This window comes from Aethalodelphis obliquidens, unplaced genomic scaffold, assembly GCF_003676395.1.
Source record: "Aethalodelphis obliquidens isolate GAN/ISIS:26980383/991018 unplaced genomic scaffold, ASM367639v1 scaffold12, whole genome shotgun sequence".
Taxonomy (NCBI): Eukaryota; Metazoa; Chordata; class Mammalia; order Artiodactyla; family Delphinidae; genus Aethalodelphis; species Aethalodelphis obliquidens.
The window spans coordinates 42,453,914-42,593,250 of NW_020837956.1; the positions used below are offsets into that span (position 1 = coordinate 42,453,914).

Genomic DNA, 139,337 nt, shown 5'->3' on the forward strand with positions numbered 1-139,337 from the left:
CACCTACTAGATGCCCCATCCCAGGGGCTTTGGTCCTATAGCCCAGGTGCCCACAGCGGTCCACATGGTGAGTGTCCACAACTCCCGCTGCCCCTGACTGCTCAGCCAGGGCCACAGAGCCGTGGGCCCAGCGCGCCCAGTTTGCCTCTCCACAGGCCTTCCCCGCCGCGGCTCTGGGAATGGGGAAGCACTGCAGCCACTCACAGGCGAGGCCAGGGATTCCTGTCCTGTTCGAACCCACGCCCTCTGTGGCCTGGACCTGCCCCTCCCCAGCCATCCCCTCGGGGCATCACAGCCTTACTGGGATTCTTGCCCATGGGCTTAGGGGGCAAGGACAGGTCCCTGCTGGTCCCCGTCCCCGCGGGCACAGCCTCTCCAGGGAGGGGAGCCCTCCAGCTATCCCCCCACCAGGGTCACAACAGGGACTCCAGGGCTACCCTTTCGTGCCCTCGGGCGGATGTGAGGCTGAGGTTCTCTGCCTGGCCGTTGTGTCCACTTGTTCAGACACCAGCCCACCTGCTGACCATGGCCTCACCTCCGGCTGTGCTGCAGCCCAAGGCGTGCCTGAGACAGGCAAGGGTTTTCCTTACCTTTAATCCAAAACCAAAGCGGGAGGGGTGGAGGCCGTGCCGCTGGGCTTTCTGGTACCCCTCACCTCCAGCCGGGTCAGTGACACCGGGAGGGAGAGGACCGTGCTGCTGCGTTTTGTCCAGCGACTGGAGGTGAAGACAGAGCTCTCCAGGCCGCACACCCTAGCCATACAGGGCACACGCACGGCCCCCAGGAGCCCCGTGGCACGGCCGCTGGGATAGTTAGGGAGCGACAGTCACCGCGCCTGATAGCCCCGGAGCCCAAGCCCCAGCTGTCAGAGCCCCACTCTTACCTGTGTTACCTGAGGGCTCCAGTGAGCCTTCAGTGTGAGAATAGCTTCTGATTCTGCTGCTTCAAAGGCACTGAATGGTCAGTCTGACCCGCACCTCTCTCATTTTACAACTGCAGAAACTGAGGGAGACCAGGGTCCTCGCAGGGTCCCAGGTCCAGAGCCTGGACAGAGTTCACAGTCTCTTCATTGAAAATGCTCAGAACTGGGGCCTTCCCTGGTGGTCCAGTAGTTAGGACTCTGTGCTTCCACTGCAGGGGGCAGGGGTTCGATACCTGATTGGGGAGCTAAGATCCCACAAGGCACACAGCATGGCCAAAACAATAAAAAAATAAAACAAAACGCTCAGAACAGTATGAAGGATTATCTATTTTTTTCATATCATCAAATCAGTGATTGCTCAGCTCTACGTTTGTCTCTTATAAATCTTATCTTTATCCTGAGCCAGGTCTAGCTTTCGCATAAACACGCACACCATCCTAGCGGCCTCCTCCCTGCACTGCAGGAAACGAGAGGTCCCTCAGACACGTAGTCGGAGGACACGCTGCCAGTGGCAGGGAGGGGAGGAAGGTCCCCATCCCCAGGCGGAGGACGCTGAGCCAGGGCCGGGGGCACAGAACCAGCCGCGTGCCCCGCCCTCCCCCTGGCTGTGAGCGGGGAAACCCTACCTGAGACATCGGAGTGTAGAGCTTATGAAGCAGAGATTCAGGTGACTGGGGGCAGCCGGTGGTTACAGCGTGAAGGCACTAAGGCTGTGAGCTCGGTGCACGTCCGGCAACTCTGTCTTGTTTCTACGCATCCCCTGTGATGCTGGCCTGCGGCTGCCAAGCTACACGGGTGCGGGGGACCCACAGAGCCTGGTACACGCTCTGTGGCTGCCAGGAGCCCCCATACCCATGTAACCAGCCTTGACTACAGCATCCAAGCTGCCTATTCGCTTCCACGACTGTGTCCCTGCAGCCCACGCAGATGGGGGCAGCTCTCCTGCCTGGCCGTGTAGTAAGTGCTGGTTGTCTGGTGGCAGGTGGAGGCCAGAAGGTGCCACGGCAACTGTTAAATTCTCTCTGGAATATTAGAGGAAGGAGGAGCTGCCCAGGAAGCCACGGTAGACCTTTATCCGATGGAGGGAGGCAGAGATGTCATACATGCCGGTAGAGACACCTGCCTCGACCCTAAGGAGAGGCAGTGACGTGCCTCACAGATAAATCAATATTTCAAGACTTATCTGTGCAGAATTAAGTTCGGGCTAAAAAGAAGACGTATTAGTCGCTGCAGTGCATAAGATACTAATCCAGATAAAGAATCCCATCACACCAGCAGAAAGGCCAGGGCGGGACAAGGACACAGTCCTCATGTGATCCTCTACGCACGAGGACAAGCAGAACTTTTAAAAAATTGAGTGAAAGTCGACACAGCCCAGGAGCCTAGCCCACCCTAATGCATGAATCCCTTTTCAGAAAGACAAGCCCTTAGAGTCCAGTTGCCACGCGCTCAAGTGTGATGACTCAACGCACACAAGACGATGACCCTGAAAATGACCTGTGCTTCTCGTGGAAGCCTCTTGATTTAAGCAGAGAGGTTCTTCCTCTGCCTCGGGAGCTGACGCCTCTCCCTGTGGGAGCGGGCACGTGCTCCCCAGGCCGGCTCGTGTTACATGTCCCACGCATCTGTGCGTTTCAGATCACCACCATGGAGAGCAGCCTGAAGACCATCGAGGAGGAGAACAAAGTGATCGAGCAGCAGAACGAGTCCCTCCTCCACGAACTCGCCAACCTGAGCCAGTCCCTGATCCACAGTCTCGCCAACATCCAGCTCCCGCACATGGTAAGTGACCGACCGCGCGGAGCAGCCCCCGGAGGCCGCGTGCGGTGCGCATCCTAGAGTAGATGGCTTTTCTTTTCTATTTTCACCGTTCTTCGAACTTCGGATGTTGGCGGTTACCTCCCCCAAACCATAACGTTAATTGCTAGAGACTCTGGTGGGGCTGAACCAGTAGATCCCCTAAGATTAAGTCTCTCTGAAAAGGCCTTTTAACTATGATAAGGACAGTGGCGTTATGCTGTGATACTATTTTATGAATTTTAAATTTTATGAATATCCTATTAAGAAACTAAAAGTTGCATATGAACTACTATTTAATATCTCGTAGGATCCAATCAATGAACAAAATTTTGATGCATACGTGACTACTTTGACGGACATGTATACAAATGAAGATCGTTATCAGAGCCCAGAAAATAAAGCTCTACTGGAAAGTGTAAAGCAGGCTGTGAGAGGAATTCAGGTCTGAGCAGCTGCCGTAGTGGTGGAAGCTTGCTTAAAAAAAGGACGCCTCTTGTGTTTTGCTGCTGTAATTTACCAGAAAGTGTTATATATTTATTTCTGTTTGAAACAGTGTTATGCTTACAAGACTTCATAACGATTTCATGTCTTGCTTTAAAGATAGTACCTACAGAATAGTTTTGGAATACATTCACATTTTTGTACGTTTTCATATAAGCTGACATAGTGTGATATGCCATGTAATGTTTATAGCTGCTAATGTATGCACATTGGAGGGTATATATATTTCTGAAGAGGTAAGCCGATCAAGATAAATAGAGTGTAAATTCTTTTTAATGCTTTAGTGATTAAATGTTTTAGTATTTTGAACCGAAATGGACAAAAAACAAAAACAGCTTTGAATGACATTTGGTGGTCCTGCCGCCACTCTTTAGGTGTTAGCATTTCGCCTCACGTCGGAGGATCTGATGGAATTTAAGAAAAACATTTCGTGTGCATATTGTTTCATAGCAAGAATTGGTTGCGAAAAACAAATGCTTTATTTTTGAACAATGCTTGGAAATATTATGTGATTTTTTTGTTTGTTTGTTTTAGGAGGATGGTGTATGGTGGGGCAATAAATGAGGTTTTTTGCATTCCAAGGAAATGGCATATGGATTAACTGTAAGAAATGAGATAAGTAATTTATTGTAAGACAGCACCAAGCCATGGAAACTTGGCAGAAGATTCAAAGCAGCTTAAACAGCACTTTTTAAACTAACTCCTGAGCATTAATTACATGGTGTGACTCTGGGACCTTCAGTTAAGACAGGGGCCTATTAGAGGTGGATGACCCGAAGACTTCCTCTTCCATTCTCAGTACCCTTTGGAACAAACTTCTTTTACCTCCCCGAGAGTTCCGTGCCCCTCTGAACTGTCTAACAGAATCTGTGTGTTTTCATTTACGCTCAAAAGATCACTTAAGACTATTTACTTCCCCTTCCACCTTAAACAGAATTATTCTTGCAGTTGTTGTTGCTGTTATGATGTCACGTACGGGGTTGAAGGCCCATGATTTGTGAGTCCTCGAGCGACTGGGCTGATCTGTCTGCTGGCCTGTGCGGGCCAGCAGCTCCGAGAAGTGTCCTCACCCCACGCTGACTTTGAATAAGCCCGGGTCCTATTCAGAGTCAGGACGAGTGTGCTCCACTGTCCCGTCCCGTCCGCTGGAGACCAGTTGACCATAGAACGTTTGCGTAGCCTTGTTTGATCTGTCATGACCTTCTCTAAGAATGAATGCAATCAGATGTTGAGAGTAACTAAATAGACTTCAGCACTTTTTTGCTTTACACTAGATCATCTTAGACTCATTTGCACCCTGGAGATCGATTGTTTTACCCGACGACTGCACTACGTGATGCATAAGACCACTTTCCACGGCTGCGCTCTCCCCTGCTCGCTCGTCCCTGGGACGACGTGTGTCGTGTTTTCCGATTGCCGTTGACTTGATTTACATGTAATGGCATTCTTCCTTCCATGTCTTGATGTTATGCAGGAAGTACAAAAGTACTTAAAATTTTGTTATGAAAAAAAAAAGATGGGTTTTGTAAAAATAAAAAAAAAATATTTTTAGCAGAACAGGACTTACAGGGTCATTGCCCCCACACGTGCCAGTCGACTATTTGCACTTACCTTGTCCTATATATCCGTACGGAGGTGTGCAATTCCCGTGTCAGTAGCCTCGTGACACTGACCCTGGAGGAATCTGAGGAGGCCTCCCGGCTGACCCGATGATGCTAAGGGAGATTACAGGGACCTCACAGCAAATACTCTGATACAATACTCAACCTCGGTATATATATATATGTATAAATATATGTACATCCCAGCGGCACTTTAGACTGCTCACTGTACAAAAGCTTACAGTTTTCCAGGAGGACTTTAATAATTAGCTGGGAAAAGATTACGTCACGACTTGGGCTCTGCAGCCCCTTCTCTGGAGAGCCCTTTTTCTGTTGTGTGATTAGTTGTAGCTGCCCTGCTCAGAATTGCCTTTTTGAGAACTGAAGCCAGGTGCTCTGCGTCACCTGCGGCCATATGTCCCATCCAGGGCCCCGGCCTCCTTGCGGGGGGGCCCCCGTTGTTCATATCGGCACATGCATCTCCCCGCCCCGTCGTGTCTGCAGCTTCTTGGCCAATATAGTGATGCTTTTGGTAGAGTAATAGGTAGTATCAGTTTGGGATTCTAATTGTTCTCACCTATGTACAATGGAAAGGGGTTTTAAGCACAAGTCTGCTGCTCATCTAACGTTGGTACATAATTATCAGATCAAAAGTTACCCGTGACTATTATATAAGGACCACAACAGTGTCACATATTAGAATGCTGACCTTTCACATGGAACTATTGTGAGTCATCAGAGTTTATTTATTATAACTTATTGTTCATATTCATTTCTAAGTTAATTTAAGTAATCATTTATTAAGACAGAATTTTGTATAAATATTTATCGTGCTCTCTGTGGAACTGAAGTTTGATTATTTTTGTACTACACGGCATGGGTTTGTTGACACTTTAATTTTGCTATAAATGTGTGGAATCACAAGTTGCAGTGATATTCATTTTTAAATTGTGAACTTTGTACAAATTTTGTCATGCTGGATGTTAACACATCTTACTCTAAATAAAAAAGGTGTTACCACATTTGTAGCACGATGGGTCTCTAACCGGGTATGCATCTTCACCGGAGTCCGGAAGTGCTTACTGTCTGGGGCCCCCAGCGGGACCCCCGGGAACGTTTCTCCCCAACGCCGGATGCTTTTACTGTAACGTTTCCGGAGGTTTCGTTCTCTACTCCGAGGCCCCTGAGAGCAGATGTGAGCAGCTCAGGAGGTGCCTGCGCGGAGCTTGTCTGGAAGCCACTCTGCCACATCTGCCGTCACCCCACTCTCTCCCCCAAGGTCACGTCACACGCAGGCGTCTCCCCAGAACAGGGACATCCTCACTGCCACAGTTATCCCTCTAGATATGACATCGTCATTACGTAACACGCATCCGCGTCCCCAAGTTCCCACTTGAGCCAAGAACGTCCTTTACGGGTTTTTCCAGATCTGGCGTCACGAGGGCTCACAGGCTGCTTCCGGTTACCACGTTCCCACCCCGGTCCCTTCACTCCCCTGCCTTCCCGGGTCTGCAGGACACAGAGGTTTGAGACGTGTCCAGGTGGTCAGCTTTGTCTGATGGTTCAGTTCCAAGGAAGACGCTGTGTCTTTCTCAGCACCTCCCATCTGGGGTTCCGGGGGCCACTCGCCCTGTGATTGGTCCCCTGGGAGCATCGTCACCATTGTTCCTTCCACACCATCAGCAAGGATCCCCCACAACCCTTAAATTAGCCTCCAAATATGATTTAACAACGATGAGTTACCCAGCTGCCCATCACCTTCGTTAGTAAAAGTAACCCTCTAAAACTCCAAAAACACTCACCTGTACTAGACACAGTCCCGCAAAACATAAAACTTGAGGAAGAGACCCACCATGCTCTTTGTTAAATCCAAAACAGAGTCCCAGTGGCGTCTTCTGCTGATTCAAGGCCATCTGAGCCCCTCTTCCCAGCGAGCATTGTTGTTATTTTATACCTAACAGCTTGGTCAGCTGCATCAGGGCTGACGGAGGGGGAGGGTGGAGGGATGCTTTTAGGACCCTGCCCCTGTCTCTCCATACCTTGGGGTGCACCTCTGTGAAAAGCCCCGCCTTCAGGATCAAACGCAGTTAAAGCAGGTGGTGGTGCGTCAAGGAGCTGCTGGCAGTGACTGGAATCTTTCAACTTGATTGTCGAAAGCCGTTTTGCCCTTGCCTGAGAATTGGGATAAACATCTTGGAAAGCAGTTGAACAATAATATCAAAGATCTTATAAAATTCATATTTTTGACCCAGTAATTCCAGAAGTCCCCCTAAAAACACCAAAGTAACTGTAAATGCATTGAAATAAAGTCCTCTTTCAGAGGAAGGTTTGAGCAGCTGATGACAAATGCACCTTACGGAACACTATGGTGTTCCTAGAAATGCTGGTTATGAAGACTCAGTGATAAGGTGCTTGTGATAAAGTCAGTGAACAGTACAGAAAACACGCTAAGGTGCAGCTGAGTGGCAGCAAGGTTGGGCCAGGTCCACCTGTGTTAGTGACTGAGAGACCCACGATTCTCGCTGTCCAGCCATCCCCCAAGCCTGTGGAAGGGGGATCTGTCCAGTTCCGTCCTCGGTCTCCTCCGGGAAGCCCCGTCACCAGGAAGGAAAGTGATGCCCCTCTTCCTCGGGAGGTGGCCTCTCCAGGACAGGAGAAGCCCTTACTGACGGCCAGAGCATCTCAGCTCCCCGAAGTCCTAAGTCCCTGCACCGTTAATCTGGGGCCATTTCTGCTGCGGGAGACCTGGGTGCACTCAGGGCTCCCATGAGTAGAGCTCTCCTTCAACAGCCTGAGCTCCAGTCCGTGTGGACTCCTCAGCAATGCAGAGCAAAGCAGGAGAGCCTTGGGCCTTAAGCAATTTAAAATATACATCAACAAAAACAAACTTTATTCATTGTCTTTTTTCTTTTGCATTTACACCACCTCAGATCCAGAAGTTTATTCACCAAAACCATCACACAGATTCTCTCCATGTGATCAGATTACGAGCCTTGCTCATTTCCTTCTCTATAGGGTTCTGTTTTCCCCAGTTTTCTTGAGGTGTGATCGACATAATCAGATCTAAGCATCATCATCGAGGAGGGTCATGTGACCCCTTATAAAATCAAGAAAAAATGCCATCTTTAAGGAATTCTCTAGGTGACGCTGGGAGAACACTTCTCTTTATGGCTGAGCAGGTACTGCTCCCGATGGGGAGGTCTGGTCGACGCCTAATGCAGATACACAGTGCACAGGCAGGGGAGAGAGGAGGCCAAAAGGTAGAGAACATTTGTTAGGTTTAAATTTTTCTTGTCTTGCCATAAAATATGAATTTTATTCCACATTAATATTCGCAGGTGTTACTGCTCCCTTGGAGCTGTATCTGCCGGTACTGACCCCCAGAGCACCTCCTTGAAAGCTTGCTTTTGGACTCTCTCTGCTTTCCATCCAGTTCCCCGTTGCTGTGACCTGATTGGTTGATTACACTAGAAGCAGCCATACCTCCGGCTTCCTCGTTCCCATCTTGAGTGTTAGGAGAGCTGGAATTCTCTGCAGTTCACTTGCTTTGTGAATTAACATCTTATCATTTGCTGAATTGCCAAAAATTTTTCCCGAAACCCAATGAAGTGTTGATTCGAAAATGTTCCTAAATACTTTAGGCTTATCTGATGCAAAGCATGAAAGATTAGCTCACGGTCACATTTTTAAAGTTCTTTTATTCCTGCAGAATAAGGGGAGGACCCCTTTCGCTTTCCAGAATGAGAAAGCCTTTCTGGATGTCTGGATTTGAATCTTATCTGTCTCATTCTCTGATACGTGAAAGGGTTTAGTGTCTTAGCCCCACCGGAAGCTGCCTCTCCTCCAATCTCTGGTCCTTCCTCTGGCAGCTGTCCTCCATGTGTTACCAAATGGATTTGCATGGACCCTGCTCAGGCTGCAGCCAGGCTCCCTGCCTTAGCAGGAGGGGGTTCTTTTTCCCTTCAGGGTGGAGAGGCAAAACCAAAGTTGAGATCAACACAGCACAAGCTCTATATGGAGAAGAGGAACTAAATTCACAGATAAGCTTCTCACCCACCTGGCCAGAGAAATTTACTTTAACCAATAAAGACAAAGGGAAGCGGAGTGAGGCTGATGGTGGGGAGGTCCATGCGTTAGTCTACCGGGGGAAGAGGTGGGGCTTCCCCCACACACAAGGGAGCGGGGGCGTCATCCCCTTTTTATCCTTTTCTGGTCCTTTCTGTCTGATCATGTCCCACCCTGTAGGTGTGTCATTTATATGCGAATGTAGTAAAATCAGTGTATAAGGAGACTGGGGCTCTGTTGGAGGTCAGACTCCTCGCCATCTGGGCCCTTGTTCTGAGACAGGAAGGGGGCAGGGCACAACCTTTAAAAGAATGACAGCCACTGAGGACACGACATGAACTGATTAGAAACAACCAAGTCCAAGACGTGGACCTCGAGCCTCAGTACAGGCTCACTGCAGCATATCAGCTAAATGACACCCCCCACGTGCCATGACAGTTCTGAGACTGACCATAAAAGGCCAAAAAGTGGGCGGTGGCCCAGTTCCTGGAAATCCCCGCCCCTTCTCCAAAATAGCTGGAATATTCCTTCCTCATTAGCCTATGAAATGACCCAGCCCATAAAAACTAACCACCCCATATTTGGGGGCCTCTGGCTTTCTGAGATGGGCTGCATTCTATCATGGAATGTGTGTCTCTCTAAGGAAACCTGCTTTCCCTTTACCATGGCTGCTCTTGAATTCTTTCCTGCGCAGAGCCAAGGACCCTCACCTGGCGGCCGTGCCCGGGAGACCCAGGACGTGACCTGGAACATGACCATCCTCTCACACCCCACTCTTTTCTGCAACAGTTCCATCTGCTTTTTTTCTCTCTCTCTCTCAATTGTTTGTAGCTTCCTTTCTTGTCTCTGGACCCTTTAACTTAAAGATTTACGTTCACCCCATCTAAAGGTGGGGGTTGACTGGCTTTGAGCAATGGTCTGGAGCAGCTCCAGAAGCACAGCTCTTGTTCTCAGCATCTCACCTCCCCGGTACAAAACTATGTTCGTGGCGCTGTGAATGAAAAACGTTGCTGCCGTATCAGTAAATAAAGGACGCTGCAGCCATCCTGCCACTCAGGCTGCCCTGAAGGTGAGACCTGAGAGGACTCAGGATGGAGGCAAAACGGGCTGCAGCCACCCTTGCGGTGCCCCTGCGGGGACTCAGGTTGGGAAAGCACAGGACACTGGCCCCAGGTAGCGGACGTGCAGATCGAAGGGACGATTTCAATGAGCCTGGACTCTTGCATCTTCCCATACATAGAAAAGTGCTAAGTTCCTTAACTTGAGATGTCTGGTTTTCTTTAATGAACAGTCATCTTTGATGTTCCGACCGCCTGGACTTTGTAGCAAAAACCCCTGTAGATCCTGGCTCCCCCCGACCTCTTGTGAGCGGTCCCTCAGAGCTCTCTGAGAGGCTGTGTCCTGGGCTTAAGTCCTCAGCAAGTCCACCCAATAAACCATAATCCCTAGTCCGTTTGTCTCCATCCTGAGTTCCCTCAAGGTCCACCATAAGGGCATAGGGGTAGCTTTAGTGGCTGGATGGCTGTAGCATCCTTTGTTCACTAATATGGCAGTGACGTTTTTCACTGACAAGGGAAGTCTCCATTTGTAAGGGGGTCTCCTCTCTGAGCTTGGGGAGAAGGATGATCCCATATCCCCAGAGACCCTCATCCACCGGGAAGTCCTGACTGAAATCTGCATGACAGCCTTATCTGTTTGCCGCTCTGGGTCCCCTTCCCATAACTGGCCTCCACAGGCTTCTTCCTCAGATGTAACTGAAGATGGTAATTAAACTGGAGTTCTAAACCACCTCTTTGAGATGCTCACTTCCCTGGGTGTCGCCCCTGAGTACAGTAGGCACACCCTTCGAGAAACTTTTGATTTTTTTTCTCTTGTTTCATTAGTCTTTTATTACTAGGCCCCCAGCCAAGAACACAGGAGTAAAACCACGCAGGACCCTGTGGGGCCCCGCCGGGTACAAAAGCCTTTCCGTGTGCCCCAGTTCTTTGTAGTGTAACAGGGAAGGACAAAATCTGACTCCATGTTGGATCTGTTTCTTTGACTTTAACCTTTGCTTCTCGTTGCTTTTGTTATTATAATCATACATAATGACCTCCCTTGGAGAACCCTGACCCTCTGCCTGAATGTTAAACTAAAGTGCCTTTGTTCAGCTCACAGGGAAACACCCCGACCCTGCCCACCTGTGAATGGCTGCAGAAAAGAAGAAATTAACACATCCCCTCCCTGAGGCTGGCCAAGCCAGGAGATATTTTACAAGATTTAGGCCTTTTTACTTTACATTCTCACCTCCTCCCCCTCTCTGTTCTATCAAAGAAACTGGCATCCAGCCCCCCCCATAAGATGGTACTCTAAGACATTAATCTGTCATCTTCTCGAACGCCCAGCTTTCTGAATAAAGTCACTATTCCTTGCCTCAACACCTCATCCCCTGACTTATTGGCCTGTTGTGTGGCCAGCAGAGCGAGCTTGGACTCGGTAACAATAGGAAAAAGGCTTCTGCCTCCCAGACCTTCCCTTTGTTCTAAAGGGTAGATTCCAACAGTTACTAATCCAGGAAGGGAGGGGATGCAGAAACACCGGAAAGGCAGTCAACAAACAATAGTGCAGCCTTGGGGCAGTGTCCTGGTCCCTCCGCAAGGGATATACATAACAGTACCTCTGAGTTCTTCTGCAGGAACTAAGGCCTCCACCCAGGTGGAGGACGGTAACTTCAGGCTGAGCGCAAGATTCCTGGAGGCCCACCTGCTACCTCACCACCAGCGAGTCAGAAGAAAGTCACACAGCCTGCAGTCCTCACCCCGAAATCTGCCTATAAAAACGCTTTCCCGAAAACCACTGGGGAGTCTGGGGTTTTCGAGCACAAGCCGCCCGTTCCCCTCGCGTGGTCCTGCCATAAACCTTTTTCTCTGCTCCAAACTCCGACATTTCAGTTTGTTTGGCCTCACTGTGTGTCAGGCGCACGAACCTGCAACAGAAGGGCAGAGGGAGAATTGTCCTAAGAACAGCCGTGTCTTGGGACCTTGAAATAGGGTCAACAGCAGTCTGAAGGGGAGCCTAGGAAAGCGATATCTAAAGTGCAGCCGGAGAAATTCTGCTCCGGCCCTGGCTCTTCGCAGCAGGTGATGACCCTGCTGAGCCGAAGGCTCAGACCCGAAGGCCAACGCACAGGCTGGCTTCCAGCCCCACTCAGGGCTCTTCGCGGGCCTGGGCCTGGTCCCCTTGCCACCAGCTCTCCAGCGGGAGCTCTCCGTCCACACCCCCCCCCCCCCGCCCCCGTGCAGCCACACTGGCATTCCTTCTGGAACATTCCTCAGGTGACCAGCAGGGTGGAGTACGATGCTTTCCACCCAGAGATCGGGCTTCCACTCAGTGTAGGCGAGGGGGTGGAGGCTGCACTTGCCCCCCTGGATGTGCCAGTGACGCTGGGCAGAGCCCTCTGGAGTCTGTGCTGTGATAGCTCCAGGCTCAGGGGAATACGAGGTAGAACCAGAGGCTAAATTCTCCTTGTGGAAGACGGCGACTTCCCGCTTCCCTTTTCTTTCGGAAATCTTTCTCGGGCCTTTTCAGATGTGTGTACATCTTCCTAATGGCTAAAGTAAGCCTCTGCCCTCCTGGCAGCTCCCCCAGGTCCTGAGAGCGTCTCTCTGACTGTGACCCTCTGGGCCCAGGCCTGCTGTCCAGACCCTTGGGAGGAGATGGGCCTATGGTCTCCAGACTCCAGACTGCAGTGGGTTGTACGCAGCCAGCCACACAGAACTGAGGTTTCCCCGGCTTTGTGGCCTCTGAACAGGTTGCCTGTGATGCCATCGCATCCTGGCTCAAAGCCGGGGAGGGAGTAAAGCCAGGCCCTCTGCCCTTCTGGCTTTGATGGCCAATCTGTGAAGTGAATGGACCGCAGGCGGGTTATAGCAGGAAGAAAGGCACAGACGTCGGTTAACTTTTAATATAACGTGAACCTGGCATCACAGGATAAGCACGAATGAGACGTGAGAGTTTATGCACATCTTCTTTGAGGAGGGGAGAGGATGCAGGCCTCCGAGGGCAGAGCTTTAAGAAAAGATGATCTTAGGAGGTGGGATGGGGGGTGATGGTTTGTGACTGTTCGTCTGTGTGTGGGGTCACTGCCCCGTCTCCAGTCCTGTGACAGGAGTCATCCTGGGCGTTGAAACCCTTGGGGAGGGGACCCAAGATACTGTGGCTCCTGTCGGAGGACCTGCCTAAGCACGTGAAGCGGGGCAGACCGTGACACCCCAAAATGCGCCGCCTTGGCACGTGGGTTATTTTGGGCTGGAGGCAGCCAGGACCCAGCAGGCTCACCTGCAGCCGACCTCGGCCCACTTCTGAGCAGCCCTGGCTCAGCCCTGGGCAGTGGGATGTGCCGCCAGGCAGGTGCTCACCTGGGCCTGGTGCCGGCTGGGCTGCGGTGGGCGGGGCCTCGTGGCGCCGGGACCCACAGAGGCCACCCTGTGGCCTGCTCAGGCCCCAGCCCTACCGGATGGTACCTCCATCCACTTCAGCACCCAAAGGGGTGGTCAGAGAACCAGGGCTGAGCTCACTCGCGGCTGTGTTGATTTCAGTCTAAAACAGCTCTAAGTGGGTGTATTTAGTCATCTGCCTTCTTTTCAAAATTTAGATGTAAAAAAAGAGGCTCTAGCTGATCTAACGGGAAGCAGTATAACCGCTGATCGAAGCTGCAGATAAAGTGGGTGCAGGAAAGGGTGCACGTGGGGTTACAACTAAACACGGGGCGTTTGTCAACAGGAACGGCTTTAACTTGGGAAAAGCTGATCTTAGACCCATTTGGCTGAGAAGTTGTCTCCGAGTTCATGACAATAAAATGAAACCATGTCCTCACAGCTGTGCTTTCATCCCTGGGATGGAGGTTTCAGACAGTCGTGAAAGGAGGAAGGGGGACCCAGCATTACCGACGTGCTTATCTGGAGGTAGGGCACGGAGCACGAGTGTGAGGGCCACTGCGTCTGCCTGTGGTCCTTACAGCCAGCTCTGCATTCTAGAGTTTCAAGTTTATCTGGCTGAATGAAGGTCCGGGCCCTTCCCTTCCGCCAGCCAGGAGCAGCCTAGGTGAGCAGGACCCCAGGCCACAGGGTCAGGGCTCATCACCACCCCCGCCTGCTGTCTCTGTCCCCCTGAACCCAAGTCCCGCCCCGAGCTCGGGATGTGAACGTCTCTGGAAATGCGGCTGCTGCAGACGTAGCCAGAGTCAGGAGGACGGCATTACTAAGGTGGCCCTGAGCCAGCGCGTCCTCATAAGGAGAGGGAAACACCGGCTGAGGACAAGTTTGGGGGAGGGTCTTGTGGCGATGGGACCGGGGCCGGGCTGGCAGTCTGCAGCCCTCCTGGCAAAGCCGGAGAGAGGCTGGGACGGATGTTCCCTCTGAGTCTCCAGAAGGAACCTTGGCCTCTGGAACTGTGGGAGGAAAGGTTTCTGCTGGTCAACCGCACCCGAGTGTGATGCTCTGTGGCAGCAGCCCCAAAACGGGCTCTTGGAGTTACACCCAGGTCAGCCGGGGGCCCTGCTCCCCTGGGCTGCCAGCGAGTGGGCGGGCGTAGGGCAGGGAGATGCAGGAAGAGGCCCTTGGGACTCGGGGGAGGGGGGCTGCCTCAGGCACAGCCAGGTTCTCAGGGGTGACTCACCGTCTGGGAATGGCCCCTAGGCCTCCAGACTGGGGGCCACCCAGACCCAGAAAGCCTTCCCAGCAAGGAGAATGCTCACCCTGGCGCGGCTGACGGCTCCCAGGCAGGCACCCCCGACAGCCCTCACTCAGTCCTCACGACAGCCTACGTTTCGAGTAGGAACTGGTCTTCTCCTGCTACAGACGGGAAACCGAGGCCCAGAGAGGGCGAGAAAGTCTCCAGGAGTCACAGAGCTGGGGAGGCTGCCTCCCAGCTTGCCTTGTTCCAAACCCCACGTTCTTTTCCTCATAAATCCTCGAAGAGGCAGATGGGGAGACAGACCGGTAGACAGGAGCAGCGTCACTCTAGAAGAAGCGGCAGAAAATGCCGACCGTCCTGTCCTTGGGGGACCCCGTGGCACTACGGAGGAGACGCAGGTGTCCTCTCAGCAGAGCCTGATGCACAAGGGGCTCTCGGGGTGAGGACAGCTACCGAGCAGGGGAGACACTGGCCAGCGATCGCCTGAGGCCCAGGAAGCCCTGCAGTCTGAGGGCTGACTTGTGTCTGCAGCTGCAGGCGGCTTCAGGAGGGGCGGAGTGCCCGGCATCTCCAGGAGCGCGGCCCCGTAGCCCTCGCAGGTCTCCGGAGAAGGTCGGCAGCCACTGGGGGGTGGGGGGGCATGCAGGGGCCCAGTGACATCTGGGGGGGTCCCCAGCCCCGTCCAGTGCAGCAGGTGAGGCTCGCAGGCCAGTCAGCTTCCTGTCCCCTCCCCTCCCTCCCTCCCTGGGTGGGTGACAGGTCCTGGGACATGTTACTCTCTCTGCTGAGCATCGGCGTTTTCATTTGCAAAATGAGGATAGTAACACCTCCTCAGGAACGTCTGGAGGCTCAGGTGTCTGTGCACCTTGGTGTGAGCAGGCCCTGCCTCGGAGCCTGTGTTCAGACACCGGGAGGATGGATCTCATGTTCCCACGTCTGCCTGATCCACTGGAGAGCTCAGCGATACCGTTCACAGAAAAGAGACGATCGCGGTAATCTTGGCTCCTTTGTCTGCACATCTGAACAACTAGAGCTTGTCAACCAGCACAATCACACCTGAAAGGGCTGTTTGCTGTAGGACAGATAACAGGATTGTGGGCAGACAATGAGGTATGGAGGGTGGTCATCAGAGAGAAATGGGAAGAGTCACCAGGGCCCTGGGCAACAGAAAACTTGAGTGGCTTTGACGTCTGCACGTGATTCCCCAGGAAGGTTGCGTTCCCGGAGGTGTGAGGCCTCCGTGGGCCTCTAGAGGGCAGATGCAGGAGATGCTGCACAAAAGGTACGGGAAGCACACTCGGCTCCACGTAAGAGCTTCGTTACTGAAACATGAATTCCCTCAGGCCTGAGCATCAGTCATTGCACTGGCCGCTGCCGCCACACCTCCATCCGGAGTTCTGCAGACGGCTGTGTACCCGACACACGTGTTCAGGGAGACAGCACCACGGATGGATGGAGGGATGGATGGAAGGGTGGTGGGTGGATGGATGGGTGGATAGAGGGATGGAGGGATGGAGGGATGGAAGGAAAGATGGAAGGGAGGGAGGGAGGGAGGGAAGGAGGAAAGGTGGGAGGAGGGCGGGATAGATAGATTTTAAGGAAGTGGCTCACGCACTTGTGGGCACTGGCAGGTCCTACATTTTACAGGCAGGTCAGGAGATTAGAAACTCAGGCAGGAGTGGATGCTGAGCTCTTGCAATAGAACTTCTCCAGGAAGCTCAGTTTCTAAAGAACTTCAACTGAGGGGATGAGGTCCACCCATATTATGGAGGGAACTCCTCTCTGTCCAAGTTCACCAACGTCAATCTCATCTACAAAATACCTTCAGCACAGCACCTGGATTAGTGGTTGATCAAATCACGAGGTGTGACAGCCCAGCAGACTGGACACATCAAATTAGCCGCAGCTGGTGCTGAACTGCAGAGAGAGGCTAAGACTGTGTGCTGCTCAGGACGCCTGCACCTGGGGTGGCAGAGGTCGAGGTGGTGGGTGAAATTTGATATTTACCCACTCATACTGGAGAGGTCCAGAGACATTCGGATGGGGGGTGGGCAGGGTCAAAGCAGTGGCACCTTCTCTGCCTGCTGCAGGGAGCGTGGACCTGGTAGACCGGTGTGGGGTGGCGTCTTGGAGGTGGTCCAGGGCGATGGGCAGGGCCAGGACCGTCAGCGGTTATCAGAGGGAAACTGGAGGAACAGAAATCGACTGAGCCACGAGGAACAACTGGAATCCACAGGGTTTCTCAGCTCCCTACATGTGGGTGAGCACCAGACAGGCCGCTTCCGGGCTGGAGGGTCTGAGAAGGCAGTTTGCAGGGCCACACCAGCGATCCGGAAGAAACCAGACATCTTTCGGGGAAGGCGAGGCTTGGGGTTCTGCATTCAAGCCTGGAATTCTTGTGGGGTCAGCAGGCAGCACTCGTGAAGGAGCGTGGGGGCCTAGGGGGATTTGTCACTGGTTAGCACGGGAGCCCTGGCTGGCGTGGGCCGGGTCGCTGGAGGACTGGGAAGGCTTCTCCCTATGGTAACAGGGATGACGGCGTCCGTGACAAACGTGCAGCGTCTGGAGGGGCCTGAGCCAGACCCCAGCTCAGCTGCCCGCAGATGCAGACGCGGGGCACCGTGTAGCTACAGGAGTTTACTGACACAGCAGCAGGAAAGCGCCCTGTCACCCCAGTCCTGCGGCAGCATACCTGAGGTAGAACGCCCCACTGGTCACACGACAGTGTGGAGGTCAGGACAGACCCAGGCTTCTCTCTGACGCTGGGACTTGGTGATCATGTGTCTTTGGACACAGGACAGCCTGGACTTCACAACCGTAACACGCAGAGCCTGGATCCTGGAGAGTGAAGTGTCAGAATGGGGCTGCAGACAGACAGAAGAACGTGGGACTGCCTCCCCTCCTTCCCACCGACCCCTGCGTCTTCTGGTGGCCCCAGGCAAGGCCCCCTTGGGGGAGGCCCGGTGGGGTTCTTCTGGGCGTGGCCACAAAAGAGGAACCTAAAGGACACTGAGTGTCCACCTGGCCGAGCCCTGCGCCCAGGCCTCTACGCAAACGCCTTCTGCGCTCCCAGCAGTGGCCTGGCGGCAGCAGTGCCCAGGACGTGGGTGCTTAACGGGCCTCACGGGCTCAGACCCCTGGCTCCGATCCTGCTGCAGCGGGTGTTTGTACAAGTCAGACAGAGACACAGAGACAGAGAGACAGGCGGGGGGGGGGGGGGGGAGAGAGAGGGAGGGACGGCGCGGGCGCCGCTACGGGGGGGGGGGGGAGGGAGGGAGACCGAGAGACAGACAGAGGGCTCCAGCAAGCGCTTGGAATCCTGACTGCAGCTTGCTAAGCACTGCGAACGCGTGTTATAAAACAACCTCCACCCCTACTGCACACATGTGGAAACGGCGGCTAGGCGAGGCGGAGCAACTTGGCCGAGGCCTCTGGTCGTGGGCGCAGACCTGGGACTGGAACCCGGGGGCCCAACCTGAGCACCGCACCCGGGGCAGCGCCGCGGCCCGACGCCCGGCAGGAGGTCCTCGCCCCGCCCCGGCCCTTGGGGAGGAGGGGGCGGGCGGGGAGGAGCCGCGCGCATGTGCACAGCTGGCGCCCCCCGCCCCCCGCGCGCAGCTGGGACGTGGGCCGCAGCCGGCGGCGCTGGACACGCCGGGCCCTCGCGGTCGGTCGCAGAGTCCGAGCGTCCCGCGCGCCGTGGGCCATGGCCGTGCGCGACGCGCGCCCCGCGCGCCCCTGCTTGCTGGCGCTCGTGCTGTGCTCGTGCTGGGGGGCACTGGCCGCGGTCGCCCCCAAGCAGGGCAACGGGTGTCCGAGCCGCTGCCTGTGCTTCCGCACCACGGTGCGCTGCATGCATCTTCTGCTGGAGGCCGTGCCCGCCGTGGCGCCGCAGACCTCCATCCTGTGAGTCCGGCGGGGCGCGGGGGACGTGGGCGCGCGGGGCGGCCGGGTCCCGGGGGCCGGGGGGAGGGTCGCGCGGCAGCGCCTTTGTCCTCCGTGGCCGGGAGGGGGGCGGACCTGAGCGCAGCGCGCGCCGCCTCCGGAGCCGCCTTTGTTCGGAGCTCGGCATCCCCGAGGGACGGGAAAGTTGTCTGCAGCCGCCGGGGAAAGCCCTCCGCCCTGCCCGGCCCGGTCCTGCTGGCTCCCCTCCTCCGCTCGCCTTCCTCCCCCTCCCGTTCCTCTCCGGCCCCCTCTTCTCCTGGGGCCCGGCTTCCCCCTCCTCCGGCTTCCTCTCCTCCCCCTTCCTTTCCCCTCCCCCTCTTCCCCCCTCCTTCTACTCGGCGGTTCCTGCTCCCCGTTTCCCCCTCCTCCCCGAGCGCGGCACCCCTGTCCCGGCTCTGGGGCGGGGAGGGGCCCTCCGTGGCGCACCCTCCGTGACCTCACGTCCCCGCATCTGCCGGGGCGCCGAGAGCCTCCTGCCCGGGTTGTCCCGGGGCCCGTGGGGCGCACGGTTCTCTGGGGCTTTCTCTGCGCCGTGAGCTAGCCTGGCCGAGTTCCGGGAGGCGCCGCGGTGCGGGTCCCCGAGTTGCGGGGCAGCGCGGGCGGCCCGGGGGTGGATACAGTCGGGGTCCAAGCGGGTTTGCTCCCGGGGCACGTCCCCGCCCTCATCTCCAGCCGGGGCGCGCCCTGGTGGTGCCGTCGGAGACCCGGCGCTCCGGTTGGCAGGATGCATCGCGCCCTCGCCGGCCGACCCCCGCCCTCCCTAGAGGATCCCGGCCCCGGGTGCCGCCGAGTGCAGCAGGCCTATTTGGCTGCGCCTCTGATTAGAAAGTTTCAAAATCTGTAAAGGCAGCCTGCGTTCCAGGCGCTGACTGTTCAGCGTCCTACCGCTGCCCCTCTGAATGCCAAAAATAGTTTCCACTTTTCTCGGCTGAGCTAGAGTACTTTGGCACCGAGAAGAGCCTGCGAAAGTTGTAAAATATTGAGTGGACTATTCAGGAAGTGGGCGGTCAGTGTTCCTACTCTTAAAACAAAGTGCACGGACAGACCACTCTCCTAGTGGCCGCCGGCTATACTGGCAGCTTCCTTCGGGGTCCTCGGCGGGACTCCCCTCGCAGCCTGGAAACCGCTCCTCCGAGAGAGACAGGCACGGGCTTCCTTCCCGTGTGGAGGGCCGGCCAGCCAGCCGAGGCGGGCCAGCAGGAGGGCATCAGGCGCTGAGGAGGGGGACCTTAACCGGCCAAGTGAGGGTGTCCTGGAGGCAGTCGTTTAATTCTTCAGTGAGTCAGTGGAAAAAACCTGGACCCTGAAGCCATTTTTCACATCTGGCCGAAGTCTAATACTCGTACTGGGCTCTGCCCTCACATCTTAATGGCTTTTTAAAAAGAACAATATTTTAAAATGTGGTTGTTGTAGAACAGAAACGGAGCCACCAGCGTCCTGCGGGCGGTGAGAGTCTCCACAAAACCTCATAGGGTTTTGTAAAACAGCTGAGGGTAGGCAGGGAAAGTGACGTGATAGGTAACTGGCAAGATTTCCAGAAATCCTCCTGTGCCTTATGCTTTCGCGGGGTTTTATAGTTTTTAAAGATGCTTTGAAGTGACCTTGCGTGGTCTCGTTGATTCTGTGAGGGGGCAGGGCGTGCTAAGCTGACCAGATCCCTCACAGAACCAAGCAGATTATCGCTGACATGGACACAGACCCAGCTGACAGCTGCGTAGACACAGGCGCGGGGGGAGGAAGCTCCCATCGCTGCCGGTGTGGACCAGGGACAGGGGAAGGACTGAGTCCTGGTGGGAGGGGGCCCAACTGGGGGCCCGGAGCTGGGGACACAGAGGGGGGCGGTGATGATGAGACAGAGACCAGCTCGGGGGTGCCATGTTGCCGCCTGTGGGCTTGGGGTCCAGTCTGGCGCGTTCCTGGGGGGCTGCTCGTTGGGGTGCAGTCATGTCACAAGTTCCACTTGTGCAGGAACATTCAGTGTTCACTTGCAGCTTTTCTCCCAGGTCTCTGCTCTCATGCATCTGCTGCCGTTTTCTATTTTTAAAAAATGATTTGGTGGCAACTGGAGACTTGAAAGATGTGAGGGTAAGTGAAGACCCGGCCCCAGACTTAACTGGGCCGTCCAGCCATCACTTCATCCCTTTGCTTTTGGGACCCTCCCCTCGGCCCCCCCAGAAAGACTGAGTGGGAATCTCTGGGCATGTCAGACTTGTGTCCTGCTCGGGGCGTTTTAGGGTGTGTCCAGGTGGGGCCCGAGAGTGGACTGTTTTGCCGAGTGGTTGGGCTTCAGAAATGATGGTCCGAGAGTGTCCTGGGATTCCGGTTTGCCCCTGGAAAGTAGAAAGCGGCGTTCTAGCCACCCTGGGATCTGCAGCCCTCGGGCTCCGGAGCTGCAGCTGGTCCCTTCACCAGCGGGTGTGGTACTCAGTTCAGCTCAGCTTTTGTAGAAATACTTGTTTAGTTTTTGAGTATTTCACTCTGCTCAGCACTCCAGGAGACTTTGTCACGGTGATGATGAAACAGCTAGCGCTAAAACCTAAGCAGTGTGCCGTCTGCTTGGCCCGGTTCCGTCCTCCGCTCCGCCGGGACCTCTCGGAACGACATGTTCTACACCTCCCGCCTCATGAGTCCTCGCGAGCCCTCCGCGCCCCACCCCCGACCCCGTCCTTCTCTCCGTGGCCTCGTCTGTGCGGTCGTGGGGTTGCCTCCTTAAAACTGGCTCCCACCCCACGGTCCAGGCAGCTCCAAAGCCGCCGTCCATGTGACAGGAAGCCCTGGCGTCGGAGGGCGCCCGGGGCCGGGGGCTGGCGAGAGCTCCTCCCCTGGGCTCGTGGTCAGCCTGCCGGGCAGCTGTCCTCAGATCCCTCGACGTCTGCTGACCCGTGTGTTTGGGCCTGGGCCAGCTTCCGGTTCCCGCCTCTCAGGGTCCCGGGTCCACTGGGGTGCTGGGGAGGGAGGCCCTGCGGCCCTGTGATGAGGGCAACTGGCCATCCAGGCGTGTCTGGCCGAGGGGGCCTGCAGGAGGCCAGCCCTGGGCGCCAGTGCCTCTGGAGGTCTGAGCGAGTGACCACCCGTCTTTGGGGTCATATTCCCATACTCGGAGAAGGTCTTGGTGCTCCCTGGGGACTAGCCCCCCAAGGCACAGCGTCTCCCCTTACCAGCCTCCACTGGAGCTCCTGGAAGCCGGCCGACGGGAGGATCCAACTTCCCACCGCTTCCCTGTGCGCCCAGGTGAGGCCTCTGGCCTCCAGGTGGCCGGAGGGAGGGAGCGTTCCTGGGCCGGGAGGTGGGCAGGCTGTCAGCCGCACGTCCCCTCCCCTGTCTTCCTGGGGTTCAGGGAGTTCCCTCTCTCCCGCCACCCGTCCTGTGGGGACGTGTTCGGCCTCCAGGCAGGGCTGGCCTCTCCTCCCCTGGGTGAGGCCTCACGAGGTCAGCAAAGCAGCCTCTGGCTGTCGGTCTCTGCAGGACACCGTGCAGGCCGTGACAACGGGCCTGAAGCTGCAGCCCGTGGCTTACCCGAGCAGGTTCTGCCCTTAGACCCCTGTTGGGATGAAGTCGAAGTCTTCATTCTCACAGCAGCCCAGAGGGACATTTTTCAAGTATCTGAATGTTGGTAATTTATTTTTCCAAAATGGTGGCGTCCCGAGCCCACGGCTTTAAGAACGCCCAGCGTGCTGTGCGCGGAGAGGAGACCTCGGTGACCCGAGGAAGCTTCCAGAGGCCACCTGGGATGCTGTGTGTGACGTCAGCCATCAGGGAGTGGTCCTGGGGCCGTGCTCAGTTTGGACACAGCTTTACTCTTGAAAACATGCCTTTGGAAGCTGCATCTGGAAAAGCTTCCTTGGAAACTGCAGCAGGGCAGCTAGAAGCCCCCCGCCCCCCCGCCCCTCACTGTGTTATTAGTGAGTCAAGGAAGTCGTTGTAAAAAGAGCACATGGGGCCCTGTGACTGCGAATCCGGGGGCAGCTCCGCTTTGTCCAGGGTGTGGACGCCACAGCCTGGACGCGGTCCCCTCCCCTCTGTGCGTCCCCGGCCGCCTCCTCAGTGCTATGACTCAGCTTCCCTGCTGGTGACGCCCGGCAGCAGCTGTCGTCGGCTTCCCTTCCGATGGCCTAAGTGCAGGAGGTGAGTCTCGGTCACAAGCCCGAGTTCTGGGAATCGTGTGAACAGACCCGCTGTCTGTCCCCAGCACACCCTGGGCGGCGGGCGGTCATGCCCACCAGGCCCGGGCCTGGCGGCCCCTGGAGCTAAAGACAGGACCTGCCCTGCCTGAGGACGCGTGACCTGGAAGCGGGGGAGGGCTCCTTGCCTGGGGGAAGGCGGGCATTTTATTAGAAGAGGTGGCAGGGGGCAGGCTGGACAGGTGCCACGGTCAGGTGTCAACAGAACAGCGACAGCATCCCAGTCTCCGGAGCTGGGCCCGTCATCTGTTTGACAAATGGGTGAGCGCTGGAAGGTCCGTGCGCCTGTGCTGGTTCCCGCCGGCTGAGTCGGAGGTTCTGTCTTGTTGGCTGGAGATGCCGACCTCTTTCCTGGGCACTTGCCAACAGGAAGAAACTGGAGTAGGTGCCGTGGTGAGGGAATGGGGGCCTCGGGGTCCCGGCCAAGCTCTGAGGGCAGCGCCCAGGGCTAGCGTTGGGCCCAGCCTCCCGTCTCCCTCCACCAGTGTGCACCGGCGGGGCGCTGCCGGCCTTCAGTGCCCGAGACGTCAGGTCTCAGCTTAGCGTCCGGTTTAACGAGCATCTGAATTGTGACAGCTTCACGTGCTTTTGGGGGTACATGAGCAAATGTGGCTTCTTTACAAATACAGTTTCGGGTGAATTCAATTGAAACGCAGTTAAACATCACTGAATTTGTTGCTTAAATAGTCAATTTGGACATTTCGTGTGTTACTATATGTCTCTGCTGGCCGGTAGCTCCCTGGGGTCGGCCTTGAACTTGAACTGGTAACTACGTGTCTCATGTAGCACCTGCACAAAACTCAGCCCACGTGTGTCAGTGGGTGAGGGGATGCCTTTTGGTGTTTAAAATAACATCTTCGATAACTTAGGATCTTTCTGAATTGGCAAGTCCAGTGGTTCATGTTTTCTTTATCTTGAAGTTAATTTTGAAAAATAGAAACCCCACGTGTTCCTCTCCTGGTCCCTTGGTTTCTCTTCAGATGCTCCCAGCCCACAGAAAACTTAGCAAATCCCGGGATCGCTCAGTCCAGCGATGACTCATGTGACTGAATCAAAACTGGCAAAAAGTTGAAGTCAGAATGTGTTGGTTGTTTCAGGACTTAATTCTCAGCTCCCCTTTTCCTGGCTCGGGTACAGGGTCAGTTATCCCTGCTGATTTGATCAGTTTCTTTTTTCTGGACACTGTTGCCTTTCTCTCCAAGGGGACGCAGACTGCAGAGAACTTCCCCTGCAGACCCTGGGTGGGCAGTGATCTGACGCTGTGTCCCCAGGGCTCTCCTTGGCCTTGTCTGGTTTCCGTCAGCCTCCCTTGAAGGGTGGTCTGTTCAGAGCTGGGTGCCCACCGGATGACCAGCTCATTGCAGAGGGATGGTGCCTGCTGGCGTCTGGATGCCCAGCCCCAGGGGAGCTCGGGAGGGCGGCTGGGTGCGTACAGGCTGCTGTCACCCAGCCCGCGGAGCTCAGAGGCCCACGGGCAGCCCGCAGGCTCCTCCCCTTCTGTTCTACGGTCAGGTCCGTGGTGGAAGCTTAACCAGGGACGATTCCCTTTTCCGACCTCTGTCTGGATGAATTTTCCCTGAGGAAAATCAGAAGCCTCGTGGGGATTCCGCTGGCAGGACAGCAGGAGTTCGTGTTCGCGGTGCGCGCTCGGGGGACCGTGCTGTGTCCGGCCTGTGCAGCCGTCGCCACAGTCAGGAGCGTCCTCACCCGCGGGGTCCGCGCCCCTGGCAGCCCTTCGTCCCGAGTTCTGCCTCACTGGGCATGACTGCATCTGTGCTCACCAGGGGCTCTGGGCTTTGTTCTCCTGTCCTGGAATGTCTTTGTCTGCTTTGCGTATCAGGGCAGACCTTGCCTCCCAGAGCGGGTGTGAGGGGAGAGCAGGGGGCACGCGGCTTAGTGCCGCTTAGAGGTCTGCTCCAGCTTCCCAGGGAAGCCCCCGGGCTGGGCTGGGCTTCCTGCGAGGGTTTTAAACTGTGATCTCAAACTCTTCAGTAAACACAGGGCTGTTGGGGACAGTTTCTTCCTGAGTGAGCCCTGGGAGCTGGGAGCTCGGCCACGTCGCACGATCCTGGGACAGCCGTCCATTGTGAAGTTCCCCGTTACCCTCCGAACGTCTGAAGATGTGTAGGGACGCCCGTTCTCTGGTTCCTGATGTTGGAAACGCGTGTCTCCTCTCCCGTTTTTTCCTGATCGGTCGCCTAGACGTTTTTCCGTTGTATTGACCTTTGCAGAAACCCAGCTTTCGGATGCATTGATCTTTCTGTTTGGTTTTTCCTTTCTCTGTTTTGCTGATCTCTGCTCTGAGCTTTATTGCCCTCACACGCACGGCTGCGCTGAGCGCTTGACGCTCCAGGCTCCCTGGTGTCCTGTCTCTGTCCCTGGAGCTCCAGCTGTCCTGTCTGCGTCCTGTGGGTTCTCGCCGTCCCTTGGGCAGCAACCTGGGGCGGTTCTGTGCTCACCTCCTTCGTTTTCACTCCCTCGGGGATCCTGTCCATTCCTGACCCCTGCGCGGTATCTTGAAAACAGTTGTTTCATGTATTTTGTCAGCTTTTGGTTGTTTCAGACAGGGGAGGAGGTCTGGCCCCTGTTATCCCATCTCTTCTTGTAATTCTGTAAAACCTTCATTAAATTCTTCTGCAGCTTTATAACAGTGTGGCTTATGAAGAAAGTAACAAGTAGAGTAATGCTTTCACACGCCCCAAACTAAAAACCGTCCAACCCGCTGCTCCCCGTTTGCCTTTGGACGGCTGTTGTAGCGGGCAGGGAAGTTCAACTGCAGCTGCATAAAAATGGTCGCAGGGTCTCAGCGGCTTAAAGCAGTGTGAGCTCCTACTTCCCTCACACAGAACCCAGAGCAGATGTCCTCGCTGGGCAGCTGTCACTGGAGGCTCTGCTCTCAGCCCGGGGCCTGCAGACCCGGCCAGCAGGGCCGTGGCCTGGGTGCTAGGCTGATCTGTGCGGTATGTGCCACGCCCTTCACCCACCTGTGGCTGCGGCTGCTTCTGACGCCAAAGGCAGAGCTGGGTAGCTGTGACATGACAGTACCTTTCCTGTCTGGCCCTTTAAGGTAACGGTGCTCTACCAGTGACCTGGGGACCCAGGCTCTGTCCACCCTGTAGCTCTGCTGTCCTGGTCCCTGGCCCTCCAGGCTGTCAGGGAAGCGGAGGGGGGAGTGAGCGAGAGGAGGGTCCAGGGCTTCGATGGCCCCGAGGGGACACACCACTTGTGCGCACATTGCCTGGGGGGCACTGGTCTCCTGTCCCCACCTGGTGCCTGGTGGTCTCTGGCACGTTGTTTAGGGCCTTCCCGGGAAGGAAAACTGCACTGGGAGTGTCGGACGTGCTGGACAGGTGGTGCGTGGCTGCGGTGCTGCCTTCACTGTGTCCTCTCCAGGCGCTGCTGTTGCATGTGGGCACCTCTGGCCCCTCATGTGCAGAACAGAGATGGCTGCGAAGTGTTGGCCCTGCTTCCCGTGTCCTGTGCCATATGGCGGCCCCCTGCTCCAGCCCCCCGTTAGTTTAGGTCCCACTGTGGGCTGTAGCAGGGGCCATCATGGGTAAACAGAGCTTAAAAACTAGAAGCTCCTTCTTCTAACAAGAATTTTGTTCATTCCTCCTCAACAGAGAGCTGCGCCGTGTAATTATCGTGGCAGGTGTTGAACCGCCTGTGGCGGTAACCCGTAGATCACAGTCGGGTTTCTTAGAAGCCAAGCGCTTGACTCCAGATTTTCTGCCAGGACGAGGCATATTTGGGTTTACGTTGGGTTTTTGGAAATTTGCCGGCTGCCTTCTCTCAGGCCCTGCAGGGGTGGTCATCGTGGGTGGAGTTTGGCTGGAGGTACAGCCTTTCCGCCCCCGGGGGGGGGGGTAGGTGGGGGGCAGCGTCTCCCCAGCAGCTGCAAGCAGGAGGTTGTGGAGCCTGCCCCTCACCCACTCCAGTGCCCTGTCCTGTTTACTCTTCTTTTCCAACATATTTTTAAATATTTTTATGCAAGCTGTACATGTTCATGGCAGAAAAATGTGAAAATACAAATAAAAACGCCATAATAAATGACTCACATTTCTATCATTAGAGGAAACTGTTAACCTGCCGGGCTTTCCCTCAGATACACAGACAGTCATGTGAGCGCACGTGGACACGGAATGCTGGGGTGTCTGCATGTCTGTCCGTGTCTGCCGCTCCATCTGTCTGTCAGCCGTCTACGTCTGCTGTGTTCTGTGGATCGTCTGCAGGATGCGGGCGCACGGCCCCGAGGGCGCCCCTCACACCTGACCGTGGAGACGCGGCACGCGCACCTGTGCGCCCTCCCTCGGTAGCCACACTTCGATGGTGGTCCCGGGTTTTCTCTCTGGAGGCTTTGATGCTAGCACGTCCTGAGGACTGTGCCAGCTCCTGTGTGGGCCCTCCCCAGGCTGCAGCGCAGCCTGGCTTATGTTGGGTCCCGGCCACCCCGTCTGTGGCCAGTTTCCTGTGTGGTCTCTGCCCTGTGGTTGGATGTCTCCGCCGGGCCCCGAGATCTGAGGTGGGAGGGGCTGGGAGAGCCCCAGCTCAGCACCATCTCTGTCAGCGGAGGCGAAGTTTAAGGTTGATTCTCGTTATTCGCAGGGCTGTGTTCTACGTAGGCTCTGCGAATTCTGAGTTAGTGACCCAGGACCCTTGCTTCCAAGAGACGCAGGGTCAGCGTCCAGCCCGGCGCAGGTCGCGGCACTGTCGTCATCCATCGGCTGAGGCGCAGCCCGGCTTCGTGAGCTTCTGTTCAGACACCTTACTTGCCGTCTGTTGTTGGTTCGTCAACGTGGAGCTCAGGGCGGCACAGACTCGTGCCCGGAGGAAGCCGACCCCACACACACGTGTTTTCCCCGTGACCGGACGCCTGTTGGCACCGCACTCGGGGGCAATTTTAAACAGCAGAGTCACCAACAAAAGGCACAAAAATGCGAGCAACATGGCACCAAATAGACCCTGAAAAGGACACTGGACACATCATCGTCATCTCTGTGCCCGTCCTCGATGGTGACAGAGACACCACGAGGATCGACTTTGGGAAAATTCTCAAATCCGGAATCCGTGAGCGATGGGGCGGGACGGCGCCCTCCCGTTTTCCAGGTGGAGACGCTGTGACCTCAGGGCGCGGGGACTGGGGAGGGGCCTCGTCGCGCTGCCTGCCCCGCAAGGTCTCCCCTCGCTCACCCCAGGCCTTCCTCGGAGTGGGGTCTCAGGGTTTACATGGCTGGTTAGGAGCCGGGCAGTTCCCCCCAGAGCAGCAGGACACTTCTAACCTTCAGCAGTCTCCGCGTAATCTTCTCTGGGGAGAAAGTTTCTTGCCTTTGAGGTTCTGTCAAGTTCAAAGTTGTTAATTATTATATGCGACATGCCAGGAGGAACCTGCGTGGAGATATTGCAGGCAAGGTGCCGGGCGTGGAAATGGACAAGGCTGCCTTCGGTTTGGCCAAGCTGTGGTCTCCTGGGCAGGGAGACGGAGCCACGGTGTTGATGACGGAGGCTGACCTTGTGGGAGATGCCCGTCCCACTGAGGGGGAAGGAGAGCTCGTCCAGCCAGGCTGCAGCTCAGGGTGTGGTCGGCCCCGGCCGGGGCGCTGGTTCCCAGCTTTCCCGATGTGCACCCCTGGGCAGGGTTCTCACCCCTTGAAGCCTCGGCTTCCCACCTGCAGGGGCGTCCTGGGCATGAGGAAGGGGATGCGTGTGTAACTCCTGACACAGCCTGCCTGGTCGATGCTCTGCTGGGGAAGCTATTGTTATCATCACATCTGGGTTTATTGACCCGGATGTGAACCAGAGGAGTCCAGAGGAGGGAAGACAGGCAGCGGGAGAGAGCTAGGACGCCGGGGCTCCTTTAATTGAAGCAGATACTTGCGATGCAAACAGGAAATACCACCAGGCTCGTTTTCAGTGCTTCTTAGATAGGCGTTCTCTCTCCCAGGCCAAACCCAAGTGTTCAAGAAGTGTCTAAACTCCCCTTGTGATGCTGCACCCGGAAGGTGCCTTTCGTGGGACCCAGGAAACGCTCCATAATCGAGCTCCTGCCTTTCCCAACTTTTCTAAAATGCCGTTCCTGCCAGATCTAACGTTAATTATTTGCTAAGAATTAAGGATGTGAATGGAAATTCAGAGTTACTCTAAATAAATGAAAGGCTGGGATTGGTAAAGATGGGAAGATTTTGCCCCTGCAACGTTTGGATTGATATGTTCCCGTCTGTGGGGAAAAGTGAGGCCAACACAGCCCTCAGGCGGGAGATTTCTTTACTCAGAAAGAAATGAGATTGCAGACAAGTGCGGAGCCGTTCGCCCAGGAATGCGGGCTGCACCCATCTGCAGCGCTGGTTACATTTATGCTTCTTTTCCTCGTCACGGCTTCCTTTAGGGGAAGAGCCTAGATTAGGCTTGTCACTTCCTGGAGTGAAACAATATTTCTAAAAGTCCATAACCAGCTAAGCAGCACTTCAACTTTTAAAAATAGCAATTAAAGCGGGTGCAGTTAGTCATCGTTGTTACTTATTCAGACACGCGGGATGTTGGTATTGGCATGGCAGCGGGTGGCCAAATATTAATCCTGAGCATTTGTTTCCTTGTGCGTGTTATTTTGATGTGCAATTTTCTTAGGTCAATGCCTGTGTCACCCCTTCCATCCACTCACCCACGCATCTCTCCGCCCATCCATCCATCCATCTGCCCTTCCATCTGTCCGTCCATCTGTCCGTCCATCTATCTATCCATCCATCCATCCATCCATCCATCCATCCATCTGCCCTTCCATCTGTCCTTCCATCTGTCCGTCCATCTGTCCGTCCATCCATCCATCTGCCCTTCCATCTGTCCGTCCATCTGTCCGTCCATCCATCTATCCATCCATCTGCCCTTCCACCTGCCCTTCCATCTGCCCGTCCATCTGTCCGTCCATCCATCTATCCATCCATCCATCCATCTGCCTTTCCATCTGTCCACCCATTCATCCATTCATGCATCTATCCTTCCATAACCACCTACGGCTTCATCCATTCATCCATCCATCCATCTGCCCGTCTGTTTGTCCCTCCCCCCCTCATTCTGGTGTCCTTGGTAAGTGTCAGGCACTGGTGCTGAGATGTGTAGACCCCACTGCCATGAGGCAGAGTCTGTGGTGTAGGCTGTGTGCCTCTATCCTGATGCAGACCTGTCCCAACAGAAAATGAAGCCCAACAGAAAATGATTAGAGTGATTACTTTCTCAATTCTTTCAAGGATCCTGCTGGACTAGTACCTGGGTGCTGGAGATAACCCAGTGCATTACATGCGGTGGGCGCTGCATTAGGGCTTCTCGATTTCTCACTGGAGAAGGACTGTGAGACCATAAGAAGTCTGGACATCAGGGCACAGGGAGAGGACTGCGCTGGCATCCCTGCCAAGGAGAGGCCGGCGAGGCAGGTCAGGCTGGCAGCGTGGGATCCCCTTAATGAAAGCGGAGGGGAAATTTCAGGAGGGACCACCTCGGCTAAGGTGGTCGGCTAAGGACCACCTCGACCACCTTTCCTCCCGTCACAAGGCTCCGTTTCGTGTCCCCTCCCCTCGGAACCTTTCCTGAGGGCTCGCCTCTGACCATCCACTTTAAGGTCCTTGGGGTTTATTATTGGCCCCACACTTCTTTCGTCCTGGTTGATGAAACCCCATCGCTTACACCCTAGAAATGTGTTCTCATTCAGTAATGAACTTGGCTTGCACGTCCCGTCTTCCTAAAAACTCAAGATCTGTGTGTGTAGGAAGCCTCCTCGGTGAGATGCTCCCGGAGCGTCTTGGTGGAGGGTAACTATTTGGTATCAGTATCTGTTGATTCTGTTTTTGATCCATTTCCTCCGTGGTGGTAACTACAGCGCAGTCTGATTCGAGGCTGTTAGAAAAGCAACAGGAAAAATCAGTCTGTTGGTAGAGCCTGAAATCTGCTTCCTGGGCTTGGTCTCTGCTGGGTTCTGTGACTGTCCGCTTGCCAGTTGGCTAAGTCTTGGACGAATGCCCAGTGGGATAACATGATTTATCCGTTTATTTTGCTGAACTCAAAGAGTAAGCTCTGTCTGTCTCTGTAAGAACAAACTCAGCCCATTCAATTGTGTAAATTATAATATTTGTTGTAACAAGTAGGGTACGTCTCAGCACGCTTGGGTGTCTGTGGTGGTTAGCTTTATGTGTCAGCTTGACTGGGACACAGTGCCCAGATATTTGGTCAAACGTTATTCTAGAGGTTTCCGCGGAGGTGTTTTTAGAGGAGATGAACACTTAAGTCAGTAAGTAAGCAGATGGCCCTCCACGGCGCAGGTGGACCTCACCCCCATCAGTGGAAAGACTTAAGAGAAGAAAAGCAGGACACGGCCCTGGGAGTAGACGGCGGCCCTTCCCTGGGGATCCGTCCTGCAGGCTCACCTGCAAACTGTGGACCTGCCGGCCTCCACAATAAGTCTTTCCTTAACAGAAACCAATCTCAGTCTCTCTCTGTACATGCGCACCCCCCCACCCCCACACACACGCACACACACGTCCTGTTGGTTCTGTTTCTCCAGGGAACCCTGACTGATGCCGGTCCGTGTCGAGTGTCGCGTGACCCTGGTTCTCTCAGCCATAGCTGGTTGGATCCAGGTGGATACCAGATCCAAGACAGTCAGTCCACGTGCTGGCCGGTTACTTGTGATCAGGCTTAGCTCAGACACATGTCTCTCTGGGGAACAGGAACTAGAAAATACTAAGGGAATAAACAGTCAGCGGTGGAGCTGAGGCTGGCAGGCTGTGCTGTGAGGGTCCAGGGCAGCCATAAAAGCCCATTAGAGGCCCAGAGCTCCAGTGAAGCAGAGAGGGCGGAGGTGGGGCAGGGGGGTGGCTGGAGCGCGGACACCTGGACGCCTGTGAAGGCACCTCTGGCCCGGGAGAGAGACTCTCAGAGAAGAGCCAGGGGGTGTGGCGCCCCTGTTCCTGGTTGAGGCTGCAAGTTGTTGAATGAGTTTTTATTGCTTGAGCCCAAAACTTGATTAGTTTGTTTAAAATTATATTTAGCAAGGAAAGGAAAAAAAACATCTTTTAGTTATGAGCTATTATATAAGCGTGATCGTTCATTGAAGATTTTTTAACACGGTAAGGAAAAGAAAAATACTTTCTATCCTGCATCCGTAACCCTTGGGGCGTAGAAACTTTGTCTCTTCCCGGGGCGTCCGTGGACTTACTTCTGTATTACTGATCTCCTGACCCTCCGCGAGGAGAACACCTGTGTGCCTGTGTGCACCCTGCCCCTCCCTCCACCTGTCCCATCTGCTTCTCCGTCTGTGAGCTTTCCTCTGTGCCTGGATCACCTTGGTGACCCAGGGGTGGTGTCAGTGGGTCCCTGTGTGCCTCTCCCCGCTCACCCCGAGGTGGCCGTCCTCCAGGCACGTGGTCTCCGTCCTGACTCACTGAGCGTCTGGTTTCCAGGTGAGGCCACAGCACGGCTGTGGGCTGATGTCTGTGCCCGGCAGGTGGCAGGTCAGGGGCGGAGCCAGGACCGGGCGGCAGGTGGCAGCCGTGGACATGCTGGGCCGCCGGTGTCCGTCCATTTAGTCTGGCCAGCCCTGCAGGGCGCGGGGTCGGGGTCCACGTGCGTGGATGGTGCCTTGAGCGCGTGCGGAGCCAGGGGGAGGCCGGGCCCGTCAGCAGGTGCTTTGGCGTCTCTTCTGGTGGTTCCTGACCTGCCCGTCCAGCCGGGCTAATGTTCTAATTCTGTGATTCCTTCTGCATGAGACTCCGCTGTTAATAGGACTTGCCCATGTCATCAGTTTCACCATCAGGTAAATGAGGCGAGTCTCCGGAGCTGGCCCGTGGAGTCTTCCCCGTGGTGTCCAGCATCCCTTGTTCTTGCTGGTGTGGTTACCAGTCAGGAAAGCCGCTGAGACTGGTTGGATCCACCTGCCGCGGCTGAAAGCGTTTGTGCTGGTCCGGGGGCGTCGGACCTGGGAACGCGCTGTGGACTCCTCGCTGGGTAGAGACCTGCTGGGGGATGGGCAGTGGGAGGGGAGTCTCACACGGCCGGGTTTCTGGACATGGACTTGGGATGGCTTCGTTGCCCCAGAGAAATGCTGTGCTGAAATTACACCAGTCTTTCCAGCCGCACCTGCATCTTCACCAGGTGGAAACTGGGGCTTGCTGGGTGCCGCTCTGATGTCTTCAGGTCACACTGATGGGGGCTGGTGGGACTGTGCCTGGGGAAGGGGGGTCTCGGGGACACGCTTTTGGCGCGGAGGATGATGCCCCAGGCCCCCCTGTAGGCTGCCCAGGTGGGCTGTGTGGTTTCAGGCCAGTTAACTGCCTTCTCTGAACCTCTCCTCTGAGTGTGAGATGAAGGCTCACCGCGCACGCCAGCGGGAGGTGGCCCATCCCTTTCCGGGCTGCCGCGCACTCGGTGCACCTGTGACCTGTGCCCACCACCCCCGCCCGCTGCCGCCTCTCTGGTCCTGTCCCCGGCCCGTTTCCTGCTTCGCTGGTCTCGGTTCATGTGGTCCTCACAGGAGAGGCAGGGACATCATCCCCTTATCCTGCAGATGAGCAAACCGAGGAAGGATCAGAGAAGTCAAGGCATTTGTCCAGGATTGCACAGCCAGGGAAGAGCAGAGCAGGGATTTGAATCTGGACCTGCCTGGTGCCCGACTCGGAAACTGATCCACCTACGCAGAGCAGCTCTCGGGGCGCCCTGTCCTGGAGGAGGTGTGTCTGTGGACACACGTGGGCACACATGCACAGATTCCTCCCATGTCCCACGTGGGACCTGGACGGAAGGCTTTCGGGGCCCCTTGGATGGGCGCAAGGCTCGCGGTGGCCACTCAGGGCGAGACCAGGGCCCAGGCCCGTGTCTTCACCCCTGCAGCCCCTCGGGCTTCCACGGGCTGGAGCGCGAAGCCGGGCCCGGCAGAGACCCCGAGACCCCTTGCGGGGGACAGGGGAGCTGCGGTGTTGCAGAGACCCCGCCCACACGGAGACGCGCTCACCGGCACCTGCTCCTGTTCTCCGGCAGAAGCGGAGCTCCGTTTCCCACGCCTGGGCCGGGTTCTGCCGGCGTGTGTGCGCACTGCTTCCTGGGCTGTTGCTCTCTAGAAGGGCGTCAGGCCACCGTGTTTTCAGAACGGATTTCACGCTCGTCCAGGCTGCTGTTTCGGCTCCGCGTTTGCTTGAGAGACAGAGGGGGGCCTTTTGCCCTAACTGCACTGCTGTCTTTGGCTTCGCCCCCTGCATGGGGGCGTCCTGGGATGCCGTGAAGGGGCCTTGGGAGAGAGGAGTCTTTGGTACACAGCTATGGCCATTTTTCCCAGAGGACGCAGCCTGCAGTGCGTGAACCAGTAGATACATTTTGTTCATTCGTGAGGCGGTGCGGGGCGGTGGGGGGCAGGCTTTACATTGCACGTGGCCCAGAACGATGCCCCTGACACGGAGGCCCAGGAACAGTCAATCTCCTGGGACGGTGGGCAGACACCTGCCTCACCGCACCCTCGTCCAGACCCGGAGCAGCCAGCGCCTGCTTTTGCTGTCCTGTGAACTCTGCATTTTACGTTTTTAAATAGTTGAAAACAGAAGGTAGTGCTTCCTGATGTCATAGGTTTTTGCGTTTCAAACCTCAGGTGTGATCACAGCTGCGCATGATCAGAGCAGGTCCCTTGCTGTGGCACTGCCTTCGGCTACGTAGCCGTGACAACGGAGTGGAGAGGTTGCCATGGAGACCGCGTGGGACCATGGAATCCCACCATCTTTCTGCCCGGCCTTTTAGGGGACAGGGTCACTGCCTGGGCCCACGTGGCCAGTCTTGGAGCACAGCCAGCTGCGCCTTCCTCTGGCACCTTCCCCGGTTCTGGGAGGGGAGGGATGGGATCTGGGCTGGAGTTGGGCCCCTCGAGTGCTCCCTGGGGGCCCAGCGATGGTGACACCAAGGAGGTTCTTAACAAATGACCCAACGGTCCAAGTGCAGTGGCGAGGCGATGAACCGAATCGTCCTCAAATGAGCAGCGTCCCTGCTGACTCCTGGCGGGCTGGAGAGGTTGCAGGGGCAGTGCATCTCTTGAACGCTGTTTGCTGAGGGCTGTCCACAGAGCCCCCCCTCCAGCACTGAACTGCCCTCGGTTGTCAGCAGCAGTGACGCAGTGATGCTTTCAGGGTGACGGACATGTTGGCTGTTGCGTGGTCTGTGCGGGCCATCAGGTGGAAACCAGGGTCCTCTCCGAGGTGGGAGCTCACTTCTCACTCCCAGTTGGCAAAACACTCTAAGCTCTTCCTCGCCTCTCTTTTTAGCTGTACGAAACCTAAAACCAAAACCGGAGTAAACGCTCTTCCATGTGAGCTTCCTTTGGATGAGTCAATACCTTGGTTTATTTCCTAAAGTCCGTTTTCTTTTGAAATAGTTTTCTGTCCTGGGCTTTGAACCATTCAGTGTTTTAAAAATTCTCTATCAGGAGAAAACAATGGCTTTTTTTTTTTTGCCTTCCCGTTTTCTCTTTATTCATACACATGACTCAGTGAACCAGACTTTACCGAGTTGATCAGAAGGTTGTGGAAGAGTTGACCTAATTCAGGCCCCACCTTCAGGACGCTGAGCTGGGGCGGCGGGTTGAGGGCCCAGCAGAGTTTGGACGCTGCTGCCCCTCGGAGTGCGTCCCCCGCCCCGTGGGAAGGGCTGCCGACCCCCGAGCCGTGTTTTAGTCCCCCTCCCCAGGAGCGGGAGGCGGCCGCGCAGGAGGACCCGTTGGCCCGGAGACGGCAGCAGCTCAGGGCCCGTCCCGGGTCCGTCCGTCAGCAGCACTGAGGGAGCCCCTCCAAGCAGGTTCCGTTCTCTCGAGCCAAGAGGTGGGCCCCTGGTTCCACGTGCTTACATCCTGGAAGGGGAGACGACAAAAAGATGAAACACTTAGCGAATTGTGTTGCAAGCACCCACGTCCCTCCTCTGTCCGTGTGGCCTTTTTCTGGGACCTGAGGTTCTGGATGAAGAGCAGACGCAGCAGGAAATTCAGAGCTGTTTCTGAGAATAAAGAACTCGCCCCTCGGGCACCCACGGCACCCCTGGCACCCAGGGGCCTGCACATTACCCACCTCCTGGGAGGGCTCCAGAGGGAAGTTCTCTAGAGACCCCAACGCCAGCTCCCCTCGACGGGAGCGCCAGCCCTCGGTGGGGGGGGGCACGATTCCGCCGGGACCCCTCTCCCTGCGCCCTGAGGCTCCTGTGTGGGGAGGGCCCGCCTGTTCTCTGGTGCCCTGGACATCATCCGAAGAAGCCAGGCCCGGAGTGCCGTCTGCACAACTGATCGCACAAGGGCCGCTCTGTCACTGATAAGTACAGGCGTTTTCCTGGCAACTGGGCTCTGCTGCCACGTCGGACGACATAGCGTTTTCTGTGTTTTACTGAAGTCCACAGCACAGGGGGAGGGAAAAGCAGACCCAGCAACCTGGCCTTTTGCCACGGTGGCGGGTCAACCGCTGGCCTCTGTGACTCTTCTGAGCTCGTCCCTTCAGGCCGCCTGGGGTCACCTCATGCCACGGCAAGAAGGACGAGGGGCAGAACCTGGGCAGCGAGGACTTCGGGCCCCTGACGGCTCCACTCCTGAAAGTAAAGCGCTCTTTAACAGGTGTGGGGCTGAGGGGCAGCCAGGACGCGTGGTCACCCTGGGCCCTCGGGAGGGATGGGCTGTCATGTTGTTGAAGTGGACGCTGGACCGTCCGGTGTCCGGGAGCACCCTGCACATGCAGAGATGGCGTGTCCAGGCCCTGGGTCCCGCTGGAGCAGGGCTGTCCCCCTGCGATGGTGCAAGTGTAGGTTCTGTCACTGTCCCTCGTCCAGGATACCTGGCCCCGTGTGGCCTCTCCCCAACTGACCAGGACCCACGTGCTCTTCACCATCGGACGCTGCTTTTTCCTTTGCTGACCTACATTTCTGGTTTTGGTTTTTTGTTTTGTTTTTTAATTAATTAATTTTTTATATTTATTTGGCTGCATCGAGTCTTAGTTGCAGCGTGCGGGCTTCTCTCTAGCTGTGGCACGCAGGCTCAGTAGTTGTGGCGCACGGGCTTAGTTGCCCCGCGGCACGTGGGATCTTAGTTCCCCGATCATGGATCGAACCCGCGTCCCCTGCGTTGGAAGGCGAATTCTTAACGGCTGGACCACCAGGGAAGCCCCTGTTTTGTTTTTTTTTTTAATTTCAGTAATTTGAGTGAAGAAGGAGAGTGTGTGCCTATGACACCTGTAGGTGACACACTCCTGGGAGGATTAGTGAGTCCTTGATACAAATCAGGGTCCAGGGAGGCCTCGGAGGCCGGAAGGATGCACCTGGATGGACAGGATGAAGTTCTGTCACTGCTCGCCCGCATCACACGCTGAAGTCCTGCCAGTGCGTACGGGGAGGGGGCAGCACACACGCAGAGCCAGTCACGAGGCTGCGTGCTCAGTGTTTGTGAGCAGCTTTGCCTGTGTCTTAGCGTCGGTAAAGCTGCACTTCTCCCGGGCAGCGTGCCGAGGGCTCTTTGGAGCTCGTGATCGTGTACTTGATCGGGCTGTCTCTGCACTGGCGGCTGGGATACTCTGAGCCAGACCTGCGTCCCGCCGCCAGCGTCTGCTTCTCCATCTGTCCTGTTTCCTTTCCCCCTCATTCCTTTAGCTATTTCTTCTATTGTTTTATGTGAAAGGAGGAAGAGATGAAAACCAATAAAAATACATGTATCATAGTGTCTCAACATTCTGTGATTTCTAGCCATGACCCCTGTTTTTTCAAAGCTACTCAGTAAATACTGAATTGAGTTAAATTATATATATACACACACACATATATTTAAATTTATTTTATTTATTTATTTATTTTGGCTGTGTTGGGTCTTCGTTGCTGCGCGCGGGCTTTCTCTAGTTGAGGCGAGCGGGGGCTACTCTTCGTTGCGGTGCGCGGGCTTCTCACTGCGGTGGCTTCTCTTGTGGCGGAGCACGGGCTTCACTAGTTGCGGCACGCAGGCTCAGCAGTTGTGGCGCACGGACTTAGTTGCTCCGTGGCATGTGGGATCTTCCCGGACCAGGGCTCGAACCCGTGTCTCCTGCATTGGCAGGTGGATTCTTAACCACTGAGCCACCAAGGAAGCCCTGAGTTAAATTATATTTTAAAAATCAGCAGCATCAGTACTGGATTTTGGGGGGGGACTAAAAGTGAGTCCTGTGGTTAGGTGTCATGAACGTAGGTGAACCCAACTCTGCAGTGAAGCGCGTGATGCCAGAAACGCCTGACGCATCACTTTACCACCTAGAGACACAGCTCCCGTCGAGGGGGTGACGTTCAGGCTCTCTCTCCTTCCTGGGGCCTGGGGTCAAAGACAAGGGCATTGGTTCCTGAGCCCTCACGTCCCTCGGAGGAGAGAAGCACTGACCTTGGGGAGGCCACCCTTTTAGGGGGAGCGGTGGGCAAGTATTAGGGTGACCGGAGGTGGCATTACCCATCCTTCAAGGCTGCTCCCTGCAGACACTGCTCTGGGGTCTGCCTGGAAAGAGGGGCGTCGGGCCTTGCCTTCCTAGCATAGCTGGCAGGCATAGGCGGGGTGAGGTCCGGTCCCACTGACATCCGCGCCGCTCAGACCTGGCCTGGGAGACCCCGTGCTTGGGCGCCGTGTTTCTGACGGATGCACCCGAGTCAGCCCTTAGGGATGTGGTTGGCGAGGGCTCCGAGCGCTTAGGCAGGTGGACGTGAGCGCGGGAAGCGTGGTGCGTGTGCCGCTGGGCCCTCGGCCTGTCACCGGACCGCCTACCGTCACTTTACTCCTCCAGGCCCCTCCCATCAGCGGTGGCCACGCCTCTCAGCCTGGGGCCGCCCCCGCCGACTGTGTCCCTCCCTGCCGCTGTGCACAGCCTGCCCTTAACCTTCGTCTGCTGGCGGGCTGCACCAGCCCCTGGGCTCTGGGGGGCCTGCCCGCCTGGTCTGGACGTGCAGTCGCCCTTGGGCTGCTTTGTCCCCGGTCTCCAGCCTCCTGGAGCCCTCACCGCTCAGCCGCATGCTGGGAGCAGAGGATGAAAGGCAGTGCCCGGGCCTGGTTCCCGCAGGTCACCCGCTCCCGTGCGACGCCGGGCTCCCACAGCGTGTGGCGTGTGTGGACCACGTGTGTTTATGGAAGTGATGGGCACTTAGCAAGCCCAGAGATGTCAGCTGTCATGACGCCTGTTTATCCTTCGGCCCAGCCACGCCTTTCTAGGAATCGATTCCGTGAGTACCTCAGCGACAGTGTGAATTGAGGGGTCCAGAGAGCCAGTCCCGGCTACTGCCCGTGCCGGCTCGCAGCGGCCCTCCCAGGTGGCCCGAGCACGGGCCACGGTCGCTGCCCGGAAGGAGGCGCGGGCGTGTCCACACACGACTGCGGGAAGCTCCGCAGTTTATCCCGGGAGGAGAAGCGTGTTCACAGGGAGCTGCCTTTTGTGCAAGAAAGGGAGGGAAATAGACACATGTTCTATTTGCTTAGATTTTCCAAAGGAAACAGTGGAAGGGTGAGGTAGAGTAACCCCGAAGAGCGACCGGGGAGGAGGGGAAGCTGTGAGGGGCAGGGATGTGGCCTCCAGACGCGCCTCGATGAACAGTTAATTACTTATTAGTGATAACGCTTTGGAACCGTTTATGTGTTGCAGGAAATGGAAACGAAAGTTCTATCTGGCTATGATGCACCGTGTGGGCCACGTGGAGGTGCACGTGGCTGCCCTGAAAGGCCCCTCACTCAGCGCTGGCAGTGGGTTGGGCACACGGTCCACTTAGAGGTCTGCAGGCTGCATCCCTGGTCGGGGGACCTGGGTCCTCCATGCAGGCTGCCCATGGGCCTGAAGCCTTAGGAGGGGTGGACGGGGCCCACCGGAAAGGCCACCGCAGTCCCGGTCAGGACTTTTGTTACAGTGATGGGAGCAGTGGGCTGGGCAGTCATGGACGGCGTCCAGCCCAAGAGTCAGATCGGGTTTGCAGACATGGCCGGGCCTGGCCAAGCATTGGTGGTAGAGGAGAGGAGGTGGACTTGATGTTGCACCTTGTCTGGGGAAAGTGGACGGGCCTGGCGGTGCGCTAGGATCAGGGCATGAGGGGGGCTTGAAGGACCAGGGTTAAGCTCTTGGGGGACAGAACCAGACGCTGACGGGGCCACCTTAGCCCTCTGAAGCTGAGAAGAAAGCAGGAAGTGCGGGGAGTGTTAGGGTCCCCAGGGGCGCTGGCCCCATCTGCCCTCCCCTTCCCAGCTCGCCCCCAAGGGGGCGCTCTGTTCTGAATATGAACGTAAATTACTCTTTATTAGAAAACAAGCCTGTCTGTGCAGGGGAGGAGGGGTCCTGGGGGAGCGTGCTGGCGGGCAACAGGGTCTCCAAAGAGAGTGGGCCGGGGGAGGGTCAGGTGCTGACCGTTTGCCTGGGCCCCGAGGACTTGGCCCAGCGCGAGGCAGCAAACGCCCGAAGGCCGTGCACTGCACGCGCTGCCCGACGCAGACAAGGGTGGTTTCAGCCACTCAAACAAGCGCTTTCCGGGAAGCCTCCACCGCAGACTCAGACCAGTTCTGTCATCAGTTAGAGCTGTTGGATCAGGTCAGCATAATCAGATTCCTGAAAAGGTGACGAACGCTGAAAGGGCTCAGTAAGTATCGTAGGAGAGCTGTCCACGCGTGACCTGGACCAGGATACCCGTGGGGGTTTCCTGGGGCTGCCCTGTCGAAGCACCACCGACAGGACAGGAGTCTGTTCTCCCCGAGTCCCAGAGGCTGGACATCCAAGGTCAGCTGGCAGGGCGGGCTCCTTCTGTGGCCGCGAGGGGGATTCTGAGCCAGGCCGTGCCGCCACGCCGCCCGCCGCCCGGCTCTGGAGGTTTGCCGCGGTCCTTGGCCTTCCCCCGTGTGCCGTCTCCAAATCTCCCCTTTTCACAAGGACACCGGCCGTCTTGGACCAGGGCCACCCCTGTGACCTCACTGGAACTTGGTCACCTCGGGAAGGACTCTGTCCCCAAATAAGATCACGTTCTGAGAACCTGGGAGTCCGGCTTCAACGTGTGAACTGGTGGGGACACAGTTCAGCCCGTCATGATCCCTGTTGGGCTGTGACGGAAGGGCTTCAGCCTGTGAGGAAGGAACTTTAATTTTTCTAAGATTCTGTGGTCAAGAAAGGGGTCTTTGTGTTTAGTTGTCAGTGGCTTTCATACTTGGTCAACTGATAGATTTTAAGTCAAGCTGGGGGAGGGTGGGAGCGGGCATCTCAGCAGACCTTCTGTCCCGGCACTCCTGGCCCCGGCCTGAGCCCCGCAGGCCTGCCCGTGTCCGCGCGTCTCCTGCTGCTGGGCCGGCCTCTGCCTCAGGCTCTGGTCTCCCCTGGGCCGCTCAGGCCTCCCTCCGTCCACTCTTCTACCTGTGCATGTAATTCTATCTACCGTGTTAAGATGCACACATGAAAGAACCTTGTTTCTCCAGCTCGCACGCTGAACGAGCTTTGTGGCTCTGAGCGGTCGGGCTAAATGTCCTCACTGGGCGAGCGAGTTCCCGCTCAGAGGTGACCGAGGGAACCCCAGTGTTTCCACGCCTGCTCCAGGGGTGACTCCCTTCGTGAGGCCCTGCAAATCCACCCTGTGTGTTGTCTTAACACTGAGCCCTGAGCGTTCCCGTGGGCTGGCGGAGACGGATGGTTGGGTGACCAAGGAACCTGTTATCTCCCCATAATTATTGTTTAAACAAACTCTGTGAGGTGAGAGCGTCCACCTGTCATTCAGACAAATTATTCATGTCTTTGTTAGCCTTGGCCCAGGGTTGATGCATTCAAGGAATGAACAGGGAGGTTTAGTTTCTTAAATGCCTTATTGCTGCTTGGAAACTGAATGCTTAAAGATGACACACAACTAGTGACAATCACAGATTTTTCTCCGTAAATGCGTTTCTTGTCTCTTCACAGGGATCTTCGCTTTAACAGAATCAGAGAGATCCAGCCGGGGGCCTTCAGGGGGCTGAGAAACTTGAACACATTGTAAGTCCAAACATTGTACTGGGAGCCGGTAGAAAAGAGATATCAAAATTATCACACCAGGGGCTTCCCTGGTGGCGCAGTGGTTGAGAGTCCGCCTGCCGACGCAGGGGACGCGGGTTCGTGCCCCGGTCCGGGAAGATCCCACGTGCCGTGGAGCGGCTGGGCCCGTGAGCCATGGGCGCTGAGCCTGCGCGTCCGGAGCCTGTGCTCCGCAACGGGAGAGGCCACAGCAGTGAGAGGCCCGCGTACCGCAAAAAAAAAAAAAAAAAATTATCACACCTTTCCCTGTGGGTACATCCCGAGGCTGGGCTCTGAGAAATCATCACACCTTTCCCCTGGGGATACATCCTGAAGGCTGAGGGACGTCGACCCCATTGCCCGCTGTGGGTGGGCATGGCTGAGAAGTTTTGCCGTGGAGCCTGACAGAGGGATTTGCTCGTTAAGATGCCAGGACTGGGTCCCAGGATTGGCAGCCGTCATGGCCTTTGTCCCCGTGTGTCTCATCTGACCTCTGTGAACCTGTCCATCCTCTGGGTGTGATCCAGGCCTGTGCTGGTCACGTCTTCCACTGCAGGGTCGAGGGGATGGCCCTCCTCTGAGCTAGTACGGGCACGGGGTTGGGGTTGGTGTCCAGCTGTGTCCCAGGGTTTAGACCCCAACTCCGGGCTGCCATGGGCTGTGCTGAATGCCGTGGGCGGAGACGGGTTCTGGCCCTTCTGCCCCAGGAGGTGACTGTTCTGTGCAGGCCCTGGGGGTCAGGAACGTTCACCACTGCTGTGTAAGCCTTGTGGGGGGGACACGGGTGGCTTGGGCCCAGCTCCCTCCCTGTGAAAAGGAAAGCTCCACGGTGAGACACCCACCTCCGGGACACCCTGCACCTCTGCGAGGGCCTCCCAGCTGGCTGGCGGGGAGACAGAAGAGACGTCTCTGTGCAGGAGAGAGGGGACTGCTTCTCCGCTGTGTGCAGAGCTGCAGCAGTGTGCGCTGATACGGACCAGCGCCCTGAGGAAACCTGCAGCCGGGAGCATCCAGCACCAGCAGTGCTCTTGCTTGTGTTAATTTGCGTTTAGCGAATGTCGGTATTAGGTCTGTGGCTTAATCATAACACGATTCAGAAGCGTGTTGTTTTTTAAATTCTTACTGAGACTTTCTTTCGCAGGCTTCTCAACAATAATCAAATCAAGAGTATACCTGGTGGGTCATTTGAAGACTTGGAGAATCTAAAATACCTGTAAGTCATGACCAGTTCTTTACACCAGAGTCTGTTACCTGTATTTGGACTGTTTCCTCACTGAGCTAAATATTGTACTGTTCATGAATTATTGTGCATACGGTCATGTGAAAAAGAGGTTTTATTTCCGAAAGGTGAGTGAAACTTTGGTTGGGACTTTTAAAGTGAGTCGTTATCAGTATAAAGTGCTACCTTATGTGATTTCTAGTGTTTATCTGCTAAGCCTTAAGTAGAATAGGTTGAATAAAATTAAAAACTATAGCCTCTGAAAATCATCCTCGGGTAATAATGACGCTTCTTGAGATGGAAGGTGGTGAGTTGTGTTCAGCCGCCAGTGTGGACAGCTGACATACTTTGTGGGATCTGAGCTTTCAGGGTGGGCGAGATGTGAGATGGGAATGACAGATCCCTCTGGAATGTCACTAATTCCTGCTAATTTTCCCTATCTTCCGCCAAGTGATTTCACCTCTTATTTTTATGTAGTTAAATTTTATTCTACCTTTAAAAATTGAGTTTATTAGCATTTAAAACATCTGCTTGTTGAAGTCACTTTTGCAGTTAGAAAGTGACCTCGCCTGGTTCAATACCTTCACAGGCACTTATTTTGAAGTTGGAAACTTTAACAAAACACTGAATACATTGCTGGTTCTAACAGATTAGAAGTAAGTATCATGTGCCTTGAGGAAATTACTCTTAATTTTAGGACTGTTCAGCTAGACCCATTTTAATGAGGGATTGGTATCAGTGATTTGGGGGGAAACGTGTGGCTTAAGTGAACCTGGATGTCTCCAAGTCCTGTTGAGTTTAGGTGAGACAGTGGTTATGAGCAAGAGATAACATTAACTCTTTATTAAATACATCTTCGTCCACAAAGAATCTGAAAGTGTCGTGTCTACACACTTTTCTCCATCACTTTTGATGCAGTATATTAATTTTTCATTAACAATGTTCACACTAAGCTTTGTTGCTCATTTTTGAAATGAGGGAAGGGTCTTTTCATTTATTTACTTACGTTTTGTTTTGGTTTTTGATTTTAAGTGCTGTGTAAGCCCCAGAAGAAAGCCTGGATTTCTCAGAAGCAGAGTCCGTTAACTGAGAGCCAGTATTTGCAGTGTGTGTGTGCATGTTTAGTCTGTTTCTAAGAAAACAATTTTTTTACTTTATTTTTAATTTTTTTGGTTTGAATTACTTAAGAGCAACTTATCATTTACCCTAGTAGTTAGGGATACTTCATTTTTCACTTAAGACAGTTTTTAAAAATAATACTTTTAAACCTCGTCTGTTGACGGGCTTCCTGTCAAGGCATCCACGTGCCAACCCTTCCCCCTCCCACCTGAACTCATCCGAGACACCCACGCGGTAGGTTCCAGGGTCACCGGGATGGGCTGAGCAGTGGTCGGGGGGTGGGGGCGGCGGGGGGGAGATGGACCGCTGTGAGAACAGACACCAGGACAGGGATGCAGCTGTGGCGGGAAGGTGTCCCGTGACCCAGCCTTCTCCTCCGACTTCCCAGACCACGTCGGGAGGGTCCATCCTGACAGGCACTGACTTAGGAGACCGTGCGGTATGCATCTTCAATGTTTAAGAAGGCTTCCACAGTTTATTGATTATTGCAGCCTTGGTATTTATCTAATCAGTGCCAAAGTGTATTTTTGGAGGTTGAGTGTTCCTTACGTGTTGGAGCTCCAGTGACTTCTGGTAAGGAATACACCTTTGCCTTCATTAAGCTTTCCGGATGATGAAAATTAACCCTTCAGGTAGTTAGAACTCATATTCAAAGGGTCAACTCTCTGATGAAGTAGAAAATTATGTATGATTTACTGTTAGATCATGATCAATACCGAGTTATTCTTAGGAAAACAGATTACGCTCCAGTGTCCTTACCAGCATGCATTCACATGTCCTAGCTTGGTTCAACTGCATGTACTCTGTGACAGGATTCCTTTACTCTCATCTTCTTGAAGTGCATGCAAGGTGATGTCTGTGTTGATACTTTGTTTTGCTCGTGTGTGTTTAAGAGACAGGCACAGAAACCTTCGCTCAGACTCACCTCCTATAGGGTTAGCAGTAGGAGAAACAACTCACACCTGGACAGGAGTTGCACCTGTGAGGCCCTGTTCGAAAGCTCTCTATATATTTGTTGAATTTCAGTGATCCTGTGAGGTCCTGCTATTCACTGCATCTTACATGCGGAGAAACTGAGGCAGAGAACGTTAATTCTTATTCAAGACACACAGCCAGTAGGTGGCAGTTCAAGGGTTCAGACCCGGCAGCCTGGAGGAGGAATGTCTGTGCCAGGCCTCTTTCAGGCACTGGGCCTCAGTTTCAGAGGGAATTCTGGCTGGTTTGTGTTAAGGCCTGCAGTTCTTGCTGAAATCGCCTCAGCAGATTTGCACAGAGAGAGAAGGGAAAACGCTTGGAAGGATTGCAGCGATTGAAGGCAGCACAGCAGGTCCTGTTAGACTGGGCCGTGCACCAAATATTATTAAGTAAAACGCATGTCCTGGAAATGAAGTAGGCGACGTTACAAGCGTTGAGACAAAGCGGTGTCGTTTATTAAGTGGGTAGGTAGGTGAGGGCCCAGCCACCGGGCATCCAGTGTGTGGAGAAGGATCTGCCTGAGTTACACTGTAGGAAAGGTGTGGATTTCGATCCGTCCCTCTGCCCACATCAGCCATGGAGAAATGCCCGGGGCAGGTGTCTCCACGTCTGATACAGACGGCCGCGGTAGACATGTGTTCTGAAGTCCAGGACAGATGGGTGGACCCCACACACGTGGTTTTGTGTTTCTGGTGGAATTGGATACTTTGGCGTGAAAGTCTTCACCCTTGATGGGTTCCTTCAGGAGCTGGCCAGCTTCTTCTGGAAAGGACGGGGCAGTACACGCGTGAGGCTTTGAGGACCATACGTCTGTGTTTCCATGGGGCACGAAGTCAGCCGTAGACCACAGTAAATGAGTCGGCATGGCCGTGTGCCAACAGAACTGCATTTTCGGACACTGAAATGTGAATTTCACGTGATTTTCATGTGTTTCGAAATATTTAACCCTTTAGAAACATAAGCACCATTAGCGTGCAGGCCATGAGGAACAGGCAGTGGGCCCCTCGGGTGCCCCTTCTGCTCAGCCTTGGTTGCTTCTGTTGTAGGAGAACGGGATTCTGAGCGGAAAACAGAATATGTAGTCTTCGTAATTTAGTCCGTAATTTCTATTCCCCAGATTATCTCTGGGCATTTTGAAACTGTATCAGTTACAGGAGCCTATATTCAATGCATTTGACCTGTTTTTCGGGAAATGATTTTATTTTCTTCAGGCTTCGAAGCAAATGCTTTGTCAGCTGCTCATAAGCTGTCCTCCAAGAATCTGTGAGTTTCCTGAAGACGTGGCGGTGGTCTGATCATCTCCGGTTGGAGGTTTTCCTTAGAAAGGGGAAGGGGAGCCTCCTTGGAGGAACTGTACCTACTGTGTAAACGTTCTGTTTGTATCCTAATACGATCATGAATTTGAAAACTGTCTCCACGTGCCAACTGAATTCTTCCTTCCACCCTGAGTTACGGCCTGGCGTGCGTGTGCTAATCCTCCCGTGTTTCTTGTTTCAGCTATCTGTACAAGAATGAGATCCAGTCAGTTGGCAGGCAAGCGTTTAAGGGACTTGCCTCTCTAGAGCAACTGTAAGTGCCTCTCCTCTGCTCTGCGGTGTCTCAGATTTCACCTGCCCTTTGCCTCTTGCAGGGAAAACTAGGCCAAGTCTGCTGTTTGCACGATGCATGTCTGTGCTCCGGGGGCGTAGGGCTGTGTGCATGCAGATGACAAAGCCGTGGTCCCTCCCTCCTTCTGACCCCGCCCATCTGGGCAGCCACCCCACCCCCTGTGCCCTGCATTCCTGGGGCAAGGACCAGTAACACCGGTTGACCCCTGTCCCCATGGTGCTTCCAGTTTAACAAGATAGACTTGTAAACAGATCTGAGCAAGTAGAGGTCTTTCGGGGACCAGGAAGTTGTTTTCCTCGTACAGTATTTCCTGTTTGTGAATCTGCACGTCCGGTTTACTTGCGTCATTCACGAGGTCATTATTTTGGAGAAAATAAACTTTTCCATGTGTTTCCAGTTAGGGGACGCTGGATGTTGTTTCTTGGGCTGCGTATGAAGGAAGTCCTACTTTGCTGTGAGGTCAGCATGCCCATTTGAAGTAGAATTCCTGGTCAGAGGCATTTTCTGACTGTTTGCCTGGCGGGTCACCCGTCCATCAATGGGCTGGAGTCATCCCGTGTCAGGCAGTTTATTCACGGGGGTGCTGCAGCTGAGGATGTGGTTCGTGTTTTGTCAGTTGGCCGGACATGGAAACATCTCCAGACGCCTTGAGGCAGAGCTGGGGAGGCCTCACCTGAACCAGGAGCTTCCGAAGCACACGCAGGGCTCTTGTTTTCAGATACCCGTTTGTTTATCCAGCTGAAAGCCACTTTCCCGAGCCTGCCGTGCTCGCCGTGGACTGGATTTAGAAAGAAGCTGTATATGAGGGGCTGTGCACCTCGGCTTCAGGGAGAATGACACAGGGATCAGATCATCACAGAAACACCTGGGAGTATCTGGAGAGCCCCCAGGTGGAGGGAGGGTCCCCGGAACACGTTCCTGCATCTGACTCAGTTTTAATGGATCTGGGGCTGGGATTTACACGTGCTGTCAGGTGTGGAACTAGGTGAGGCCCATCGAGCCTTGGGAGGGGGTGAGCGGGGTTATTTTTGAGGAAAACAGAGGCAAAGTCTGGGAGAAATGAGGAGGGAAGGGGCATGGCATCCACGGAGCGCCGAGTGGGAGTTGGTGACCAAGGTCCTAGGGGTTCGGGACAGCATCCTGAGACAGGCTGCCTCCAAACCCAGGATCAGGCGCTGGGAGGGAGGGGTCTCTGCTGCTGAGACTTAGGGATGAAGGGAGATTGGGACCCGTCCCCGCCCCTCAGGGAGGCACTGTGAGGGGGAGGGGAGCGTTCCCCTAGGAGCGCGCTCAGATCTGCCCCCGCCGCGTGCAGAGCGCTTCGGGTCCCCATCCTTGCGGGGCCCCCCATGCCCAGAGCTGGCACACGTGCTCCAGCAGAGGGGAGGCTGGTCCCGAGCCCCGTGTCTGCCCAGCACGTGTCGGCTCTCGCAGGCCTTAAAAGATAAGCGGAGGCTTATACAAATGTTTAGAGTTTATCTGAGCGAAATCGATTGGGACAGAGCCTCAGCAACCGGCCGTGCGTGGACACCCCCTGCCCCAGGGCTGGGGGAAGACTCCTGGAACAGGCGCAGATGCAGAGCAGGGCACTTGGTGACGGGCTGCAGCCTTGGGCCGGCTGGCTGCCCAAAGTGTGTCCTTAGCTCTGGTCTCTAACCCGGAGGCGCTGACAGGCTCCTTAGGCCGCGCGTGAGACCCGCCCCGTCCAGCAGGCTCACCTGGGCTCCCTGAGAGGCTGGCCGCGGGCAGGGGCGGGGACCGTGGACGGCGCTGGGGGCTCCCTTCCTGCCTTCGGCCCGTTTTCCTCCACCATCGGTAGAGGGGCCACAGCCCAGGGAGCCTGTGAACGCTGAGCCCCTCAAGGCAGCACCCGCGTCCCGTCAGCCTCCCCCTGGCTGTCGGCACGTGATTTTTAAGCAGCATCAGGTTGGGACCGGCGTGTCTTCCCTTGTCTCCCTCCCTTGGCTTCGCCCCGGACCCGGCTGGCCGGCCCGCGGTCTCTGGAGCAGCGCTGGCTGAGCGCGTCTCCTCCCCCGTGTCTGTGCTTGAGGGCGTGACCCCGGGCTGCTCCACGGTGGCCGCTGGAAGTGCACGTCCTGCATAGTCAGGACGGGGCGTTTCCTGCCCCCGCCATCCTGCCCTCAGGCCCCCACTCTCGCAGGGAGGGCGGTGGGCACAGACCCGGCCCCCACCAGGCTGCCTGCCCGCGGAGGACGGTGGGCAGCTCTGAGACCGCGTGGTCACCACGGTGGTTCTCCCGGCGAGCTGGCCCAGGGCAGGCCGGACACCGACAGGACAGGGCGAGGGACCCTGAGGTTCCATCATTTCAGAAAGTCAGTGAAAGGCTGTACCTGGTGGAGGGAGTGTGGAGAGAGCTCTCCTTTGCGTGGGTTTGTGCTGTGACCCTGCTGGTCCCAGCGTCTCGTGAAGACGCAGCCTGGCGTGTCGGGCCAGGTCCCTGTGTGGCAGGAGGGGCTCCTGCACGGGCACCGATTAGAGGGGGCTTCCGTGTATTTCTAAGGCAAAAGCCCACCAATTTTCAAAGTGGGAAAGGCGGTATGCAAGACAATGAGAAGAAATTAGTTTTACGAAAAAATGTGTAACTTACGGCAAGAAAGAAGTATAAGCGGAAAGAAACGGAAGTATAAGCTCTGGATGGTCGATGTAATTAAAGGACATTTGAGGAAATACATTATTTCGCTTAACTCAGGGCCAGGTTTCTTCTGTAGTTGCTGTTTCTGTAGCTGAAAAACAATATACCCAATGTCACTTTGAAATGTAAGTCTCCTAAATCCGTTTGTAAATTAGAAGATTGGAATGAAGGCATTCACGTACCTGCGTGTGTGGTGTAATGAAGATCATGTTGATTTTTTTCTAGAAAGGTCCATGTATTTGGAGAGCTGAGTGTCCCTGGCTTTCCCCGCTGGGTGGGGAGGAAGCCCGGTCGGTGTGCTTGACCCTTAGTCGTATTGTCCAGTGAATCATTTAAAGTCTGCACCCAGTTTTCCGTTGTCTTTAATCTTCCTATTTGATGACTGCGTTTGTTTTCCATACAATGTAGGAGATCTAGAGAGTTATCTATTGACGTGTGTATTTGAAATGACTTAGAGAACAAATGTTTTCAGCAAAACCCTATAGATCTGTAAAAAGTATAAAATGGTTTAAAATTTGTTTCTTTTTCCCATGTTTAAAAACTCCTCTAGATACCTGCACTTTAATCAGATAGAAACGTTGGACCCAGAGTCATTTCAGCATTTGCCGAAGCTGGAGAGGCTGTAAGTGGTGTTGTTGCCCCTCTTTCCCTGCGGGTCCTGGAGCCCGTGGCTCTGTCCATTTCCCGTAACAGAAAGAACACCTCTGTCTGTTCAAGCAACCGGGAAACGTCTCAGTAGGAAATCTGTGCTCTCCTCTAACAGTGCAGAAGTGGGACTAGTGATAAAATAGAAAACAGTGTAGTTATTTCTGTACTAAAGAACATTGTTCTCAAATTCATGGATACGAAACAAAGGCGGTCACGGGGATGTTCTCTGAAAGCTGAGTTATTTACCTGCTTGTACACTTTTCTGCACGTCTAGGAAAGTATTTTAAAGCATTGCTGTCGTTTATCACCTCTTTCAACAGGTTTTTACATAACAACCGAATTACACATTTGGTTCCGGGAACATTTAATCACTTGGAATCTATGAAAAGATTGTAAGTATAATAACCCTTTATGCTGTCTTTTCAGCAAAGGCTAATAATTTCTCCATGTCATATGCATTTACCTGACCCCTTTTACTGGGTATTTCAAAGAAGAGTTCATCACAGTCCGGATATGAATTAGGGAGGGAGGGTGGATTAAGCCGTCAGAACGCCGAACCAAGACCGAGCTGGCTTGGAGGAATGTGGCAACAGGAAGACGTTTTTAAAAATCAATTTTAAATTCCTCAAATTAATCTTTAATTGCATGTTACATATCGTACTGGTGGAAATAAAATTGGCCTAGAATTAATCCCAACTGTATTGCATTCCTTTTGTTTAGGCATGCACATAACTGAATTCTGTCCATTCTTAGGTCTCCAAAAATAATTTATCTTTACACTGAGTAATTTCTTATAATAGCTGATGGAGAAAGCTATCTGACATCTTTTGTGTGTTTTTCTCCGAGCTCTTCAAGGCCATTGTTTTTCAGTTAGGTATTACTGAGAGTGTACAATGAACTGGACTTAAGAAAGAGATAGAAAAGTCAGATTACCAGGCCTGGGCCCAGAGTGGCCTTTGTTTCTCTCTAGAGTTAAGTAAGACACAGTTTCCTCACTATTTACGATTTTTTTCTTTATAGGATAAAGAAATCCCTAGCCAAACTAAAAACTGCATTCTAGGGTGGCAGGTGAGAAACACTGCCTGTTTGGTAGAGTCTACAGAAGGCTGGAAAGGTCCTTCTCCGTCTCTGCCTCCTTTTTGGCCTTTTGATGGTCTAGCACTGCCCTCTCCATCTGCTTGGCCTGTGAAACCCTAGGTTTCTCGGCCCCAGTGAACCTCCCCCTCCCCACCAGACGGCAGAGGGGAGCATGCAGTCGGGGGCTTCCTGCTCTGGCCGCTCGGCCCAGGGGCCGCTGGCCAGGGTCACACACCTGCTCATCCACTGTCACTAGGGCCCGTCCTGAGCACAGAGGTCCTGCCGTTTATTCAGAGGGGCTCTGGGGTCAGCGGGTGCCGGAAAGGTTCTAGGTCCCCCACGGCCTGCTGACCTGAGGAATCGGCGGGGGGGGAGGTTCTGTCATGTCTGCGTTGAACCCTATGGATTCCGCGGGACGTGCTCATCGGAGCTGGCTGTCCAGACAGAGGGCCAGTTCTGCCTGCTGCCCCCTCCGAGCCAGCATCCTGGAGAAATGCAAGTGGGAGGTGGGCCATCACGGGCCCGCCTCCCTGGGGAGCACTGGCCGGCAGGTGTGAGCTCAGTGGACGCCCGAGGGCAGCCCCTCGGCTCTGATCCCGGGGAGCTCCCTCTGAACGGGGCCGGCCCTGCTGCCACCTCCTCGCTCTCGGTTCACGTTCCCCCGTTACACTCCTTACCTCGTGCTTTGCTGCATAAATGGTCATCGTTTCCGAGGGAGGAGATGACACCCTGCCTGTTCCGCTTGCTGGGACGGATGTGTCCAGCCCCGTGGGGCACTTTCTCCCGGCACTTAGTTCAGCAGCTGAGGTTTGCGCCCTGTGGGCTGACTGTCCTTTAGGGCGTATTTAAGGGTTAAGTGAGGTAGTACATGATGGCGCAGCGCCAGTGGTGGTGAGAGTTCGGGAGTAGTTCCGGGTGGTGGGGATTTCTGCATTACTGATTTTACGAAGGCTCCTGTCTTGTGCTTTTCATGAAACTTCCCGGACTCGTCCAGCACGTGTCTGTCCCTTGGTCTTGAACCTAAAATAGACAGTATTTGATTGCTCCTTTCCCCACCCTTTATTTGCGTTACTCGGGTTTCCCCTGCTCTCGGGCTCTTCCTTCTGCCGAGTGTGTATCTCTGCTGGATCCCTTGGTCGGGCAGGACCGGGTCAGATTGTGTTGTCTGCGGGCCCCGTCCCTGCTGGTCAGTTCGGGTCTCCCTGGCCCGGGTCAGCCCTTGCCCATCCCCCGTCTCACCGGCTGCGGCTTCCTCCTCGTAGGCGTCTGGACTCCAACGCGCTTCACTGTGACTGTGAGATCCTGTGGCTGGCGGACTTGCTGAAGAGCTACGCCCGGTCGGGGAATGCGCAGGCAGCGGCCACCTGTGAATACCCCAGGCACATCCAGGGGCGCTCGGTGGCCGCCATCACCCCGGAGGAGCTGGACTGTGGTGAGTGAGTCCCGGGACCCAGGCCCGCATTGGTGTCCAGAGGGCATAGCGTGTGCAGCCCTGTCTCCAGCTGTCACTGGCTGACCCACAGATCAGGTCTGGGTGGGACCTGACCGGACCCTGCTTTACAAAGCCCGTCTCTGTAGTACCTGTAAGAAACTATCTGGTAATAAACTTGGGTTTAATTTTCAGGTTTCCCTGCAAAAAAAATAGGCACCTGAAATGCACCACTACCTGTTGCTCCTTCCAGGCCTCTGCCTCTAGAGGCTGCAGCTGCCTGGCCGGCAGGACCCCACGGGGGGCTGGGGGGCGGGGGCGGGGGCGGTTTCCGGGGGAGGGCGCAGGGCTGCTGGCTGGGAGCCGGCAGCCTCCTGGGTCTGGATCTGGGTGGTGGCCACGCCCAGTGGCCGTAGCCGAGTTTGTCTGGCTTGTCGCACCTGTGCACCGCTTGCGCGTACGCAGTGCCTCACGAAGAAACACAAGAAAAGGAGTGAAGCCAAATCTCGCCGGACGAATCTTCCTGATAAACAAAGGCCCAGGGAATCCAGCTTTCCTTTGAAGTTTAGCACTTTTGCGGGGGGGGGGGGGTGATGCTAAAATTAGGTTCTCCAGAGCATCGTTATTATTTTCAAATATTGAAAACAGAATTAATTACTTTGAAGGTCACTCCATTTCACAGGAACCACCCCCCCCCGCAGTTACGTAACCTCACTCGTCGCTGTTTGTGACGCTTTACAAGCGATCCCCGTACAGTCAGGCTCCTTTGCCTCTAGTGTGTGCAGGTGGCTGACTTCAGTCCCAGGGCCACCCTGTGGCCTCCGCGCGTCGTGCCCGCGTCTTTGTAAGGGCTGCTCTGCTGGCAGGGGTCCCTCAGGGTGGGCAGCAGTGCTGTGCTGTGTGCACCCCGTTCTCCAGACTGTCTCCTTAGGGTCGGCTTCCTGGGCAAAGGACAGGTGGAGAGGGGGTGGTTGCTCCCTCTGACCTCTACCCTCTGGACCTGCTCGGGGGTCACGACAGGTTCACTTCCCTGTGCCCACCTTGGGGCTGCCCTCCTGAGTCGGCCTGGGTTGTGCCCACCTCTCTTCTGGGGGAGGAGCGGACCTTCCTCCCTCAACCCCACCCCAGCCCAGCTCCGACCTTGTCAACAGGGGCCAGGCTGGGGTGACCGAGGCGGTGGTGCCTTGAACTTTCTGAACTCCCGGGGCCTCGCGGGACGCCTGGGGACGATGCCTCTGCCCTCAGTGTCCTGGCAGGTCCTCGGTTGCTGCCGGTCACTCAGGGTCACTGGGGGGCGCTCAAGAGGGTGGTCCTTCCTCCAGCTCCTTCAGCACCATTGCCTCTTCCTGGAGACAGAATGGAGAAGCAGAGCTTTCTCCACGTTCCCGAATTCAGCACGTCAGAGAGGATGGCGAGTGGGCGAGTGTGGCACCAGGGATGAGCGGTGGGGCTGGGGGTCCTCCGGCTACAGCAGAGGGAGCCGCAGTGTCCAGACTGGCATGGGGAGCAGGGCGCCTGGGAGTGGAAACGGGAGCAGCGCGGCCTCGGGGGGTTAACGTGGCCGGCGGTGAGTCCGAGGGGTTTCCTGTTGACGCTGTGCAGTAATAGACACGCAGACGGCCTTTTGTGGCTGTTTAAGATGCCAGGTGTTGTGAAGGCACTGTGCACACACTTGCAGGCACGTGCACGCATGTACACACACACAGGAGCACACGCATTTGCACGTGGCAGGTCAGTGAATACATCTGGGCTGAGAGGGGTCAGCTGTCTGAGTTTCCTGGTTAGTAGGTGACCAGTCCAGCCTGCTGTGAGGACACAGAGGACAGTCACCCAGCAGCTGGAGTGCAGGAGGGATGCCTCTCTGTGCTCAGTGACTGGGTGGCCGTAGGGACTGCAGTGGGAACCCCACACTGAGATGGTCCCGCGGTTGGGAGCCCCTGGCCGCACCTGCACAGCCTCTGCCTTCGTGGTGGCTTCAGCTGAAAAGTGCCACTGTCTGTCCTTTCATTCCCTAAAACTGTTGGCTCACGAGTGTCCGGCTCTCGGGGGGAGCGCCCACTGAGGTCGTCAGCCGGTGCTCTGTCTGTCAGAGGCTCAGCGCCACTGGTTGCCGGGGTTCTCAGCGGGTGGACCTCAGATGCTGGCAATGCTGTGTAATTCGGCTCTAACACCGTCTTCTCCGTGGAGATGCCCCCCGCCGTTCTCGTGGGAGTGGTTTTGTCTCGAACAGAAGGGATTTGCTCTAGGTTCTTGTCACGTGACGGTTTAAGACCAGGAAGGCCCGCTTTCCTTTTTGGTGCAGAAAGGCCGCGGATCACGTCGGAGCCGCAGGACGCAGACGTCACCCTGGGCAACACCGTCTTCTTCACCTGCAGGGCTGAGGGCAACCCCAAGCCCGAGATCATCTGGCTCCGAAACAAGTAAGTGGCTCCGGACGGGCCGCCAGGGGCGCCGGGTCCCATTGCATGCAGCTGCCCGTGAGCCACGGCCAGTCCGCCCGCCCTGACCCTCCTCCCTGGAAGGAGAGCAAGGAGGAGGGAGTGCTTTCTGGGCAACCTTCCTGCTTTGAAGTCGCCGCCGGGCACATCCCGGCCTCTGCGAGGCGCACGGCCCGAGTCACCCTCTGCCGGGCTTGGTCCGGGTCAGCGAGGCCGGTCATCACGGAAGGGGCAGTTACCCCCGTCCGGGGAGAGGAAGGGGACGGAACCGGGGCTGAGGTCCCTGCGTCCCAAGGAGGTGAGGGAGGGCCCTCCCTGCGGGTGGCATCTTCAGGGAGACCCTGTGAGGTGAACGCACGCACTTCGCTCCTGTGCACCTGATTAGTCTCCGGAAACCTAGGCCTCGCCTTCTGTCCACAAGCATCTTGGTATGGGGGGGGTGTGGTCAGATCCCCGCAGGGGATCCCCGCGGGGGTCAGACCACCAAGGGTCGTCTGGGCTGAAGGGCGGCACCTGTACGCATCCGCTTTGAACCGAGTCCTGGGCAGGAAACCTCCGCGGGAGGCCACGTTGTCGTCGTTGCCCCCGTGCTTGCTGTAAACGCTAGCACCCCGCCTGCGCTCACTCACCAGCAGAGCCTCCTGTGGGTTCAGTGTGGCCCGTAGAGCCCCTGGCTGGGTTTAGTCGCGATGGTGAGAGGAGATGGGCCCCTGACACCAGCTCTCGAGTCCAGCGGTGTTTGCACAGGAGAACAGGGCAGCGAGCCTGGGGGGTCACCCGAGATGCACCTGCCATGGAGGCATGGAGTGGTTCTAGGCCTGACTTTGTCGTCGACCTAGCGCAGCTGACGCGGGGCTCGGGGCCAGAGCTGTGTGGGGAACGTGAGATGCTGGCCTGTCCCCAGTGCCTTGGGATCTGGGACAGCTCTGAGGGTGGCAAGAGGTAAATTCCAGAGCGAACACGGGAGAGCTTCCTTTGGGGAGTGTGCGTTCAAGAGGCAGAGAAGCACAGATTCGCTCAAGGCCAGCACACCTGCATTCGTGAGTGGTCACACCCACGTTTGTCAGTCAACACTTGGATACTAAGAGTTAACATCGCAGAGCCAGTCACGGCAGAGGGAGACCCAAGGCCCCAGGCCGGCGTCTGGTGCACAGCTGCGCCCGGGGCCCATCTGCAGCAGCCCAGCCTCCCCTGGGGCTCACGGTGTCTGTGGGAAAAAGCTGGGCCACATCAGGAAGAGCCTCACTTATGGGGCCTGAGAGGTCTGTTGCCTCCATCCGGAAGTGCTCGTGAAGGACGGAGATGCCAGTTTTGGCGGCGTGGTTGGTGCAGGTGGAGCACAGCATGAGGGAGGTGGGCGGGGAACCGGACAGCGCCTCCCGCAGCTGGGTCTGTAGCCTGTGGGCACCTGGATTCTGAGAGGGGTCCTGGGAAATCCCTCGAACAGTGGCGGTGTTGTTCTGGGGACGTTTGTAATCTTCCACTTTTAATAACTTAAATGTTTCTACCCCTTTGCCTCGAATGGATTTGCCAGAAACGAAGGGAAAGTTCTCGTGCGAATTTTTTCCACTCTGTTCATTTTTTCCCTTTGGAACGAGGACCACTTTGAAACATTTGTAGGTTGAACATGTAAATAATAAAAGTGAATATGTGAGTTAATCACAGATGCAAATAAACACAGTGCATAAACACTTTTTCCAGAAATGCCGGTAAGTCAGGCTGCTGGGAAGGAAAGTTTCCAGGAAGGCGAGTTAAGACCCCGCATCTCCAGGTGCTGCATGCCTCCAGGCTGGGGCCTCTGCGCCAGGACAGAAGCCCGCCGCGGGGGACCAGGTGTTTCCTTGTTTCAGAGCCTGAGCCTGCCAGGTCTGTCTTTCCAGTAACGAGCTGAGCATGAAGACGGACTCCCGCTTGAACTTGTTGGACGATGGGACCCTGATGATCCAGAACACGCGGGAGACAGACCAGGGCATCTACCAGTGCATGGCGAAAAACGTGGCCGGAGAGGTAAAGACGCAGGAGGTGACCCTCAGGTACTTCGGGTCTCCAGGTACGTTGAGTGCTCACTCAGACACTTAGAGCCCACCTTCTTCCCGGTCCACTCCCTTCTTTGTTTGCACCTGGTGGTAAAAGACAAACACCAAGGTCTCCCGTTTAAGCTGCTACAGCAGGGTCGGCTCAGGGTCATAGGTGACCCCCAACCATTGCCCTGGTCCACCATCAACCCCTGATCCAGGACGGCCACTCAGAGTGGACAGTAGAGACAGGCGCTGCTGGGAGCACAGTGCAGAGGAGCTGTGGACACCTGGGCAGACACGTGCCCCGTCCCCCGACACCTCCCACTCACGCTGGTCCCAGGGGCTCCTCTCACTTGTTGGCAGTGGGCTCTCTCTTGTGCTAAGGGCTTTGGCTGTTTTAAAAGAAGCCAGAAATCTGAATTTGTATGCAGAATTCCCAGGTCTAAAATATTGGCACCTGAACTGAAAAGATTGTTTGAGCCAAAGGCAGCATGGCTGTGGCCTTGATTGGCCTGGGTCCCACCAGGTTACAGACCCCGCCCTTGTCGAAGTGTTGACTTTTGGAGCCTTGGTCAGAAGAGGAGCTGTGGCCCTTGGAGCAGAGCCCAGGGTGGGCCTGATCCCCCGTGGCTGCTGGAAGAGCACAGGTGGCCAGGCCGCCTCCATGGGCCTGTGTCATTGTCGTGTAGGTGGGCCAGGGTCTGTGTTTCCCTCATGGTTTATCGTTCAGGGCATTGCAGTACCCTCAATCCCAAGATAAGTGGTTTGTGGGTTTCTTTGATTAGATTCCTAGTACGAGACCTTCGTATCACTTGGTTCATCCCAGCATAGGCACAGTCAAGATTTACTGATGAATGAGAGTTCCCAGCTGTCGAATTTCCCTTCAAGGGAAAGTGCAGTGCATATATTGCAGCCACATCAAAGCCCTTTAATCCCATGTTCCCCGAGTGGAACAAGGCGTCCAGCATCTTTGCAAAGTCACATGGCTGTGAACCTACCACAGATAAGTTAGAGCTCCCGGTCACAGAAGGGGCTTGCGCTTAATTTGTCAGGCACAGGGAAACCCACAAAATACTGAACAGAGTGGTGCAGTTCTGTAGGTATATGTCAGAGGACAAAAGGGAGTAATAGAGCATAAACAGTGCATTTCCTTAGCAAAGTTGCTGTGTTAGCGGAATAATTGATTCCTAGCTGGGAATATTAAAATCTCTCTGTGGCCTGAGAGTTCCAAATCTAACCCCTTTTGATCTGAATTTTTGTTTCTCTCTCGGGAACGAGAGCCTTCTTTAGTGCACTAGTCTGTGCATGTTGGCACTGCTCCCTAAAATGCACAGGGAGGGTCTCCTACAGTCCGTGACTGGAATGTCACTGCAGAGTGAGTGGGTCAGCCAGTGGCAGCCTGCCAGCCTAGACTCGGGGCTGCCAAACCTGGACCACTGCCTGTTTTTCCAAGATCTTTGAAGTAAAAATGTGTCTTGGGCTTCCCTGGTGACGCAGTGGTTGAGGGTCCGCCTGCCGATGCAGGGGACACGGGTTCGTGCCCCGGTCCGGGAAGATCCCACATGCCGCGGAGCGGCTGGGCCCGTGAGCCATGGCCACTGAGCCTGCGCGTCCGGAGCCTGTGCTCCGCAATGGGAGAGGCCGCAACAGAGAGAGGCCCGTGTACCGCAAAAAAAAAAAAAAAGTGTCTTACATTTTTATGTGAACAACTTAAGAGTAATATTTTAGAATACATGATAATTATATGAAGTTCAAATTTCAATGTCTGTTAATTAAGTTTTATTGGAACATAATCACATGCAAAGATTTATGGCCTGAAAAGCCCAAAAAATTTGCTCTGTGGCCCTTTACAGAGGTTTGCCAACACCGTGACGTAGGTAATGATAATGGACCCATTTGTAAGTCTCCATGAGTCACAAAGGGCTAAATGTACTCTATCTTTTTGAAGCTATTATTAGGGGCATGTAAGTTTGCAGTTTTTAATCTTCCTCATGAATTAAACTTTTGATTATTAATGCTTTTTGCCTTAAGGTTAGTTTGATTTTATATGGATGCAACCCACTTTCTTTTGATTAGTGTCTGTCAACTATACTTTTCCCATCATTTTGCTCTGAACCTTTCTTTTTTACGTTTTTTTAAAATTTTTACTGGAGTATAGTCGATTTACAATGTAGTAGTTTCAGATGTACAGCAAAGTGAATCAGTTATACCTATACATACATCCACTCTTTTTTAGATTTTTTTTTCCCATATAGGTCATTACAGAGTATTGAAAAGAGTTCCCTGTGCTGTACAGCAGGTTCTTATTAGTTATCTGTTTTATATATAGTAGTGTGTGTATGTCAGTCCCAATGTCCTAATTTATCCCTCCCCCTCCCTTCCCCCTTGGTAACCACAAATTTGTTTTTTATATCTGTGACTCTATTTCTTTCTTTCTTTTTTTTTTTATAACCTACAGGTTTTTGGTGTTTTTCTTATTATTATTTATTTATTTATGGCTGTGTTGGGTCTTCGTTTCTGTGCGAGAGCTTTCCCTAGTTGTGGCAAGCAGGGGCCACTCCTCATTGCGGTGCACGGGCCTCTCACTATCGCGGCCTCTCTTGTTGCGGAGCACAGGCTCCAGACGCACAGGCTCAGTAGTTGTGGCTCACAGGCCCAGTTGCTCCGCGGCATGTGGGATCTTCCCAGACCAGGGCTCGAACCCGCGTCCCCTGCATTGGCAGGCAGATTCTCAACCACTGCGTCACCAGGGAAGCCCTGTGACTCTATTTCTGAACCTTTTTCTATATTAGTATATTTGGGGTGTTTGTTGTAAACAGCATAGAGCTAGAGTTTTTTAAAAAAACTCACACTGACTTTAAAAATGAGTCCATATACATTTATTGTGGTTAGCAATTTAGATTTATAAATTCGACCTCTTATTTTGGACAATTTATCCAACCTTTTCTATGTTTCTTGCCTTGTTTTGAAATATTTTTTTTCATCTTCTATTTCCTACTTCTAGTTTGGAAGTTATATACCTTATTTCTTTTCTGTAAGTGGTTATTCTAGAGAAATTTCAAATGCATTCTTAAATTATCAGCAGTTACTGTCTTTACGTTTGTCTCCAATATAACTACCCACCTTAGTTTCTAGGCTGAGTTCTGTTTTTTAATGTATAAAAGGTTGTTATGTTGTACTGTTACTGTTTGTCTAGCTGTACCGTGTAATTATCACTTCCAGTTCTTTTTATTTCTTCCTGCATCTCAGCTCTTCCACTGAGGTCACTTTCCTTCTGCCTAACGTAGTGTGAAGTAGACAGCAGGCCTATATGACGGCCCACTTTGGGTTGATAAAGGCTGACATGAGGTTTACTTCTCCCTTCTACTCAGCAGAGGTCCCTGCGGGGGGCTGGGGGGTAGGAGCTGACTTTCTCTTTCTCGTACTGATGGTGGAGCATTTTGGGGACCCGTCCTAGAGTTTTCTGTCTGGCTCTCATCCTGGGGTGTCCTCATCTCTCTTATCTCCTAAGGGTCCTACAAGCCACATGTACAATTGCAGGGCCGTGCCAATGCCTCACGATGGGCTTCGCCTTTGGTTCTTGTCCCTGTACGTGGCTCCACATCTCCAGTTTGCCATCCTCTGGAAATGCTAACATTAAATGTCACTTCTGTGTTTTCTATGATCCACTGTTACTTAGATGTGTGATAAGTGGGGTTTAAAAAGAAACAAAAGTATCCGAAGGGCTCTCCTCACGAGGAAGAAATATTTTTCCTTTTTCTTTTCTTTTGTATCTGTATGAGGTGATGGATATTCACTAAACTTCTGTTGGTAATTACTGTAATTCAGATCACTGATGTAGGTCAAATCATTATGCTGTACACCTTAAACTTATACAGTGCTGTGTGTCAATTATATCTTAATAAAACTGGAAGAAAAAAATAAAGCAGTTTAAAAATTTTTAAAAATAAAAATGAACAAACGAGAAAAGATGTAGAGAAGTCTCTTTCCTGTCTCCTTCCCTGGTCCACGTAATTCCCACCTCCATCCAACCTCCTTCTAGAAAATACTGCCAGTGCCTGCAAGGCCAGAGCTACTTCTTACTGGATTTTAGAGACCTTTCATTTCAACATATGAGGGACTACCTTACTCTTGCCCTTTTTAAGGGTGGTGGCATGGAATCCCATTATCCAGATGAAATATCTGTGTAACCCGTTCCCTTTGGGGTACATGTCACGGGTCTCCATCTCTTTACCCAAAACCCTTTGGGCCAGAGGTGGTTTGAAATGTGGAAATTTGGGGTTTTTTTTTCAGAAGGGCCACATGGTACGTAATCCATTTACTGACTTGAACTGTCACGGAATCTTGGGCAATGCCCCACCCAATCAGTGTATGAAATCCTATAGCAAACTGAACGGATGTTCACAGTAAGTGGAATAAATGGAGATTGTCAGTAGCCTCGTGCTAGAGAGACCGAGGAAAGAAGTTATGAAAAAATATTTTATTTTTGGATTGGAAAATTGTGGGTCAGGATGTCAGCCTGAAGAAACAACACAGTAATAAAAACCCCTTGTTGTACATATATTGTTTTACAAGCCAGTAAAAAATATTGGGTTGGCCAAAAATTTCGTTTGGGTTTTTCTGTAACATGGAAAGGCCCGAACGAACTTTTTGGCCAACCAGGTATCTGTGGGGTACATTCCTAGCAGAGTAATTTCTGGGTAAAAGGGTGAAGGCATTTTTAGTTTTGATGTATGTGGCCATGTTTCTGTCCAGGTGGACCGTGGCAACTTGTGCTACCCCCGTGTGAGAGTTCTGTTTCTTCACGTGCTCGACACACAAGCTCAGTAATAAGTGTGTGGGTTTTTTTTCTGGATTTAGAGTTGAAAAATCATCTCATTGTAATCATAATTATAACCATCTCTTTAGAGTATTAATTTGTATTTTTCTTTCAATGAGGGAAATTTGTTATTTCTATATGTTCTAAATACCCTTTAAAAACAATGTTCTATAACCAGTAAGAACTACTAGCAAGGTTTACTGAAAAGACTGACATATACGTTTAGAATTTAAAAAAAGTAAGACTTCTGCAGAGTTTGGTCCATGTCTGAAGAAGGAATCAGTCAGTCAGGGCTGCTGATGGTGGTTTGACCTGAGGCCACGGACCCTCTTTGCGGTCTGCACATTTCTTGAAAAAAGAAAGGAGACAAAGTGTGCAATTGTATTGTTTCTGTTTTACTTATTTTAGACTTTAATAGCTAGAATGAATAGCATGAAAATAGAAACGCCAAGCAAAAACATTTGCTAAAGTGGAGGATTTTAACTCTGAATCTGTGTTTCCTGTGACAGCTCGCCCCGCTTTTGTAATCCAACCCCAGAACACGGAGGTGCTGGTGGGGGAAAGTGTGACCCTGGAGTGCAGCGCCACGGGCCACCCCCCGCCAAGGATCACCTGGACCAGAGGCGACCGGACCCCCGTGCCCGCTGACCCGCGGGTGAGCATCACACCGTCCGGCGGCCTGTACATCCAGAACGTGGAACGGGAGGACAGTGGCGAGTACACCTGCTTCGCCTCCAACACCGTGGACAGCATCCACGCCACGGCTTTCATCATCGTCCAAGGTGAGAGCGTCCACGCAGAGGCCCCGGCTCCCCGCAGCCTCCCTGGCTTGCCCTCAAGCCAGCCCCTCCGCGGGCTCCGCCTGGTCTTCCAGCCCCGGGTCCTGCTTCATCCTCTCCCATCACATCTGACCTTCGGTGGGACTTGGTGATATGTTTATTTTCCAAGTGCAGGCTTTAGGGGGTCAGAGCTTTAGTTTTCTGCTGTGTTCCCCACACGAATGTGGGCACGCATGCCAGTTCACCAAGGCCTGCGTGTACGGAATCAGTATGTCTTACACACATCTTGGAATTTCCTTAGGGTCAATTTTTGGACATAGGGTCTGAGAATATGTATAGTTTTAAGACTTAATGCTGTGTGTTTCCAAATTCCTTAATTGACTCTGTAATGAGTTTATTAGTTTTCAAATAAATTGCCCAGCGGGACTTTGGTCAAGAAGCGCTGGGACAACACAGAAGTGTGAAATGCAGAGAATGAGTTCTTTCCTTCTCCTCTGTCCCCACCGGCTTCCTTTGTCCCCCACCCCGCTTCCTCTGTCCCCAGTGGAAGCCACGTCACTAAAAGTTGGTCCTTAATCCGTCCTCTGGCCCTTTCTTTGCACCTATGACCAAGCAGTCATGTCACTGGTTTTTACCTTTTTTGATTGTGGTTGTTGCTTTTATAAAAATGGAATTATATTGCATATATTATTCTGTAATTTTTTTTCACCCAGTAATAATAAAATAACTCCTGTCACTATGCACAGTTGCGCTAGATGACATTTTATACCATTTGCAAATGTTAGTTTAGGTTGAGGAGTGAGATGAATCTCTTCAGGTCAGGCCCCTTCCAGGAGCTGAAGTGGGTCGTTACCTGTGTTCTGTGTTGTAGCCTCAGTGCTGTTAGATTAAGAGTCTTCTGCACGCTTGTCACTGTGACGCTGAGAAGCGCCAGCGTTTGGTATCTTCCTTTTCACTTTCCGGCATCTTCCTCTGCTTGGGATGCCGCACCCACAGTCGGGGTCCTGGTGGGACTCTTGGAGGGCGGGCGGTGTGCCTTCAAAACGGCGTTTTCACCCAAAGCTGTCTCCTAAATGTTGCGTTTCCAACGTCTTTCCCTCCGGAAGCGCTTCCTCAGTTCACCGTGACGCCCCAGGACAGAGCTGTCATCGAGGGTCAGACAGTTGAGTTCCACTGCGAGGCGAAGGGCTACCCACAGCCGGTCATTGCCTGGACGAAAGGAGGTGAGGTGTCGGGCAGGACGGTGACCCACTCCCTCCGTCCTTCCCTTCCTGGGACTCGGACCCCCTGGGTAGGCCGGCGCTGGCTGAACCCGGCGTGACCCAGAGCTGCGGGCACGTCATGTCACGGGCCACCCCCGCACACACAGGACAGGAGACCTGTCCGCACCGAGGGCCTGGATGTCGGGCCCATCTCCTCCCGAGTAGTCTGGGTCCCGCCTTCAGTGTGCACTGAATTAGCCTCTGGAGCAGATTTACTAATGTGCAGATAGAACCTTCTAGAAACTGGTGGTAGAATACATGTGCCGTATATATGACTTTCTCACTTGAATTCCCAGAGTTCTCTTGCTGCTCCCCAAGAGGTGATGTGACTTGACCACGTTAACTCCTTGGGTGGGACCCCAGCCGATTTCTCTAGCTGGGAAGCTGCTGGGCGCACAATGTGGGGAAGGCCCAGCCCATCACCCCAGGGGGGTGACAGCAGCCTGGCCGGGAAGGCTGCGGAGAGGCAGGTGCCCATGTTGGTGGACCATCAGGGTCTGCTCTGGAATCGAGGGGGTGACTAGCGCTGGACCACAGGGCACTACCATCCCTTCCGCCCCTGAGGGGCCATTGCCAGGGATCCTGGGAGCAACCTGGACGAGAGGAGAGCTCCGTGTTTTCGGGAGGAGAGGCTCATTCTTGCTTGGGGAGCTGCTTGTCTTCAAGCAGCACCAGCCCATCCCCTTCCCAGCCCGCGACGCCTTCCCATCCCTCGTCCCCTTTCCACCCCCACCCCTCTGTGCCCAGCCTGGGACCGGCCTCCCCCTGTCTCCGAATCTGCACACCACCCCAGCTCTTGCTTACTTAGCCCTCGGCCCCCTGGTCCCTGCCCCTTGCTCCTTCTCTGGAGAGTCTTGGGGGGGCCGGGTCTGTGTGCTATTTGTCCCTGAACTGTCGCACACGCACAGGTGTGTGACAAAGGCCAGGACGGTGACTCCAGGCCAGATCTGGGGAAGACGAGCTCTGCGACCCCTTTGTCTCTCAGCGAGGATTCTGCCTGACCCTGAGGCTCCCATCTCCCACCTCTAAGGCCAGGCTTGTGTCCGTGTATCCCTGTCACTGAGAGTGCATCCCCACCTTGCAGGGAGCCAGCTGTCGGTGGACAGACGGCACCTGGTCCTGTCGTCAGGGACCCTTCGGATCTCGGACGTCGCCCTGCACGACCAGGGCCAGTACGAGTGCCAGGCTGTCAACATCATCGGCTCCCAGAGTGTCACCGCGCACCTGACAGTCCAGGCCCGAGGTAGGCAGTGGTCCTGCACCCCTCCCTGCGACGGACCATCCCCCAGACGCGCATCCCGAGGCCGTCGTCGTAGCCTGTCTCTCCCATGTCGGCAGTGAGGACAGTGCCGCATGTGGGACACAGGTCACGTTATGTCACTGCGTCATCCCTGCCTTCCCTGGGGGTGAGCAAGGTGGCCCCGGACCCAGCAGCACCGGCTGACCCGGGAACAGGCCCCCATGTCCTCCTGGACGCGAGGTTCTGCCTCCTGCTGTCCCCGGGTCCCTGTTGAGAGCCGGGAGAGGAAAGCAGGAGGGGTGATGGCCTGGGGGGTGGGCGCGGAGGGGGGCTGCCTGCAGAGGGTCCCTGGGGGTCGGGGCCTGGGTCTGCTCCCGTGCTGAGCAGGCAGGACAGTGGGCGGCCCGTGGGTGAGGTCATCAGCCGGTCCCCTGCTTCCTCCCGTCACCAGCTCTTGAGGGGTGGGGGGGCTTGGACTTGGCAGCCCCAGGCCGCCCCAAGCAGACCGGAGCCATGCGGACAGACCAGATGCTGCCGCGCAGGTGGAGGCTGGCAGCCCTGGACCGTCCCTCGGTCCCGTCCGGCTCCTTGGCTCCGGCAGCTGCAGCGGGAGCGCTCCGTGCCCTGGGCCTGCCCGGACTGAAGGCGGGGCCTCTGCTAGCCTGAAGCTTTTGGAACAAATCAGGAGTCTCCCGGGTTCTCCACGTGTGTCAGCCCGTGCCCCTTGCCTTGCAGTCACCCCGGTGTTCACCAGCATCCCCAGTGACACGACGGTGGAGGTGGGCAGCAGCGTGCAGCTGCCGTGCAGCTCTCAGGGGGAGCCTGAGCCCGCCATCACCTGGAACAAGGTAAGGGCTGCGGCGTGTGGCTCCCCTGCCCGCTGCTTCTCCAGACCCCCCGTAGCTGGAAGGCAGCCGTGGTGTAAACGAAATGAGACAGACTTTGGACGTGCTCCTTTACGAGTCCTTTTTGGTGACAAAAGCAAAGAAAACCCTTTTGTTAGATCCTTGGTCCCGTAATCACTAGAGAAGGTTTCCTGTTGTTCATTTCTCTGTGTTGTTCTTATTAAGCCCAGTAAAGAAATGAATTCAGTGTTTCATTGCAAGCAGGTGTTTTAATATGGAACTTGTCCCTGGAGGTCGTGCACTGGAGGTTGTGCAGTGGCGCCCCGGGAGGGAAGTGCGGGGTCGCAGGGCCCTGCAGCCTCGACCTCGCTGGGTGTGGCTCGGGCATCCTGGCTTCTCCCGCACCACCCACCCCAGTACACGTCCCAGGAAGGTTGCCGTCTGTGGCCCCGGCACGCGCACCCCAGAGGTCCAGGGACGTCCCGGAGTGAGGTCTTAAGTTTTTCTGGGTCCTTTGCGAGCAGGTGGGAGAAGTTCATCCCCTTGAATTGGCGTCGGGCGAGCTCCTGCCAGCGTCGGCGGGTCTCAGCACAGCCACCGTGATGGACCCATGAGCGAGGTCCTGGCAGGTGGTGCTCCTCTCCAGGGTAGATACCTCTGCTCCGCAGTCTGACCCCACTGTTTCTTCCATTTATCTTGCTGCAGGATGGGGTCCAGGTGACAGAAAGCGGGAAGTTTCACATTAGCCCCGAGGGCTTCCTGACCATCCACGACGTGGGGCCTGCGGACGCCGGCCGCTACGAGTGCTCAGCCCGGAACACGATCGGGCAGGCGGCGGTCAGCACGGTGCTCAGCGTGCACGGTGAGCCCACAGCACCGACGCTCCCCGCGCGGTCGGAGGCGACCCAGGAGAGCAGGGAGCCTGGGGGTTCGGGCGTTATCTGAAGACAGCACAGCCCAACCTTGCAGGGAGGTGGGCGGGGTCCAGAGAGGCACAGCCGTCCTTCCTCCTGCGCTGTAGGCTCTGCAGGCCGACGTGGTCGTGCCCTTGGAGATCCTGCCTCGCTCTGGGTTTCCTGGTTGGCTTAGTGGTCCCCCAAACCCCCTCAAATTCTACAGCACGTCATTTACAGTCACCATGTGGCAAAGCACAGACGTAGTCACTGCTGTGAAAGAATCCCGGCCCCTTCACTCTGTTTTCTCTCTGTTCTGGGTGTGTGTGGCCTTGTGCGGTCCTGGCGTGTATTAGGTCTTCATTTTAAACCCCCAGATAATCAAGGACCGTTCCCTTCCCTGGACTGGTTGGTGGCCCTAGAGCCAGGTGGACCCCGGCTCTGTGCCGGCCTGCGGAGCTCACCCAGGGCATCCCCTCCAGCCCCACCACCTGGTCCATCCAGGTGTCACCTCCACCTTTCCAACACTCCATGTGTTCTGGGCCAACAGGGTAAAATGCACAGCCTGTAGCTTGGCATAAAGTCTTTTTTAAAAAATATTTACTTATTTGGTTGCGCTGGGTCTTAGTTGCAGCTCGTGCGCTCCTTAGTTGCGGCACGCAACTCTCAGTTGCAGCGTGCGTGTGGGATCTAGTTCCCTGACGAGGGATTGAACCCGGGCCCCCTGCATTGGGAATGTGGAGTCTTTTAACCACCGCTCCACCAGGGAAGTCCCTGCATAAAGTCTTACAGTTCGACCCAAACCTGCACTTTGTCTCCAGCTCTCTCTGTGCCCTGCTTTCACCTGCCGCCCCCCGGCACAGAAAGCCTGAGTTCTCAGGTAACAGAGCCTCCACACCCAGGCCCCTCCTCTGGACGATCCCCCAGTTCCTCCCGCAGGAAACATCCTCCACCTGCATGTGCGTTTTTGCCTTTTCCACTTTAATCACCTAATCTGCCTTCCCCGAGGGCTGGGGAGCCTCAGACCTGCCTGGGTGTGGTTAATTTATATGCCGACACCTCACAGCCCATACTCCACACTCCCTGCACGGCGCCTGGAGCCTGTGGGCACCTGCAGACAGCAGTAAAGGCGAAACTGGAAACCTTTTTTTTTGAGGGGGGAAATGTTAAATGACCTTATTTTCCCATTATATGAGAGCGTGAAGTGATTATAAATTAAATCGGTGAATCTCCTGACTTAGAAACAGTGTTTTTTTCCATTAATGTTTATTTTTATACTTGAAAAATAATGTTACTTTAACATGAATTAGTTACACGTGAAGTTTAAAAATAATCTCCCACCCATAATCCCACTCCCCCAAAATAACCACTCTGAACATTTTAGTGAATTTCCGTTACCCTTTTTCTAAGGCATATAAATAAGTGTTTTGGGATGATTTTTCTGTGATCATTGCTTGAAGAAAAACAAAGTTTAAATCATTGATAGTAATGAAATATTAGGTAATATTAGGGAATATTAGGGAATACAATTACGTAAGATTGTTCTGTCCATTTGTCCAACACATGACATAAAAATACTAGCTTCTAAACATTAGTAAATTGGGGCTCTGTTTGAGATCGGTGTCAGGAGGGCCTATGTCCCAGTCTGGAGGGGGATGTATTCCAGGAGGGAGGGGTGTGTATCCCAGAACCAAGTGAAGGCAACATTTCAGTGAGGACATTATCAGCCGTGTCAGGTTTTCTAGAAGGTCGAGTATTTTGAAGGTAAAGGATACCGTTTATTAAAGTGCATGCTGTTGGTGACCTGGCATGAGACATTTTGGAAAATAAAGATAAAGATTGGATGGAACAAGGTTATTTTATTTAGCAAACTCTAAACGCTAGAAAAATGTCAATATTAAGTGAAAAAGGAATGAAAAGAGGAAAGTAGAAAGGGAGCCGTAGCTTCAGAGGTGTCAGGTGTATCCGAGTGTGCCTGAGTGTGCGTGAACATACGTGCACGCATGTATAGTTACGTGTGTGCATATATGGTCACGTATGCGTGTGCACATGTGGTCATGTGTGTGTGTGTGCGTGCCCACATGCACACATGCTGGGTGTAAGAATATCTGATCCTTCCTTTGGGGCATAGGGTGAAGCGAGAGCAGAGTCTCGGGAGGGTGGGCGGGCAGAGATCCAGCACCCAGGCAGGTTGACCTTTGATGGGAGGAACACAGAATCCACCGGAAATTGAAGCACCACACTCTCCGCCCAGCAGGGCAGCTGCTCTGGCGGGTGGGCCTGAGTCAGCGCCTCCCCTGTTGGGCGATGCTTTGGTAGAAGAACTTCAGTGTTTTACAACTACCTTGTCCTTTTATGGCGTATCCCATGATTTAAAAAATTAAGCGTCTGCAACTTCCATACAGTTTGAAAACAGCTTCTCATAGAATTTGTGATGACATAACTTAAGGTTTGGTGTGAAAAGTAGAAATAACATTGGAGAAAAGCATGCCTCAGTCTGAGTGACATAGAGTCTAGACATTATTCTCTGACTCACTTGTGTGCACGTTTTCCGGTGACTTGCGACCTCGCATTTCCTAGTTCCCGATGTCAGTAGGAACGGGGACCCATTTGTAGCCTCATCCATTGTTGAAGCAATCGCGACGGTGGACAGAGCCATAAACTCCACGCGGACGCACTTGTTTGACAGGTATTTGCAGAGGCGGGCGGGGCTTCAGAGGGTGATTCTCGGACGCAGTTTTCACCGGTTGGATGGGAACAAAACACGGTTTTAATTTGAAAATCATAAACAGTGTTGGTGTTAACTTTGCTGGGGGTTAAGATAACAGAAAGATGCTCCTTTTCAAGTAGAAACTGAACTATGATTCACAAATAGAACATTTAAAACATTTTTTGACTCATTATTTTGGCTTGTTACTCAGTGACTTGGCAAGAACAAAGCATTTCCTAAGCCCTTCGTGCATTTGTTCATCTTGGAAATTCTAACGTGTTTTTTCTGCATTTGAGCTGAAATAGTATATTGGTGTTTTTTTCTACTGACGTAATTAATTATTTGTTTTTAGTGTCTTTTGGTTTTGTTCGTTTGTTTTGTTGCCTTCCGCTTGGGATGAGTAAGGTACGATACCTCGTGTCTGTAGAAACATAGCCACAGAAATATTTAAGAGCGATAATTCTCCTTTGGGCGCGAGTGACCTTTGTTCTCAGTCATCTGTTCCGTTCTTCCCTTTTCTTCCCGAACACCCGCTAGCCGGCCCCGCTCCCCGAACGACCTGCTGGCCTTGTTCCGGTACCCACGGGACCCCTACACTGTGGAGCAGGCCCGGGCCGGGGAGATATTCGAGCGGGCGCTGCAGCTGATTCAGGAGCACGTGCAGCACGGCCTGATGGTGGACCTGAACGGAACGAGTCAGTACCCGGGCGGGGTCCACACCCCGCAGATCCTTTCCCCATGACGACGTCCAGCCTGTCGGGCCCGGGGTCTGTGATGATCGCGGTCACGTGTGGGTTGCCTTGAGCTGGGACACTCCTGTGGCTCCCCAGGTCTGATGGGAGACCCAGCAGTGACCTGACATGTGCTCAGCACGGGTGGTCGTGCTGTCCTGGCCCCCGGGCTCTGACCATCGGGGCCTCTGGACCAAGGAGCGCCCCTCGGAGGCCGTGGGTCCAGGTTGGGGCTGTTAGAGAGGACGCTGATGGAGCCCCAGCAGGTGCCGCGCAGACGGCGAGGGTGAAGCCCCCCGCTCCTCTGCCCGCTGCAGGGCCCCGCCCGAGCCTCTGCAGGGCCGGAGGGGGATTAGCACCCAGACAGTGTTTAGGAGGAAGCGTTTTCCTTGCTGACCCTTCAGCCGTTCAGGACTTCTCAGGGCGGCTGTGACAGAGCAGGCGTGCCAGCCTCGCCCTTCTCTCTGGGGAGGCGGGAGATGCCAGGCTGTCGGGTCTGAGCCCGATGCCAGATGGCGATGGCAGCCCAGTGTCCTATCCCTGCAAAGCTCCTCTCTCGTGCAGGCCTCCAGCGCTTGTGTGTCTGACTGCTGCTCCCCCAGCCTGGGAAATGTCACCTCCATCTCTTTACTGCTTCTCTATGTGGGTACTTAGGACGCTGTCCTCTGCAGAGGGGAGCTGCCACCTGTCTTCTTTAACGTACACGGGCGTCGGTCCCGAAGGGAGACGCGAGATGCGTGGTGACCACCCCGCGGCCGTGTGGGGAGCGTGGGCCCTGCGTGTGGAGCCCCAGGCGCCGGTCTGGGAGAGCTTGGAGCGGGAGCTGGTGCACCAGGTCCTTCCCAGACTTCCCTGCGGGAGCTTCCTCACCTCCCTGCTTGTTCTCTCCCGGGTCCCGGCACTGCTGTTCGGTCCGGTAGGCCCAGCTGGCAGGGGCCCCGGGCCAGCGCTCATGCCCGCCTGGTGCCCGGGCTGCTAAGGTGTGTCTCCACCTTCTGTCCAGGTTACCACTACAACGACCTCGTGTCCCCGCAGTACCTGAGCCTGATCGCCAACCTGTCGGGCTGCACGGCCCACAGGCGTGTCAACAACTGCTCGGACATGTGCTTCCACCAGAAGTACCGGACGCATGACGGCACCTGCAACAACCTGCAGCACCCGATGTGGGGCGCCTCGCTGACCGCCTTCGAGCGCCTGCTCAAGGCCGTGTACGAGAACGGCTTCAACACGCCCCGTGGTATCGACCCGGGCCGGCACTACCACGGGCACCCGCTGCCCATGCCCCGCCTGGTGTCCACGGCCCTCATCGGCACCGAGGCCATCACCCCGGACGAGCAGTTCACCCACATGCTCATGCAGTGGGGCCAGTTCCTGGACCACGACCTGGACTCCACGGTGGTGGCCCTGAGCCAGGCCCGCTTCTCCGACGGGCAGCACTGCAGCTCCACGTGTAGCAGCGACCCGCCCTGCTTCTCGGTGGCCATCCCCCCCGATGACCCGCGCGCGCGCAGTGGGGCGCGCTGCATGTTCTTCGTGCGCTCCAGCCCGGTGTGCGGCAGCGGCATGACGTCGCTGCTCATGAACTCCGTGTACCCCCGCGAGCAGATCAACCAGCTCACCTCGTACATCGACGCCTCCAACGTCTACGGCAGCTCCGAGCACGAGGCCCGCGCCATCCGCGACCTGGCCAGCCAGCGGGGCCTGCTGCGCCAGGGCATCGTGCAGCGCTCGGGCAAGCCGCTGCTGCCCTTTGCGGCCGGGCCGCCCACCGAGTGCATGCGCGACGAGAACGAGAGCCCCATCCCCTGCTTCCTGGCTGGTGACCACCGCGCCAACGAGCAGCTCGGCCTGACCAGCATGCACACGCTGTGGTTCCGCGAGCACAACCGCGTGGCCGCCGAGCTGCTGGCGCTGAACCCGCACTGGGACGGCGACACCGTCTACCACGAGGCCCGCAAGGTGGTAGGGGCGCAGGTGCAGCACATCACCTACCGGCACTGGCTGCCCAAGGTGCTGGGCGAGGTGGGCATGAAGATGCTGGGCGAGTACCGTGGTTACGATCCGGGCGCCAACGCCGGCATCTCCAACGCCTTCGCCACGGCCGCCTTCCGGTTCGGGCACACGCTGGTCAACCCGCTGCTACAGCGGCTGGACGAGAACTTCCAGCCCGTGGCGCACGGCCATGTGCCGCTGCACAAGGCCTTCTTCTCCCCGTTCCGCATCGTGAACGAGGGCGGCATCGACCCGCTGCTCCGCGGCCTGTTCGGCGTGCCGGGCAAGATGCGTGTGCCGTCCCAGCTGCTCAACACGGAGCTCACCGAGCGCCTCTTCTCCATGGCGCACACGGTAGCGCTGGACCTGGCCGCCATCAACATCCAGCGCGGCCGCGACCACGGCATCCCGCCCTACCACGACTACCGCGTCTACTGCAACCTGTCGGCCGCCCACACCTTCGAGGACCTGAAGAACGAGATCAGGAGCCCCGAGATCCGGGAGAAGCTGCAACGGTGGGTGTGGGGGGACAGCCCAAGGGGGTCGTGGCCCCTGGATTTGAGTCTCTGTCTGTGCAGCCTCGGGGGTGGGGGGCACGTGGAGACGGGGAGGGGGCAGGTTGAGGCTTGACTTCAGAGATGAGGGGCCCTGTCCGGCGGGCCTGACGGGAGGGGTGTGGAGGGATGAGATCGTCGGGCAGGACGAGACTGGCCCGCGGGCGCTTCGGGGAAGAGACCCTGCTGCAGCCTTGGGAGCCGGGGCGCCAGCCCTTGGCGCCGCAGGACGGGCGGGCCCCCAGCTAGGAGGCTTTGTCCGGAGTCCCTCCCTAAACCTGCTGTCCCCCAGACCCGGGCCCGTCGCCCATCCCCTGCACCCCCGTCCGTCACAGGCAGCAGCCTCCCCCCTCCTGGGAGAGGGCTCACTGGGCCGGGGGCACGGAAGTGGAGGACGCCCAGCGCGTGGGGCAGGGCCCCTGGAGACCCCCGGGCAGCCCCTCCTCCGTGGGCCCGCAGAGGCCAGGGCCGGCCCTGTCAGGCCACGAGGGGCCGGCGTCTGGCAGGACGGGGCTTCCTGCCTGTAGCGGCTGCCTCCTCCCCAGGATCTCTGTGTCCAGATCGCTGCTTAGACAGGGTCCTCACGACTCCCCCGCCCCCACCCCTCTCGTGTCCAGTCTGCCCTGGCTCCTTAAGTCCTGTTTTTCTCATTAATTGTTCTAGTCTCTGGGGGGGTCTTTAATGGAAATAGCCACTCACTAGAGTTTTCCCACAAGGGTCCCCTGTAGCCCGCTGGTCACTGTGTACTTACAGTATGTTTGAAAAGGAAAAATGCTTTTCTGTAAAGGCCCACGTGGGTCATTTTCTGGACGCTCCTGCTCACTAGGAGGTAAATCGCTGATGCTTCGGTCACACGCTTGACGCTGCGGTTCAGGCATGTCCTCTTTAGGGCCTGGCCTGCGCCTTCCGGAGAAAATGACTCTTACTCGTAGTTTATCGCAGGTTGTGAATAAGTGAGCATCACGCTCTGCAGTTGAAGATGTTCCGGTGTTCGTTTACGTAAGTGTCAGGTTGCCCGGTACATAAATGCACGCTCCCCCGGTACAGGGACCTTTGTTGCACGGGCTGCTCAGCTAGGGTGTGTGGACTGTCTGTGTTCTTCATGCTTGAATATCCTCCGTTGTTCTTGTCCAGACTGACGAGATCACTTTCCCGGTGTTCCTTTCCTTTGCCCAGCGTCTGTCAAAGCCGTCTGCTCTCCAGCCCAGCGCTGCTGGGGGCTGGGGGCCCTGAACCTCGAGTTCCAGGGACCCTGGGGAGGCTGTCAGTGTGATCCACCCCCAGGAGAGTCACGCGCTTACCCGCCTCTGCGTCAGGCCTGACTCACCGAGTGGGGATGAGACAGGTGCCCGGGCAGAGTGACGACACGGGACGGTGTGTCCCAGCTGTGGGACAGTGACGCTGTCAGGGAAGAGAGGCTTTTAGACGGGGCTTAAGGGGGCGTGTGCTCGCACTTGTGTTAGTGGCATCCGATCAGATCTGTCCATTTCTGGGTGCACAGCGAGGGGGAAGTGTGGCCTGTGCTGGGGGGCTGTGAGCAGGAGGGTGCCCTGCTTCGGTCTGGGGTCTGCGGGGCCCACCTGTGTGGCCAGTCCCCCAGGGGTGGGGGGCAGACGGAAGGGGGCCCTGCCCAGGAACGGGCTGTCTCCTTGGGGAAAGCCCCTGCAGGCGGAGAAGCAAACTCGCAAGGCTCTTTCTGACTGTGTTTCCATCTGAACTAAAGTTCAGTGTGAACGTCCTCGAACTTGGGGAGAGTGAGGATGGCGTGTCCTCGGACTGAATGCCCTTCCGGCAGCTTCGCGCTCACCCTGCTCCTGAGAGGGGGAGCGCTGAGGACGGCCCGCACGGCCCTGTCCGCAGTCCGCACCCCTAGTCCAAGCAGGTGGAAAAGGCGTCTCGGTTACAGGATGCACTTAAAAGGCCCAGTGGAGCTTTGGGTGGCAGCTGGAACGAAGCCATCATCGTCCGCCCAGGGTGTCGGGAGAGATCAGATAAGAATGATGTTAGAGAAGTTGTCAGCTCTTTGCTTGGAAGCATTTATTTCTAAGGAATTGGAAGAATTTGATGAAAAAGTTTGTTCTTGAACATTAGACCTTGCTGTCTTAGTCTTTTGTGCGATTCCCACTTAGTAAGTAGCTTCTTCACAGCAAGTGTGTTTTCAGTGTACGGCAGGATCCCAGTATTGTTTTGAAAACGTGTCTTTAGCTGTGTGTGTAGCTTATTCTTCATGTGTATCAATGACAAAAGCACTGGAAGGGTTTCCAGTAAATGTCACGTTGTCTCTAAATAGTCAGGAAAGGTGTGGTTTTAATTTCCTTCCTTGTGTTTTCTTGGCTTCTCTAAGCTTTGTATAATAAATATATCCGTGTGTGTATTTTATCATGCGTATATAAACGGGAAATAGGAACACATCTTTAAAACATAATGGATAGATGCTTTAAAGAAATAAGTGGATTTTACTAAGTGAAGACCTGAATAACGTCAAATAATGATAAAGAAGCCATGAGGGTTTTATTTTCCGCTGGTTGCTGTGCTCTTCACCAGGTACGGCTTTGCTCAGTGAATTTAAGGCTCTGCTTGGTCTCGTAGGTTGTACGGCTCCCCGCTCAACATCGACCTGTTTCCCGCCCTCATGGTGGAGGACCTGGTCCCCGGCAGCCGCCTGGGGCCTACCTTGATGTGTCTGCTGAGCACGCAGTTCAAGCGCTTACGGGACGGGGACAGGTAAATGCAGATGCACCTGCCGCCAGGTAATTCAGTAGGTGGCCGTCTGCCGGCAGTGTTTCTGGAAGGTGGCCTGTGCTGGTCCATCAGAGGAGCTGCCCCTGCTGATGTTAGTGCACATTTCTTGGTCTTCGTTTTTTGAGTGGCTCACAGTAACGTTTGAGTCCATTTTTAAGTGATAACCTAATTGAACCACTTACGTCTCATCACTGGCGAAACTGAGTGTGGGGAATATTTTAACCAGCCCCCTGGGGCTTTTCCGTGTCGTGTTTTCCCTGAGCTTTGCTCTCGTTCTGGGGAACGCAGGTTGTGGTATGAGAACCCGGGGGTCTTCACCCCCGCCCAGCTCACGCAGATCAAGCAGACGTCGCTGGCCCGGATCGTGTGCGACAATTCAGACAACATCACGCGTGTGCAGAGGGACGTGTTCCGAGTGGCCGAGTTCCCCCACGGGTACAGCAGCTGTGACGAGATCCCCCGGCTGGACCTCCGCGTGTGGCAAGACTGCTGTGAAGGTGGGCGTCCCGGGGCCCTGCCGCTCACCGGGGTCCGTCCTCCTTCACCAACAGTTTGGGTGGAAGCTTAGTGCCCGCTAACGCACAGGCTGGAATCGGCACAGCAGTGAGAACACAAACGAAACAGGCGGCTCTAGGGGTCCGTAAATTCTGGAGTGTCCATACCGAGCAGTACTGTGGAACCCGAGGATAATTAAAGTCATGGTTTTGAAGAATTTGTAATGCCAGGAGATAGGAGTTAGCGATGAGAACTACTAAGTAAAAGAAACAGACAGCAAAACTTTAATGAGCTTAGCTCCCAGCTTTTCTTTAAAACCTATCACACGTCTGCATTTCATAGCCTGCCTGTCTGTCCCCGCAGATAAAATATGAACAAGAAACAGATCGCAAAGCTTGCCAGACATCAAATTTAATTTTAAAACTGCGTGCTGTGTGTTCTCAGTGTCCAGAAGAGCTTGTGTAAGCAGAGAAACGTGCCATAAATCACCTCCTGAGGAGGTGGAGAGTGTGACAGGCAGCTGCGCGGCGGCCTCACCCAGGCACCTGGGAGCCCGCGAAGGCGGCGGTGCCTGTCCTGCCGCCGCGGCTGTTTCTGGATGCGCCGTCCAGGCGGCTCCTACGCAGCATTCCCGAGCCGGGTCGTAGCTAACCTCGACCGCACGTTCTCATTTGAACATAATTTCGGTTTAATTCCAACTGTGATCAGAGACCCAGGGAACATTGCAATGGGGGGAACACTGAGGACCCATTCTGGGTAACCCCACTCTTGTGGTGAGGAAATGGGGCCCCGAGCCTGGGGCAACACCACGGGCCACACAGCCCCTGCGGGTGAGGTGGGCAAGGAGGGCCCAGAGCCCCGGCCCCCGGCCCTCCGCCTCGGCTGGCGATGGACACCAGGTGCAGAAACCGGTTTTCTTTTGCACCTCGTTATTTCCGCAGGAATAGCCCTGGCCAGGTGGTTCTCGCTAGTAGTTAATTTTAATGAGCTGTTATTTTCGTTAGTAAGTGTTGAAATCTGGGTCGATGCTCGTTCTGTGTGTGAGTGAGTGTGTCTGCTGTGATTCTGTGTCTGTGGCTTCTCTCTGTGCGTACGTATGATGTACGTAACTAATACATGGGGTACGTAATACGTTAAATATATATATAATGAATACGATTTGCAACGTTGTAGGAGAGTTCACATACATATTAAAATTTTGCTCGCTACATGCCCAAGTTTCCAAAGCATTAATTTCTCATTTTTATAGCTGTTGGGAACTTGGTGGTTTTTTTTCGCTTTTTAAAAAAAATATTCTGACTAGTATATTAAGGTCACAACAGTTTTCCACACACATGGCGGAGAATTTGATTCTTGTGTTTGCAGACGGTTGTTCTCTTTGAAAATCATTGGAAAAAGCCAGTCTTTCTTTTCAGATACAGAATCTTCATTTTCTGATAACTTTACCAGATAGATTCCCTGTAGCTGCTTAGAAAGGAACAGAGACAGGTTTTCTGGTTTTTGCTGCAGAAACCCGAAGTCCTCTGAGAGCCTGAGTCTTGGATCCAGGCTCCGTTGTCTGTGCCTCATTCCAGAGCCTTTTCTTGCTTCCGCTGGACAGTCAGAGGCTTAGGCACTTGGTACAGTTTCCAGCATCCTTTCTTCTGGATTCTTTTCCTCTTAGAAATAGCAGGCATAGCCCTCAGCTGACAAAACTTAAAGAGTGCTCTATAAGCTTTATCTGTTTTTATTTTAGTCCAGAAGCCATATCTAAAAAGTGGCGGAAAAAAAAGAGTTATGGTTTGACAGAACCAAATGTCGGTAGCTGTTATCGACACCTCAGTGTTTATAAAAGACTCACTTACAGGCTTCCCCAGTGGCGCAGTGGTTGAGAGTCCGCCTGCCGATGCAGGGGACACGGGTTCGTGCCCCGGTCCGGGAGGATCCCACATGCCGCGGAGCGGCTGGGCCCGTGAGCCATGGCCGCTGAGCCTGCGCGTCCGGAGCCTGTGCTCCACAACGGGAGAGGCCACAGCAGTGAGAGGCCCGCGTACCGCAAAAAAAAGACTCACTTAACCCAAACTTTCTTAAGCTTCATCTCTTAATTGTGTATTTGTTTAATCCAAGTACGAAACCTGCACACGTGAGAAACCTAAGAAACTGCCCTTGGGAGGATGCGTGTCTTTTTCTCTTGACCAAAGTTAGGAATTTCAGCCTCTCTGTGAGGACTGATGAGTCACGGAGAGGAGGACACACACATGCACACACTTCTGAGATCACTGTAGAAGTTACTGAAACAGTGCCAACCACTCCCGTGTGGGCAGCACAGCAGGCGCATGCCCCACCCGGAGGAGGGTGTCGTCGGGGGGCAGCACTGGGGGTCGGGGGGCTCCAGGCCGCTCACCTGGGGTGGGGAGGGGAAGGGGAGTGGGGACAGTGCCTCCAGCGCTGCCGACCTCAGCGCCCCGCGTGTCCTGCAGGAAGGACAGTGATACTTGCCGAGCTGTTCTTAACGTCCCCTTCGTGGGACTCGAGACCCTAACGTGTCTGCGCTTTGCCCGCAGACTGCAGAACCCGGGGACAGTTCAACGCGTTTTCCTACCACTTCCGAGGCAGGCGGTCCCTTGAATTCAGCTACCGGGAGGACGAGCCAGCCACGGATGCGGGGCCTGGGAAGATGCCAAGGTACGGCCGAGCCCCGCCGGGACCTGGGACCGTGCACCCTGCCAGCTGGCCCTTGGGTGTGGGGGGGGGTGTGCCTCAAGGGCACCCATGCAGCCACTCCACGCGCCCCGCCCTCGGGCCTGGGAGCCGCACACCCTTGGCTGTGTCCTGAGTCTCCCTTGCTTCTCCCAAGCAGAGCCGGGATGCCCGAGACGAGGCCCAGTAACGCCTCGGCCACCGCCTTTGAGCGCCCACCAGTAGCAGGGACCAGCGACTTCCGGGAGTTTGTCCTGGAGATGCAGAAGACCATCAGGGACCTCAGGAAGCAGGTTGGGCGCCCCCATCCTCACCTCCCCGGCCTGCCCGGCCCCTCTCCACCCTTGGGCCCGGTGTGCGTTTCTCCCGTGACGGTGAAGGGAAGGTGCTGCCCACATACCCCTGGTCCTCGGCCTGGGAGCCTCCAGGGAGGTCACTTTTGTCTCTGCCCTTCTTTCTGGCTTGGCTCCAGCTGGGCCGCATTGAGCTGCCCTTGGACCTCCTGGGACCGGGGACCCTCGGCCGTGGGCTGCCCACTGGCGCGTTGGGTGAGGGGCGCGGGTTCCCCCCGAACACTGGCTGTGAGGGGCTCCGGGTCAGGGCCATGCAGAATTCAAACCTCAAGTCCTGCCCAAAGCCTCCTCTTCAGGGATGACTGTTAAGCCTCTGCTCCCAGGGGGATCAGGAGGTTTTGATGGAGGTCGGGTCCCCTTGGGCGCCGGAAGGGCACCGGCACATCTGTACTCTGGGGCTCTTCCCTGGGGGTCTGCAGGGTTTGCAGACCTCCGCACCCCGCCCCTGCCGTGTCTGCGCGGGGGTCCCAGCGTGATGTCACCTAAGTGGGAGTGAAGAGTGAGATCTCAGGTTAATGCGATGCATGCAGAGGGTCCCAGAGGGTCCCAGTGAGAAGGGCTTCTGATGCTGTGGAACATTCCAGAGACAGGCCTGCGAGTTGGGGATCTGTGGTGCAGGCCACGTCCTGCTTCTGGGGGTCTCAGTCCGCGGGCTTGGAAGACGTTTGTATCTTCCGGGGAGAAGTGCGCCGGCTGCCCTGCATCTGCTCTGTGCTTGCCCTGTAGCTTCTCCTCCTGCCTAGGGGTCTGGGGACAGAGTTGACAGCCTCAGGTGCTAACAGACTCGCCACGGTTGGGGGGGTGGGCAGGGGGAGGACTGGCCTGCCCCAGCTGGCCTCCCGCTGGGTTCAGGGCCCGGACAAGAAGCCCTTTGCCTGGAGCTGGAGACAGAAAACCCAAGCAGACCCTGAGCTGACCACACAGCGTGCCCAGGGTGGGGCTGCACCTCGGATGAGTGTCCAGGGCCAGACGGCTGACCCCTGATCCCTGAGAGTCCACAGGGAGCGGCAGAGAGGCCTGGTCGCTCTGCACACATGGGTCAGGCTGACCAGACGGGGATGCAGGACGGGGCGGTGAGAGGCTGGCCACCCCACGCCTGGCGGTGCCCATCCCACACCTCGTTCGTGAGTCAGTTGAGACTCGGAAAACCCGAACGATGGTGGGCTAGATAAACGAGGTGGAAGTCTGCTTTCCTCTCACGTATCCCAGAGGGAAACGGGCCGGGGCTGCCGGACCCTCCACGGTGCAGAGGCCCCAGCGTTTCCAGCCCCCGCCACCCTGTCAGCGCCTCCCTCCCAGCAAGAGAGTGGCCCCAAGCTGGGGCCGGTGTGCGTCGGGGTCAGCAGCCGTCACAGCCCAGAGCTCCTTTGAGAGGCTGGTGCAGAATGCTCTCGTCACCCAGTCCTGTGTCGGCATTCTCTCTGCTTCTTTCTAAGGTTTCTCTTCTCTTCTTTACCGACTACTCACCGTATTTACAGTCCGTGCACTTCTGGCCTCAGACAGGGCGGAGGTCAGGCTGTTGTCATGGAGCTTTTGGACAAACAGCTACCAGCTGCCTAACGAGTAAATCTGAGGTTCCAGGAAAGTGCTTTAGACATTCACCTCGGTCCCCGTTCGTCGTGAGGCATCGTTTCAAGTGAGGGAGCAGGTGCGCGGTACCCAAGCTGCCCGCTGCGTCCCGGTGACCAGCGCTTCTGCTTTGCCGCAGATACAGAAACTCGAGTCTCGGCTCAGCACCGAGTGCGTGGATGCAGACGGCAGCTCGCGCGCGGACGGTACCACATGGAAACGGGATCCCTGCACCGTCTGTGAATGCCGCGTGAGTGTGGATGCCACGGGGGACCCGGGCAGGCAGCAGGGCCGTCAGGGAGCTCAGCTGTGGGGTCCCCTCCCACGTCCCTTGAGAACTCAGGGCTCTTCCCCCGGAGCCGTTGCTGAAGGTCGACACAGACATCACTGCCCCTGGTCAGCGCGGGGCTGTCCACACTATTCTCGGTCCTGGAGCAAGTGGACCGAGGGGGCAGTGGTGGCCGCAGGGGAGAGGGGCCTGGCCGCTGCCCAGGCTGGGCGGGAGTTTTGGGGCGGGGCTGGGAGCCAGGACGGGAGGACGGCGGGCGGGTCGGTGCACATGGGGAGGGGACTTCGTCCCCTGGCTCTGGAGGAGCAGGGGTCCGTCCAGTGTCCCTGGTGGTTGTCAGGTTTGGGCAGAGCCCTGTCCTCCCAGCTCCTCTCTAGCCGGACCTCCTCCTGGTTGATACCCAGGGACGTGATCCCGGGGTCCCCAGTGGGAGGTCAGAGCTGGGGGTGGGGTGAGATGCAGGGGCCGGGTCCCCAGGACTGACGGGCTCGGGCGCCGTCTCTCCTCCAGGACGGGCAGGTCACCTGCTTCGTGGAGACTTGCCAGCCGGCCGATTGTCCAGCACCCGTGAGGGTCGGCGGGGCCTGCTGTCCTGTCTGCCCGGGAGACTCCATGGGGAAGAAGCCCTGAGTGCCTCTGAGCCCTGAGCTTCCCCCTCGTCCCCTGGAGAGCGAGGCCGGAGCGGGCAGTGCAGGGGACAGGGCACAGCGAGGCCGGGACGTCTCGGGGCCACGGCACGGAGCCGTGTCGGAACTCGCCCAGGGGGCTCAGGCCGGAGTGCTCGCCAACAGACCACGGAGCAGACACGTGTCCTAACTTCATGTTAGACTTCTCAGGTTTTTATTTAATTTTTTCTAAATGAAAAATTGGTGCTACTATTAAATTGCACGATTAAATCATTGAGGCTCCTAACTTGATTTCACCTAATGTCACCGTTTCTTCTCAACTGAAAGTTAGTCCCGCCTGGTTCTGGTACCAGGAGCTTGCAGAGTGGAGCCGCCAGAGGAGGGACACGGGATTGGAAAGAAACTCAGTCTCTGGCACACGGAGCAGTGTCTGCGGAGCGTGTTGGGTGACTGGTCTGGGCAGTGAGCACATCCCCCCAGCCCCGGCCCTCGGCAGCTCCCAGGGCATCACCTGGACCCACAGGGCGGATGACCCCACCGCCTGGAGCAGCAGCCCGTCCTGCGGCTCCCGACTCCTTCGCCCGGGATTGGAAGGTTTTTCAGCCGCGTTTAGAACAGGTCTGCGTTCACCAGTAACTTGCACGCACGCAGGCTGGTGTGGACCAGATGTGAAAACCCTCCGCTCCACGCCACGGTACCTACTGACCTGCGCGGCCAGCGTTAGCCGTGGCCAGCGCGTGCTCTGTCCCACCAGAGCCCACGGGAGGGCCACAGTGCTCTAGATTCTTCTTCCAACGGGAGGAGTTCGAATGTTGGGACCTTTCTAACTTCAGGTTGTGTGAGTGCATTGAAGAAAAACGACCAATCCCTGTACCTCATTTCTGTTTTCACAGCGTGTGACGTTTGATGAAATTTCGCCCATGCTTTAGTCTTAGATACATCAGAAAAACCATTCCCACTCTGCAAAAGTTCTCGTAGGATTCAGTGAAAAGCAACTTCCATACCTCATGGTCTCCGTCTTTTTAACTGACCAAAAACCTCCCGTCTTGCTCCAAATACAAAGTGGTCTGTGTTCTGAGAAACATGTCCCTGGACGTCCTGCTCAGTTCCACAGACCTGAATGTCCACAGCGAACCGGGTCCTGTGCTGGGTGCGGATACAGCGCCCACCTGCCCTTCCCGCAGGAGACCCTCGAGGACCCCGTCTCGGTCCGAGGGGCCAAAGCCTGTGGCCCGTGTGGAGCTCATCACGGGGTGGGGGAGGGGAGGCAGGGCTCCCGCCAGCATCCAGCAGGTAGTGGGCAGTTTGAAAGCCTGGTTTTGGCCCAGCACAGGCCTCCTTCCCGGCCACAGGAGACCCCAGTGCCTGCCCTGCTAACATTCCAGCCCGAGGACTCGACAGCAGCTTACACACGGTCGGCTTGAAGTCTGTCCTCACACATCACTAAGTGATCAGTAAAAACTCCAGTGTTTCACAGGCTCGGGACTTCTTCTGAACTAATAACTCACACTGAATAAATAACCAAATCTTGGAACCAGCCTCTGTAAGCAGAAAACGGATAACTTTGTCTGAAAGTTGACGGCTGTGTAAGTTGCTCAGGTATAAAATCCCGCCTTCTGGAGCGTTTTGGTGCCGAAGGTGCCCGGGAGGTTTATCTGGTTTCACGCAGAGGGTGGGTTTAGACAGGCAGCCTGGCATGGCGTTGTCTAGCCCGACGGGAGGCTGGCTGTGATTCACAGAGAAGTTCTGCGGTTGCGGTTGCAGTGGGAACATCTGCAGAATCGGCCATTTGATGAGGTGGTGGGAGGGGCCTGGACACGCCTCCAGCCCCGTGGGGAGCTGCGTGTACATATTCCCTGACTTTTCTAACCCTTTGCCAGGAGCAAGTGCCTTTCTTCTGTTCATTGTAATCAGTCCGTCACCAAAGAGCCGTTTGCACTATGTAACGATGCCTTTCAGTTCCAATAAATGGGCCACATTTTCAAACGGACAATGGGTGTTCTTCTTTTCATGAGCCGATCCCAGAGGCGGGTCCCCGGGGGAGCCCTGGGTCTCTGCATGGACCACCATTCATAGAAAAAAGTGGAAAAGGAAGAAAAACAAGGGGATTAGTTAAATGGAGGCTGTCCTCCCCTGTGGCTGGGATGCTGTCCTGTGGACAGAGCTGACCTCCGTGTTGTGAATTTTGGGCAGGTTGGGGGCGAGCTCCCAGGAGAAACCTCCAGCCCCTACCCCACCCCCGAGGTTTCTGGCTCTGTGGCCAGAAACATGTGACTGTGTGACAGCTTTCCAGCCCCTGGTGCCCTGGGTCCAGGCAGGAGAGAGGATGCCGTCCTGAAGGGACCTGGAGGGATGTGAGGGTGTCTTTGCAGGAGCTGGAAAAATCGTGGCTCTTCATGGAGTTATCACAAGAAGAAAACTGAAAGGGAAACATTCAGTACTGAAGTTTTTGAATTTGCCAAATCAGTTCAAACTTTGTGATGAGACACTTGACCTTTCACGACCCTGCCTCACTGCAGGCAATGCTGAGCCGGAATCCTCTGGTGCTGTCCTGGGGAGCTCGCCCTGGTCACAGGGGAAGGTGAGGGATTGCGCGGAACGACTCGAGCAGCTGTCTTTTCTTCGAGCGACAGATGTCGTGTTACGTATGTTTCTGTGTAGCGTGAGTAAGCTGCTCCACGTAGTGTTGGGTGCTCGAGGATCCCCGTGAGCTGGAGCTCGGGAAGCAGGTACCCGGGTAGAGTGGCTGCAGAGGGCGTGTGGGCCGCAGGTCGATAGAAAGACTGGACGATGCGGAGGCCAGGCTGTGGACCCGGAAACGGGCCTGCCTGGACTTCCTCTCCCTCCCCCAAGACCCAAGACGAGCACCTGTGCTGTGTGCCGGCCACCCTGGCGTGCTGACCGCCCTGGGATGGATGGTGGCCCCCTGGCCCATGGAAGGACCATCCGTCAGTCTGAGGTGGGGGGTGGGAGAGAGCAGTCCCCCTTCGGCCAGATTCTCAGCAGGCACGGTGCCCCGACCCCCTACCCAGGGGACCCAGGGTCCACAGTCCATTGCACTCGGCTGGAGGCCGCCTCTGCCAGAGGCTGGGGCCCAAGGTGCCTGGCCAACCTGCAGCTCACCTGCTCTCCACCCCTCGGTCAACAAAAGACAAATTAAATGAGGCGCTTTCCTGGTCAGAGGTTGACCCAGGTCAACACAGCCCCGAGCACCCTGTGCCATTTCAAATGAAACGAAGTGGACGATGTAAAGTTGGCAAAAGCGTTTGTCTCTTGCTTTAGAAAATGAGGAGAGGAGAAAAATGGTACAGATGAACCAGTTTGCAGGGCAGAAGTAGAGACGCATGTAGAGAACAAACACGGACACCAAGGGTAGAAAGCGGGGCGGGGGAGGGTAGCGGGGGTGGGATGAACTGGCAGATGGGGATTGACATGTATACGCTATTATGTATAAAATAGATAACTAAGAAGAACGTGGTGTATGAAAAAATAAACTTCAGAAAAAAGAAAATGAGAGAGATCGATACAAAAACAACCAAGAGGGGTTCTGAGAAAATTCTGGTAAAACCTAATTTCCTGATCTGGGTGGTTTTCATGAGTTTCTTTACAATAATTTATTAAGCTGTCGGTTTACTTTTAGGTAATTTTTTGTGTATTTTATTTCATAGTAAAAATCTGAAGTCATTAGAAAGATATTTTAAAATTAAGCAGTTTTAACAGTTGGGTAGCAGGGAGATATATGGGACCTCTCTGTACCTTCCTCTCAATTTTGTTGTAAGCCTAAAACTGCCCTTAAAAAAATAAAGTCTTATTTAAAGGAAAAATGAGGAGAATGTATGGAAACATTCCTTGTGCCTTCTTCAAATATTCACACCTGTTTCCTGTGGGCAAAATTATGTGCTCAGTGACAGAAATAGTTGTGTTTTGTTTGCCAAATGATTTGCCAAAAGGTTCTTCCTTATACGTGTGTGTACAGCTGATTCACTTTGTCATAAAGCAGAAACTAACACACCATTGTAAAGCAATTATACTCCAATAAAGATTTTTTTAAAAAAAAAGATTCTTCCTTGTGCTTAGAGAATGACCCAAAAGCATGTTTTGAAAAGAGTCTTTTCTGACAGTTTCAGGGAGTCACCTGAGTATGTTTCTTCTGGTTTCACCACCGCATCACCATCCGCAGCTGTAGCCATGAGACCCTAGAACCTTGGAGACAGATGGGGGAGCAGGACGAGCACGTCAGCGATTGGGGTGCGGAGTCCTCTGTCCCCGAAGCCACCGGAGCCTTGCATGTCCCAAATGCCCACCATGGACGGTTGGGAGTCTCGGCTTGAACAGCTAAATGGGTTGTCCTGTAATTGCAGAAGAGGGGAAATGGGCCCAGAGGCGGGGCACCTGCACCAGGCCACCCGCAAGTGGAGGGCAGCCCTGGGGCCCCCTGCAGCCAGCTTATCCCAGGCCTGTGTGTGTCCTGTCCCGTAGGCTCCTCTGAGAAGGCTCCTTCCCGCTGTGCGGCCCTTTGGGCTGCCGTCCTGTTTTCTTTAAGCGGCTGCTTTGGCAAAGGCCCTGAGCAGAGCACGTTCCTGCTTCCTCAGGTACTGAGCGTTAAGGTTTCATGCTTGAAATCCTCTAGTTGTGGCTTTGCCTTCTTTTATGCTAATGGTAACAGATACTCTCAGACCCAAACCTGGAGGCGATGACAGGGAAGCAGCATGTTTGAAGTTGGAAGGTTCCAGAGGCTCTAGTGGTGCCTGTTTCAATGTTTGTGGGATTTGTGAAAAATAGCTCAGGCTCATTTGCTCTTTCAGCGTCTGGATTTCTTTCTCCAGAGACGGGGTCTCCAGAGGAAGGAAGCCCGCCAGAACGTCTCCGTGGTCTTTCCCACGGCAGCCTTACCTCCTGCCGCAAACGTTTCCCTAACTTAACAGTGATCTCGAAGTCAGGCTTTTTTCCCATTATAACTCTGAACATCAGCCTGATGCTGGTCTAGTTGGTTCTGCCAGGAAGCCCCGTTTTTCAGAAATAGCTTCTTTATGGACACGTTGGTGTTACTGGGGAGGGAGGCGACTGTCCCTTTTCGCTTGCAGGGACTGTTCAAGGGTAGAACGGTGAGTCCGGTGTGGCTTTGCTGTGCGGGAGGTTTGGGGAAGGAGAGGGGTAGGAATCTTCTGATTTTCATCATAACCTTCTTTCCTTTTCCAACATTGAGCATAATCTTAAGTATCATGGAAAATGTTATTTTTGATGTGTTTTATCAAAATCGAATCTCTCTGTAATGGTTGTTAACCCTCGATTGAAAGCCCTAAACTTCGGAGCTGCATGACGTCATTGTTACATGCTTTTCCCATTAGCTTCATCCTTCCTGGCACCCAGACGAATTCTCCTGTTGTTTTATCTTTGAGCAAAACAAATCAGGGTACACAAACAGAGCCTCTGCTGGATGACTTAATTTGCAGCTGTTCTCACAGGAAGTCCCTGGAAAACATTGGTGTTTGTGTTCTTTAAAAATTACGGCACCAGAAATTAACTCAGAGAATAGCCACGGTCACCATTTCTTGTAATTGTGATTCAGCCTGAGTAAAGTGAGAGGGGGCGGGATGCCGGTGCCGCCTTGGCCGTGTGTTCGCAGAACATCTCAACCGGGCTGGGTCTCGCCTCTGCTGCCCGTGGCCCCACAGAAGTCGGGAATCGTGGACCCAAGGCTCAAACCCACTTCTTCTGACTGAGGCCAGTACTTTTCTCATTTCACCAAACTTAGAGAAAATGAACACCTACGTTGAATTAACACTTTGATTCATGCTATACTTCACCCAAGGTGCTGCTAGAAATGCCTAATTCACTGACTGTTCCTCACATGGGGGGACGACGTTCTGTGACTCTGGGGATCTGAACGCTTGAAGTGTGCTTTCCTGTTTGTACTGAACTACAAGCCTAACCACGCTTTCATTCGCTTACGGAGACGCTGCGCTCGGGGCCGCACGCGTGTGTGTGTGTGTGTGTGTGTGTGCGCGTGTGTGTGTGCGCGTCTGTGCATGCGTGTGTGTGCGTGAGCGTGTGTGTGTGCGTGCGTGTGCGCGTGTGTGGTTTAATTCACACCACCTGTTCCTGCTGTGCAGACAGCTGGGGGGTTCACATCAAGTGCCTAGTGCAGAACCAGGCTCTAACACAAGTGCCGTAGGAGTGCGGTTCTCTTTCTGGCCACTTGGGCACAGCTGTGCTCCTGGAGACGTCTCTGATCCCCCAGGTTCCACATTTAGTTCTCAAAATAACAATAAACAGTGACTTGTGTTTTCATGCCGACAGGAAGAAGGAAGAGGGTGCTGAAATACTTCATAGGCTCTGCGTGAATTTAAAGGCAACAGAGTTTGCATGAGAAACTCCCTCACTGGACTCAGAATATTGTGAAACGAGAGGCCAACGGCTGACACCCCAGGTCTTGGAGAGGCCGGGATACACCTGGACACAGCCTCAGCCCCCAGCCTCCTTCCCATGTGACTGAAGCCCGCCGCCCTGCCCCGTGCCCCTTTCCTGCTTTTGTGTCTGCCCTTGTCCTTATCCTCCTTACGTGAACTATTCCCATGCACCCGCTGCCCACTGCTGACCACCTGAGCCCCTGGCGGCCGACCTCCGAGAAAGTACCAGTGGGAGCAGGGCGCCCGGCCTGAGCTGCTCTGCGGACTCACCCGTTATCGTTCCTGCGCTCAGCTCTTACGTCCTGGCCATGTTACAGACTCCTTAGTGACCCCCTCTTACCTTTATCTCCATGAATTCTTACTTGGTACGTACATACAAGAGAATGGGCTTCCTCCCCTGCTTTCTCTCGGCGGTGGAGACATAACCCTGGAGAAGAGAGAAACGCCAGGAAAGTCATGCAGGGGTTTCTCTGGTTTTCATAAAAATGAGTCAAAACAGCTCCCCCGTTATCTATTTCCTCTTAAACATACCGTTCTCAGGCCTAGGAAAAGCCATATAAACCCAATTTTCTGTTCTATACCCTATAAATTAATTAGTCCACTCTAAATTCCGATCTACCCAGTGGACAACCAGGCACAGGTCTCACTGTCCTAGAGTCCAGGCCCTAAGCTGATGTCCAGAGCAGCACAGGTGTGCAGACTTGCCACAGCTGTGGAATCTGGGGAAGCAGCTGGACCCTGGTCAGCGAGTGGGGAGAACTGAATGCTGAGCTGGCCACGTCTCGGTCTCGTCTGACTCTGCGACCCGCTCCCTCACCCCTCCCGGCCCTGGACGAGGCCCCAGGGCCCCGAGGGGCCCGTGCAAGCCCAGGTGCTGTCGGCTTCTGGATCCTTCTCCCGCATATGACTCACCCGCCTGCTGGCATGGCTGCAGCCTCGTGGGGTCGTAGAACGGCTCTTGGGGACGTCTTCCTGCTGTAGCTGCAGTTAGGGTGGTGTAAGGGCCACCCTTTCATCTCTGGGCTCGAAGAGATCTCTTTGCTTTCCTTCTTGGTCGCTGTACGAGTCGGCGTGCTGGGGTGGAAACCAGTGCTTTGAGTTCCCCTGACACCTACGTGCCACCTGCCTGACTTTTGACAAGTTGTCTGACCTATCTGGGTTCCCTTTCTCTTCATGTGAGACAGGAGAAAGAACACCTTCCTCATAAAGTAAGACAGCATTACGTGTGGGTTTCTTCTCTCCTTCCAGCCCTGGAGACAGACACCGAGTTTTGCTGTCACCGAGGAGACATTTTCAAAGGCTGAGCTGACACCCTCCGGCTGAAATTCGAAAGATGAATTGCGGAGTCCCAGAATTACAACTTAGATCCGTCAGAACTCTTGTTGCCAATGACAAAAACGTAGCTCAACCCCCAGAGAGAATGTCAACTTTGCTGGCGAGGCACGTGGTAACGTGGGTGTACCTGAGCCCCAAGGAAGCAGGACCCCCGTGTGAGCTCCTATCTCCACTTCCCTCTCAAGGCTGCTGTAACCTTTCAGTGGAAGACGTGGATCTTGGTGGCATCCAGGGTCGCATCAGCTGCTTCACCCCCAGAAAGACAAGAACCCCCATTCACAGCCCGGTGAACAGTGGTGATCGGGTGTCTGGGGCAGTGCCCACCTCTGGGGCTGTGTCCGTGGGCTGTGAGGACATGGCCGCTCAAGCCCAAACCACCTCCTGGAGGGTGAGCCCCCCTCGCAGCAAGACGGGGTCTTCAGGAAGGTGGTGGGCATGCCGGTCACACTCAGAGGAGCCAGGACTGCAAGTCCCCCATCACAGTTGTGTCAGGGTCCCTCGTGGGCCAGTCGCACCTTTAACCACAAGGGAGCACAGGTCCTTTACAGGAAAGTAACCATGTGAACAGTTGTCTGTTATCAGGACAAGTAACAACTACTCAGACTTTATCCGTTTATTATCTTCCCTCCACCTTTTGTATTTTTCCATCTTTTAGGGCAACTGTCAGTGAATCTTACAAAACTAAAGGTGTTTCCTCCAGATTTGCCCTAAGTGCCTTCATGGAATTCTGGTTTCCTGGAATTATTGTAATTACTTATGCTCAGGAAAACGTTAGCAATATGAATTGTCCGTAAACTGGGAGTGGATGGCTTTGGTCCCACCCAGGTCTTCTAGAATCTTCCAGCCAGGGTTGGCTGGACCTGCAGTGCTGTTTCTGTTGGGAGGCTGTGCACTAGGGCTCTTGGAAGGGTTCCTTGTGTTTGGCAAAAGCTGGAACAATTGGTGCTTAAAATCAATCCCAGAGTCGCTGGTGTGTGCTGTCTGGGCCGGGTCCTTTCCAGGTGCCTTGTCATCTCACCCCCCAAGGTTCTGGTCCGTACTCTCTCCCAGCCTGAGGCCTTCATCCAGCAGGAATTTCTGCTGTCAGGCCAGGGAGCCACGAGAGACTCTGCTTCGGACAGAGTGGCCGTCGGGCCAGGGGTAGCGTTTGCTGGATTCTCCCCCCGTGTGCGGTGTCCCTACGTCCTAAAGTACCTGCAGCAGAAAAACCAACAAGCTGGACAGAGCCTTGGTCCCTCACGGTGTCAGCCAAGACAGGTTTCCTTGTTTGAAGGTGAGAGTTCCTGGAGACACATCTGACCTCCCCCGAGTCTCCTGCAAGTGTTTCTGGAGCTCAGAGCCATCCCCAGGCTTCAGGTCGCCTGCCTGCCTGGTCTCCACCAGGACATCTGAGAGCAGTCCCCGGGAAGCATCGGATCCTCCCGCTGTGCCCCCAGCTTCCCCTTCCCAGCGACAGTACCACTGTCCGCAGCCTCTTCCCAGGCCTGAGTCCACAAGTGACGCTCTGCACTCTTGGGGCCCTTGTCCGGCACCCGCAGCAGCAGATTAAAGACCGATATCACCGGCGGAGGTCACTCCCCAGCCGTGCCGTCCTCTGTCCTCTGAGTCCTGTCTGGCAGCTCTCACAGAAAGCCCTCCCCGTGGTCCTGGCCCCTCCATGGGGTGGAGCTGGGGTCCTGTGTGTCCAGGACATTCGATTGTCCCGGTACATACACAAGTCAGGCCAGCAGAGTCCTTCTTGTGCCCGGCGGGGGCCATTCAACCACCAGCGTGTCTGCCAGAGGTTTTCCAGGCATGTGGCCTGTCCCCACTGCATCCTGGGGACCCTCATGCCCTCCTTTCCTGTCTCCCCCTTCCACTCTGCCCTCCTGTACCCTGTCCCCTCCGTACGGGACAGTAGAGCACTGGTTCTGAACCTTGGAACATGGACGATGCCTGGGGACGACAGGGACATCTGGTGGGGGGGGGCAGGGTGCTGCTGGCCACCCTGCCCAGCCCAGAGCAGCCCCCAGTGTCCTGGGCAGAAGGCAGAGACCCGGGGCAGATCCCCCGATCTGCCCCAAACTCTGTCCAGCGACCTCCGGGGAGCGCTCCACTCTGAGCTCTGCCCTGGGATCTGGAAGCCCGGCCTTGCAGGGCTCTCGCTCACCCCCTGCCCTTCCCAACGCCACGCACCACACCCCGGCCCCTCAGTGCCGTCCGTCCACACTGCCTCCTGCCCCGGCTCCTCCAGCTGGACGGGCTGCCTTCTGCGACTCAAATGTCGGGTGTGCCGCGGCCTCTGCCTGGAAAGCCAGCCTGTGTGGCGGGTCCTGTGCGTCCCGAGCAGCCCAGCTCGACCTTCCCCGACCTCTGGATCCAGAGCATCTTCCTCCTGCCACTGGGCCTCGTCTCCTTGTCAGTGTTCTTCAGGGCACTTAGGTCGACCTGAACGTCTCCCCGATTCATTTGTTTTCTTGTGTTGCCTTGGTGATGGAGTCTACCTGCTGAGTTCCCAGTGACAGTGGATCATGACAGCAGAAAACCTACATAAGAGCACTTCAAAGAGACAGGAATTTGCTTTTCTCTCATAAATCAGGACATCTGGCGGTGGGCAGTGTAGGGCCCACCTTTCTGCTTGGCCATCGCGTTGTGGGGCCCTTGTCCTCACGTGCTCAGAGTGGCTACTGGGGCTGCTGCCATTGTCACGTGTTCCGAGCAGCAGGAAGAAGCAAGGGCCAAGGGCAAACGGGAGGCTGCCGGTTGGATTAGGCCCGCTTGAAGACATTCCACGGAGACCCCCCCAAGGACTCGACTTCCACCTCTGGCCAGCACTGTGACTCACGGCCGCTCCCGCCTGCAGCATGGGCTGAGAAGTGTCAGTTTTCAGATGGGCACGTGGCTACCTATGGAATTAGATGCTCTATCAGCAAGAAAAAAGGAAAAGTTGCCACAAATAGTTTTTGTCTATATTTTTGTCTGATAGTTATCCTCTAATGAGAGAGTTGAAATTGTTCACCCGGAATCTCTAGTGCTTACACGGCACCTGGGACGCGGCCAGTTCTCAATAAGCCTTTGTGAGGGTGAAAGGTAGGCTCCTCATCGCCCCCGGAGCCGGCCTCAGAATTCTCAGCACAGGAATTGGGGTGAATCTCCCTGTAAAACTTTCGGTGGTTGTGAAGCCCTGAGCCCTTCCTCCCCGGGGCCGTGAGCTGCGTGGCCGGCACCCCCAAGCTGCTCTGGGCTGCGGGTGTGGGAAGGGGGTCACCTGAGGCAGAGACTCCGTTGGCTGTGCCCACGGGACAGAGGTGGCGTCTCTTCCATCGGTTCTGCTCTCACGTTGACCGGCCTGGCCCTAGAAGCACGGCCACCTCCTGCAGGGGCCCCGCCTGGGGAGAGGCAGGAGCTGGACGGCCTCCCCAGGACTCTGGGCCTCTGCTCTCCCCTGGGCCCCGGGTCGCCGGCTGGTCTGAGCACATCTGTGGTCACAGCCCCTCCTGCCTGATCAGCCCATATCCACCCACATGGCTGCACTTGGACGTGCTGGGGAAGCAGGCCGTCTTCTGTGCCTGGCCTGGGAAAGGGACCCCTCACCGGACCAAAGGCAGCACCAAAACCCGCGCACCCCATGGTGTAGGAGACGCTGGGCAGGGCCAGGGGGGATGGGCTTCTCTGGTCTCGGCTCCCACCTGTGACCAGGGACCCTGAGGTATCCTGGGCCACCTGAGCGGGACCCGGTGTTTCAGTGGAGTCCAGGCACCGAGGGCACAGGTGGACGACGTCTGCTCTCCAGGACCTTCTCTGGGGCCGCGGAGAAGAGCGTTGGCCCAGAGCGCAGGGCCGGGACCCACTGTGGTCTTGGGAAGACACCGAGGGCTGTTTGGGGACGCGGGCGTCCTGCCGTCCGTGTAAAATGGGTCCCCGTGAGAAAATCCGTGTGTGCGGGGACAGTGGCTTCGCTATGGGCACAGAGGCACCAGCTCCCAGTTAGTTGACCTGCCCGCGGGCAGCCGGGCCTCCCCGACTCTGACACGAGCTGCGGAGAGAAAGCGCCGGCACCTCCGAATAACTCGGCCCCCGAGGGCGAGCGTCCCCGGAGCATCTCAGGGTCCAGGCGGAGCCGCCCCTCCCGGCCAAGCTCCTCTTTCACAAAAGCCGGTTGTTTTGCTCTCTGCTGGGTAGGTTTCCAGGGGGACAGGGTGGCCAGAGCAGCTGGGGCGCCCAGCCCAGCTACAGGAGGCAGAAGAGTGAGTAAAGGGTAATGGGGCAGGTGAAGTGGGTGTGGTCAGGGGCGCTGGGGGGAGAGGGCGTGTCCCGTGAGCCGACGGGGAAGCCAGCGACCTGTGCCCCTAGTGGAGCGTCTGTCCCAGTTCGGGCAGAGGTAGAAATGATCTCGAAGTGTTCGAAGCGGGGTTGGCTGGGCCCCTCCCCTCTGGAGCCTCGGGACTCACACTTGTCATTGTGCCCACCCGGCCTGGGACCAGAAGGGATGGTCTGTCCCCAGGCTCCGAAGCTGGTGGGGGGAGGGGCTTACAGCCTAAGAAGTGCTCTGAGCCCACGTGAGGAGCCGCAGGCACAAGGAGGAAAGCCTCGCGCGAGGCTCAGCCCCACGTTCGCTCGGAACTTGTGGGATGTCCCCTGCCGTATCCAGAGGTGACAGCCCCTCTTGTCTGAAAGGCTGGCCAGGCGCAGTCATACAGTCACCATTACTGTGGTTCACCAAGCGCCCGGGGATGTCCTTGACCCCAGGCCCAGGGGGCGGAGCTTTCCCGTGAACTGCAGTACAGAAGAATTTGGGGTATGCCATGGGACAAGCATCCCCCAAAAGGTCATTTGGCCTCTGTTTGCATGATACTGGTGACTCATGGGTACAGGGCCCAAAACAGGTGCTGAGTAGCCAGACCCGGTCTCCGGCACGAGCGGCAGGCAGTGTGGACGCCGCGTACCAGGAGGTGGCGCCGAAGGGTTATGAGAGCGGCTGGCCCCGCGCTTCTCGCCCGGCCCCCTGCACAGAGGACACGCAGGGCCAGACAGGCAGAGGCTCCGGCGGAAGAGAACCTGGGCTGATGACACTTGCATGGTGGCCAGCCAGGCTCTGTCCACTTCCATTCCAGCCAACATGTGCCCGACCCAGATAACAGGGTGACCGCAGGGCCCCAGGGAGAGGGGGCATGGCGCTCTGCTCCAGGGCACTTCCTGCCTTAGCACCTGCCAGGGAGGAAGACGTGTCCCTCTGCCTTCCTAGGTTCTTCTGGCTGGTCTAAGAATTAAACTGACATGAGACAGATTAACAGGAGAAAATCCAAGTTTTAATAACACGTATGCATGGGAGACCCCCAGGAAAACTGAGTCGCTCACCAAAATGGCCCAAACCCTCCCTTAACACACCATCTTCAACCAAAGACAAAAGAGGGTGTTGGGGGTTTGGGACTCGAAAGGGGAGGAAGGTAATTCACAGGGAGACGGACAAGCACACATTCGCCGGGCCAGGCAGACAGCAGGACACAGGGTGACTCTGGTCTCTGAGGGTTTCTCCACCACCCCTGCAGGCATGTCTGGCGATGCTCTGTCCCTGTCACAGGCGCTCTGTCTAAATTCTTCAGGCAGTGAAGGGGGAACCTCAAAGTTTCTTCTTCTTCTTCTTTTGTGCCTTGACTGTTTTCAGCTGAGAATAATCCACAGGCCAACGACATTTGGGGTGGCAGGTTTTGCTCCCTACACCCCGTCTGGTGGGACTGAATGGGGATTGAGCTCTGGTTTCTGGTAAAGTGGGGAAGAGCTGAGTTCTCCCTAAAGATGACACAAATCTTCGCGGCTGTATTCCAACTGCCAGACCTGGGAGGACAATTTCATCACAAAGAAATACATGGTGAAATCATGTTTCCTGTGTTTTCTTGGGGTTCTATCAGGAATGTCCTCCCGGGTACGAACTTTCCACCCTCCAGTCATGGTCTCTTAGGAGAGAGGCCAGAAGAAACAAGGACGATTTTGTTAGGACGGCTGCCGGATCGCCAGCGTTGTGTACACGGGAGAAAAATTGTAAAACTCAAGATGCCGGGCTTCCCTGGTGGCGCAGTGGTTGAGAGCCAGCCTGCCGATGCAGGGGACGCGGGTTCGTGCCCCGGTCCGGGAGGATCCCACATGCCGCAGAGCGGCTGGGCCTGTGAGCCATGGCCGCTGCGCCTGCGCATCCGGAGCCTGTGCTCCGCAACGGGAGAGGCCACAACAGTGAGAGGCCCGCGTACCGCAAAAAAAAAAAAAAAGAAACCAAGCTGCAAGTATAGACCAGATGCTGTGGGGCGGAGCGGCCGAGGGTCCCTGCATTACTGCTCCTCTCACGGGGCGCAGGAGTGAGTGACGGGTTCCTGCTGTAATGAAGCGGGCTTGTGCTGAGATCTTGTTGAGTTAGAGGATTTGGAGGAGGATGTAGCTGAGGGCTCTTCTCTCTGAAACTGGGCAGGAATCCTAATCCCAGCCGGGAGTTCAGTCACAAGGGAATTGGTGGGAAGCTTTTTTCACAAAGCGAAGGGAGGGAGGGGAGAAGGGAGATGGGTGCGGGAATGCGGGCGTTCACGTGTGCCGCGCTCCTGGAGATGCAGCCGTGGTGGAGACGTGGGATCTGACACCACTTCAGGTTAACGTAGCTGCCCTGTCAGGGCAGGACCCGCCGCTGAGGCTGCAGGTCCTCCCCGGGGCCACGGGGGAACCAAGGAAGCAGCCAGCGACCCCAGGGCCGCACAGAAACCTCCTCTTCTCTTACCTCCTGCCTTTCCTGCTCTCAATATATTCTTAATATATTTAATACGTGTACTTACTGTATATTAATATACATCATACTAACTTTTATTCTTCATTTTAATCAAGTCCTACTCATCAGTCTTTTCCTTTATGGGCTTTTTGGGTTCTCATTAAGAAATCTTAAGGAAAGTTAAGATATTCTCTTATGTAATCTTCTAGAAACTTAATAACTTGGTAATTTTCCCTTTCATATTTAGTTCTAGGAAGTGATTTGGAAATGATTTTGTTACTGAGCACAGGTTCGTGTGCCCGACGCACAGTGAGGCCAAAGAAACCGAAATGTCGGAGTTCGGAGCAGAGAAAGGTTTATTGCAGGGCCGAGCAAGGGAAATGGGGGGCTAGGGTCCCCGAGCGCCGAACCCCTGAAAGTGTTTCAACAAAGTGTTTTAAAAGGCCAGGCGAGGGAGGGGTGTGGCTGGCTGTTGCAGGTTTTTTGGTGTTGGATCCTTTGTTCTTGCTTCCGTCCACGTAGGTCAGGTAACGGTGTTCGTGTGAGTCTGCAGCAGGACAAGTGTTATTCCCTGTTCTGCAGCCTTTTGTCTCTATAAGAATGGAAAGTTAGCATCAGCTTGTCGATTTCCACCAAAGAAAAAGTGTCTGCAGGGGCTTTGACTGGTATCGCATTGAATCAAGAATTCAATTTGAGTTCAGTTGACTTTTTAAAACACTTAATCCTCCCATGATGTGTAAGCATGAACTATTCCTACATTTTTTATGGCTTCTTTAATAGGCTTTGGCAAAGTTTTATAATCTTTCCCAAAGGTTTTGCACATTTTTCTTAAGTGTACTTCTTGTTACTGCTGCTTTATGCTGTTGTAAAGGCTATTTTTTTTTAATCACTTTCTAGTTACATGTTGTTTGTACATAGAAAAGCAAGTGAATTTTGGATTTTGACCTTGTATCCAACAATCTTGATAAATTCAGTTATTAATCCTAATAGCTTTTTAAAAATATACTTTTAGATTTTTCTATAGATATAATCTTCTTTTTTTGCAAATAAGGACAGTGTGTTTCTTTCCAGCTCTCCATGGCACTGGGTGCCCTGCTTGTCCACAGCCTGGCAGGTCTCTCCTGGTTGTTGGTTTGTATGTGGTCAGTCCCTGTTCTCTTTTGCATAAATAGAGTTGGTGCTCAGAAACAGTTTGTTGTTTGAGAATTTCTGAATCTAATAATTACAGTAAACTTGGGATTGTTTTTCTGTCTTCTTTATACCCTTTTAGAGATATCATTTTTGCAATGTGTAATTGCACCAAATTTTCTGGTTGAGCAATTTCATGGTTCTAAGTGTCAAAAGTTCACAAATAACAATTCATTATTTCTAGCGCTGAACTGGTAAATCTGGACCACGGCATGGTTGTCTTTGTGTTAACAGCAAGGATTTTTGTAACAACAAGGCTCAGTTTGGGAGCCTGGTTAATTTCACAGTCAGGATAGGAAAATAAGGTCTCCTATACTCACTAATCAGACTTCTGTGCAAGAATGCCCTAGCCTTCTTCCTTTAATCCCTGTCTGAGCACCCAGCTCAGGACAGGGGAGTGGAGGTAAGAGAGCAGGCATGAATCAACCTGCTGGGTGAACCTTCACCCAGGGCTTGACCCCTTGCCTCCTTGAATCTTGTCCGGCGGAGCGCAACACTGATCTTGCGAGTCGACTCTGTCTTCAAGCATTCAGTGTCACCTTCCTGGTCTCAGAGGGTGCATGGTTCTGGGGAGGGGCAGAGCCTCAGGGTCCCCGGGGGTGGGGGGGACTGGTGGCACTGGCAGGGGCCTCTGCAGATGCTTTATGTTGTTTTGTTTTATCTCTGCTTCTTGCCAACGCAGAGGGTGTTTGGGTCACCCTGGGAGCCTCCAAAACACGGACATCGAGTGGCGCACGAGGTGCTTCCTGCCCTCCATAAAGCTGGCGCATTCAGGGAACAACTTGCAAAGTGGTCCGGTCCAGTCGGGAGGTCAGCGGGGCTGGGCGTGCACCGCGGTGGGTGCAAGGCTGACTCTTCTCCCAGGGATGCGATTCCTTGAGCCAGAATTGCCGGAGCCACAGTTTCCTCGTCCTCTTTGGCCCTGCAGATGCGATTGTGAACGACCGTCAGAACAGCATAAGCGGCACGCTCTGGACACCCCCAGGGGGACCGCCTGCAGGGCAGCGGTCTGTGAAGACAAACGCACAGACCCTCGGAGCTGCTGGGCGCCGGCTGGAGTCCCCAGGCCGGCGTCAGGGCTGACGTGCTTCTGAGTTCAGGCCAAGTGCTGGAGAAACACAACCACGGCACTCCAGGTGATGAAACAGTAGTTGGCACTCCTGCTCCAGCTGACTTGGGGCCAGCCTGCGGTCGCCTTTCATCAACAGATGAGCGCCCAACCTGTTTTCTGTGCGTTTCTGTGTCATGACACCGTATTTCGTACAGATGGTTGGTTCCTTAACCGTGAACCCTGCGCCAGCGGCGGCGCTGGTACCTGAAGGATGCTCAGCTGACACGTGTGTTTTCTCCCTGAGGGATCCCACAGCCTCCCGGCCCCCAGGCCCCAGGCAGCTCTGCCACACTCTGCCTGGGGCCACTTTCAATAGAGAAATCACCACCCAAAGCACAAAAAGACAATGCAGCGCCAGCTGGGCCGTGACGGAGACCCTTGTGCACGGGACGAGCTGGAGCAGAGGCTGGGCTTGCACCCCAGCTGGGAACGGGTGCTGCTCTGTGGTGCCCATCGGTGCCCTCGAGATACTGTAAGCGTCCATTTGGGGTCACGAATGCCTCTCAGAGAATAGGATGTTTGCAGGCCTGGAGTCTGCGGTTAAGGAGGAGCCCGGGAAGGGGGGCGGGGCGGTCACGTGGGCGGAGGCGGCGCTTCTCCTCCCGCGCGCGTTCTGTCTCCTGTGACCCTCGGGAGCCGAGCGCGTGCGTGCGGTTCTCCAACCTCGTGCTTCATCTGTTGGAGCCTCGGTGTCGGCGTCCTGGCAGCTCTGATCACAGACCCCTGACTCACTGCCTGGTGGGAGCTGTCGAAGGGGCTTCCGCAGAAGAACGTTTCACCTTTGGGGGGACCACGAGCTCCCTACCGTCTGAGGGGGAGCAGGGAACAGGAACGCCTCCGAGGAAGCGGGTCCAGGAGGCCTTTGCTAAATGCGGCAGCTGAGCTCCCTGGACGCGACCCAGCATCCTTCCACTCTCCTCCCGGCCTGTCCAGCAGGCGCCCACAGAGCCGCAGGTGTGACGGCTTCCCAAGCTCCCTGGGGTGGACCGGCCACCTCCCCGCTCGTCATACTCTGTGTCGGAGCAGGAAATGCAAACATTTTGGCTGGAAAAGACGAAACGGTGGAAGCTCAGCGCACATATGGAAGCACTCCTGCGGTGAGACCGCAAACCCTGAGAAAGACTGCTCTCCCCAACGGTGGCATCCCAAGCGTTTCCAAACAAAAATTGTTTTCCCAGTTTGGGGGTTGGAGGAAAGTGCATTTAAATGCTGCCAGCAAAAAATATTTCACATGGCAGGTTTAGACAACTCTGTTTTCTCAAGAAGGATTTTTACAGCGCAGAGTCGACTGTAGAGAGATTTGAATGAGTTTGTATTCAGCACCTGAGGCTTTTGTAGAACGAAGAAATGAGAAACAATTACCAGCCCACCAGTGTCCTGGATCCACCTGCAGTTCGAGTCGCCATAGGATACCCCAGTGTGTTGTCGTTACTACTAATTAATTTTTTATTGAAGTAGAGTCGATTTACAATATTGTGTTACTTTCAGGTGTACAGCAAAGTGATTTGGTTATTCATATATATGTATATATATATATATATGGAGATATATATTCGTTTTTTTATTCCTTTCCACTATAGATTATTACAAGATATTGAATACATTTCCCTGTGCTATGCAGTAGGTCCTTACTGTTTATCTATTTTATATTTAGTATTTTATATCTGTTAATCCCAAACTCCTAATTTATCTCCCCCACCCCTCCCTCGCTATCCCCTTTGGTAACCATAAATTTGATTTCTTTTTTTTTTCCTTTAATTAATTACTTATTTATTTTTGGCTGCGTTGGGTCTTCTTTGCTGAGCACGGGCTTTCTCTAGTTGTGGCGAGCGGGGGCTACTCTTCGTTGCAGTGCGTGGGCTTCTCATTGCAGTGGCTTCTCTTGTTGCAGAGCACGGGCTCTAGACACGTGGGCTTCAGTAGTTGTGGCACGTGGGCTCAGTAGTTGTGGTGCACGGGCTTACTTGCTCCACGGCACGTGGAATCTTCCGGGACCAGGGCTCGAACCCATGTCCCTTGCATTGGCAGCAGATCCTTAACCACTGTGCCACCAGGGAAGTCCCATAAATTGGTTTTCTATGTCTGTAAGTCTGTTTCTACTTTATAAATAAGTTCATTTGTACTATTTTTTAGATTCCTCATGTAAGTGATATCATATGATATTTGTCTTTCTCTGTCTGACTTCACTTAGTATGGTAATCTCTAGGTCCATCCATGTTGCTACAAAAGGCATTATTTCCTTCTTTTTTATGGCTGAGTAGTATTCTAGTGTATATATGCACCACATCTTCCTTATCCATCCATAGGTGGACACTTGGGGTGCTTCTGTGTCCTGGCAATTGGGAATAGGGCTGCGGTGAACATTGGGGTGCATGTATCTTTTCAAGTTTATTATTATCATCACCATTACTGCAGTCCCACATTGAACCTAGGAATGACCCAGGTGGTTGGAGGGGGCAGCGTCTGCACCCCACACAAGGTCTCAAGGCTCAGCGATCAGATCGGTGCTCAGGGAAACCTGCTTTGAACTTGCCCTTCGATAACAGGCGGGTGAGTGAGCAGCCATCCCACCGTGCCCCCTGGGTATCCCCAGATACCCAGCCGCGCGCCTTCTGCCCGCCCGCAGTTCAGGCCTCCTCGCGGCGCACAGAAGGCTCCTTTAAAGCCTCAGATTCCCCTGCTTTCCTTCTCAGAACCTGCTGGAGCTTTGCGGACCTTTTGGGATGAAATGGCAAGCTCTCTGTCTTGAAATAACCTCCTAGGCCCCTGGTGGAGCCGTTCCCATGGGACCCTTTGGTGACGTCCGTGTTCCTGTAAAGGCTCCGCTGCCCAGAAGCCCAGCGTCCCTGGCCAGCCAGACCCCAACCGCCAGGCCAACTCTGGGCCGTCTCACCCCAAATGAGGCAGACGGTGGCCCTGGACACTCGGAGAGTTTCTGTTCCTCTTCCTGCTCTTTACTCTTCGTCCTACAAAAGCTTCCTGCCCTCCCTTCCTCCACTGTCAGTTCTCCCAAAGGAAACTGGCCGCTTTGTGCCGCGTTGGATAAAGTTGGTTGGCATCACTTAATTGTCTCCTTTAATCCTTGTGTGACGTCCCCAAAGCTGTTCATGCTGGGGCCACTCTGCACACCTGGCCAGCCCACGGGCTTCACGTTTCCTGGTTCCCACGGACGCTGGTGAATCGGGTCCGTCTGTCTGTACCGAGGCCTGTGCAGTGACAGCTGGACGGAAGCAGCTCCTGAGGTCCCTGGTCTGCTGGAGGGGCCTCACCAAGCAGACCTCGGGCAGGACTCAGAGCGTGATGCAACCTGGGATCTCCCCAGGGGCCCGGCCGCCCATCAGGGACAAGCCGGCCGCGAGCCTGGGGCCTGGAGGGTGATCCGAGGACGCCAGGATCCCCGTCACTGGAGGAGATCTTCTGAGACTCAGATTCCACCACACCGTGTAATTTTCCCATAAAATTCAGTAACACACAACCACAAATTTAAGTCACCCTCTCAGCCCCCAGATGGTTCTGTAACATGAGAGTAAAGTCATTTATAAATCTTCAAAAACAAATTCCGGCTGGAGCTCGTGATGAAACATTTTCACAAAATTGCTTTTCCTTCTCTCTGTCAAACTCAACACTCCACCTTCATATTTTTCCAAAACCTTCTTTTTCTGGCTGCAAATCGCCGCTGCCTTAGCCTCCTGCACTTTCTCTGGCTTTCTGTGGTCGGTACTAGCAATTAATGTTTTTGAAGGAAATTATTGTTCATAAATAGTGACATTTTCCCTAGTGATTAGCGACCCAAATGCACATTGACTTAGGTTTGTGCCTCAGCAGAGACAAGCTGGAGACTGCCGTCCAGTTCCAGGGACGCCGCCGGCTGCCGGGCAGAGGAGGCTGGACTGTGGACGTGGGCCTGGCCCCTGCTGGATGGGGGAGGGAAGGCCCTTCTGGCTGGAGGGCAGGGGTCCCGCCGTGTTACAGGCGTGACACGGGATGACTGCCTGCAAGTTGCCTGGGAGGAGGGGTGGTCCATTGAGGCCCGGGTGGGGAAGTGACCAGGGGACACAGTGGCACATGAGGGCTGTGCCCCCCAGAGCCGCCTGCTCACGTCCAGAGGACCCGCTTGCCTTCTCTCCGCTGGAATTTAGAACATCCTGTCTCGCCCGCCTCTGACCACATGGGGCTGGGCCCTGACCCGCCCATCGCCGGGCCAGGCCAGGGGAGAGGCCTCTGGACGGCGGGTCCCTCGGAGAGGCTGTGTCCCCCATGCTGGCCTCACCTTCCTGCCCTGTGGCGCCCATGGAGCCGGTCTGCATTCCACCAGGCAAGCTGGGCTCGAAGCGTCCCTTCCTGGCTCCAAGATGAGTTCCAGAGCCTGGAAGGAACCCACTTCCTTAGGTCTGCGGAAAATTCCCGAGGAGCGTTCTCCGCCCTCTAAGAAAATAGGTTTCCCCGCTTAGGTTTTTATTTGAACAGTGGGGCCGGTGTTTGGGGAAGGTTTCTGGTTTCCCACCAGACAGACCAGAGTGTGGTGCTTCTGGGGTGACGGGGACACCGCCGGTGGGCACGGCCAAACCTGCCGGCCTGTGTCACACGGCGTGAAATCCGCCCCCGCACAGCAGCCCGTGCCGGGGTTATTAGCACCCAAACCACACCCGGGAAAGCGAACCGCTGGCCACAGCTACGGAGCCAGGGCTGCCGCCACAGAAGGATGCTCCCCGCCCATGCTGGGCTCGCCTGCGTCCTGATTTGTGGCGTTTGCTGATCTCAGCCTGCTTTCAAGCAGCACACAAATTCCCTACATTTGAGAGAAGTTGGTGCCCCTCCAGCCCACCCCTGGCGGATGGATGCCAACCACAAGGGCACAGCATTTGCAAGCCAGGCGGAGCAGAGGCAAGCCCCCTTCCTGCCCCGTGACGCAGTTCACCCACAGGTCGCCTGGACACATACTGGGCATTTTGCATCCTGAAGTTTTGGGGTGATTTGCGCCGCAGCCATGGAATCAAGTGCACGTCGTGTCATTTGGGGACGGGGCGTGGGCTGTGGTTTCTAGTGACAAGCGGGCCTGGGCCGTCGGGAGAGAACGGGGCTGCAGGATGGTGGGGGGAGGCGTGGTGAGGGCAGGATGAGCCTCCAGCCAGAAGCCACGCTCCGTACTAACCCTCCAGGGAGCTTCTCTGAAGGAGGGACAGCTGACGCTGAGTGAACACGCAGGGCCTTTCAGACCCAAGTTCCTCTGCTCATTCCCACAGCCGATCTGGGATCTGTATGGGGTCCAGAGAAGAAGAGGTGACGTGTGATCTGATTCTTGAAGGACGGACAGGGGGCCTCCAGGGAGGAAGAGGAGGCCACACCAGACAGAGGGGCCCGGACAGAGCGGGTCGTCAGAAAAGTCACCCGGATCCTGGGCTTGAACGTGCTCAGTCCGGTGGGGTTTCACAGGCCCTGTGCCCAGCATGTCTGTGGACGCATTTCTGCCCTTGGCCTAACGGGACATCGGTTCTTCCCGAAGCAGTGCAGACGGGAGCTTCCCGGAGCCGAGCTGGGACACAGCCTCGTTCCCACGGACACACAGCTTGGGCTCCTGGAGACAGCACCGCAGGGGAGTGGGTCCAGGGAGCTGGGAGGTGTGTGGACGGCCCAAGGACAGATGTGGACGGACACAAGGACAGGACGCACAGAAAGAGGCTGAGCTGCCAGCCCTCGTGAGGCCCCGGCCACGCCGCCCACTGGTGGCCACTTACCGGCTTCGGGGACGGACACCTCGTCTGATGCTCAGACGTGAGTGTCGAGGTGATTTACCGGAGCCGCACGGCCCGATGTGAGAGGCTGTGACTGCTGCCTCCCTCCTCGCAGGCCGAGCGGGCCGCGGCGCCGCTGGACGCTCACGGCAGCTGTGCTGAGCCCGGGCCCGGCGGCTCCAGCTTGGAAATGCCGCCGCACGCCTACTCCTCTGGCACCGGGAGGGATACAGGCCCAGGCGGCTCACGCCGACCTCCTCGTCGTGAAGACGTACGGATTCTGGTGCTGACGGGATGCTGGGCTTGAGAGCGAATCACAGATACTTCACTTTCGTGCAGACGTGGTGGCTCTGTGAGCCGTGGGCGGGCTACCCCGCGTCCCGTGGGCGTCCCATCCCCAGGGGAGACACCCCCCCCACCTCCATCCTTGGATGTTTTGACGCAACTTGTTACCCAGTTTCAGTTCTGTTGTGTATCTACTGTATTTTTTTCTTTTTAGTCTCATGAGCTTAGTGTCCAACCAAGGTGAACGTATCGGCCCTTCAGATTGGTCCCCGGGAACGGGGGGGGGGGGGGGGGGGGGGGGGGGGGCGGGGGGCCAGGAGAGCTTTGTGCAGAAGGGGACACTTAGGGTATTTCAGCATTTCATTTTCTCTTCAGACCTTCAGGTAAAATGGCTCCTGGAGTTTATTACCGATTAAAAACAACTCTGAAAATGTTTACAGTGAAATAAACTCTCAGCGACTCCCACAGGAACCTCTATGAGAACACTCCTTCTAAGGTGCGGTGCGTGCCGCTCCCGAGGTCGGGGCGCCATGTTCCCGGCGGGGCCGTGCTCGCAGCGGGAGCGGGGGCAGCGCGCCCTCGTGGTGGGCACGCCCACGGGGTCCCTGGGGGCCTGGGCGGGAGGGAGAGCGGGGGAGGCGAACAGAGAAGAAGGGAACTAACACCACGTTGGAACCGCCTCCCTCATTCTTCGGCCCCTGTATTGGGTCACTCAAGCCCCACACGTCAGGAGCTAAACATCAGAGAAACATTGCTTGTGCCCAGAAAGCACGTAACGCTTCCCAAAGAAAGTTCCATGCCACGTCCCAGGCTAGTGACGGCTGAAACTCGCTGTAGATACGTTCACTTTCAGCCTGGAAACCTTGCAGGGATAAGAGTGGTAAAGGAAAAATAACTGCTGACACCTTGAGGTTTTGCAGGACCTCGTGATCCGGCTCACGGGACAAGCAGAAGAGCAAGCATGTTGTGCTTCCTTGAAGGCCGGGGCTCCAAAGTCTGCAGCCCACCTTCACCTTCAACGCTGAACCTCCTGCTTCCCCTTTCCCTTGGCGTAAAGGAGCCTGCGTTCGACCCCGAGTTAACACGCTTCTTTGGGACGTCAGCCCACCACCTTCTTGGCCCACTGGCTTCCGAATACAGTCACTGCTCCTTCCTCTCCCCCGTACGTTGATTCGTTGGCCCGTTGTGTGGCGAGCAGTACAAGCTTGCGCTTGGTACCAGGAGGACGGGGGGCTGTGCTTAGGGGGAACGAAACATCCCGCCTGGTCCTCGTGGGAGACAGTCACGGGGGGATTCGGGGGACAATTAGATGAATGGGGGGACGTTTGGGCAGGAAATTTAAACTTGAGGCTGTTGGTATTTAAGGCAGTGGGCAGGAGTAGCCGTGTGCAGGGAGAGGGCACAGGAGGACGGAGCCAGGATTGGCACAAGAAGAGGAAGGGGCAGCAGGAGCCTGGCGAGGGGCAGGGGACTCTCGGGAGGCAGCTGGGCGTCTGTACAGCGGGTCAGGCCCAGCCTGCGGCCCCTGCACTGTCACTCCTACGCCGGCGTCCCTGGAGAGCTCTTCCTTCCTCTCTGCTGTCCGAGTCTCGCTCCTCCCGGGCCCTCCGGGGAGCAAGCGGGGCCCTTGCCGCCGTGCTGCGGCTCTTCGTGTGCCTGGCCGGTCACCAGTGCAAGGACTGCAGAGCCGCGTGGGGTGGGAAGTGATGCCGAGGCGGCCTGCCAGCCTCCCCAGCGCACATCAGACAGGCCTCTCCTCCCAACCCCCCCGCTCTCAGGCTGCTCTTCAGGAAGTTCTCCAAAGCCACCTTGGCTCCCACGGTGAGAACCTAAAACTGAGGCCCGTTAGCTAATGGGAGATGTCAGTGTTGTTACCGTACGTCCTGGTTTCTCACAGGGAATCCACCTGGAACATTCTGGTTCCTTGGATTTAAAACAGAACTTCCAGCTGGGGAATCGGAACACACTCTCACCATGTCCTGCTTCCTTGGAAAGCTCCCTTGCCAAGGCCTTTCTCGGTAAGTGTTTTCCTTCGCGTTCAAGGCCAAAAGCTTTTGGAGAAGAAATGATACCCAGGAAGCCGGTCCACCCTCAGCTCCAGCCTTGCTTTCGTGACCCCTGGACGCATCCCACCACCCCCTCCCGTCCCGCCGTCACAGCACATTCTGGGGGTGGAAATACTGTTAGTGAGAATTTTAAGACAAAACTTTTGAGCCCAAAGTCTTCACTCCTCCCTTGTTGCAAAGGGTGTTTTCTGGCACTTCCTTACTATCTTGGGATGGGTTTTATAACTAATAGCACTTACCTGCACATACAATGAAAAATCAGGATAGTGTCCTAAATGTAATATAAAGAGAAAAAAAGAAGGGATTTATTAAGACTGAAAATAGGTAGAACAATATTCAGCTGGATGTTGTCAATGCTTTTTATTTCGATCCCACGTCTTAAAACGATAAACATATATTCATACAAGTACAAATGCCATCACCTCGAATACAAGTATTTTGAATGAGTGACCTTGAGCAGAGTTTTGGGGAGTCTAACACTGTTTTTGAAACGATGGAGAACTTTTGGCAAAGTTCTGCAGAAACATCATCATGGTTTGCATGATGACATCATCCCTTAAAGTTCATTGAAGTTAAAATTGTGCCAAAAATATGTTCGTGTTTCAGGTTACATTAAGACCATCAGAACACCAGAAACGGGTGTGAAGTGCTTTTCCTGTATCAGGGTCCGGTGGGACGGCCAGAAGCCCTGTGGGAGCCGGGCCAGTTCTTCCACGGCTGGGGCTGCCGGAGCAGCCAGGACGTCGGATCCCCGGGCTCTGTCCCTCAAAGCCACCAGCACCCCCCCGATCACCGTGGCCCTCCAGGCCCTGCAGACTCTCCAGACACCCCGAGGTGGTGGTGGTCTTGGTAAAAGCGGCTGCTCTACGCTTCCTTCTTTGTGGAGCCCGGGTCTGGTCTCGTACAGAAGCCCTGGGATCCGGGGCCCCAGGCGGGTGGGCACACCCGGCAGGAGGTCTGCTCAGAGCCCGCGGCTCATGGACGTGTGTCGTCACATGCAGATTATGGGGTGACTGGGTGCATTTCCATTTAAAAGTCAGCATGTTAAAACTTCACCAAGCTGTAGAGTATTTTGTATTTCCTCCTGCCTACTGATAGGCTAAGAGGAGGAGACTGTGATATTTCGCAATAATTTGAGGAAAGTGCATCATTCCCCATCTTCTAATTGCATAGGAATCACCCAGGCAGACAAGACTCATTCAAGGGTAAATTATTTCTCCTGGCTTTTTGCATTAATCTAAGTAAATTAATGGAAATAGGTAAAGAAGTAGTTTGTGGAAGTATAGAAGGTACAAAGTAATTTTCATTCCTTTGAAATGAAAGACTGCTTGACACAGTGTACTTTTCCTTCCCCGAAAGTCGTGACAATTCAACAGAGATGAAAACTGTCAGATGTACTTTGTTGTGAAAAAATTATACAATTTTGGGGATAGAGCTTTATTTTTAGTTTGGACTATTTTTGTCACCGCACTGACAGATAGAGAATGTTCTTTTTACAGATTAAAAAGAAATTAAAAACTATTTTAAAGAATAATCTGTTCAAACAACATTTAGCAGTTAGGCCCTAAGAGGAGTCAGAAAAAAAAAAGATCTAAAAATCTATCAACAATTTTGCTAACGCTAAATCACACCAAAGACCTTTCTGTTTCCCTGATAGTTTAAATGTTTTATTAGTTGGTTACTGTTTTGCTCTAGGTTTAACATTTTAGCTCTGCTTATATAATAACGATGTCCACTGGGGAGGCCTGGGGGTCAAACCCGGGCAGGACCCGACCTGGGAATTAACCTTCCCTGATCTTAACACGTGACGCAGCCGGCGCATTCTCTTCTTTGCACGTGCAGGAGAGGGGCTGGTGGTGCAGGTCACGCTGGGCTCTTTGCTCGGGGATGCGCCTCTGCATCCTGTCTGAGAGCTCAGGGCCCCAGGCCCCTCTTCCCCTTCCCGGCGCGGGTGCTGGCTGTGGCCCTGGGGGTTTAGCCTTCCGGATGGGGACCTGAGCTCTTCACCCCAGCTGGCTGGTCCTCTCCTGCCAGGTGAGCCCTGCCCCTGCCTGACCCACCCAGGGCACCTGCGCCCCTGTGGCTTCCGCCCCAAGTCAACGCCCGGATTCTGCCAGGGATAGAAGGAACGTGCAGGGAAACCAAGGATCTGCTCTAAGGACGTGATGCCCGGGGCCATCCCCCCCACCCCCGATCACCCCGGGCAGGGGCTCTGTGAGTTCGGGTTACTGAGTGCTGAGGGAGGGTCTGCTGAGCACGTTTGGGGTCTCGGGCCCCTGGGAGGCGCGGAGCGGCTGCTACTAGGAGGATGCTTCCGCCTCTGCGAGCTGGTCCCAGAGCCCCGTGAGCCGCAGCGGACCGGGCCCCTCAGGGTCACGGCCGAGTGATACATACGGTGGTGATACTCAGCTCTCAGGAGAGGAAGCAGGTGAAGCAGCGGCTGCCCGTGTATGAGGCACAGGTCGGTGCCCTGGAACCAGAGACAGAGTCCTCTCAGCAGAAGAGAAGGTGCCCGGCGGAAAGAGCAGCCGCAAATCGGCGACGCCCCCGCTTCCCAGAAGGCGGTGCTGTGCGCCCGCGGAACCGGCCCCTCCACCTCCGTAAAGGAAAGGCCTCGGCGTCAGTCCCGGGTTGTTGTCCGCTCGGGGCTGCCTCGAGGCGAGACTGATGCTCTGAGGCCCGGGCGAGGCTCAGTTCTCGTCAGCCTGACCAGATGAGTCGTGAATAGCAGACGGTTTAACGAGGAGGAAGAAGATGCCATGAACACAACGCACAGCTTCTGGGTTTGGGGCAGAGACGACGGGCCCTGCATCCCATGGCAGCCGCCAGCGGCTCCATCGCCAAGGGCAGCTGTGAGCCGCGTTCCGTCTCTCCTTGACTGTGATTTGCTGTGTGATGCCGAGCGACTCACCTCTATCGCCTGGGACTCAGCTGCTTCCATTTACCGACGGCCGTCTGCCGTCTTCTGCTTACAAGAAACAGAGGGAGCCCCAAGCCATGTGACCTCAGAGGGTCACCAGCTCGCTCACCACAAAGACAAAGAAATGCTGCACCAAGTGATCTTTGGGGTGACGCCCAGGGTAAACATCGCGCGATGCTGGGGTGACGTCCAAGGAAAGCATTGCGCGATGCTGAGTGTCCCAAGGGCGAGAGTGATCTTTGGGGTGACGTCCAGGGTAAGCATCGCGCGATGCTGAGTGTCCCAAGGGCGAGCTACGTCCACCGCCAGTTTGCAGGTCGTCTTGTGTGAATTCCCCACAGAAATAGTAAGAACAGGAGGCACAGCAGACACAGATGGGCCTGGGCCGGGAGCCGGTCGAGTCCTAGACCCCAAGGCCAAGGGCACAGTCTCCTGGGTTAGACTTTCAGAGGGTACAAAACCTGGGCAAATTAGTGCCAATCCTGATAGCAGATGGACCGGAATTATTACAGCAGCAGAATAACTAATACCGTAACAAGCTGACCTCAGGGGGAGTGAGGATTCGGCGCAGATGGAAGGTGACAGGTGCGAACACCGGGTGAGCTGGGCGCTGAGGCCCGTCCGGACCCGGAGCCGGTGAGACAACTGACCCAGGACTCGTAGGAGACGGGACTGTTCCTTCCAGCCAGCTGGTCGTTAACGCAGCTCCGGGGCCGGATGCAGCACACGGGACCCAACAGACACATAAGAACTAAACAAGGTCCCAGAGGCCAGAGGCTGAGAGCTACACGGAGCCGAGCTGACCGGTGGTTCCTGGTGGTGATGTCAGCTCGAGGCTCCAGGGGAGAACAGAGCCGTCTGCCAACCAGCTAGTGCCGTCCCTGTGTCTCCTCAGCAGAAATCACTCAGCGACTCAGAGCTGCTACGCTTCCTTTCCCGTAGCGGCGCAGTGACCTACAATGCGTGTTATTTCGCTACGGCCCCTCTGATGGAAAAATCTGCGGTGCAGAAACCGGCTTCATCTCCCAGGGGCGCGATGGGAGGGTGGTTAGAGCGTCTCCCATACTGGTCCAATCAAGTCTTTAACGGGTTTTATATTAGCAATGATAAGAACTTGGGAACACAGAACAGGATGGCCCAGGACCTAGAGAAGCAGTATTCTTAGGTGACGAACGGTAAAACCTGTCTCTCCACGTAACACCGGGGTAAGCGTGCAGAGCAAACCTTCAGTTCCCCTGGCGGTTTCCCTCCTTGCTGGCGCAGAGCCGGGCGGTAGGCTCTCATCTGTCAATCCCTACCGACCACGTGGCCTTGGAACACAGCAGGTGCAGGGCACGGACGCCCCAGGAGGAAGGAGGAGGGTTCCCTGTGTCCTGGGTGAGGGAAGGGCCAGCACAGGCGGGGGCTACTGCGGCCAAGCCCCGCCCCACCTCAGAGCTGTCGCTCTGGCTGCATGGCCTCCCCGGGCTCGCGACTTCACGTGTGAAACGGGGGCCCAGTGACGACTGCTTTATGGGTTGATGTGACTAATAGCTCCCCCAGGACTGCCCGCGAGCCCGGAGGGGGTCCCTCAGAGGATAATCAGGCTAAGGTACCCAAGCGAGGGAGAGGGCTGGAGGGGCAGAAACGGGGCCTGGAAATGGGAGGGGGCAGCGGCTGGGAATGGAGGCCTCGGTTCTAAATCCGGCGGCAGATTCCCAGATGAGGAGACAAGCCACTTAGACCCTGTTCCGTCCTCAGAATCACAGTCCTTCCAGGAAATCTCGAGTTCCGCTCCCAGGAGGAGGGGCGGGACGCAGGCTCAGGCATCTGCAGAGACAGATGAGCTGGGCTCGCACTGTCCATCCTGTGAGTCAGCTGAGAAGCTGGCTGAGTGGGTAGGAAACTCGGGGGGAAAAGGAATCACAGGATAAGAGGCAACATTAAAACTGGAGAAAAAGTGAGCCTGGGATGTGAGGGTGGTGAAAATAATCTTCCATTCCTTTCGTTGGAGGGACAGGTTTATAAATATGTATAACATGTAAATACGTCCTCATGGCAAGCCCCCCAGGAGGAAACAATCAGGCAGCTTTTGCAAACAGAGCCAGACAAACGCAAGGTGGTGGGGTTTATTCGTCCACGCTGGGTCAGCGTGTCCTGATCAGGAGCCGGGCAGTGCGCGGGCGTCCTGCCACTTCCACCGGTCCCCGTCCTTGGAAATCGAAACAGACGAGAGTGGTGTCTGGCTCGGGCTCCAAGAGCTGTGCACGCATCACACGTGCAGGCTCCTGCTTGCAGAGAAGGACTCGGGGTCCACAGGCTGGGTCCTGCAGGAGAGCAGCCGCCACGAGCTTCAGGCCGACAGGAAGCCTCGCCCTGGCCCCGGCCCCGGCGGGCTGCTGAGGTGTCCGGCGGGTACGCGGTCCCCGGCGTGGCCGCAGAGGCCTGGTCTGGGCATGTCGGTGGCGCCGCCTCACTCTGGGTGCCGTAGTTTTGGTTCCACGCTTGGGAGGCAGGTGCCAAGGCTGATTCCACTCTGCCTCCAAGGAGAGGATCATTTTAGCTCTAAATCCCACCCAGTCCTGAATCTCAGGCAGGCCCCAGGGAGCAGCAGTAACTTCTTAATATAACGCTGCTTGGGGTCATGTGCATAACGATAGTGAAAAGCGAGTTTAGACTGAGTCTTTCACACGGATTATAATTACTCCATTTTCTAGAAAAAGCACATTTCAAAAGTCAGTATTTTCCTTCAGCCCTGGCTCCTCTCCCATCACCCCAGCCCGTACTTCAGACGTGCTGCCACGGATACCCCGCAGTTAGTCTTGGGGTTGAAGCCCTTCGTACAAATGAAAGGCATGTTCATTCCTTTCACCCTGGCTCACTGATTCCAATTTGTCTTTACTTTTTAAAAAGTAGGTTAACATTTTGACAAATTAGCATTCTCCTGTAAATACAGTTTGTAGGAGAGGGAAGCACGCAGCGGGAAGGTGCAACAGGGATGGGGACACAGCGCCAAATAGAAATGCAGGAGGCACCCCCGCGGAGCGCCAGCAGCCCGGCATTCCCAGGGACTTCCGGGGTCTTAAGGGGAACGTCTGGCACTGCAAACCCCAGGAAGGCCAGGTGTGGACCCACCTGCTCTGAGTCCCCAGCAGGAGGGTGGTGCTGTGGAGAGCTCACGTCCTGGGGTTTCCCGTGTCCCAGCTGGGAAGTCCCTTCTCCCTCTCCCTCCAGGATCGGCAGCGAGGATTCAGGGTCGGCATGTGTCCTGTGGACACACACTGCCGTCATCGCTTACAAGAAACAGAGGGAGCCCCAAGCCATGTGACCTCAGAGGGTCACCAGCTCGCTCCCGCAAAGACAGAGAAATGCTGCAGATTCAAGAAATCACCTCTGTTTAGAAACAAAACTGAAAATTCCAGGAGCACAGCTGGAGGCAGATGCTTACCCCCCGCTGGGGTATTTGCTGAGACTCTGCCTCACAGAACTCCTCACCTCCCCAGGAGTAAACGGAGATGACAGCGAAGGTCCTAGCGTGAAAGTGGCTTCGATCTGACTGTTTCTAAGACACAATCTAATACTGAGATATGGGGGACTTTTAAAAACGTGTCCCAGGATATAAGGACAACTAACGTGGTGCAGGCCATCGACCTTCACCTCTGCAGGGGCTCTGAGGGAGGGGACGGTAGGGGTAAAGAGACTGAGAGTTGAAGAAACCAGGTCTCATGTCGGGAGCCCGGCCTCGGGAACCGGAGTCCTGTGAGGGCACAGCAGGGAAGGAGCACAGGGGACTGAGACGGCACCCCACAGGGCATGGGACCCCGAGTCACGCGCCTGGACCCGCTCTGGACTGCTGGATGGGATAGTTGTGCTGAAACTGCCTCCCCTCAGCCCCTCAATGCAAGAGGCATAACTCTATGTTTTCCTTAAAGAAAAACTGAAAGATAGCAAAAAAAATTAACAGCAACAAAAGCAACAGGACTCTGTGTTCCAGGTTCAGCCGTCTGACCTGCAGCCACTCTTACGGCAGTGAAAAATATATGTATTGTTTCACAAGCTCTGGGCTCCGGGCGGTAGAGCAGGTAAGGCCGACCTCCCCGTGGGTCTGTCCCAAGCAGGTCATCCCGTCATCAAGAGAAGGGGAGGTGCGGGAGGACATCAAGAGAAGGGGAGAAGGGGAGGTGCGGGAGGACACGCACAGACCCGCGGTGTGGACGGAAGGTTGGCCTCGGGCAGAGGAGAGGCCACACCGCCTGGGGGACCATCACCTCTCAGGGATAAGTGGGAAATAATGCCAACTCACCCTCTTTCCCCAAGTTGCAATCATACTTCGGTAGAAATAAACAGTGCAGAATGCAGCTGCCATCTACCAAAGGCGCAGGGTAATGGAACGTAAACAAAGGGAAACTGAAGACTCTCACCTCAGATGCTGAAATTGACGGCCAAAGCGTACGCTTGGGACAGACGATAAAACAAGAGCCCATCGAGGAACCGACATGTACACCTCACAGTCTCCACTGACTAATAACCGACAGGTAAACACAGTCTGGATGAAATTTAGACCGAAAGGGTTGACCCGAGCAGTTCAGACCCGCAGAAGTAACTGTGCAGAGGAAGCTCTCCTGGGCTGGAGACCAATGGGCGAAATGGATGTGGGCCATGAATCAAGTTTTTAGTGTAAAAGTTGCACAGAAAAGGATTTGTCTTGGTGAAGATAATTTCAGTGAGACAAACAACGTCAAAGTGGCGTGTATTTGAATTGCGTAAAGAAAGCTGACTGAGGAGTTGGTTTAATGGGGCTAACTCTGGGTCAGAGGCTTTCAGTGAAAACACGTCAATGTTGGTATATTTCTGATTGAATATTTATGTTAATAGTTGTTGCTCTAAAATATATAGCCTTAGACCCAGAATAGTAGGGGGGGTATGGGGGGGGTGAGAATCAGCACGGAATGAATAGACCCAGAATAGTAGGGGAGGCATAAGGGGGGGATGAGAGAATCAGCATGGAATGCAGGTCAAGGCCCACGGAGCACCTGACACGTGTCCACCATTCGGCCTCTCTCTGTCTCTGTCTCTCTGTGTATGTCTCTCTATCTCTCTATGTATCTCTCTGTCTCTGTGTCTCTCTGTCTCTGTCAGTCTCTCTCTGTGTCTTTGTCTCTCTCTGTATGTCTGTCTCTCTGTCTCTGTGTTTCTGTCTCTCTATTTGTCTCTGTCTCTCTCTGTCTCTCTGTCTCTGTGTCTCTCTCTGTTTGCCTCCGTCTCTCCCGTCAGTCTCCCACTGGCATCCTCGTGGCTGGAATGATCAGGTTTGGAATCCTCGGGGCAGCAGCGTGCAGACACCCAGGGTGCCTGTAGGTTTAGGCTCCTTCCACCAGGCTCTGAGGACGCAGCGTTTGCAGGGAGCTGCGGTGACTCAGGGGCTCGTGCAGACAGGCCCCCGTGTGGCCCCATAAAGAAGGCCCACCCCTCCCCCTCCCTGCCACCGGCCTCCCCTCCCCCCGCAGGGTTCACAGGTCATTCAGGTAAGTGGTACTTTGCAACCAAAGTGGTGTCGGGCGTATTTTTCAGGCTCCAGAGTCTACAGTCAAGGGTGGTAGCTGTTTCCTTCCCAAACTTCCTCAGATAGGTGTTCATTTGATCTGTGGCTGTCAATCTTGAGTGTGTGGGCTAGAGGCGTAACTTTTCCACAGTAATAAGGTGACTGATGTTTAACAGCGATGTCTACAAATACAAAACTGCATCCGAATACTAAGCTATGGTAATATCAGCTTTGCACAGTGGGAGCGTTTAGTAGATATGATTATAGAACCCAGCTAGTTTGGGGGTGTTCACCTACGGCCCATCTCATTTTTATTGCTTAATTGATTTCATGTTACCTAAGGGTTTTTTTGTTGTTTTTTTTGCGGTACGCGGGCCTCTCATTGCTGTGGCCTCTCCCGCTGTGGAGCACAGGCTCCGGACGCGCAGGCTCAGCGGCCATGGCTCACAGGCCCAGCCGCTCTGCGGCATGTGGGATCTTCCCGGACCGGGGCATGAACCCGTGTCCCCTGCATCAGCAGGCGGACTCTCAACCACTGCGCCACCAGGGAAGCCCTACCTAAGGGTTTTAATTATCGATAATATCTAAGCTTTTAAGGCCAAGTGATTCTGAAAACATGGGGGATATTTTCTGACACCACCCTCATCTAAAACTCCTGACGCCATTTGCAGTGACTGTAAGTCACCTCCTCCCAGTGCAGGGGAGCAGCGGGGTCTTGAGGACAAGGCAGGTGTAAAGAAATCAGTGATTAGTCAAAATAACAGTCCTGAGGATGAATCGCCCAAGCCAAAGTTGACCCTGAGGACCAGAGGAGGCCCGATGGGCAGCCAGGAGCACAGTCCTCAGCCCCAGGCCACCTCAGGCAGGTGTCTCAGTGTCTGGGGGGTGCTGGGGCTGGAGGGTGTGAACAGTAAGCATCTGCTCTCTCACAGCTGGGGGTCTAGACGTGAGACCCAGGTGTGGGCAGGGCTGGCTCCTCTGAGGCTGTGAGGTCCCCTGCTCCCTCCTGCTGCTCCGCTGACGGGCCTGGGTGAGCCTTGGCTCTAGGTGCGTCACGCAGGTGTCTGTCTCCATGCTCGCTGGCCTTTCCCCGTGCATCTGTGTCCCAACTCCCCTTTTATAAGGACACCAGTCCTGTAGGGTTAGGACCCACCTGCTCCAGCACGATCTCATCTTAACCAATTTCATCTGCAATGACCCTGTTTCCAGATAAGGTCACATTCCAAGATACTAGAGGTTAGGACTTGAACACATGAGTTTTGGGGACACCATCAGCCCATAATGAGTACTCGCCATGGAGAGGAAGACTAAGACAGCGACTAAAATTCCTCAGTGTATCTGACACGTGACTTGTGGCTGTTCTACAAGCTTGTGATTTGGAGAAATGATTTCTCCGTGGCATCTGAACTATGAAAGATATTAGCGCAGTTAGAAGCTGTGAGTCCATTAGCAAGTGTGTCACCTAAATGTCATTCACCTGGAGATCACAGCCCTGTGTCATCTGAAGTCTGGGTGGCAGAGAGCATCCTGGAGTGTGAAAGAAACGGACCTGGATTTACTACTGCATCTTGGCAGGGGGCAGGGTAGGACCGGGGGGTCACAGACACAGGGGTCCCCCTTCCAGGTCCTCGGAATAAACGGAAAGGCCGTGACCCTCAGTTATTGATGAGACTCAATTATTGACCACAGGTGTGATGTCAGTCCTGAGACCTGATCGCTGAGGTCCAGGGTTCTGGGTATTAGAAACCCATTCCTGTAAGATGAGCAACTCCATGGGGGGAAGCTCCCTTTGGGGTCCAGCAGCTGGGGGTTCTGAACGTGCCAAGGAGTCTCTAGAAACGACAGGGGGTGTGAAGCGTTGAGCTCACCAGGAAGATGGGACGTGAACCAAAGGCCACCCGGGAGCAGAGGGTCAGGGTGACGCGAGGATGGGTGCGGGGCCGGCGCTGCACCTGAGTCACAGAACCAGGGATTCTGCAGCTGGGCGGAGGGGAAGCGGCCCGAGGGTGTCCGGAAGGTCAGCCCAGCTCAGAGGCCAGAGAGGACGGGGCCTGGGTCTGCTGCTGGCCCACAGTGGCTTCCACGTGGTCTCTATTAACTGCACACATTTGAAAACCGAGTGGTGCCGGGTCTGAGTCCTAAGACCTGGCAGATGAGAAGAAGCAGCGAAGGGTGGGGATGGAGTGAAGTCCCCCAAAGGAAGCCCTGGCTCGGCTCTCACCCCCAGAAACATGCAGATCCGGCCGCCAAAGTCAACGGCTGTGCTGTTTCTAACATAAAAGTTCACCTTTCACTTTCCCAATTTCCCCAGAGTTTGCTCTTGAGGGAAGGGAGAGAAATGAAGAGTAAGGTTTTTATCCAGGGATGACCTTTTTTCTCTGAGAAACCTTTGTAAGAACCTTTACTCCTAACGAAAGAGACTTTCAATATAATCATTTAATGTGACCAAGAATCCAATATCCCCGAATCTCCACCCACAGGTGTTCAATACCCTCTAATGTGTACGAACGGTCACCCCACTTTCATTATCTGGAGCAGAATGAAAGAGCCAGAAAGGCTAACACTGAACAAAGTAGCTCTGGAGACAGGTGGGTTTGGACGCCGGTGCTCTCTACTGGTTCCAGAAAAATAAAGAAGCAGCATCTCCAGCCGGGCCCATAGGAGCGGACGTTGCTGAAAAGTGGGGACTTACCACCTGCAAACCACCATCCAGGTGAGGCCTGCCAGGCCACAGACGAGCACGGCGCCCAGCACGATGGAGACCATGGACGCCCGCGGGAGCCTCCCGGAGTCTGGAGCAAGGACAGAGCCAGCCGGTGAGCCTGCCCGGCTGAGGGCAGCGGCCAGTGCACCCTCCCAAACCCCAGCCCCACCCCCAGTCGCCGCCCGAGCATACCTGACCCTGGAAACCAGGTTCCTCTGGGTAATTTTCCTTCCACGGACCTCCTTGCTCTGCCCCGTGGGCTGTCCCTCCCCTGCTGTCTTTGCTGTGCTTGCAGTCGAGCTCCACGGACCTCCTCGCTCTGCCCCGTGGGCGTCCCTCCCCTGCTGTTTTTGCTGTACTTGGAGTTGAGCTCTGCTCTGTACTGAGCTCTCCTTTTCCTACTGCAGGAGCTTTAATAAAATGTCTTGCCATGGTAACAGGTCCCAGTGCATAATTTTTCTTATGACCGCTTATGAAATAGATTTCTTAGTATTCTTTTCTTATAATTTTTCTTACAGGAGCTGGAAGCCAAGTTATGATTCCTAGATTTGCAGCTGAGTGGCTGTGTGACCCTGAGCAAGCCACTTACCCTCTCTGTTCTGCACATGGGGATCAAACTTCGTGCTTCCCTCCCGGAGATAATTCACGGGGGGGTGAAACTAGCTGAGGGTCTGGAGCCAGCCCGCCCCGCCCAGGGTTTCACAGTGGTCCTGTGTCTCAGACACGATCTAGCCTCAAGTACGAACCGGCTGGCTCCCTGCTCTCACCCAGCATCAGAGGCCGTGGCAGCGCGGACACTCATGGCCGGAGGGTGACCCTTCGGTCATCCCTGCCTGTATGTCGACACCCCCTCCCAGCCTGGATGCCCGAGGGCCATGGTCTCACCCACGCAGGTCCTGCCGTCCTCGCCGAGCACGTAGGGGTCGGTGCACTCGCACTGGAAGCCACCCTTGGTGTTCTTGCACCGGGCAGACGCGTGGCACGGGGGTTCCATCATGTCTTCACACTCGTTGATGTCTGCACACATGACGAGAGGTCAGGGACAGCCTCCTGCTTCCCTTCCCCACGAGGCCGATCCCTCCCCAGCTCTGTCCCGTGTCCAGGAGGCAGAGGGACATCACCCCATTTCGGGGCCGCGTCTCCCCTGGATCCCTGCACCTTTGAAAAGAGAACGTCCCCTGATGTCCCGCGGGCATTTCCCTCCCGCCCCACTTCTGCTCACAGCGGCCCTTCGGCCGCTCAGGAGACAGCCCAGCCCGTGGCCACTCTCTGCCCCGCTGGCCTGACTGCTTCTCCTGGCCCGTCCCTAGTGGCCGCCTCAGGCCCGCAATCCCTCTGGTGCCAGTGCCGATCCAGACTCAGTTCTGTTCGTTCAAATTCTGCCAGGTGCTGCGAGGGCCCGAGGGTGAGGCAGGTCCCCGGAGGTTCAGGCCACACAGGCCAGCAACCTCGCTCAGACGCGGGCACGTGGACCCCCTGGAGGCCGCTGGTGCTTTCCACACTGAGGAGGACTCCACCCCGGGCGGGACTCGAGAGTGGGTGGGAAGGAGGCGGGTGAGGGCCGGTGGGAGCGAGTCCGCCCACCCCAAGCGGACAGCTTCCAGCCACACAGCCGGCTCTGGGCCTGGGCCTCCACCCACCACTGGGAGAACACCGGCCGTGCCGCTGGGAGCTGGGACCTGACACCCAGGCCCACAGAGCAGGTGGGTGTGGTGAGTCCCCCCAGACAAGGAGCGTGTGTGGCCCCCGCGGTCTCCTTCTGTCGGAACCCATAACCACGACCGGACCCCAGGTTCCTGTTTCCAAATAACATGCTATCTCTTCTGGCCAATTTCAGGAAGGAAGCAGCAGAATGTCAAAAGAAGAAATATGTCCTGAATACATGCTGTCCAACCACATCACATCAGCAAACGTCCCACGCGTGTGTCCTCGCAGGTGGCCCTTGTTCTGAGGGAATGAAGTGAACGTGGGCTGAGCCTCTGCCGCCGGCCGAGCCCCTCACTCCATCCTGGACACTGGACTGCAGGTAGGTGTGCAAAACAAGGCAGGCTCCTCCTCTCCTGGCTCTGGAGGCCTGAAGTGCAGACGCGGCCCCGAGCACACTCGGAGGGAAGCATCGCTCCCGGCCTCTCCCGGCTCCCGGGGCTGCTGGCCGTCTCGGCTTCCTCCGCCTGGCTGCCTCTCTCCCGTCCTCCGTCCTCACGGGGCCGTCTTCCCTCTGTGCCTGTCCTCCTCCTGGAGGGACACCAGTCCTCCTGGACCAGGGCCCACCCTGATGGCCTCATTGGAATTGCACTGCACCTGCAAAGACCCTACTCCTAATAAGGCCACATCTAAGGTCCTGAGGTCTAGGGCTTCAACATACCTTCTGGGGGGACAGAATTCAACCCCTTTCACTCCAGGGTCAGGTTCTTCCCATCAGAAGCCAGAGCGGGGACTGTAGGGTCTGGTCTCCTGGTCCGGGGAGTCCACCCAGAATGTGTGGCAGCCCCGCACGGGTGGTGAGGGCCGTCTCAAGCCTGTGTGTCCCCAGATCCCCACGTCAGTCTGCACCGTGGCCATGGCTGCTCCTACCGGGACAGGTTACCTCCCAAGGAGAGCTGAAGACCACACCCCCGGGCCCAGCTACAAACATCTGCACACTGTTCCACTTCCCTAGGCGCATGTGTGCCGACAGCAAGCCTCACGCTCCCTGTAGGTGCAGGAACATGTATTTGTGCTCACTTATTACAGAACCTCTCGCAATAACTGCAGCGAAAAGCCACGACACATTGCTTTTTATCCTTCTGGATTCACGGCTTTAAAGCCCTCGAAAGAGACTCATTACACTCATTTGCTAATTATGTTTTTTAATGTGATGATTTTGGGGGCTAAGCAGGATTTGAGCAGAGAAGAGAGAACGAGTCTCCTCAGAGTTTGTGGATTAGATGTTCAGTTAAACGCTGTTGCTGCCCTTTCTGCAGCCATGGACGTGCAGGTAAGCGATTGCGCTGAGGACGGGCTGCAGCCCCTCTGTCTCATCAATTCACAGTGGGAGTGAAATTCCCTCCCTGCTACGTCCAGAGTCATTTTTTTCTCGCAATTCTTGGCTTAGAAACTTCTAGCAGAGGCATAGATGAGGCGAGAAGTATCTGTGTAAAGGAGCGAGCCCTCGTCCTGCTTCCTGTCATATACTTACGTTAAAGATATTCTGCCCTAATTATCGATGTGTCCAGACAAACACACTGGGTTCTATAAACAGAGTCAGTACCCTCCTCCCTGGTCCTATCTCGCTGTGCCCACGTGACCGAGCTTAAGGAGCTCCTGTCTCCATGGGACGCTTATCAATGTCGAAATAAATAGGACCCCCTGCTTGTTGGAAAGTGGGTTCTCGCTACCCACACAGCTCTGTAACTCGCCTTTTTACTTAGTGATGTGCTGACACGTGCGTTGCACGTGCTTTCAGGGCGCGGTTAGCTGTTGGTATGAAAAATTACGTTAGAAAAAGACAGGAGGTGGGGGAGCCGACTGGGAGGTGGGAGGACGTTGGGAGTAGACAGGAGGTGGGGGAGCCGACTGGGAGGTGGGAGGACGTTGGGAGTAGACAGGAGGTGGGGGAGCTGACTGGGAGGTGGGAGGACGTTGGGAGCAGAAGAGCGATGCTGGCATTGTTCGGACCATCGCTAGGGCGCAGAAGGCCTCCCTGGGGGAGAGTCTGAGCTGGGCGTCGGAGCGTAACCAAGGGCAGCGGGTGAGCCCGCGGCACTGACCCTCCTTTACTCTCCGGTTCTAAGCTTTTCTCCTTTATTATTTGTACCTTGTAGACCCCTAGGAATAGAGCTTCGGGGTCATAAATAGCTAAAACAAGTAGCCAACATGATGCAGCATAAAAGGTCCAGGGGTTTATTCAGTAAAGACGGAAGGCACACACGTGACGTTTACGCCTGGAGCACGCAGGGCTCTCACCCACCCCCACCGCCTGCCCCGGGCTTGTGTCCTTGCCCTGCCGACACCAGGACCACAGCCCTGGGTAACAGGGATGTTTTAATTCTGCACCAGCGCTAAGCGGAAACAGCACTAAAAGCTTTCAGATTTGTCCTACTTTTACTCCTGTGGGACCGTCTACAGAACATAAGAATCGGCAGCAATAAAAGAGGCGGTTGACAGACAGAAGAGGTGCGTCCGGACGCCACCGCGGTCCAGGACGGTCAGGCTCCTGTCACGGGAGGCTCCTGGAACGTGACTCTCTGCGCGGCCTGGCCCAGCCCCCTCTGCTTCAAGTCCACCGTCGTTCACGCCCAAACCCCAAGGAGAAGTGGGAGGTGCCCGCTCGGCTACAGCCCACGTCCTCCTGGTGCAGACCTGGGTGCGTGAAGGCTGCCCTACCGTCTAACCAGGGCTCTCCGGCCCAGCGTGCTGGTTTTGGCCGTAGATTCCCTCAAACCCTCACTTTCCCAATGAGCTCCCTGTGCCATCCGCCCTCCTCCAAGTGGTGGCCTGGACGTCGCCCTGGAGCCCCTCCTTCTTTGCCTCCTTGTCCTTCCCTCTCACCTGGAGGGAGCGGCCGGGACCTTCCTGAACCTGGTGCCCGGGGCTGAGTCCTGAGGTCCTGGGGCTCCGGCCTCTCCTGGGCTTTTCCTGTACTCTTCCGAGTCTAGAGGCGGGTGTGGCCTCTGTAACTTTCCAGGACCCGTTTTGGAGTCCCCAGAATTGAAGTGAAAACTTTGTTACTGTGGTAACATGAAATGTACCATCTTAATTATTTGTCAGTGTGCCTTTTGGTCGCATTAAGTATGATCACGTGGTCGTCAGCTATGACCGCCCTCCATCTCTGGAATTGTTTCATCTTCCCAAATCGAAACTGTAGGACTGAACAAGTTGGGCCTTGTTTTCATTTCTTGTAAACCAGCCCGATTCTTGCATGAGTCTGTCTCCTGCTCCTCTAGGGTCTTCCTCGTGCAGCTTAGAGGGAAACGTGAGGGAGCTTCTCCCAGGGGACGAGGGAGGCTTCCTGCTTCTGCTTGCCTGGTCCCGGTTCCGGGTCCTCCCAGGTGTAGGCAGACTGGGGCCCAGAGCAGGGAGGAGGGTGAGGTCTCCCTGGAAACGGGCCACCACAGGTGGGGGGCCTGCTCTACTGACGCCTCCTGTGGAAACACTCGTGTTTCATTGGAGCACTGGCTCTGTGAGCCCCTTCCTACAGGCCTCCCTGAAGCTCTAGCCTCTTCCTCCCCCTGTCCTTCCCGGGTCACCCCGCGGGCGTGTCATGAGGTGACCGTCTGGGTGCTTCATTTTCTAGAAAGACATCGACTTAGGAACATGGGCCACATGGAGGGGATACTTTGTTTCCATGCAGAGAGTCCCTGGAAGATGATTATACTCGGAGACACCTTTGGTTGAATGACATTTATGTATGTTTTCATTTGGGGTTTCCTTCCAGTTTTTCTTTAAATTGAAGGAGAGCTGCTATACGGTATTACATAAGTTACAGGTGTGCAGTATAGTGAGTCACAATTTTTAAGGTTATTTATTTTTCAAGGACATTTATTCTTAATTTGTATTTGAAAAATGCAGACTCCAGGGTCAAGTCACGAAAAGACACCTGTTAACGACTGACCTTTACAGACCGGAGGCCGGGAATCCCATCCTCGGTGGGTGCAGGCAACTTGCTCCGGCCCGTGGAGCTGGAATCCATGGCGACAGGAAAACACCAGCACACGCCTTCCGGACTCCTCACACAGCAGGAAGTCCCCGTCCTCCACTTTGTCCGGGAAGCCACAGGCATCCTCTGGGCCAGGTTGAGAGGTACATACAGTCAAGGCCGGACCCCTTTCTTCGCCCTCCTCTGGGGCTGCACCCCCCAACTGGCCTCCCAAGGGGCTCACGTCAGCAATCTCCTTCCCTCCAGGTGGGACACAGCACGGGCCCCTCTCAGCACTGACCCCCTGCGGCAAAGTCACGCCTCTAACCCTTCCCCATGTATCGGCCGTGACCAGGCTTCCCCACCCACCACGACGAGACCGCTTTAATTGAGGGCGGCCACGGTCCTCGCTGCACAAGGCAGGCTGGATCTCAGCCCCTCTCCTCTTCTGACCCCAGGGGAGCTCACCGTCGGCCGACCCTCCCGAGGCTGGGACCCGAGACACAGTTGCTCTGCTGGCAGGTGCAGGCCAGTGTGGTCCCCAGGAGGGGCCGAGGGGGGCTTCGCCTCAGACCTGCGCCTTCCCCGCCGAGGCGGTCGCGCCCGGGACCCAGCAGGGCGGGAGGCTCTTTCCTCCCCCCGAGGGGATTTGAAGCAGCTTCTCTCAGAAGCTGTGACCCCCGGGAGGCCCTGTCCTTGACCCTGTAGGAGAGACGCTCCCGGTTCGCGGCTACCTGGAGGCGGGGCCTCCCTCCACGCGCCCAGGTTCATCCCCGGGATGCTGTCGCACGACTCGAACTCCTGGGGCCACGTCCCGACCCGGAAGGCATCGCGTGGCACGCGGGAGAGGCCGGTGTTGTCGCAGATGACGCGGGACAGAGAGTGCCGGCCCAGCTCCTGCCTCTGGGCTTCTGTGAACACCGCCTCGTTCTCCCACCAGAACCTCCAGGAGGACAGACGTGAGGACACGTGAGAGCCCAGTCCCTGCCATGCCGACCACTCCTGCCCACCCTCTGTGCCCACGCCATGCGGCACCGGAGGCCGGGCACGGCCAGGGAAGGAGAGCGGCCCGGACGGCGCTGGGAGGACCGTTCTTTCCATTTCGGGACCCAGTTAACCCGCTCAGCTGCACTGATTTTCCCTGGGTGCAGAGCTGCCTCTACGACAAGAGTGACGAGGACAGAACCCAGCCTTCAGGAGGGCTCTGCGCCTGCCCTGCAGGACGTGCCCTGAGGCCCCCTCCCCGCAGGCTCTCCTCTGGCCCCGTCGCCAGGGGAATTCAGCTTCTGGGAAACTGTCTCACTGTCCTCCCAAGAGGCTGCATCGCTGGCAAAGCCCACAGCTGCTGACCCGAAGGCCACAGCGCGCTCCTCTCACCACATAAAGCCCCTTTCCAGCGTGGGAACGCCGTCAGCACCGAACAGCCCCTGCGTCCCCGCCTATCCCGGGCACCTACCGGTCCCCGTCCCTCAGGTTCCTCATTTGCTTTCCGATGATGCAGGCAAACAGCGGGCCGGTCCGCGCCCCGGGGAGGACTCTCTCGGCTAAGCCCCCGAGCCACACGTCCACGTTAGCCGGGTGCCCGTACAGGTCCAGGATCTTGTCGGCCACGCTCCCGTGGCTGGTGGCGGCTCTCAGGTCGGCCCGGGTCTCCAGCCTGGACAAGCCGCAGAATTCCCGCCACTCATTGTAACCTGTGCGGGGAGAGGGCCGAGGCCGCCCTACTCGGGATCCGGACGTGCCCCACCCGTCCCGCCAGCTGTGGGCCATCGACACCTGGGGCTCTGGCCACAGGGTTCCCGCCTCAAATCCACCTTGCTGCCCCACGGCCTGCAGGCCTCCCTGTCGGAATATTCCAGCACGGGCGCCAGGGCCTTGTTGAGAGTTTGCTCACAAACCAGCCAGGCAGCATGCGTGGGGACCAGGCTGAACCCCACACACCCGAGTGGGTCACACTTTTACCCACTTCTCGTCTCTGCTGAGCAGTGAGGCCAGCGCTCACCTGCCGTATCCACGTTCCCACGGGAGCGGCCGGAGCACAGGCGCCAGCACCCCTCCTTCCACACAGGCACACACACGCACATCCACACACACAGGCACACACATGCACATCCACACACATGCACACACACAGGCACACAGACACACACACGCACAGACACAGGCACACAGGCACACACACGCACAGACACACACACGCACAGACACAGGCACACAGACACACACATGCACAGCCACACACACGCACAGACACACAAACATACAGATGCATAGACATACAGACGCACGCACAGGCACAGACACAGGCACACACGCACAGGCACACACACGCACGCACAGACACACACAGACACATGCACAGACACACAGACCTACAGACACGCATGCACACACACATACACACAGACATGCACAGACACACAGACATACAGACACGCACATACAGACCACACACACACACACACACACACACGCACACACAGGGAGAGCCACGGAAAGGACCACGTCTGTGTGACTCTGGGCTGCAGCTCCCTCCTGGTCTCCGGCTTGCTGGACCGCTGGTCCCCCATCCTCCCCCTCCGCGTCCCACTGCTCTCGGGGCCCGCCTCCTCCAGACCTCCAACCCTCCTCATGGCGCGTGAGCCCTCGCCTTACACGCCATCTGGGTCTGACCAGAAGCTCACCAAAGCTCCCCGTCATTTCCTCTCTGTGCTCTGCCGCCCGCGGTCCTTTTGGCAAGACTGGGTCTCGTTTTATGCCCGGGGCCTCAGACACAGCAGACCCCCGACAGAAGTACCGCATGAACGCATGGACACAAGGAAACGCATTGCGCCCGGGCCAGCTCCCCGCAGGGCGCTGAGGCAGCGGGACACAGAAATCTGGGGGTGGGGGGCTGGCGCTCAGACTAAACAGAACTAGAGGAGAGGATGCCTTATTTCCAGTTAGAACGCGAGGGGTACAGAGGCTTTCAAAGCCGTTTCTCAGACGTTGGCAGTAGGTCCGAGATACATTAGAACAGCAGCTCATCTGGCAGCTCCTGCAGGTAAGGAACTGGGAGGGCCCACCTGGCAGGCCGTGGTCCCGGCCCCTCTGCAGGTTGATGGATGCCAGGTCCAGGGTCCCCGAGTCCGACAGCACAAAGAGCCTCTCTGTCAGCTCCTCGTTCATCAGCTGGTCTTGCACCTGCAGCTTGGCTGGTGTCGCCAGCAGGCCCCTCATGATGGGGTCCACACCACCTGGAAACAGCACACAGGAGGGCTGCGCTTTCTCAGGTGAGTCTTGGGGAAACAGAACAGATCGTAAACTATGCTGGTTCTGAACAAAAGCCTCCCATAATCTCAGGAATTCACCTCCAGGGCTTCCCAAGTTTCCTGGGCCCTTAGGGTGCTGCCTCGTGGTGGATTCGCCCCGTCAGAGCCCCAGCGGGCCGGACCCTGACGTGTGTCTGAAGGAAACCAGGATGGAGCCTCAGGGGCGGAGGTTTGTGCTTGTTTTTCAGCAGCAGAAACGTCACAGTTGAAGGAGGTGTTTGCTGGGTCTAAAGCCTAGACCAGTGAACAAGCCCCAGCCTGGCTGAGGGAGCCCGCGGCCGTCCCTGGGAGTTCTGGAGACTCAGAAACCCCAGGGAAAGCGTCTGATGAACAGGATCACTTTTCAGACCTCTGTGGATGCATTTATATTCTCCATGCCCGCTGCTGACCCGAGCACCTCCGGCCGGCGGGCAGGTGACCGCACACCTGGCTCCCCCTCCCAAGCGTGGCCCAGGGATGCGCACCTTCCTCAAGGAGCCGCCAGGGCCGGAAGAAGGCATCCCGCAGCGGCAGGAGCCCCAGGCGCTCCTGGAAGCGGGCGTCCAGCCGCCGCACCAGCGGGTGCACTGTGGCGTGTCCAAAGCGGAAGGCGGCCGTGGAGAACACGTTAGACACCGTAGGGTCCACGGCGGGGTCGTATCCCCTGTAGGGGCCCACGTGCTGCCCGAAGGCCTCGGGGCCCAGGATTTTGGGGACGTAATCCCGCAGGGTGATGATCTGCGGAGAAAGGAGAGTGGGTGGGAGCCGGGGCAGTGGAGCCCCTGGCTGGATGCGGGCTCGCAGTCAGAGCGATGCCGGGTTGGGGGGCTTCTTCCCGCACAAGCCTGGGGGCCGCTGCACCTCCCGAGCTGTCGCTGGGGGTCTTGTCACCTGGGGGCACAGGGAAGCAGGGGAGCAGGTACAGGAACACCCCCTGTTCCAAAAAAAGTCCTGAGCTCTCGGCTTCTACGGGGCTGTACAGGGCATGTCAGAGATGCCCCCAGACACCCTCCAGGCCAGGCCAGGCCACGGAAAGTGAGGGGGACCCTCAGTGCGTGAAGACGAACCAAGGAGGCTGCTGCCCCCCTGCACTCGTTCAGAAACATGACAAGGTTTCTGTCCAGCAACCAGCCCCCTTCACTCCCACTTCACCCACGAGCCCTCCGTTAACACCAGGACCTAAAGCAAAACTCAGAAATCTAGTCCCTTCGCTGGGTCTGGGCATCAGAGGCTGAAGATTTGGACCAAGGTGAGTTGCACCCCCATATCCCCCCTTCTCAGCTACGTGACTCTGGGAGGTTGACCTCTCTGAACCTGTTTCCTCTGCTGGAGAAACCTCTTCCTTTGAGTTTTTGTGAGAATAAAAAATATACATGGGTTTATATGTATTAGACACATGGTATTATCTATAGACATTCTATAGAGTACATGGATATATTAGATACTGCATGGCTTTATACGTAGCAGACATATGGTATCATATAGAGACAGTATACGGAGAAGATGCATATGTTGTATATAGTGTATACATCCATGCACGGATAACCACCTGTCCCCAGGTTTAAAGGAAATGATACACAACCTAAAGCTCATATACGGTCGGAATGGCTTCCACGAATTAAAATGTAAGCAGGGGCCGAGATCCCTGTGGTATTCCTTTTTTCCCTTCTGAATTGTCTGGTATTTAAGAGAATATTTGGGCCCATAAGCCACATCTAAATGAGGAATATAAACCAGTAGGAAAGATTCTGTCCTGGAGGGAAAGGTCTTACATTTCAGCTTATGAGTGTAGGAAGGGAACGTGTACCATTCTCAGAAACAACATGAAGGTGACAACAGAGCATCTGCGTCCTTGTGGGCCATCCCTTCCAGACGACGGAGTGTGTCTTCTAAGTGCACAGGCCGGTACTTCCCAGGCCAGCGGAGGTCGCGGCCTCCAGGTGAAGGGCCCACGGAGCCCCTCGCACCGCTGCGTGCCATCCCCGCCGAGACCCGGGCTGACTGGAGCGGGGGCCTGGCACGTGCCCGACTGGCATTCGGGCAGAGTTGGATGTGATCACACAGAAGCCGCCACCACCTCAGATGCTGCAGCTTTTCCCACCACCGGTCGGGGCTGCAGCCGTGCCTTCTCCCCACCCCGCGAGGGGACACGGCAGCGACTTCCACTCCCACCAGCGCTTGGCTCTGATCCCTTCTGCCCCCAGCAGACGGGAGATCCTCTCTCTTCTCCGCCAGGGACGCGAGACAGCTTCACGCTCAAGTGGAAACTGTTTAGTGGTGGCCCCTCCCCCGCTCCCTAACTCAGGCTCCACTTGTGATCCCGGAGGACGCAGAGCCTGCCGTCATAGGCTGGCAAGGCTCCCCTCGCCCCCGAAGCAGCTGCTTCAGAGAGCGGAGGGCGCCCTGCAGTCCACCCCACACATCGTCCCTGCTCGACCTTGGAGCACAGCCCCCATCACCAGTCTCTCGCGATCTGATCTGAAATGTAACTGGAGGCGATTTTGCCAAAAAGCCTGGATCTCTCCCCAGGGTGAGGGCTGCAGCTCTGCTTCCCTCTGATCGGCCGGGCTCTAACCCTCCTTTGGAATTGCCAGGACGATGCTGAAACCCTCGTGGCGGTTCCTCACCCGCCGCGTGCGCTGGGACAGTCACGGTCCAGCGAAGCGCTCCTCCCTGCCCCTCCCTGCCGCTTCTCAGGGCCGCGGCCGCACTTATTATCTCACTATTTGAGAAGCACAGGAGCCACATGACGCTATTTCCAGGCCAGCAGGGGTTCTCAGAATTCTCGAATGCAAGCACCTCTAACGTACGAGTCTAGGGCCACGTGCACCCAAATAACCACCCTGCCTTCCCCACTGCAGGGGCACAGTGGTCACGGAGCCTTTTCTCCGGGAGGGTCCACGTGGATCTGAGATCCAGCCACTCAGCTCAGGCCCCGGCGCCGACTGAGCTCTTGTGCGTTTAAAGAAAGTTTAAGGGACATCCCGGCTCTCGGGGAGACAGCAGGGCAGGACTCCCGGGATTGTCCCTGGGATCTGGTCTTCGTTCATGAATTCACATTGTGAAGCACCTCTTAGAGCCAGGCTGGGTCCAGGTGCCCGGAAGCCATTAAACAATAGGGAATCTCTGTCTCCCTGGAGCTTACATTCGGGGGAGCGGCACAGAGGGAACCAAAACAAAGCATAGCTGGGTGGTGACGGCAAGCCGGAAAGAGGCATGATCCCGGGACTTATTTCACCAGTGAGCCTGCTGAGGGGGAAGGACGGCTCGGAAGTGGGGACATCATCCTAACGCTTCTTGACTGGCCAGGCCGCTCTGTTCAAGGGGGTCCGGTGAGGGCTGACGGATGAGGTCCTTGATTGTCACTGAAAACCATCGCAAGACTCCTGGCCGTGCTGCACCCCCTTCACAGATTTCTGTGCCTTTCCTTCTTTATTTATCAATCCTGTGTGTTCACATCTGTCAGCTCGTTTACACTGAGCTGCAGTGTTCATCCAGGCAGCAGGCAGGCTGTTTGTGTATCAGATGCCCGGTTTATAGTCTACCCGTCTATGTACCGCACCGTGCAAACACGCGTGCACAGACACACACACACACACACACACACGCACACACACTCCACAAGCCCACTCATCCAGGGCCGGGGCTCACCCAAAGCACCCTGGTATTAAAACACTGATGTCCTTCCTCAGCGGAGGAATCACAAGCCCCAACTTCTGCCCAGCCTCTCCTGGACCACGTCCGAGTCCCTTAACCCACCAACATCTGCGGGGTGGCGCTGGGCACAGCAGGGCTCTGTAGCCTCTGCTCTAACTCCTGGGTGGCTGGGCCACAGTGGACCAAAGGTGGGCAAGGGACAGGCAGTGCCTGGGGATGGCCCATCCCATCATGTGGTCCCTGTGAGAACTCGGACAAGAGCCAACTTCCTCCTTTGTAAATCAGGACTTACAGGGTCACTGAGGGGATACAGGGATGCTCTCAAGGGCCTGCTGTAGCGCCCAGATCAGAGACACATGACTAGCAACCACTGGTTTAAAACAAGGCACTCCACCTTCATAACAGCCCTGTGAGACCAGCGGACTTAGTAAGGTTATTTGATGGACGTAAGGAATTTTTCCAACTTCGCTCCATTATAATTGGCCAACTTGACACTCCACCCAGTATCCTCTGAGTCAAGATGAAAAATATCATAATAAATCCTTACTTTAACGTGCTAATTTGCAGATCTCATACAGATTGTGTTTCTTTTCATTCTCTCCAAAATATCAAAATACCAAAATCACTGGTGGACACCCATCTGAAAGGGTCGCCATGAGGACTACATGAGTTAGAACCCTCGGAGCGCTTAGAACGGTCTGGATATCCGGGGAAGGCCGGAGGAGCCGTGCCTGTTACCACTGCGGTCAGCCTCCTGGTGGGATAATCGCCGCCAGCCCCTGAGCAGACGAGCAGCTCCCACGGGACCGCCAGGGACCCAGGGCTTCAGACGGGAGCGAGGTTAATCTCGACGCAGGGCGTCCACCCACAGGCTCTGAGCGCCCAGGCGGGGGGCCCACCAGACCGCCGCACCCACCCTCGCGGGGCGCCCGTGAGGCCCCTGCACGCACCTGGTGCAGGGCGCCCACCACCTTGCGCGCCTCCTGGTAGGCGGTGTCCGCGCTCCAGTGCGCATTGAGGGCCTTGAGCGCGGCGGCCAGGCGGTTGTGCTCGCGCAGCCACAGCGTGTGCAGGGCCGCCAGGGCGGGGACCTCGCTGGCGCGGCCGTCCCCGGCCAGGAAGCAGGGCGCGCGGGCCCCGGGGGCGCCGGGCCGGGCCGCGCAGGCCGGGGGCGCGGGCGGCGGCGCGAAGGGCAGGAAGGCGCGGCCGGCGTCCCGGTAGCGCGCGTTGACGAGCAGCAGCCCCTCGGCGCTGGTCCAGTTCCGCAGCCGCTGCTCGGAGGCCGGGGAGCTGCCGTACACGGTGGACGCGTCCAGGAACGAGGTCAGCCCGTTCATCTGCTGGCGCGGGTTCGCCCAGGACACGTTGCCGAAGAAGGCGCCTTGGGTCCCGGAGCCGCAGGTGGGTGACGAGCGGTAAAAGGGCAGACAGGTGGCGCCCGCGGCCGGCGAGGCGTTGGCCTGGAGCTGCGGGAAGGGCACGGCGGGTCAGCTGGGGTCCTGGGCCCCCTCCTCGGAGACGCTAGGCGCCCCGGGCCGCCCACCTCCCTCCAGCGCCCCAGGGGTCCCGTCCGCTCTTCCGCGGGCAGCCCTTCTCCTTCCGGGGTCTCGGCGATTAGACTGGTCGGAATTGCCTTTGCTCTGACTCATGCGGCCGTGTGGTGGCGCCCACTTCCCCCGGCCCCCCAGGTCTTCCTTTTGGTGTGTTCTGCCTCGCCTGGGGGCCACCTCTGCGGACGCCAGGGGTACCCCGCCTGCTGGCTCTCCTTGGCCCACCAGGAAGCCCCTCCTCCGGCCTGTCCGGCCTTCCTAGCTCAGGGCGCCACATGCGGAATCCTGGCTGCTCCGCCAAGGTTTCTGGAACAAACGTGAGTGAAGACCCCAGCCCCAAGCAGTCTCTGCTCCTAGGTGGAAAATGCCCCTTGCCAGCCTCGGAGATATTTTCTTAGGAAAAGTAATTAAAAACCCTGCCTGTATGTCTCTTACGTTGCAGGTCGGAGGGAAAACCAGAGCAATATTAACAGACAACAGTTCTGCAAAATCTCTGTCGGAAGTTCACGGCGCCTGCTCTGAATCTCGCGGTTGTATCCCCAGTGGCTTGTCTGTTAGGCACGCGCGTGCGGCCGAGATTCAGGTCAGAGCGCGTTCTCTGCTTCGCTGTTTGTGGCAGCGGAACAGCAGCAAAACTGGAGGCGACTCCAGTGCTCATCAGTAAGGAAATCGGGTTAAACAGGTCAAAACGCAAACGCGGTGGGATAGGGAGGGTCATGAAACCCAGCCTCTGTCCTTTTAATGAGACAGAGAGAAGTGTAAGAACTATTGCCAAGTGACCCAGACCAGGTTCAGGACGTGCGCACAGTAGGACACAAAAACTGTAAGGTATAAGCACACACACACGTAATCTTATACACATATATGTGCAGACAACGTCTGGCAGGAAACACAGGAAACTCATAATGGCTGTTGCCCCCTGGGGACAGGACCGGAAGTGACTTGTGTCTGAGTTCTGAAGACAGCACCTCTTAGTTTCATAGTAAAAATGAGGAAGTTTAAAAATTCTACCTGTATGGGAAAACACGGGCTTCGGTTCTCACAGGTCCGCTGGCAGTCGGCCCCGCCCCCGAAGGCAGCGTGGCTGGTGCTCTGTGGCGTGAAGGCCAGGTCGTGGTCAGTGTACTGTCCCCACGCCATCAGGAGGTCAGAGTACTGGGCGTCCTCCGTCACAGCCTCGTTGGAAACGTGGATGACCTGCCTGCTCACCTCCCGGACCTGGGCGGACAGACCAGCTGTCACATGTGGGAGGCCGTCCTGCGGGGCTGGGGGAAGCAGACCCCTGGGGTGCGGTTAGGCCGGGGGCTCAGGGCTCCACGCTCATTCACAGGACGCTGGCGCTCCTGGGGCAGGCTGGGGTCCCTGGGGGCCCCCCGGCTCTCCTCCCCGACGTGCACGGGTGGTGATTTAGGGCCGAGTCGTAGTTTCCTCACTTGTAAATAAACATAAAAATGCTGACCTCTGGGGACTGTCGTGGGGGTTACACTGAGTCATCTAGCGATTAGTGCCATTTAATGCTGGGCCTAGAGGGGCAGAGCCCCGAGCCCGAGGGTTGTTCCCAGGCCTTGAGGCCCGGTGGCGTTTGCCTGGCCTGAGTCAGAATTGCTTGGGATCGGTGACTTTCTCCTTTCCACTTTTTTGTTTCTGAACCAGGACGTGCCCGTCCCACCATTGCATTTTGGGGGCAGGCTTGCTTTCTGGTTTCATAGGCCCCAAAAGAGGGGAGTTTTGCCCCCGGAGGGGTCACACCCAGAGCTTCCCCATCCCTGATTCAGATTATTCAAAGGATGAGATTTGGGGGTCTGAAAATGGTGAGATTTAGATCAGGTTTGGGATTTTGAGTTGATGCTGTGGCGGGCTGAGACTTTGGGGGGCCTTGGGATGGGGGTACATGCAGTTTGCGTGTGGAATGGATATGACTTCTGGGGTCAGAGGGGGACTGGTAGGCAGGGTAATGGCCCCTGCAGATGTCCATTCCCCCATCCCTGGAGCCTGTGAATACATCACATGGCAAAGGGGACTTGGCAGACGTGGTCACTTTAAGGACCTCGAGATGGGGGTGAGCCTGGATTCCCAGGGGGTCAGGTCTAACCACATGGGTCCTTAGACTCTGAGACCTTCCTTGACTCAGGAGAGATGTAACTTCAGGGAAGAGGCGCAGAGAGACGCAGCCTTGCTGGCTCCGGGAGGGGGGATAAGCTGAGGAATGTGGGTGGCTGCCCCCTGGTTTATTCACTGAAGCAAGCAGTCGAATTGGGGACAAATGATGCATTTTTGGACCCAGGTGCTCAGTAGATCAGGTATGAGTTTGGTTGGCAAAGGATTTGCCTCTGGGAGTAGGTAGCAGTTATCATCTTTGCCACTTAAATGAGTGAATTAACCAATTATAAGTGTCTTTGAACGTGTCTAGTCTTGTACCTATTTGTAGAGAGTCGAAAGCTGGAGAAGGTTAACTCTGTGTTGCTCCACTCGCTGGCTGAGTGGCTCTCATCTGTCAGGGCCAAGTGTCCGAGCCGTAAGGGGAGGAGCCCTTCTCCACCCCACAGGGGCCGGGAGGCCCATCATATAAGCGCCCGCCCAGGGGCCGGCCCGACTGAGCGAGGTCTCATCAAAGCCTGGCTCCCTCCAAGGTGAGGGGAGGTTCGCTCCGTTCTGGGAAACCAGCGGCACTCACCGGGGGCAGGGGGAACCCGTTGTACAGGAAGTGTGGGTTCCAGCCTCTGGGTTCGCTGATGCCGTCTTCGTAGGCGGGGGGCAGCCACCTGGCCAGGGCTGTGTTGGCGGCTCCCCACCTAGGGTGGTCTCTGTGGAGACAGCGGGGCTCCGTGTTTGAGTCGAGGAGGGACGAAGCAGCAGGGCCGATGCAGTGAACTGTCCCCAGGGACACAGTGGAGGCGGCGCCCCTGGGGTGATTGTAGAGGGTGAAGCCTTCTGTCCAGTGGGGACCACACGCCCCCGTGGTGCTGAGATGCTTCCCGGGCTGTGAGGGCGCAGGTGGTCTCGAGGGAGCTGACTCCCAAAGCCCGCATGCACGTGCCCTCCCTCCTCAGCACCTGAACCTGGGGCGTCCTGCCCGTCCGTGTGTCTCCCACCTTTGCTGCCCAGATTCCCTGCTTTTCCTCTGAAGGCTGCATCTCACTCGGGAGCTCACCATGGGCACCTCCCTGGGGCTCCAGACAGAGTCACACCTGAAACCCTACCGTGCTGAACATGCTCCCGTCAAAACTCCTACAACCACCTGGGCAGGATGTCCTTTCCTGTCACCTGTATTTACCTTTAGGACAAAGTTTCTGCTAGAAAGTGGAATCTTTGGAACTTGCTGAAATGTCCTAAATTCAGAAGTGAGATGGTTGTATTAATACATTTGTTTGAATCAAAAATAAGTCAAGCTTTTTCTGAGAGAAAGTATCAACAAGTCTCACTTGGTTCAGGGATTTGACAGTGAGCATGGACTCGGCCAATTAAGGTAAATGGGAATGTTTTCCATAAACAGACTGATCTGCAGTTTCATTCTTTATATTTTGACGAAAATATAAAGTGCATCTGATGAGGCAAAGTTGTGTCTAACGACATTCTGATTACAGACTACTCACAGTGGCCTCTCCCGTTGCGGAGCGCAGGCTCCGGATGCGCAGGCTCAGCGGCCATGGCTCAGGGGCCCAGCCGCTCCGCGGCATGTGGGATCTTCCTGGACCGGGGCACGAACCCGCGTCCCCTGCATCGGTAGGCGGACTCCCAACCACTGCGCCATCAGGGAAGTCCTCCAGACTACTTTTGAGCATGACTTTTGAGTCATGCAGGTGCCTCTAAGTCAAAGGGACCAGTACCAATAGGAACCAGTGTGTCCCAGAAATGTTTCCAGCAATGAGGAAATGAGAGACAAATGATTGGTAACTAGTCCTTGTGAAAATTACATATGAGTAGTAAATATATACGTATGTAAATGTATAAAATAAGTACGTGACTATGTAACATTTAGAAAATACAAGAATAAAAAGCCTAGAAAGAATACGTAAAAGTAAAGGACTATGTAAAAGGAGAAAATAAAAAATACTTTAATCATAAAATAGCCTACATTTAGAAGAAACCATCAGACAAATTAGAATGGAAATGTTAGTTCAAAGACAAAAGAAAAAAAGGGGAATTTTGTGTTAGATAAAAATTTGTTCTGTTTTTAAAAAATGGATTATTTGGGTACAAAATTGTTGTGGTGTCCAAGGCCCCTCGGCCTTTATCAACACATCCCTATGGCAATAATAGCCATGGGGGTGTTTGTCTGGTGGTTGCAGAATCTTCCAGAAAGAAAGGAGTGAGGCTGGAGTTTGCAGGTGGACAGGAGACAACTTTGCTGGGTTCTTTGAGGTCACGTAGCAAAAGCATTTGAATTGGAAAAGATTGGGATCTAGGCTTTCTAATATTCTTCCCCGCATCTGATGTGTAGACACAACATTTAGGGAGTGAAGTCTACAAGAATCATGGCAAGCTAAAGGATGTTTAAAACTTTTAAAGTATTTGTAAATGTAAATATTGAAGAATTAGTTGCTTTGTTTTGACACTAAATTATTTTGTACCATTGGAGACACCACGTCCGCCCACCATTCTTGTATAAATGGGGCTGGTTTGGATGCTCTGTCCAGAAGCAAAGGAACCACGGGCTGCCGAGAACCGTCTAAGCTCTTGTTTGAGGCGAGAGCCCACAGTTCAGGCAGGGACACCCCGGGGTCCCTGACGCTGGAGAAGAGGGACTCTGTGGCTCACTCCCAGCCCTGCCGCTGTGTCCAGGGGCCACTCGGGAATGATGAGCAGCAGTAGGTGGTGATGGTTACTTTTGCACTCTGAAGGGACAGTAAGTGGGGATCATTCTAGTTTTAATCCTCCGTTGGTCTCCAGCGCAACCAAAGTGGCGTAATTTGCAAAACCATATGGGACAGTAATGCATTTAATCAGCTGCAGTAAGTCAGCTTTAACACGGAGTTCTGATCTGTTACAGTAAGTCAGCTTTAACACGGAGTTCTGATCTGTTACAGTTGGCCCGTCTTTATTGAAGTTCCATAAAGTGAAGCTCTTTCACTCAATTGAGAATAATGAGAATGCTGATTTAACTGCTCAGGGGACTGGGTTTGTTTGCTTGTTTGTTTGTGGTTTTTTTCTGATTGACGGTCATGTTTCAGCAGCTCCCGGGACATCACATGGTTTCTGTGACCGTCTCACCCTCTGGTCAGGTCAGAGCCCAGCCTGCTCGGCAGGACCCAGGGGCACCATGTGGGGACCTCGCAGCCACCAGGCGGGGCCCCCTCCAGGCTTCCGGCATCGCTCTCCGATGCTGCTAGGCCGGAGCAGAATAACCGCGGCGGCCCCAGAGGTCAGCTTTCACCAGCACGTGCTTCCTTTAGTAGATCTGGGTTGACGACCACATTGGAAATGGTCGCAAGGCTGACGACAAGCAGGTGACACGTCTCTGGAGGAGAGTTTCACAAGGGAGCCAGGTGTCTGCTCCCCCCGCGGCTCCACGTCACTGGGATTTGTTTGAAACACCAGCTGCTGTCTCTCAGACACCAGGCAGCTGAAAATCTGCTCTGGGGGCTATTTTTATAACAAGTGGATGCGTGAACATTTGAGGTTGGTGTGGGCAGGTTTTGAACTAGCAAGTCTGAGCCTGCAGAGAGAATCGGCCACCTTGGGGCCGATACTCAGCGGCCCTTGTGCCTCATTTATAAAACAGTTAGCGAGGCTTCAGGGTGGTATCACTTGAGTTTTCTGAGCAGGTATGCTATGTTTGGGGCAGAAAAAAAGTATGAAGTCCCTGCTGGTCCTTTGGATCTAGTTGCTGTAAATACTGTGACACAAGACTCAGTCGTCATCACGGAAGGAAAGAAAGGGACTCGGCCTCCACCCACAGTTCCCTGGAAGGTGCGTCCCCCAGAGCCCGTCAGCAGGGGGCGTTGGCTGCCCCCTCCTCAGCGGGCGGTGGGGTGACAGCAGAGAGCGGAGCTGGGAGGGGCGCCATGGGCAGAGGAGACCCCTGACCCTGGTCCTGCCGTCCATGACCCCACATCCACCTGCAAGTACAGTTTCCCCAGAACATGGCACATGGGGCCCTGGGGGTGCCGGGGGCCCAGAGGTGGTTGGGGTCACCTGGAATGTTTGGGGGTTGCCAGAACGCACTGACCTTCTGGAAAGAGCGATCAGAGTATGAGACGGCCTGAGTCCGTGGCTGAGAGTGGGCAGCAAATACACAGAAAAAGAAATGGAAGAAAGTTGGGATGACCTCAGGGACACCTGAAGTTTATGATTACCATCGCTGGTAAAAGTGGTACCTGGTTGCCAGGGAGCTGAAGACTTTAAAATCTGTGTCTTATTAAAGATACACACAGAAGTATTGGAAACATGGGCGTAAGGAAGAGGCTTGACCACTTCTTAATATAATGGAGTCAATATTGTCCACTTTCTTCAATGAAACCTCAAACAATCTATGGGGACTCTGCCCTGATGACGCCTGTCATGTTCCAATACAACTTACAGGTGAGACCGAGGGCACTGAGGAATTACCTGTTGTTGCAGGCGCCCGTGATGAGCCTGTACTTGTTTGCCAGGCAGGTGTTTGGACATCTGGGGGGAAGCATGTAGGGCTGGCATCCGGACAGGTTTGCAATCGTTTTCAGTAGATCTTCTGATAAAACATCTAAGGAACAAACACCAAAGCTTCAGCCCTCGATTGTAATAACAAACCTACCTGACGGGGTAAACGTTCTAATGTGATCGGGATTCCCACAGAAACCTCCTCATTCTTTGCAGGAAGCCCTTCCTTCTCCTTGAAATCAATCCTCTCTCATTTAACCCCCTCAAGTGTCCTCGTTGCTAGGAATGTGGGGTTTAAAATTTATTTTTGCTTTGCAATCTTTCAGAAAAGCAATTCTGAGAGCTCTGACCCCAGAGGTCAGCACTTCTCGGAGGCGTCCGCAGCCTCGCTCGTGGAATCTCCAGCGTCTGCCGTGCTGCTCGGCCGAGGCTGGGGGCCCACGTCCTGACCTCAGAAGACGGCGGATCCTGGCCTTTATCCTCCCCGCAAACCCTACCTCAGTCAAGTTTCCTAACAGTATCCACGTGTCCATCTACAAAACCCTTCTTTTCACCTTCATGTTGATGTTTGGTTCCTTCTCATAAATTTTTCTAGGTTAGGGCCCCAGGAAACAGTCTCTTATTTTTTGCCATTTTTGTTGCTGTTTATTTGACAAATCAAAGCAAGGACCACTTTCTTGTCTGTTGGTAGAGGGAATCACTGGTTACTCTCCAAGATGGTTTGTATAAATCTTCAAAGATAATGCCATAAAACTGGCCAGATCCCGATGAAATCAAGATAGAAAAACACTGGAAGACACGCATCACGTTTTCAAATTAGAGAGAAACAAAACTAGCTTAATGTTCACTGAACAACCTCTATGGAATGACTGTACGTGGACAGTTCAATGAAGCTTAGACTACAATTTTTATTTAGTCAATAGAGAAATACACATTCCTTAACAAGGTGAGGCTTTGTATCAGGAAACGCTCAAGCACATGCGAGAGTCTAACAGACAAAGTCCATGAAAAGAACCACAATGGGACTTCCCTGGTGGTGCAGTGGTTAAGAATTTACCTGCCAATGCAGGGGACATGGGTTTGAGGCCTGGTCCGGGAAGATCCCACATGCCACGGAGCAACTGAGCCCATTTGCCACAACTACTGAGCCCGTGCGCCACAACTACTGAGCCCGTGTGCCACAACTACTGAGCCCGTGTG

General features: G+C 55.4%; 3 protein-coding genes across 11 annotated transcripts in view; 2 read left to right on the forward strand and 1 right to left on the reverse strand.

Moving 5' to 3' along the window:
* MYT1L (myelin transcription factor 1 like) overlaps window positions 1-3,170 on the forward strand; it is a 137,188-nt gene extending 134,018 nt beyond the window's left edge. For both annotated transcript variants that reach the window (XM_027113907.1, XM_027113908.1), the window contains exons 20-21: window positions 2,561-2,704; window positions 3,030-3,170. In XM_027113907.1, the coding sequence (XP_026969708.1) occupies window positions 2,561-2,704; window positions 3,030-3,170 (285 nt within the window). The remainder of the gene's footprint in view (window positions 1-2,560; window positions 2,705-3,029) is intronic.
* A 14,895-nt stretch (window positions 3,171-18,065) lies between these two features.
* PXDN (peroxidasin) lies at window positions 18,066-83,435 on the forward strand. 6 transcript variants are annotated; one of them, XR_003434223.1, is made up of 24 exons: window positions 18,067-18,468; window positions 41,594-41,665; window positions 42,825-42,896; window positions 46,494-46,565; window positions 49,808-49,879; window positions 50,226-50,297; window positions 52,245-52,414; window positions 54,714-54,831; window positions 56,730-56,899; window positions 62,196-62,468; window positions 63,572-63,688; window positions 64,812-64,970; window positions 65,703-65,815; window positions 66,518-66,674; window positions 69,286-69,394; window positions 69,953-70,110; window positions 71,150-72,653; window positions 75,282-75,416; window positions 75,723-75,931; window positions 78,473-78,593; window positions 78,769-78,901; window positions 80,670-80,780; window positions 81,330-81,655; window positions 81,773-83,435. XR_003434223.1 is itself a non-coding variant. In XM_027113882.1 (24 exons), the coding sequence occupies exons 7-24, from the start codon at window positions 50,287-50,289 to the stop codon at window positions 81,447-81,449; spliced, it is 3,888 nt and encodes a 1,295-aa protein (XP_026969683.1). In that variant the 5' UTR covers window positions 31,507-31,510; window positions 37,861-37,864; window positions 41,594-41,665; window positions 42,825-42,896; window positions 46,494-46,565; window positions 49,808-49,879; window positions 50,226-50,286; the 3' UTR covers window positions 81,450-83,435. The 6 variants fall into 6 exon arrangements, 5 of the variants coding, with proteins under 5 accessions (XP_026969682.1, XP_026969679.1, XP_026969680.1 ...); XM_027113882.1 differs by lacking the exon at window positions 18,067-18,468 and adding exons at window positions 31,507-31,510; window positions 37,861-37,864 and having other exon boundaries at window positions 81,330-83,435; XM_027113878.1 differs by having other exon boundaries at window positions 81,330-83,435.
* A 33,993-nt stretch (window positions 83,436-117,428) lies between these two features.
* TPO (thyroid peroxidase) overlaps window positions 117,429-139,337 on the reverse strand; it is a 32,244-nt gene continuing 10,335 nt past the window's right edge. Inside the window, exons 4-14 of one of the 3 annotated variants that reach the window (XM_027113909.1) lie at window positions 138,108-138,240; window positions 134,233-134,362; window positions 132,570-132,776; window positions 130,959-131,474; window positions 126,837-127,089; window positions 126,127-126,297; window positions 124,518-124,755; window positions 123,796-124,004; window positions 123,038-123,208; window positions 118,330-118,461; window positions 117,429-117,532 (exon numbers count right to left, since the gene is read on the reverse strand). In XM_027113909.1, coding sequence (XP_026969710.1) covers window positions 117,429-117,532; window positions 118,330-118,461; window positions 123,038-123,208; window positions 123,796-124,004; window positions 124,518-124,755; window positions 126,127-126,297; window positions 126,837-127,089; window positions 130,959-131,474; window positions 132,570-132,776; window positions 134,233-134,362; window positions 138,108-138,240 — 2,264 coding nt within the window. The remainder of the gene's footprint in view (window positions 117,533-118,329; window positions 118,462-123,037; window positions 123,209-123,795; window positions 124,005-124,517; window positions 124,756-126,126; window positions 126,298-126,836; window positions 127,090-130,958; window positions 131,475-132,569; window positions 132,777-134,232; window positions 134,363-138,107; window positions 138,241-139,337) is intronic. The other 2 variants (XM_027113911.1, XM_027113910.1) reach the window with 2 other exon arrangements.

Coding starts and splice junctions, on each gene's coding strand:
- PXDN (XM_027113878.1), top strand. CDS start 18,269: ATGGCCGTGCGCGACGCGCGCCCCGCGCGCCCCTGCTTGCTGGCGCTC. Junction 42,897..46,493: donor TTGGAGAATCTAAAATACCT/GTAAGTCATGAC, acceptor TTCTTGTTTCAG/CTATCTGTACAAGAATGAGA. Junction 78,594..78,768: donor GGGCCTGGGAAGATGCCAAG/GTACGGCCGAGC, acceptor TCTCCCAAGCAG/AGCCGGGATGCCCGAGACGA.